This window comes from Salvelinus alpinus, chromosome 23 (genome assembly GCF_045679555.1).
Source record: "Salvelinus alpinus chromosome 23, SLU_Salpinus.1, whole genome shotgun sequence".
Taxonomy (NCBI): domain Eukaryota; kingdom Metazoa; phylum Chordata; class Actinopteri; order Salmoniformes; family Salmonidae; genus Salvelinus; species Salvelinus alpinus.
Window position 1 is genome coordinate 42,525,041 of NC_092108.1, and position 108,189 is coordinate 42,633,229.

General features: G+C 43.3%; 3 protein-coding genes across 5 annotated transcripts; 2 read left to right on the plus strand and 1 right to left on the minus strand.

Moving 5' to 3' along the window:
• The first annotated feature begins 5,151 nt into the window (after positions 1-5,151).
• On the plus strand, positions 5,152-27,337 carry dis3l2 (DIS3 like 3'-5' exoribonuclease 2). Of its 2 annotated transcripts, none has more exons than XM_071362415.1 (21): positions 5,152-5,331; positions 6,932-7,737; positions 7,888-8,018; positions 8,251-8,304; positions 8,384-8,485; positions 9,523-9,697; positions 9,861-9,901; positions 10,153-10,382; positions 12,472-12,645; positions 12,897-12,976; positions 13,121-13,233; positions 13,383-13,490; positions 15,004-15,237; positions 15,529-15,608; positions 16,204-16,387; positions 16,650-16,736; positions 17,103-17,250; positions 17,620-17,750; positions 18,232-18,336; positions 23,854-23,958; positions 24,935-27,337. In XM_071362415.1, exons 2-21 carry the CDS (start codon positions 6,969-6,971, stop codon positions 25,031-25,033), a joined length of 3,150 nt encoding a protein of 1,049 aa, XP_071218516.1. In that variant the 5' UTR covers positions 5,152-5,331; positions 6,932-6,968; the 3' UTR covers positions 25,034-27,337. The 2 variants fall into 2 exon arrangements, with proteins under 2 accessions (XP_071218516.1, XP_071218517.1); XM_071362416.1 differs by lacking the exon at positions 5,152-5,331 and adding an exon at positions 5,423-5,561.
• A 6,196-nt stretch (positions 27,338-33,533) lies between these two features.
• LOC139551063 (unconventional myosin-VIIb-like) lies at positions 33,534-64,922 on the plus strand. Its single transcript, XM_071362417.1, has 48 exons — positions 33,534-34,496; positions 36,369-36,405; positions 37,084-37,185; positions 37,885-38,037; positions 38,731-38,915; positions 39,134-39,255; positions 39,347-39,489; positions 39,861-39,974; positions 42,662-42,815; positions 43,077-43,153; positions 43,589-43,708; positions 44,003-44,154; positions 44,296-44,506; positions 44,596-44,731; positions 44,865-45,034; positions 45,189-45,332; positions 45,772-45,930; positions 46,096-46,188; positions 46,370-46,464; positions 46,731-46,815; positions 47,089-47,307; positions 47,397-47,606; positions 47,814-48,122; positions 48,378-48,533; positions 48,727-48,795; positions 48,902-49,026; positions 49,235-49,361; positions 49,516-49,635; positions 50,230-50,403; positions 51,034-51,261; positions 52,024-52,191; positions 52,428-52,545; positions 52,702-52,828; positions 55,118-55,290; positions 55,776-55,957; positions 56,552-56,664; positions 56,908-57,062; positions 58,498-58,651; positions 58,955-59,110; positions 59,334-59,439; positions 59,535-59,648; positions 59,783-59,894; positions 60,122-60,228; positions 60,340-60,525; positions 63,260-63,376; positions 63,786-63,869; positions 64,146-64,265; positions 64,499-64,922. The coding sequence occupies exons 2-48, from the start codon at positions 36,388-36,390 to the stop codon at positions 64,595-64,597; spliced, it is 6,561 nt and encodes a 2,186-aa protein (XP_071218518.1). The 5' UTR covers positions 33,534-34,496; positions 36,369-36,387; the 3' UTR covers positions 64,598-64,922.
• Positions 64,923-87,443: 22,521 nt separating this feature from the next.
• LOC139551064 (angiomotin-like 2a) lies at positions 87,444-96,924 on the minus strand. Of its 2 annotated transcripts, none has more exons than XM_071362419.1 (10): positions 96,845-96,924; positions 94,861-95,664; positions 93,537-93,705; positions 91,558-91,702; positions 91,301-91,390; positions 90,076-90,547; positions 89,808-89,909; positions 89,478-89,638; positions 89,072-89,212; positions 87,444-88,698 (listed from the first exon to the last, which is right to left on the minus strand). In XM_071362419.1, the coding sequence occupies exons 2-10, from the start codon at positions 95,598-95,600 to the stop codon at positions 88,604-88,606; spliced, it is 2,115 nt and encodes a 704-aa protein (XP_071218520.1). In that variant the 5' UTR covers positions 95,601-95,664; positions 96,845-96,924; the 3' UTR covers positions 87,444-88,603. The 2 variants fall into 2 exon arrangements, with proteins under 2 accessions (XP_071218520.1, XP_071218519.1); XM_071362418.1 differs by lacking the exon at positions 96,845-96,924 and adding an exon at positions 96,364-96,611.
• Positions 96,925-108,189: the final 11,265 nt, after the last annotated feature.

Here is a 108,189-nt window from a genome sequence, read left to right on the forward strand (position 1 = left end):
TGACTCACAACCTGTTTACACTTTCACAATTTGGACACTTGAATAAATGTTTACAAAGACAATTGTTGCTTATTTGGTTCAGTTCACTGTTGACTAATGTCTAGCCATTTCATTTAACATTTAAGTAACTTAGCAGACACACTATCCAGAACGACTTACAGTAGTGAGTGCATACATTTTCATACTGGCCCCTCGTAGGAATCAAAACCACAATCCTTGTTACACACGCAACGCTCTACCAACTGAGCCAAATGGGACTCAGACTATGCCGTGAGGATGGGACCATCAAGTCTGGGTGTCTCTCAGTTTACACGCTTTCTGACTCTTCCGTAGGGCCCACTCAGGTCATATACACATAAAACAAATGTCAAATATTGTATTTTTTTCTTGATCCCTTACTCTCTCTCTCTCTTCCTCTTTCTGTAAATCTCTCCGTCTCTGTGTCTGTTTGGTTGATCTCTAGGGAGGAGGCTTTCAAGTTTGTACGTCTGGACGGCACTGTAAAAAAGAAGAGAAAGGAGATCCAGAGCGATGCACCTGTCAGCCCGTTGAACAAGCAGCTATCATTCAAAACTGGACTGGTGGGCCTAAAGTCCACCTCACAGCTGCCTCTCATCTTCCTCATGGACCCAGCCTGGAACTTAGCAACAGAGGACCGCTGTAACCACTTCGGCCAGAAGAGGGACATTGTCATCCTTACGTTTATATAGTAAAGGAGTCCGTAGAGGAGAACATGGTGAGGATTCAGAGGCAGAAGTAGGATTTGGTAGAGGAAGATGTCACATATGTATGTATGTATATATATATATATATTGTGTATGCATGTATATTATTTTACTGCTCTAGGGATATAATTATTGTTTGGACAACCTTCTTTACTATTATGTATTGATTTTTATCTTACACTTTTCACTCTTTGTGCGATGCGCAATGCAGAGAATACCGGAAGAAGAATTGTTATTTAATTACCACAGTGAATTATTGTAATGTATGTGTCAATTAATCCTATAAGGGATGGGTTGGCGATTTGACACGGAAATAAATATGTATTCATTAATTAATTCAAAACATTTCATTCATATAGGTGATATTCAAGGCAAATTGTGTTTTGATTATTGCTCCACTTCACACTTTCACAAAAGTTTAGAATTGTAAAGAATAGGGAATAAAACATGATTATTTTCAACTGCAAGCACTGCTTTGGGGACTCCTGGTTATACACCTCATGACCACACCATCAGACCAGGCTACATTGATGTGTGATTTTGACTCCCTTTATTATTAATAGCTTACTAGGTATAACTTTTATAACAGTGTCATATTCCTTGCTTGAAACCTCAAAGATGTATCTTTCCATAAATTATCTCCGCATAAATAGATTCCCACTAATACTACCTAATTGGCTGACAAGGATAATGTTTTTCGAGAACAAATTACAGTAAAATAACATATTGTTTCCATGTAATATCGACCCATTAGTCCAAATAAAACATTCATGAGGTGAAAAGTTGTGTTTATACAGCAAAGCCCAGCACATTAAAGCCTGCTTGTGAAAAGCCACCAATTTCACGGGAAGTTTACCCACAATATAATGGACATTGTTGTAAAAAGTAAGCCCTCCGAGCTTCAGAAAAACAAAATGAGGTACCATATTCCAAAATGAAGTTGTTCAATAGTGTCACGACTTCCGCAGGAGTCGGTTCCTCTCCTTGTTCGAGCGGCGTTCGGCATCACCGGTCTTCTAGGCATCACCGATCCACTTTTCATTTTCCATTTGTTTTGTCTTGTTTTCCCACACACCTGGTTTTCATTTCCCTCATTACTTGTTGTGTATTTAACCCTCTGTTCCCCCCATGTCTGTGTGTGAGATTGTTTATTGTTGAGGTTGGCACGCTTCCGGCTGGTTTGCGCCGGGTTTATTTTATTACCCGTGCTTTGTGGCAGCCTGTACTTTGTACTTGTGGTTTTGTACTTTGTGCTGCCTCACTGGTTCGTTGGGCATTTGTTTTTGTGACGCAGTTGCGTTCTGTACAAATGATTGCCTTAGTAAAGTGCTTTCTTCACTCATCTCTGCTCTCCTGCGCCTGACTTCGAAGCACCAGCTACACTCACCTCTTGACAAATAACCTATCGAAGAAACAGCAAGTGGATTTGGAAATGTTAATAGATGAAAAAAGATAGGATGCACGAGATTGCCCCTCAGCTTTGGATAAAAGAACCCTCCCTTGAAGACTTAAATCCCTCCCTAACCATGAGGTTAATACATTTTTGATAGATTCAGTTACAGGATTAAGATCATTCACAGCCTTAAGGTTTTTGGTGATATCTACATTGAGGTACAGTGCCTTCGGAATGTATTCAGACCCCTTGACTTTTTCCACATTTTGATATGTTACATTGTTATTTTACTCTCTGTGGAGATGGGAGAATCTTCCAGAAGGACAACCATCTCTGCAGCACTCCACCAATCAGGCCTTTATGGCAGAGTGGCCAGATGGAAGCCACTCCTCAGTAAAAGGCACATGACAGCCCGCTTGGAGTTTTCCAAAAGGCACCTAAAGACTCTCAGATCATGAGAAACAAGATTCTCTGGTCTGATGAAACCAAGATTGAACTCTTTGGCCTGAATGCCAAGCATGACGTCAGGAGGAAACCTGCCACCATCTCTATGGTGAAGCATGGTGGTGGCAGCATCATGCTGTGGGGATCTCCCGGGATCTCCCGGGTGGCGCAGTGGTCTAGGGCACTGCATCGCAGTGCTAGCTGCGCCACCAGAGTCTATGGGTTCGCGCCCAGGCTGGGCTGGGTCCGCGCCCAGGCTCTGTCGCAGCCGGCCGCAACCGGGAGATCCGTGGGGCGACGCACAATTGGCATAGCGTCGTCCGGGTCAGGGAGGGTTTGGCCGGTAGGGAGGGTTTGGCCGGTAGGGATATCCTTGTCTCAGTATGTAAAATTTTTTGGATAAGAGCGTCTGCTAAATGACTAAAATGTAAAAAAAAAAAAAAGGGATGTTTTTCAGCTGCAGGGACTGGGAGACTAGTCAGGATCGAGGCAAAGATGAACGGAGAAAAGTACAGAGAGATCCTTGATGAAAACCTGCTCCAGAGCGCTCAGGACCTCAGACTGGGGAGAAGGTTCACCTTCCAACAGGACAATGACCCTAAGCACACAGCCAAGACAATGCAGGAATGGCTTCGGGACAAGTCTCTGAATGTCCTTGAGTGGCCCAGCCAGAGCACGGACTTGAACCCGATCGAACATCTCTGGAGAGATCTGAAAATAGCTGTGCAGCAACGCTCCCCATCCAACCTGACAGAGCTTGAGAAGATCTGCAGAGAAGAATGGGAGAAACTCCCCAAATACACTTGTAGTGTCACACCCAAGAAGGATCGAGGCTGTAATCGCTGCCAAAGTGCTTCAACAAAGTATTGAGTAAAGGGTCTGAATACTTATGTAAATTGAATATTTCAGTTTTTTATTTTTTTTAAATAAATTAGCAAACATTTCTAAAAACCTATTTTTGCTTTGTCATTATGGGGTATTGTGTGAAGATTGAGGGAAAAAAAACAATTTCATACATTTTATAATAAGGCTTGTAGTGGTTATTTCTGTATTATCAAATGAGGAGAGACAAACTTATCACACAAGTCAGAGTTATACTTAAACTAAATCTTTACTCACTTATTAATAACGGAGCAGGTCAAAACAACACACACATACAAGGTGAATCGATTGAGTGCTCGAATAATACAGAGACGCAAGGTGTTTATATAGAAACCCAGGAACTGCTTAGTCATGATTGGTTCCACCCCTCCCAGCAGATCAAGGCATCATAAGCTTCCTTGCTTTCTTCTTGTGGCCAGGTGTATCGGGTCAGAGCAGACAAACAAGTGATGATGGCAGTTCCATTTACTCCCTTCTCCACCAAGATAGCCTCCGTTCTCTTCTATCTCCCCACAGCTGTGCCCTTGGAAGACAGTAAAAGAACAGGACGGGCTGAAGAACTGTGGTCTCTTCTCAGAGGCTCTGTCTTATGCCGTGTGACCAGGTTACTCAGAAGCAAAGAGACATTGAAACAATACAGGTCTACCTGTTCCTCGAGCTTATCTCTATCTCATGTCCTTGACTACACGCCCAAACCAGCTGCGGGGACTGAACGTGGAAGAGAGGAACCATCCTTTCTCAGAAGCACAGCATTGACACGGAATAAATGTCTTTACTATTTGTTAAGCATATTAAATTGTTAAGTATTAATATTAAACAAATCAGGTAAATAGTGATTATTCTCTCACAGACTGTAACCTAACAAAATGTGGAAAAAGTCAAGGGGTCTGAATACTTTCCGAAGGCACTGTAGGTTACAGTATCTAGCTCCTGAGTGGCGCAGCGGTCTAAGGCACTGCATCTCAGTGCTTGAGGTGTCACTACAGACAGATGGTTTGAATCCAGCCTGGTTCGAATCCAGGCTGTACAACAACCGGCCGTGATTGGGAGTCCCATAGGGCGGCGCCCAGCTTCATCCAGGTTTGGCTGGTGTAGGCCGTTATTGTAAATAAGAATTTCTTCTTAATTAACTGACTTGAATAAAGGTTACATTTAAAAAATAATTTTCTGAGATGTTTACAACCTTCTGGATTGACAGCTCCTTTAAGAACCAACATCTCACATTTGGAAAGATTTAATACAAAACCTGAGATTTTGGAGAACTGCTTAACAATATCCAATGCCAATCTAGCCTGTGACACATTTTTCTAAAAAAGTGATGTGTCATCTGTCAGTTGGAATATCTTGAGCGCTCTGGCCTGGAATGTAATGCCTTCAGATTGACTGTGATAAACTAATGAGCATAAGGTTTGAGATACTAACAACAACAACAACAAAAAAGTGAGATTGGACAACTTTGTCGTATTCCTTTGTAAATGTTAAACCTTGAGGATGTTCCATGACAGAGTTTGATACAGCTATTGGCACCATTATGCAGCGTTCTAATAGCATCCACAACAACAACTGCCAAACTTCCAATGCTTAAGACAATCAAAGATAAAACTGTGACTAACGGTATCAAATGCTTTCTGAATATCCAAAAATAAGATAACACGGAAGTCATCCAATAGATCACAATACTTAACCATTGTACATGTCAACTTCAATGCGGTAGGGTCGCCCCAAGGATCCCGAATAGCACGGACCATTTCGCGAACGGCGTTGTAAACTTTCTTTCCCAGCATGCACTTTGACCCAACCCCCGGAAATAGTTGAATGTTTGCTAGTAATTTAACTAGCTAGCAAAAGCTACCTAATCGATTTCACGAAGCGAACAACAGCATTCAGGTAATGTCGTCTTGTTTATAGCTAGCAACTTTTCGTATGACCAACTATCATTTACAGCTGACTTGTTATACAAAGTTCAAGTTTGGTTATATCGACTAACTTACTAGCTGGCGCTGAACAGAAGCAACATTGGGGAGTTATAATAGCTACTACAATTGCTAACTGGATATTTAGTTTAGTCTCATGACATGTCATGACTCAGGAAAATTTATAATCGACACCTATAATTGGTGAGTGAAAATTAAAAACTGAGGTGTATGAGGTTTCTAGTATAACTAACGTTAGGTAGCGAGTATAGTTATCTAACTAGCTAAATTACATGATCTTAGTTAGTTAGCAAATAACTTGATGTCATGCATGGCTAAATCAAATTAGTGTTTGCAGCTGTGTCAACTTGGCCACAATCTCTGACCACACGTCAGTCAGTGCAGGGCTCTCAACCATGTTCCTGGAGAACTAACGTTAACCTCCTGTAGATGTTCAATCCAACTCTCGTTTTAACTAACCTGATTCAGTTTATCAACCAGATAATTATTAGAATCAGGTGCGCTAGATTAGGATTGACGCGAGAACATACGGTAGCTCTCCAGGAACAGGGTTGGAGAGCCTTGCATCAGTGTGGATAGAGGGATGGAGCCAAATAACCTTGGAGGTAACGTGAACTAGCTAGACAAAGCAGCCTTTCAGTTGAACAGATTGGTCAAAGTGGCAACTAACTAGTCAATCTACGTATCTGTATGTTTTTGCTGGTATAATTGTATACATGAATAGTTTATTTCTGGAAAGCTGTTATTTTCACATTGTTCTTTTTCCACTGAAATGTTTGCTTATGGGTACCTACATGTCTGTAAAATGGTAATGTTTTCACATTTTTAATTAGTAGATTTTAGATGTGTATTAATGATTTTTCTTTTGCGAAACGCTATCACTTGTTTAGGTGGGATGGAATGTTCTTATTCTGTATTTGACAATGATACGTGGTTGTCTCCGCTATCTTAAGATCAAAGTGGCTCTTGATTAGATCATCTACTAAATGACCACGTTTACATACAAATATCCAGTTTTTATTCGAGATACTCAAGTATTCTTGTGTTTGATTTGACGCATTTAATGAACATCATATCCCGTTTACAATATCCCGAAAAAGCTTGGATCCCGGTTATGAGAAACTCAGAGAAGATGCCTGGGATATGTTGCTCTTTGATATTAGGTATACTATGGCATGTAAACGTCTTGTTTTTCGTGGTCTGCTCAGGTTCCCCTATCATGTGATGTTTGTCAAACAAGTCACTTCAAAAAGTAGGCTACCTGCTCAGTTTGATCCACCATAAATATTTATTTAGCTGATACTCTCTACTGGACCATGTAGTCTACTGGCTTAGGCTACTTTCACCCCAAATGTAATTTGTTTTTGCTTATTTCTTACATTCGGTAGGACATTTGTTTAACTATAATTAGAAGAGAAGCTGCATCTAGGCCTGTCCTAACTTGTTGCCCTGGAAGACTAATAAAGCAGTGCTCACCAGAATTACATTGATAGAATGAATGCATTAGCAATCTAGTTAACACCGGTAAAGTTGTCTGTTTTTACTTCTTCTAGGTAGTACTCTCACAGAACAAGGACGTATCTTAGGCAAATGGATCCTCCTCATCAATCCAAGGGAGGCAACAGGCCTCGGGATGGCAAACGTGGACCAAGCCAGTCCACTGTCCCTCATCAGAAAGATGCCTATGCCAGACTCCTCAGCCAGCATCACAGCAGCAAGTTCAGATCCTACCTGGACCAGTATGTCCAACAACAGGGGGAAGAGAGGGGGCCGAGCGAACAGAGGCAGGGATTAGCATACAGCGAAAAACAAGACATACCGCAGAGAAAAAGGGACCAGGCGTTTATTGAGTGCTCTGACTCGAGTGACTTCTCGCCTTCGCCTATGAAAGGTAAGGGAGGCGAAGAGAGCTCTCTGTCCTTGTACATGGACAAGCTGAATAGTCGGGGAGCCCTGCAGGAGCCGGAGAGGAGGCAGGGGGTTTCCGACAAGCAGCGACGCGGGGAGAGGAGGGACACCAACACCAGTCAGGATGGAGATGTGGAGTCCGGAGAGGAGTTTGCCTCCCTCAAACAGAGGGACTCCCAGCACCAACAACAGATAAGAAACAAAGACCACAAAGACCATGTTTACAAAGTGCCCACAAGTAACCAAGGGAACAAGGACATGAGTTATGGGGCATCCCCCCCGAAAGCCTTCTCATCTTTCCCAGCTCAGGCGCAAGAGAAGAAGAAGTCCAAGAAGAAGAATGTGCCAAAGACCAACGCAGATAACAAGAGCGGTGGGCCCATGTATCCTGACTTCGATGCAGACATGTCAACATCCCCCCTTAACAAATCCAAAAACATGCAACCACAAGGTAAAAAATGCTCTTGACTAAGTGAATATACTTTTTGAATTACCTTGACCTCAAAGTTGTCATATGTGATCAAGCTTTTGCAAACAGTTGCATTTTCTTATTGAAGATGTAGGTGTTGTATTGTAATCTGACTTGTATTTTCATCCTCAGGTGCCACTACGCCTTCTGACAAGGGTAAGAAGACTAGAGGAAGCCAAGGAGGATCAAAGAAGCAAGTGTTTGAAGCGTACATGACCACAGAGGACGTTTCCCACGGCCTGAAGAGAGGAGAGCTCATTCAGGTGAAACTAGACGTTTTAAGACTAGACCTTCATAAAAACAATATATATATATATATATATATGATTAGTGTGAATTATTGTATCAAACCAAGTAACCACACTAATTTAAACGGTTACTTGTTTACCAAAGATCAGGAAATTCTGACCTAAGGCTTTATCGGTCAAAGATTATCTAACACGATGGTGTGACAAGTTAAGCCTACTAATGGAAACATTTCCATATTCTTTTCAGGGATCCATAAGAATCAACCCCAAAAAGTACCACGAGGCTTTCATTGCAGCACCGGTGAGTGTGTCAATAGAACTATACAGTAGTTTATAGGTGTTGGCAGTAATATTTGTCTAATGGGACTGCATCTCTGCAGGATGGCAAGCGGGATATCTTCCTGGATGGAACCGCAGCCCGCAACAGGGCCCTGAACGGGGATGTGGTTGTGGTGCAAGTTTTCCCTCAGGAGCAGTGGAAGGTGAGCTCCATGGAGGAAGATTCCGCCTCAGCATAAATACACTGTGTACACAACGTTAAGAACACCTTCCTAATACTGAGTCGCATCCCCCCTCTTGCCCTCAGAACAGCCTCAATTCATTGGGGCATGGACTCTACAAGGTGTCTAAAGCATTCCACAGGGATGCTGGCCTGTGTCGACTCCAGTAATTCCCACAGTTTTGTAAATTTGACTGGTTGTCCTTTGGGTGGTGGACCATTCTTGATACATACGGGAAACTGTTGAGCATGAAAAACCCAGCAGCGTTGCAGTTCTTGACATACAGTGGTGCACCTACTACCATACCCCGTTCAACGGCACTTAATGGCAGACACACAATCCATGTCTCAATTGTCTCAAAGCCTAAAAGTCCTTTGTGTCTCCTCTCCTTCATCTACGTTGGTTGAAGCGGATTTAGCAAGTCCCATCAATAAGCGATCATAGCTTTCACCTGGTCCGTCTATGTCATGGAAAGAGCACGTGTTTTGTACACTTGGTGTAGAGCAGCTATATCATATGCACTGCTATGTAATAGGAGTATCAGTGTTTCCCCTACATTCAAGTATATTCAAGTAGATTTAGATGGGTTACGACCAACTGTCAATGGTTATGACCAACGATGTCTATGGTTATGGCACTTAAGTTTGTGAACCACTCATTTATATCCACTAAAGCAATAACTTGTCATGCTCTTCATAATATACACCATTTACCCGCTGTTGGGTTCAATCTAGATTTATTCACCTCATTGGATGTTGCACCGGCAAAAGACCCCTACACGTCACACAAGCACATATATTCATATTTTCTGACTAAGCCCCCCCTTCCAGGCCCCCTTTGTACTCCTTCTGCTCAAATACAATGCACATAGATCATTCCATCTAACCCGACGATCACTACTGCCAGGTTAATTACACTGTTACAAACAGACCAACACTGGCTCAAGTCAGATCGTCTCCAACACTGCTGATGCACAGTGGCTATCCTAAAAACAGAACTAAGTGGTTGTGCGTGTACAGGTTGTGAAGTCAGACAGCGAAGGCGTGAGCGAACCAGAGACCCAGTCTGGGAGGAGCCAGACACCAGGAAAGAAGACCAAACGCCCCCCCAGTCCTGATGTCATTGTGGAAGCCGAGACTGAAGCTGAGGAACAACTGGCCAAGAGGGTGGAGAACATCAGCCTCAACGTCACAGGTACAGGCTTTTCCCCTCAGCAGGTTTAATGAAACCACACACTTTTATGGCAAGAGTTCTCAAAACTGTGTAGAGCAAATCCATTTGACAAAAATAGGAAATCAACACCGATTAATAACTTCCAGCACTTTCCCCAATTAATTTTGCTGTTCTGCCTCTGCAGAAGATGGAATTAAAAAAGAGATACTCCAAAGGACTGCTAAGGTAAGCAGTTTTATTTTGAAAATGGATCCTTATGGCTGCTGTGCTATTGCATGAAGAAAGACCTACTTCTAGTCAAACATTTTAAAAGAAAACGTACTGATTTCCAACAAACATCTCGCTCAATAGAAACAATTGCATTGAGACCTATCCTTCTGTCAAAGGGTTCGCTTCTCTTTGTTTTAGTTGTTTTTCTTCCATTAGTCAAAATCGATGTTCTTGTGTCCTCTTCATCTGCACCTTCTCTCTCCTAGGTGGTGTACATAGTGGAGCAGAAGCACTCGCGGGCCGCCACAGGCTTCCTCAAGTTCCTCCCGGACAAGCCCTTTGCCATGTTCTCTCCTGTTGACCACCGCGTTCCACGGGTAAATGTTCCCCTGCCAGATTGCCCCCATGACTTTTGCTCCCGCCCGGGAGACTACGCCAACATCCTGTTCATCGTCCGCATCACCAGCTGGCCAGACGACAGCAACTTTGCCGAGGGGTATGTAATGAGTCACTGCCTCACTGTAGGGAATTGTCTGTATCCCTACCCCGTAACATTGTCTCATTCGTTTATACTTCCCCTCACGCATAAGTGTTTGACTTTATGGCTCGTAAAATAATTCTAGAGTTTATTAGGTACACCCATCTATTACAGGGTCGGACCCCCCCCCCCCCCCCCTTGCCTCTAAACCAGCCTGAGTTCTTCAAGGCATGGAAATGTTGGTATCAAGGGGCCAAAGAAGTACCAGGGAAAACATTCCCCACGCCATTACACCACCGCCACCAGCCTGTACTCTTGACACCAGGCAGGATGGAGCCATGGGCTCATGCTGCTTAGGGCAAATACTGCTTCTGCCATCAGCATGACGCAACAGGAACGGGGATTCGTTGGACCAAGTAATGTTTTTCCACTCCTCAATTGTAAAGTGTTGGTGATCGCGTGCCTCCTGGAGCCGCTTCTTGTTTTTAGCTGATAGGAGTGGAACCCGCTGCAATAGCCCATCCGTAACAAGGACCGACGAGTTGTGCGTTCCAAGATGCGGTTCTGCACACCACTGTTGTACTGCGCCGTTTGTGGCCCGTCTGTTAGCTTGCACGATTTGTCAGTCTCCTTCGACCTCTCATCATGCTGTTTTTGCCCATAGGACTGCCACTGATTGGATTTTTTGGGGGGTTTGCCGCACCATTCGCGGTAAACCCTAGACACTGTCGTGCGTGGAAAAGTAGGGCTGCCTCCATTTAGTCGACTGATCGATTGTCTGGTCGATAGCTGCTCAAGACGCCTGTCTGCTTCACGCCTGTCTGAGTGGACTAATCCATTGCGGAGGCCTTGGGGATGGCACTGTCCATTCTAAGACGTGCTACTGAAATTGCATATGGATAGATTATGTAAGGACGATGCTGCCACACTAATTAAAAATTATATTTTATAACAAATAGCCTTTCTCCTGTGTTGGATAGCGGTCGCTGTCCGCGGTTCTGAAACATCAGTGTGCTGTTGAGTTGGCGCCTTTTCCTAGACCATGTTGCTGTGTGCATAATAGCAAAGTTAACCTGCATATTGGGGTTGAGAACAATGCGGCGGAGGCAGCAGCTGAATGAGGAGATGAGAAAACAGCTCTTGCCTTATTTTTCTAAGGAAAGTGAGGAGCGGGATACCCCAACTTGATTAGGTCTAATCAATAGCCTAACTGTTATGTGCCTGACTTTATAAATCATTAATATATATATATATACAGAAATAAGACGGATCATGCTTCTGTTGCTTGTTTTGAATGTTTAATAGCCTACTGATTCTGTGAGCTCCAAGCCTCACGCAACCACATGTTGGATAAAGCAATTGCACAATTTTTCTGTTTTTATTCTTTGCCATACTGTAATAAAGGCTTTTCACTTTTTTGTTGTTGTTGGAACGACCTCTTTGGTATGACTTTTCTCACCACCTGTTTGGCCAATATGCATGCTGCGCTTGCTCCTTAACTTATTTTTCTTGATCCTCAGTTTCCACAACTAGTCAAATTTCTTCCCCTTTCCCACCTGATCAACCATTTTGCTGTCGCGTGTTTGAGTTTTATAACCAATTTATTGATGGGCTATATGTTAGGCACCAGTGGTCGCGATGCGTACATGTCACGTAAAGAGAGCAAGGGTTGAGAGAACGGGGAATGTTTTTCCTTAAATGAAGGATTTCGGTAAAATAACTTTTCAGTCTGGCTTATGTTGCAGCAACACGGACAGCGCGATGCTTAATATCCGTGCTTAATAGACGCTCAAAGTCTCTTAGGTCACTCGTTTCGCCCATTCTAACTTTCAATGGAAATATAACTGAATGCTTCTGACTGCCTGCTTTATATCGCACCCACGGTCACATGACTCACTGTCTGTGGGAGCTAACCTTTTTGGTGAACGGGGTGGTGTACCTGCCCACTGAGTGCTTGTCTGTGAATTCTAGTAGGGGATGGTGCACTTGTGCTTCTAGAGGATCAGCTCTATGACACTCATTAGCTATGTAATACAATTATATAAGGTTACATCGAAGCCCATATCTATCGGATGCTGACAGTCCTCCTTATGTCTTCCCCCCTCAGTCGACTTGCTAAGACTCTGGGCCAGGCCGGGGAGATTGAGCCGGAGACCGAGGGCATCTTGATAGAGTACGATGTGGACTTCTCCGAGTTCTCTGTCGAGGTGCTGGGCTGCCTGCCCCAGAAGCTGCCCTGGACCATCCCCCCTGAGGAGTTCGGCAACAGGAGAGACCTGAGGTGAGTAGAGGACGCTCACAAATACGGCATCCATATCAGGAAGTCGTCAGTTCTGACACAACTCCCTCAGTTGTCATTGACGCCGTACACAAAGGCTCTCGCATGCCCAATTCCAATGGAGCCACGCAATGTACATATGTATTGCGCCATATGTATTGCGCCATTGTCTTTGCCTTTTTGTAAGTACTAATTTGACACAACTGAACAGGTGAAGACAACACTCATATGCGGAGTTATTGTTTTCTATTCAGGAAAGAATGCATATTCACAATTGACCCAGCTACCGCCAGAGACCTGGATGATGCGTTGTCTTGCAAACCACTGCCCGACGGTAAGCCATTTTGTTCCTTTGGAAATAAAGCATAGGGAATGCAATTTTGATGGTTTATTAATGCAGCCGTGTTTTGAATTTACTCATGTTTTTATTGACTTGTGGAATTCATCAGTGACAATGTTCTCTCTCTCTCTTTGTTAGGCAACTTTGAGCTGGGCGTCCACATTGCTGACGTGAGTTATTTCATGGAAGAAGGCAATGCGCTGGACTTCATCGCCAGTCGGCGAGCCACCAGTGTCTACATGGTTCAAAAGGTCTTCGTTTGTTATTACTAAATTATTCATGTATTAGTCATTTGATAAGAATTAATGTATTATTGGAGCAAGTAAGTTCTGACTATTATATAATTACCAGCTGGGCATACTGTAAGTTAACTGTTGACGTTGGCCTGTGCCACTCCCAGGTGATCCCCATGTTGCCTCGTCTGCTGTGTGAGGAGCTGTGCAGTCTAAACCCCCTGACTGACAGACTCACCTTCTCAGTCATTTGGAAGATCACCCCTGAGGGCAAGGTACAACACCTTCATACTAATTATGCTAGTGTGGCCATAGAAACAGGAAGCTGTGGCACTGTTTCTATCAGATGGATGCATTGTGTAATTGTATTGCATGGAATAAAATTAAAAAAAATATATATATATTATACAATAGTGTATTCAGACCCTTTCCCGTCTTGCACATTTTGTTACGTTAGTATTATTCTAAAATGGATTAAAAAATAAATAAAATCCTCAATCTACACAATACCCCATAATGACAAAGTGAAAACAGATGTTTGCTAATTTATACAAAATAGAAAACACCTTATTTACTTAAGTATTCAGACCCTTTGCTATGAGACTCAATTGAGCTCGGGTACATCCTGTTTCCATTGATCATCCTTGAAATGTTTCTACAAGTTGATTGGAGTTCACCTGTGGTACATTCAATTGATTGAACATGATTTGGAAAGACGTGTGTGTATTTATAAGTAAGGTCCCACAGTTGACACTGAATGTCAGAGCAAAAACCAAGCCATGAGGTTGAAGAAATTGTCCGTAGAGCTGCGAGACAGGATTCTGTCGAGGCACAGATCTGGGGAAGGGTACCAAAAAAATGTCTGCAGCATTGAAGGTCCCCAAGAACACAGTGGCCTCCATTCTTAAATAGAAGAAGTTTGGTACCACCAAGATTCTTCCTAGAGCTGGCCGCCCGGCCCAACTGAGAAATCGGGGGAGAAGGGCCTTGGTCAGGGAGGTGACCAAGAACCCTATGCTTCTGCTGTGGAGATGGGAGAACATTCTGGAGGAAAACTGGCACCATCCCTACGGTGACGCATGATGGTGGCGACAGCAGCAGCATGCTGTGGGGATATTTTTCAGCTGCAGGGACTGGGAGTCTAGTCAGGGTCGAAGGAAAGAACGGAGCAAAGTACAGAGATCCTTGATGAAAACCTGCTCCAGAGCACTCAGGACCTCCGACTGGGGAGAAGGTTCACCTTCCAACAGGACAACGACCCAAAGCACTCAGCCAAGACAATGCAGGAGTTGCTTCGGGACAAGTCTCTGAATGTCCTTGGGTGGCCCGGACTTGAACCCAATCGAACATCTCTGGAGAGACCTGTAAATAGCTGTGTAGCAACGCTCCCCATCCAACCTGACAGAGCTTGAGAGGATCTGCAGAGAAGATTGGGAGAAACTCCCCAAATACAGGTGTGCCAAACTTGTAGCTTCATACCCAAAAAGACTAAGCTGTAATCACTGCCAAAAGGTGCTTCAACAAAGTACTGAGTAAAGGGTCTGAATACTTGTATAACCTGAAATATCACATTTACATATTTATAAAAAAATTCTAGAAACCTGATTTTGTTTTGTCATAATGGGGTATTGTGATGTAGCTTGATTTAAAAACAACCATTTAATACAGTTTTAGAATAAGGCTGTAACATAACAAAATGTGGAAAAAGTCAATGGGTCTGAATACTTCCCAAATGCACTGTATGCAGATGTGTGGCACATTCACCACACTCCATCTCTACCCCTCTAGATCCTGAGTGAGTGGTTCGGTCGCTCGGTGATCCGCTCGTGCATCAAGCTGAGCTATGACCACGCCCAGAGCATGATCGAGGCCCCCGACAAGCTGTTCCAGGCAGATGAGCTGCCCCCCTGTGCCGCCGAGCACCCCATGGATGAGATCCACCAGGCCGTGCTCAACCTGCACTCCATCGCAAAGAGGCTCCGTGCCCAGCGCTTCCAGGGCGGCGCCCTCCGCCTTGACCAGGTCAGAGGGCGCTGCATAGTATAGGACAGCTGTGTCATGCCATTTTTGTGCTGTTGCCAGAAGGTCTCAGAATAGGAGTGCTGATATTGGATCAGTTTAGACTTGTAGATCACAATGAATGACCAGGGGACCTGATCCTAGATCTGCACTGCTACCCTGAGACACTTTTTGAATCTAAAGATTTACAAAACATTTGTCTATTTTTACCATGTGGAATGAGTAGTGAGGATTTTAGTGAAAGGACTGAGAGAAATCTCAGAATGATGACTATAATCTCCTTTGTTTTTGCAGTTGAAGCTGTCTTTCACTCTAGACAGAGAGACAAGCATGCCCCAGGGCTGCTATGTCTACCAGTACAGGGACAGCAACAAGTAAGTCAACCCCACACAATACACATACACCGAGTGTACGAAACATTAGGAACACCTGCTCCTTCCATGACGTAGACTGACCAGGCGAATCCATGTAAAAGCCGTGATCCCTTATTGATGTCACTTGTTAAATCCACGTCAGAGTAGATGAAGGGGAGGAGACGGTGCACCGGTCTGAGTCAAGAACTGCAGCGCTACTGGGTATTTCACTATTAATAGTTTACAGTGTGTATCAAGAATGGTCCACCACGCAAAGGACATCCAGCCAACTTGACAACTGTGGGAAGCATTGGAGTCAACATTGACCAGCATCCCTGTGGAAAGCTTTCAACGCCTTGTAGAGTCCATGACCTGACGAATTGAGGCTGTTCTGAGGGCCAAAGGGTGTGCAACTCAATATTAGGAAGGTGTTCCTAATGTTTTGTACACTCGGTGTACGTGCATACATACCCAAAGAGTCGGCTCCCTAAGCAAGCTAACGGAGTTAGTGAGCTTAACGGCGACGGTGCTCTGATGGAGATACTATCCGATTCTACAGAATGTCTTGCCTGTCAACTTTTTGTTTGAATGCTTTTCTCTCTGTCTTCTATCCCAGGTTGGTAGAGGAGTTCATGTTGCTGGCCAACATGGCCACGGCCCACCAGATCTACCGCTCCTTCCCCAACAAGGCCCTGCTGCGACGCCACCCCCCGCCCCAGACCAAGATGGTGGACGACCTGCAGGAGTTCTGCGACCAGATGGGCCTCAACATCGACTTCTCCACGGCCGGGACGCTCCATGTGGGTATCTCCAACTCCCAGCATGCACTCTAAAACACAACAAGTCTGTCTATGGGAGGCCTTCTCAAAAATAACAGAAATGCAGAATACAACTTTTTTTTAAACAAATGTTCACGTATGTTTTAAGTGGGTTTGTTTATTTTTTAACTTGTCCCTTGTCCTTACCATCTCCTCCACATCGCTGCTCATATATTAATACACAATGTACACACTCATTCTCTGACGCACATAAATTCAGCCGGAATGCATTCTACCCCCATAGAAAAGTTTGAATGAGACCCTTGGTGATGACGAGTACACCAGCGCCAGGAAAGAGGTCCTGACCCACATGTGCTCCAGACCAATGCAGGTTAGTGTGTGCCACTACCGTCGTCTCTCTATACTGCTCCCTTAGCAGTCCTATCGCTGGTATCTCTTTCTTGTGTCCCTCCATTGGCTTCCTGTATCGGTTGTATCAGTCCACCGCTAGTCTACTGGGGTTCTAGCTCTATGTATATCTGGATTGTCCCCATGTGTTTTCCTATTGGGCTGCCCCCAGCTAGCCAAACAACATGTCCAAAATATTTAGCAAATGTATTTGTATTATACTGGTTAATGTCAATGGGGTCTTGTTGTAGGCTACCTTCTACTCTCTCTCTCTCTAACCTATTTTGCTTTTGAGCCAACTTTAGAAATGTCACCGTGACCAATGATATGTGAATGCTTCCCTCCCCAGATGGCGATGTACTTCTGTACGGGGGTGTTGAAGGAGGAACTCCTGTTCCGTCACTACGCCCTCAACGTACCCTTCTACACCCACTTCACCTCGCCCATACGGCGCTACGCTGACGTCATAGTCCACAGGCTGCTGGCCGCCTCTCTGGGTGGGTGGCGAGACACTGTGCTGTGTGTGTGTTTTACCCCATAGAGGACAATGGCTTCGTTGTGTTAAGAGGGGTGGACCGAGGACAGCGGGTGTCTCAGCTGTGTGGTAGCACCCAGAGAAAATGTGGCTCTGGTGGTGGAATAGCAATGTGGTAAAAGACAAAAGCGTCCCTTAGATTCCAAAACACCCTGAATCTGAGCTGATGGGGTTTTTTTTGTCCCGGTGTCTGTCTGAGATTCACTACTTTTTGACGGTGTTGTGCTGCCACCTCTGTAAGAGAGAAGTAGTTCAAGTTGACTCCAGTGTGTGTCGTTTTGCCTGTCTTGTCTTTACAATACAATTCTTTGCTTATTTCTGGTTTGTGTAGGCTGTGGTCCTCACCTAGAGTTGAAAGGGGAGGAGGTGCAGAAGCAGGCGTCCCACTGCAACGACAAGAAGACGGCCTCTAAGAGAGTCCAGGAGCTCAGCTCAGAGCTGTTCTTCAGTGTGTTCGTCAAGGTACACCCAAGACCCTGCATAATGTTCCCACTAGAGCAGGCGTGTTGAACTCTTACCTTATCAGGCCCGGAGCCTGCTGGTTTTCTCTTCTACCTGATCATTAATTGCACCCACCTGGTGTCCCAGGTTTAAATCGGTCCCTGATTAGAGGGGAACAATGAGAAAATCCAGTGGAACCGGCTTTGACGTTCGGAGTTGCATTCGAGGGCCCTATACCAAATATGGTTTGAAATACTATTTGTTTTCTTTCAAATACTATGAGCATTTAAATGAGCCTGCTTAGTCTTAGATGGGTGGTGTACTTTTGGGACTGGTCTATTGGTTCCATTGCACCAGGCAACCTTAATCGAGTGCATCTGAACTATTTGAAAGAAAACAAATGCTATTTGAACCCAGGGCTGTTACACACTCATATCTCCAGTTTAGCCCCTGGTGTTGCATTCAGTGTGGCACTGTGCAGAATGTTATTTCCCCCCCGCAGGAGAGTGGTCCTCTGGACTCTGAGGCCATGGTGATGGGAATTCTGGACCAGGCCTTCGACGTCCTCGTGCTGCGCTACGGGGTGCAGAAACGCATCTACTGCAAAGTGAGTGCCACTCGAACCATTGCCGTATTCATTTTGTGTGACGATACCAGATCTGATTTTGAGATTTGTTGTCTACTGCTTGGGTCCGTATCAATCAATCAATTTCAATTTTATTTTATATAGCCCTTCGTACATCAGCTAATATCTCGAAGTGCTGTACAGACACCCAGCCTAAAACCCCAAACAGCTAGTAATGCAGGTGTAGAAGCACGGTGGCTAGGAAAAACTCCCTAGAAAGGCCAAAACCTAGGAAGAAACCTAGAGAGGAACCAGGCTATGAGGGGTGGCCAGTCCTCTTCTGGCTGTGCCGGGTGGAGATTATAACAGAACTATGCCAAGATGTTCAAAAATGTTCATAAGTGACAAGCATGGTCAAATAATAATCATGAATAATTTTCAGTTGGCTTTTCATAGCCGATCATCAAGAGTTGAAAACAGCAGGTCTGGGACAGGTAGGGGTTCCATAACCGCAGGCAGAACAGCTGAAACTGGAATAGCAGCAAGGCCAGGCGGACTGGGGACAGCAAGGAGTCACCACGGGCGGCAGTCCCGACGCATGGTCCTAGGGCCCAGGTCCTCCGAGAGAAAGAAAGAGAGAAGGAGAAAATTAGAGAGAGCCAAGATTTTCAAAATGTTCATAAATGACAAGCATGGTCAAATAATAATCAGGAATAAATCTCAGTTGGCTTTTCATAGCCGATCATTAAGAGTTGAAAACAGCAGGTCTGGGACAGGTAGGGGTTCCGTAACCACAGGCAGAACAGTTGAAACTGGAATAGCAGCAAGGCCAGGCGGACTGGGGACAGCAAGGTGTCATCATGCCCGGTAGTCCTGACGTATGGTCCTAGGGCTCAGGTTCTCAGAGAGAAAGAGAGAACGAGAGAATTAGAGAGAGCATACTTAAATTCACACAGGACACTGGATAAGACAGGAGAAGTACTCCAGGTAACCAACTGACCCTAGCCCCCCGACACAAACTACTGCAGCATAAATACTGGAGGCTGAGACAGGAGCGGTCAGGAGACACTGTGGCCCCATCCGAAGAAACCCCCGGACAGGGCCAAATAGGAAGGATATAACCCCACCCACTTTGCCAAAGCACAGCCCCCGCACCACTAGAGGGAAATCCTCAACCACCAACTTACAATCCTGAGACAAGGCCGAGTATAGCCCACAAAGGTCTCCACCACAGCACAAACCAAGGGGGGGCGCCAACCCAGACAGGAAGATCACGTCAGTAACTCAACCCACTCAAGTGACGCACCCCTCCTAGGGACGGCATGAAAGAGCACCAGCAAGCCAGTGACTCAGCCCCTGTAACAGGGTTAGAGGCAGAGAATCCCAGTGGAGAGAGGGGAACCGGCCTGGCAGAGACAGCAAGGGCGGTTCGTTGCTCCAGAGCCTTTCCGTTCACCTTCACACTCCTGGGCCAGGCTACACTCAATCATATGACCTACTGAAGAGATAAGTCTTCAGTAAAGACTTAAAGGTTGAGACCGAGTCTGCGTCTCTCACATGGGTAGGCAGACTGTTCCATAAAAATGGAGATCTATAGGAGAAAGCCCTGCCTCCCGCTGTTTGCTTAGAAATTCTAGGGACAATTAGGAGGCCTGCGTCTTGTGACCGTAGCGTACGTATTGGTATGTACGGCAGGACCAACTCGGAAAGATAGGTAGGAGCAAGCCCATGTAACGCTTTATAGGTTAACAGTAAAACCTTGAAATCAGCCCTTGCCTTAACAGGAAGCCAGTGTAGGGAAGCTAGCACTGGAGTAATATGATCAAATTTCTTGGTTCTAGTCAGGATTCTAGCAGCCGTATTTAGCACTAACTGAAGTTTATTTAGTGCTTTATCCGGGTAGCCGGAAAGTAGAGCATTGCAGTAGTCTAACCTAGAAGTAACAAATGCATGGATTAATTTTTCTGCATCATTTTTGGACAGAAAATTTCTGATTTTTGCAATGTTACGTAGATGGAAAAAAGCTGTCCTTGAAACAGTCTTGATATGTTCGTCAAAAGAGAGATCAGGGTCAAGAGTAACGCCGAGGTCCTTCACAGTTTTATTTGAGACGACTTTACAACCATCAAGATGAATTGTCAGATTTAACAGAAGATCTCTTTGTTTCTTGGGACCTAGAACAAGCATCTCTGTTTTGTCCGAGTTTAAAAGTAGAAAGTTTTCAGCCATCCACTTCCTTATGTCTGAAACACAGGCTTCTAGCGAGGGCAATTTTGGGGCTTCACCATGTTTCATTGAAATGTACAGCTGTGTGTCATCCGCATAGCAGTGAAAGTTAACATTATGTTTTCGAATAACATCCCCAAGAGGTAAAATATATAGTGAAAACAATAGTGGTCCTAAAACGGAACCTTGAGGAACACCGAAATGTACAGTTGATTTGTCAGAGGACAGACCATTCACAGAGACAAACTGATATCTTTCCGACAGGTAAGATCTAAACCAGGCCAGAACTTGTCCGTGTAGACCAATTTGGGTTTCCAGTCTCTCCAAAGGAATGTGGTGATCGATGGTGTCAAAGGCAGCACTAAGGTCTAGTAGCACGAGGACAGATGCAGAGCCTCGGTCTGACGCCATTAAAAGGTCATTTACCACCTTCACAAGTGCAGTCTCAGTGCTATGATGGGGTCTAAAACCAGACTGAAGCATTTCGTATACATTATTTGTCTTCAGAAAGGCAGTGAGTTGCTGTGCAACAGCTTTTTCTAAAATCTTTGAGAGGAATGGAAGATTCGATATAGGCCGATAGTTTTTTATATTTTCCGGGTCAAGGTTTGGCTTTTTCAAGAGAGGCTTTATCACTGCCACTTTTAGTGAGTTTGGTACACATCCGGTGGATAGAGAGCTGTTTATTATGTTCAACATAGGAGGGCCAAGCACAGGAAGCAGCTCCTTCAGCAGTTTAGTAGGAATAGGATCCAGTATGCAGCTTGAAGGTTTAGAGGCCATGATTATTTTCATCATTGTGTCAAGAAATATAGTACTAAAACACTTAAGTGTCTCTCCCGATCCCAGGCCCTCGCAGAGCTGTGCAGATCCAGGACAGCTAAGCCCTGGAGGAATACGCAGATTCAAAGAGGAGTCTGTAATTTGCTTTCTAATGGTCATGATCTTTTCCTCAAAGAAGTTCATGAATTTATTACTGCTGAAGTGAAAGCCATCCTCTCTTGGGGAATGCTGCTTTTTAGTTAGTTTCGCAACAGTATCAAAAAGAAATTTTGGATTGTTCTTATTTTCCTCGATTAAGTTGGAAAAGTAGGATGAGCGAGCAGCAGTGAGGGCTCTTCGGTACTGCACGGTACTGTCTTTCCAAGCTAGTCGGAAGACTTCCAGTTTGGTGTGGCGCCATTTCCGTTCCAATTTCCTGGAAGCTTGCTTCAAAGCTCGGGTATTTTCTGTATACCAGGGAGCTAGTTTCTTATGACAAATGTTTTTCGTTTTTAGGGGTGCAACTGCATCTAGGGTATTGCGCAAGGTTAAATTGAGTTCCTCAGTTAGGTGGTTAACTGATTTTTGTCCTCTGACGTCCTTGGGTAGGCAGAAGGAGTCTGGAAGGGCATCAAGGAATTTTTGTGTTGTCTGAGAATTTATAGCACGACTTTTGATGCTCCTTGGTTGGGGTCTGAGCAGATTATTTGTTGCGATTGCAAACGTAATAAAATGGTGGTCCGATAGTCCAGGATTATGTGGAAAAACATTAAGATCTACAACATTTATTCCATGGGACAAAACTAGGTCCAGAGTATGACTGTGGCAGTGAGTAGGTCCAGAGACATGTTGGACAAAACCCACTGAGTCGATAATGGCTCCGAAAGACTTTTGGAGTGGGTCTGTGGACTTCTCCATGTGAATATTAAAATCACCAAAAATTAGAATATGATCTGCTATGACTACAAGGTCTGATAGGAATTCAGGAAACTCAGAGAGGAACGCTCTATATGGCCCAGGAGGCCTGTAAACAGTAGCTATAAAAAGTGATTGAGTAGGCTGCATAGATTTCATGACTAGAAGCTCAAAAGACGAAAACGCCATTTTTTTTTTTGTAAATTGAAATTTGCTATCGTAAATGTTAGCAACACCTCCGCCTTTGCGGGATGCACGGGGGATATGGTCACTAGTGTAACCAGGAGGTGAGGCCTCATTTAACACAGTAAATTCATCAGGCTTAAGCCATGTTTCAGTCAGGCCAATCACATCAAGATTATGATCAGTGATTAGTTCATTGACTATGACTGCCTTTGAAGTGAGGGATCTAACATTAAGTAACCCTATTTTGAGATGTGAGGTATCACGATCTCTTTCAATGATGGCAGGAATGGAGGAGGTCTTTATCCTAATAAGATTGCTAAGGCGAACACCGCCATGTTTAGTTTTGCCCAACCTAGGTCGAGGCACAGACACAGTCTCAATGGGTATGGCTGAGCTGACTACACTGACTGTGCTATTGGCAGACTCCACTAAGCTGGCAGGTTGGCTAACAGCCTGCTGCCTGGCCTGCACCCTATTTCATTGTGGGGCTAGAGGAGTTAGAGCCCTGTCTATGTTGGTAGATAAGATGAGAGCACCCCTCCAGCTAGGATGGAGTCCGTCACTCCTCAGCAGGTCAGGCTTGGTCCTGTTTGTGGGTGAGTCCCAGAAAGAGGGCCAATTATCTACAAATTCTATCTTTTGGGAGGGGCAGAAAACAGTTTTCAACCAGCGATTGAGTGCTGAGACTCTGCTGTAGAGCTCGTCACTCCCCCTAACTGGGAGGGGGCCAGAGACAATTACTAGGGGGTATAGTGCCAAACACGACGGATGCTGATTTGGGGCACACCGTATCAACTTTTCAAATGTTTCTTTTTTTTATTGGACAAGTTCAGAAAGAACCTTTTATTTCTGACAGTTGTCTTCAATTTTGATACCACATCAAGCTTTATGGTCCTATCTATAGTCATTATCGTGTACTATGATATACATAAGGTCCAACAATGGTTTAGAGAGAGAAGAATTGTTAGGTAAACATTGTTTTGTCGTCATTTCATAACTTTACACCCCAAGACCTTGGCTGACACATACAGCATGATCTCATCCATTTGTCAACTATTGCACTACATTTACATTACATTTAAGTCATTTAGCTGACGCTCTTATCCAGAGCGACTTACAAATTGGAAAGTTCATACATATTCATCCTGGTCCCCCCATGGGGAATGAACCCACAACCCTGGCGTTGCAAGCGCCATGCTCTACCAACTGAGCCACACGGGACCGTGCACTACACAACTACTTAAAAAAAGGAGCTTTAGTCAAATTTGAATGACATTTATGGATACTAAGTTGAATGGAATCGGGTTCATATTCAATAGACATCAAAACATTTATTTTTATTTTTGTTACGTGCCCTGATGAACACAACCCAGATCTATGATAGAGTAAATTATTCTCCTGTTTTGAATGAACCGAATGTATGCGGAGGTGTGTAGTTGATGTGTTAAGTTGTGTTGTCATGTTCTTCAGGGTCTACATGGCCTGGAGACGTTCCACTTCCACAAGGTGGGGAAGAAGGGGGAGTTGACTCTGGTGTGGGCTGCAGAGGAACCCGGGAAGCCTAGCGTACGGCAGGTAAGACCTAGGGATCGTGCCAAATTACTTATTTTATTCGCAAAAAAAATACCGCGATCTAATAGTTTTCCTAAAATGATTAGAACATTTCATAAAAATCCAAGTGAAATCCTATTGCGTGGTATGTCTGCTAAGGGGCAATGAAGTTCTACCGCAGTCGTACAGTAGTCTTAGGCATCTTCAATCTGCTTTGTAGCTGCCCGACTGGGCAGGTGACATTTTGTCCCGAAGACAACCGTTGAGTGTTCCTTCCATTTGTTATGTGCATTAGTGACTCACCACAAAAAAGAAACCTAGCCAAGTGATCACAGGTCTTCTCCCTGCATTCTCTTTTCCCTCTGGTACGTCTCACAAAATTCTGACCGCTCCCTCAACACAAGATCGCCTCACCCAAGCTCCCATTAGGCTTATGGAAATTACTGCATACAGAAAGGGATGTAGCCTCCCGAGTGGCGCAACGGTTTAAGGGACTGCATCGCACTGCTAGAGGCCCGGGTTCATTCCCGGGCTGTGCCACAACCGGCTGTGGTCGGGACTCCCATAGGGCGGTGCACAATTTGGTTAGGGGAGGGTTTGTCCGGGGGGGACTTTACTTGGCTCCTTGTGGCGGGCTGTGTTAAGCTGGCAGATGTTAAGGAGCGCGGTTAGGCGGGTCATGTTTCAGAGGACGAGTGACTCCACCTCTCCCGAGCCCGTTGGGGAGTTACAGCGATGAGACAAAATTTAAAAAGGGGGGGGTTAGAAAAAATATGGGATACACAAGCAAAACTCTAGATGAGATACAGGTGTGTGTTTTGGTTGGATTGTTTTGAAGGCGCTAGACCGCTAAGAGAATCTGCTTAAAAATGTCCTAAACAGTAGAGCATTGAAGCCCAACCCCATATTAAACTATCTGCTGAATGCCAACAGAATGTTATTATTTTGAGTGTCCTCTGTCACTAACAGAGGGTTGTCCTGTTCCGGTCTCTCCTTCTAGGAGATCTCCATCTTTAGTCTGGTGGACGTGCAGCTGAGGGCAGACGGAGCGCCTATGAAATACAGCGCTGTCATCAAGAGGCCTAATGAGACGGCGTGATGAATACTCTCATGTGCCCCGAATAACACACACACACACACACACCATATCACACATTCTCTGACAAACACACACAGCACTGCCGAAGAAGCTTTGCCAGTATTTTGACATTGACTACACAAACACACAGGTTCTTGCACGTTTTTTTAAATATGTATTAGAAAAGCAACTTTTTCGTCGTTTAACTTTACAGTTCAGTTACCATTGTTACCACCGAGGCTGGACCGTAGCACTGAAGCAGTGGTATTGTTGTAGGGCCTGGCTGCTTAACTGTCAAAGCGCCAAGACTGTGAAATTAACTTTTTATTTTGCAGTTTTTACCTTTTTTATGAGGTCATTTTTAGATATTATAATTATATACACAGTCAATCTGTGAAGATGATGGCTTAAACTATTTTTGGTTTAAAAGAAGTTTTATTGAAGCTGTGTTTTATTAATGTCAAGTGTACTGTAACTGGTCGTTTCAGTCGCAATGCAATTGTCGTTGTTTATTTGTAGCTGTAACCTAGCAAGAACTTGTATGCTTTTCCACTTCAATTCATAGTATGACACTCGTCCCCACATGAATCTACTTTAAAGGCTCGACGAAGCGTTCATTAACCGTTTTCGGAAGAACTTTGTGGAGGCGTCAGTTATTTCAAAAGTGAATTCACACAATGAATAACGTCTGACTTTTTGCCAAATGCTTTGCCACCCTTTTATGTAGCAAGACATTTTTGTGTGTCTTGTGTAGTTGTTTGAAGTGAGACCTGAAATCCTTGTTGGCGGAACTGTTCCTGAGTAAAAAGATGACCCTACCCCATCCACTAATATACCGCTGTTTATATTTTTATGGCAGTGCATGCTGGTGTTTACAGTGCAGATTCTACGCATGCTAATCCATTGTATCTCAAAGTTGTCAAGCGTGTGACTCGACTTTTATCGTGACAGTTTTGGCAGTGACTCTAAAATAATGGCGTACAATGCTGCTGTGAACTACCGTGTGAATGAGGCCTTGACCATTTTGTCTCCCATAAAATCCTTCTAATGGCATGCATGTCCCAAAAAATACTGACACTTTTTCTTTGTCTTTCATCTCAAGATCTCAGTATTGTACATGACAGTAATGATTTATAAATCTTTTATTGTTTGAGGGCAGCCATCTTAGTGGTCTTGCTCCATAAGCAGGTGTGCCTTTTTCCGTGACATTGTTTTACTCTAGAAATAAAAGCAATCTGTATTGGTTTACATTGTACGTGCAGTTAAGCAAATATGTATTAAGACCATAAATGTTCTGCAAATTGTAAGGTGCCAGTAGCAAGTAACTCCTTTAAACTCTTGATACCATGTTCAAACTCACCAATCACATGTTGATAAAGTAGTATATTTCTAACTAGTAGCTGTAACTCACTCCTAAATTTCTGTTTTGTCTTTGTGACCAGATAGGAATTACAATCTGAGTTTAAAAAAGAACAAATGTTTTTTTTCTTCAATAACTAATAAGCCTTTTTGCCTTTTTACTAAGTAATTACAATTTTGGAGTCAATTAAAGATGAGCAAAAACAACCCATTACCAGAGCTTTCTATTTAGAGGGGGCTGTTTTTTGTTGGTGCGTTTTAAAAGCTTGTGATTGTCTTTTGTAATCGGGTCGCCGAGAGTAATTGAGTAGTGGGACTTTAACAGGAAAGGGAGAGCTAGGCGGTCAGTCCACACAATACCTTATTTCCTTTGCGCTTGTTTTACGTAATATATTCCATTCATTTTGCCCACGTAATCTATGCCTTACATGAAAATAAGTTGAGCTTTAAAAGGGTACTGCCTTTTCTGTTTCAGATGTAAGATTTAGGATTCAAGAATCTTTTCATTGATTAGATTATTTTTATTTTTTTACTGCGCTCCCCGTTCCATTTGTGTAATGAAGGTGTACTTGCATTGCCTGCTCATGGTGATGCCAATGTATAGACTGCAGTGGTTGTTAATGTCTCAAACCTGTATATACAGGGTCCACGATAACAGGGTTATATTCAATAGGAAGAGAATGTAATGAAACCGTGAAACATGGATATACCACAAGAACTTGTCCAATAAGAAACTTTTTGTTTACCTTTGCAAAACATTTAGCTTAATTGTGCTCTACTGAACACGATCCAGGTGTTGTCCTGTGGCTTGGGGAGTGGGAGAACTGTGCTGTGTTAACATGTTATACTATCCAACTGGACACAAAATATTCATGTATTAGCAGTGATCACATAGGAATTAGTTTAAAAGTGTACTTGATGTGGCTGGCCCCTGTAAACCAAATAAACATCGGCTTCACTAAATGATTCTACTACTGTCCATTTTGTACCGTACTGAATTTAAAAAATGATTCAACATTTAATAAAGGGCGTACCTATGTGATTTTTTACAAAATCAGTTATTAGAGGGCTCTTGTGCAATAAAGATGGAGAAATTAGTGTGTTGAAATGGTAAAGCATTGGTATTTGTCATTCGACTTCACATCAATCCCCACACCCTCCTAATCATCATTACAAGGAAGGAAAGTTATTAGTTACAAAGGACTGACTGTGCCCAAAGGGTAGTGACTATTGAGGTTTAAAAGCAACAATGACTGATTATGGTTCTCTTACTTAGGCTACCTTAGTTGAATGCACTAAATCGCTTTGGGTAAGAATATCTGCAGAATGACAATGTCATTTTTGAAAACTGACATAAAAATTTGGCTCATTTGTGTTTTGAGATTAGCGGTATGCTGGCATGCCATAGTCGCTAGTGGGAGTCTAACTCTTTCCACAGTCTTCACATTTTGCTGCCTTAAAATTCTAAATGTTTTCTTATTGATCTACACAACCTACTCCACGTTTTTCAAAGTGATCAATTTTTTTTATTGTCCAAATTACTAAGAAATACAAAATTAGAATGTTTATTGCGTAGGTCCAGTGCAGCCATTTTTATCTCAATGTCAAATTATGTCTGGGTTACAATGAAGTACCTTACTGTGATTGTTTTCAATTAAAATGGTCAAAAAGAAACACAGCTTCTCAGCGAAGAGCAATTTCTCAACCAATACTTTAGCTAGGACTGTCTGGGAGTGGTGTGAGTTGGGAGGGGAAAACTGAAAACTAGATTTTATTGGCAGAAAGGTTTGGTGCTCTTATTGGTCTATAAACTAATTTACCTCCTGGTCACCAGACAGTCCAAAACTCCATCCCACCAAACACCTCTTACACTATAATGGCATTATCATAATTTACTCAATTTCACAGTATTATTCCAACCTCCGTGTTGAGATGTATACAAAACATTAAGAACACCTGCTCTCCATGACATGGACTGACCAGGTGAATCCAGGTGAAAGCTATGATCCCTTATTGATGTCACTTGTTAAATCCACTTCAATCGGAGTAGATGAAGAGACAAATACGGTTATTTGTATTTTTTAAGCCTTGAGACAATTGAGACATGTATGTGTGCCATTCAGAGGGTGAATGGGCAAGACAACAAATGGAAGTGCCTTTGAACTGGGTATGGTAGTAGGTGCCAGGCGCACCGGTTTGTGTCAAGAACTGCGACACTGCTGGGTTTTTCACTCACTAGTTTCCTGTGTGTATCAAGAATGGTCCACTACCTAAAGGACATCCAGCCAATTTGACACAACTATGGGAAGCATTTGAATAACATTGTACCAACCGTACACAACGCTTAGGGCAACATATATAAATTGTTCTTTGTCGAAATTGCACTACCTCAGTCAATTTGGTTGGGGATCATTGATGGACAGCAATATTCCATCCTTGTCGCAGATTTATAGAACTTTCCACTCAAAAACCTATTTTGGTATTTGTTTCACTAGTCCATTGTTGACATTCCCAAAAATGTTTTGCTTGTCAGTACTCAAGTTTTCAAGGTATGCAACTTTCAAAATACTGTAATCATCCCTGTATGATACATTTTGCATCAGATAATGCAAAACACCGCATTATATGAATACACAAATGTTTGTCAGACACACCAGAATTACTTTCCAAGAGGTGTTGTGTTCCTGTGTGGTCTAGTCTTAGTCCTACGTCCTGACTTAAATTTGCTTGAAAATCAGACAAGGTTTGAATATTGCTGTCCATCAGTGATGCCCAACAAAATTTATTGAGCTTGAGCAAATTTGTCAAAAACAATGGATAGAGTATGTTTGCGCAACGTTGGTAGAATATTACTCAATGATTCCCAGCTGTAATGGCTGCCAAAGGTGCTTCCACCAAGTATTAACTCTGGGTTGTGAAGATATACACAATCAAGACCATTAATAATTTGGAAAATGTTTTATATATTTCATTAACTTTGAAAATGTGGAATAGGTTGTGTAGATCCGTAGGAAAAAAATACAAATGAATCCCTTTTTAGATGTAATATTTAGGCAGCAAAATGTGAAGACTGTGCAAGGGGTCTGTAGACCTTCACTAAGTATTAACCCTTGTGTTGTCTTAAGGGTCAAAAATGACCCGCCACTATGTTTAACAGCAGAGAAAACCCCCTAAATGATCTTTTTTCGCCTTGAAATTTGTTGACTTTTCCTAGAGTGACCCCAACATTAGAAAAAGTGAAACATCGCCTTTGTTCATATTTCCATGAAAGCTGTACAAAGATTGTCTTAGGGTCATTTTTGACCTGGCTGTTATACACACCACAAAAACCACAAAGAGACACACACACACACACACACACACAATGAGAAATTGAGATTGTGTGCTACTGATTGAACTAAACTAAAAACTAAAACTTCCTTGTGCATGTGCAGCATCTCCCATCCACGACCCCTCACATGACCCCTCCACGACCCCTCCACGACCCCAAACATGACTCAAGTTCAGAGGCTATTGTTTACTAATGGGGAATGCAGTCAGAGGCTATAAAGGTGCTGCAGATGACAGTACCCCCAGTTCTCTCTTTGCTGAAACCACGAGTGCACGTTTCAGTGTCCAACAGGTCGTAGATCTGATTTTTTCAGATGTCCAGGAGGAACAAGAGAACAGTGATTTAGAAGAGGAAGTATCTGAAGAAGAAGATGGGGAAGAATACAACCCAGAGCACGATACATCATCTTCAGATGAAGAAGAAATCTCCCAAGCTGAAAGAGAGACATTTTTGTCAAAGAACCGCAAAATAGCATGGTCCTTGTCACCATATGACAACCAGGACAGGGTGGCAGCACAAAATGTCATAAGGATGACCCCAGGGCCCACAAGACATGCAGTTGCCCATGCCCAGGACATCGCCTCAACATTCTACATGTTCATCACACCAGCCATCGAAAAAATCATCCTGGAGATGACTCATTTGGAGGGTTTCCGTAAATATGGAGACAACTGGAAAAGAATGGATGAGATTGACCTGCGTGCCTACATAGGGCTGCTAATCTTAGCAGGTGTGTATAGGTCCCGAGGCGAGGCTACATGTAGTCTCTGGGATGCAGAGAGTGGAAGGGAGATTTTCCGTGCCACGATGCCACTGAAAGTCTTTGACAAGAATGCTACGATTTGATTACCGTGAGTTAAGACCTGCAAGACGTGTGAGAGACAAACTGGCGGCCATAAGAGAGGTCTGGGAGAAATGGGTGGAGCCATACCTCTACAACCCTGGGCCTGAAGTAACAGTGGATGAGCAACTGGTTCCCCCCTGCACTCCTCGCAAGAGGGAGAGGGGCCTTCTCATCAAAGTTTGCCTTCACCGCACCACCACTCTAGTTTCTTACCTCTAAAAATGAACAAGAATGTGGTCCTCCTGAGCACACTGCACAAAACGGCTGAGATCAGTGATTGTGAGGACAGGAAGCCAGCCATAATCCTGGACTACAACCACAACAAAGGAGGTGTGGACAACCTGGGCAAGGTGATTGGAACTTACAGCTGCAGGAGGATGACTGCCCGCTGGCCCCTGGTCATCTTCCATAACATCATTGATGTGTCCTCATACAATACCTTTGTGATATGGAACAAGATCAACCCTACCTGGATGTCTGATAAGCGGAACAAGAGGAGGGTGTTCCTGGAGCAGCTGGGAAAGGCCCTTGTAACCCCACACATTCAAAGAAGGGAGCGCCTCCCCCGCACAGCAGCCTCTGCAGCGCTTGTGAAAGCTGTTCAGGGGGCTGAATCTTGTCCTGATCCACCTGAGGCTGCAGCTGGGGCAAGCAAGAGGAGGAGATGCCAATTCTGCTCCCCAAAGAAGGACTGTAAAACAAATACTATGTGCTGTGTGAGAAATACATCTGCAAAGTCCATGCACACACACATGCATACTGTCCTACATGTGCTAATTAGAGTTGATTGATTATTTTATTATTTATTGGTGTTGTTTATACACCTTGTGGGTGGGGGCAATGGTTAAAAAAATGGGAGAAGACTAGTATTTTGTAGTTGAATTCCTCATTGTACAGTATATAAGAATATATCACTATGTTGCCAAAAAGGTTCAATACTATTATTGTTTCCCTTCAATAAAATGCATTCAAAACTATTTTCTGCACATTTCTGCTACTTCCTTAGGCTATACAAGTGCTATCTCTTGCTAAAAAGTGTATGTTTACACCTATGCAGTACCTTTAGCAATAATAATAATTAACCCCTACTTTAGTATAGAAAACAATTATGACAGGTGTGTTGTAATAAAAACATGTGGTGTCCACTGATTAAATGCAGTCTTTCTGAATTGTGAAGATGGAAAACCCAGATATTCACAAGGTTTCTGATGAATGACAAGTTGTTTCTTCATGCAAAATAGATTTGGGGTTTAAAATTCAATTAAGCTGCTTTATCTTAGGAGTTTAGTGAAGGCGGGTCATTTTTTACCCATAGGACAAGGGGAGTATACAGAATGTTAAGACTACACAAGGGTTAATATGACATAACCGTAGCAATCTCTAGAAAGGATGTATTACCCTATGGATACACAGCTCAGTAAAACGATACTGAATTGTGTAAACAATTTATCAAGATGGCAGATTGCCGAAATTGTTTTATCAGGGGTTTCGTAGACAACGGGGCTTTTTAGGAGATAGAAATGTGTTGTACAGAACTTACATGACTCTGAGATCTTTATATTTGACTCTGACATGATTGTGTCCGAAATATATAGGTATATATATATATATATATATATATATATCTGGAACATTGTCAAGGTTTCACCCTCATGAATCATGAGCCAACAGGGTTCCATGACATCATGGAGGAGGAGACAATCAAATGTAAGTTAATAAATTAAAGATTGTATGTAGCAACTCCCATGTATACACCCAGGTCTATCTGTATCTTTCCTCTGCCCCATTGCTCACACGCACTCATTTACTGACCATATCCACCGTGTACCGCTCCTAGAAACTCCATGCGAAGATGACTATATAAACTAGAGAATCCTCCCTGGAGATAAGCACAATATGAGCCTGATAAGATTATTTAGATTGTAGCCACTGACTGTATATCAAGGTGAAGGTCAATGGCAGCAGTGCACTGGATGAACCCATAGCCAAAATGGGTGTGGACTCGATCTTAACGTTGCGGCTTAATATATTGGCGTCTTGCAGTTTTCACAATTTCTTCTCAAATAAGTAGAAGTTTGAGAATTTTTTTTTGGGGGGGGGGGGGGGGGGGGTCTTCACACCTTGTTATTGGATTTGGAACATTGCAGAGCACATTTTTTTGTTGTTGGGGGGAGGGTGACTTAAAGGGACAATCAGCAGTCATCCATTTTTGGACTGATACATGAATAATACGTACCCATTGATTCTTGAAGAATATAACTTACAAATGCTCAGTTCAACCATCGTACACTGTATCTCCAAACATGGTTAAAACTATCATTTTGATATCATTGATGATCAGTTCTTGCATCCATAACTCTGTCTATGAATTTGAGAGTGGTTACATTTCTCCAGCCACAACCCTCAGCTTTTTTAATTTAGAAAGTGAAAACAAATGGCATTGACAAAGTGAAAATAAATGGCATTGACAAAATGATTGGCACCTAGGAGCTAATGCTTGGTTGCACAGCCTTTGGCTAAGATAACTGCCTACAAACATTTCTTGAAGCCATCAAAGAGCTTGCGCCACCTTTCTACCGTCAATTTGGCCCACTCTTTAGTGGCAAACTGATCCATATCTTTTCAGACCTCTCCTTAGGTTTTTGATGGGATTAAAATCTGGACTCATCGCTGACAAATTTCTTCAATTTCAACTTATTTGGCAAAAAAATTGGGCATTTTTAAAGAAATGTGCGATTGTGCCATATTAGACCGCAACAGTATACTTACAAAGGTGAAAACACTGCATCAATTTGTGTATCAGGTTTTCAGCAGTAAAAAGAAGAACAGCTGACGTCATAGCTTACTTACAGTAAACACATTAGCTTACCCTGACCCTTCTTCAACCCCATGTAAAAAAAATCAGTTCTTGACCTCTTACAAAGCTAATAAGGTCAGGGCAGTGACTAGAGCCACAGGGAGTTGTTCATTTCATTTAGTTTCCTAATTTAATTTCCTTCCAATAAGCAATCCAGGATATTGACATACCTTTATGATGTTCTTATCAGAGCTGGTTACATCAACTTCACTCATTTGTATGTAATATGACTCGTCTGGCGCCTCATCAGGTGTATATCACCTGTTTTGTTTTCTAATTCCACAATGAAATCTGCCCTCAATCTGGACCCCATTAGTTTCATATCATTTGTGTTCAGTGAAGAAACAATTACTATTTTACAATCATGGACAAACAATACTGGTTCCAGGGCACCACAGAGTTTAGATGTCAGTCTGGAGTAGTTTGCTGTTGCTCGGTGAGATGTGCTCTTTGAACGGGACACAGCGCTTGTTGTAGGAAATAAATGGTCTGTCAGTGTGTGTGTGGTGACGCACAAGTCTTATTATCTAGAGGGAATTCCTCAACTAATCGTTATCAGAGTGACACAGGCAGGTGTGGGGACCGGTCTCCCTCCTAGTACTGTATTAGATGGCTAACTATCTCAGTGATTTACTACTTAATTCGTGTTGTAATACTGAGACCAGTGTCATCTGACTTCAACCCATAGGTCCAAAGGGCACTCCCGTAAGTGGTCCTAGCTCACAAACTCTATCTAACATGTTCTGTAGTTGAAGTTGTAGATTTTTAAATATATTATTATGGTGTTTCCACTATTAATGGTTAGAAGCAGGCCCAGAATTGAAGGGCAAATTGAGCCAAACACATTAGGAGAATGAGTGGGTAGGAGGTGACTTTGCTCCTGTCTTCAGCTGTGAGTCTGCAGCATGACAGATCAAAGTCAAAGTGCCATAAAGGAGATGTGTCAAGGGTACCACCCACTTCCTTGTTCCTTGTGGTATCCAGGTGGGTTGGAGTGAACGTCAGCGAACAAACAGTTGAGCTCCACAACAACTGCACAGGACTTACTGAAGGACTGGGATTTCAATGAGGACCATCACTTGAGTTGCTATACGTAAGATGGCTGATATGTTTTTGTGTGTGTGGTTGTTTCGGTGTAGAGTAACGATGTGCAGTCGTTTCAGTCACCCTTATAGAGTCGTTAGGCTGAACGGTGTAGAGTAACGATGTGCAGTCGTTTCAGTCACCCTTATAGAGTCGTTAGGCTGAACGGTGTAGAGTAACGATGTGCAGTCGTTTCAGTCACCCTTATAGAGTCGTTAGGCTGAACGGTGTAGAGTAACGATGTGCAGTCGTTTCAGTCACCCTTATAGAGTCGTTAGGCTGAACGGTGTAGAGTAACGATGTGCAGTCGTTTCAGTCACCCTTATAGAGTCGTTAGGCTGAACGGTGTAGAGTAACGATGTGCAGTCGTTTCAGTCACCCTTATAGAGTCGTTAGGCTGAACGGTGTAGAGTAACGATGTGCAGTCGTTTCAGTCACCCTTATAGAGTCGTTAGGCTGAACGGTGTAGAGTAACGATGTGCAGTCGTTTCAGTCACCCTTATAGAGTCGTTAGGCTGAACGGTGTAGAGTAACGATGTGCAGTCGTTTCAGTCACCCTTATAGAGTCGTTAGGCTGAACGGTGTAGAGTAACGATGTGCAGTCGTTTCAGTCACCCTTATAGAGTCGTTAGGCTGAACGGTGTAGAGTAACGATGTGCAGTCGTTTCAGTCACCCTTATAGAGTCGTTAGGCTGAACGGTGTAGAGTAACGATGTGCAGTCGTTTCAGTCACCCTTATAGAGTCGTTAGGCTGAACGGTGTAGAGTAACGATGTGCAGTCGTTTCAGTCACCCTTATAGAGTCGTTAGGCTGAACGGTGTAGAGTAACGATGTGCAGTCGTTTCAGTCACCCTTATAGAGTCGTTAGGCTGAACGGTGTAGAGTAACGATGTGCAGTCGTTTCAGTCACCCTTATAGAGTCGTTAGGCTGAACGGTGTAGAGTAACGATGTGCAGTCGTTTCAGTCACCCTTATAGAGTCGTTAGGCTGAACGGTGTAGAGTAACGATGTGCAGTCGTTTCAGTCACCCTTATAGAGTCGTTAGGCTGAACGGTGTAGAGTAACGATGTGCAGTCGTTTCAGTCACCCTTATAGAGTCGTTAGGCTGAACGGTGTAGAGTAACGATGTGCAGTCGTTTCAGTCACCCTTATAGAGTCGTTAGGCTGAACGGTGTAGAGTAACGATGTGCAGTCGTTTCAGTCACCCTTATAGAGTCGTTAGGCTGAACGGTGTAGAGTAACGATGTGCAGTCGTTTCAGTCACCCTTATAGAGTCGTTAGGCTGAACGGTGTAGAGTAACGATGTGCAGTCGTTTCAGTCACCCTTATAGAGTCGTTAGGCTGAACGGTGTAGAGTAACGATGTGCAGTCGTTTCAGTCACCCTTATAGAGTCGTTAGGCTGAACGGTGTAGAGTAACGATGTGCAGTCGTTTCAGTCACCCTTATAGAGTCGTTAGGCTGAACGGTGTAGAGTAACGATGTGCAGTCGTTTCAGTCACCCTTATAGAGTCGTTAGGCTGAACGGTGTAGAGTAACGATGTGCAGTTGTTTGTCACCCTTATAGAGTCGTTAGGCTGAACGGTGTAGAGTAACGATGTGCAGTCATTTCAGTCATGCTTATAGAGAAAGGTAGCAGATTTATTGACTTCAGTTCTGTATTGTTTCCCATGTATAGTATGTTGTTGGTATGGATGATTGTAATTATTGCGCCCCATTGTCACCATATAATCACCATTGGATCTTAAAAATGTAATGACAGCGAAGTCTTTCATACAACATTGAGAAGACACACTGAGATCACACTATGTCCAGACTTATGTAGTCCACAGATATTTTTTTTGATAATGCATGACTTTTGTCTTTCTTGTTCCTTGAATTTAGGGAATAGGAGGGTTGTATTATGGTGATGTTGAGAAAGGTAAGATCCTCAACATAATCTTTGTTGACTATTTGATCAATGTTACCTGAATGCCATGCTTTGATTATGAAGGTTTTTGAAATGTAATGTAATCAACACTTCCATTGCCTAGTCATTCTATGGAGAATCTCTGCCAATTGTGTCTGGAAGTGATCATCTAGGGGTTGGAGTCAATGCCATTGACATTCATTTCAGGAAATGGCTTGAAATGGGAAATCCTTAGTCTTTTCCCATATCTGTTTGCGCTGCACATATAACAAGAGACAGCACAAACAGTGATCTTTAGCACACTTGCAATCTTGATGCTCCACAAATGATTTATTGGCTCTCATACTCGTTTACATTTGAGTCATTTAGCAGACACTCTTACCCAGAGCGACTTACAGTTAGTTCATTCGTCTTAAGATACCGTGGCTAGATGGGACAACCACCTATCTCAGTCATAGTAAGTACATGTCTCCTCAATGAAGTAGCTCTCAGCAGTCAGAGCTAGTTAGAGGTGAAAGAAGTCAAGTGCTCGTGTTAGTTCGCGAAAGGCTCTTTTATTTATCTTTATTTTCACCAGTTTGGTGGAATTACAAGCACGCTACTTTCTTCAACTGAATTAAATGAAGGGTAAAAGCTGCATTCTTTTGATGTATGACCCTGACCATGACCCACTGTGCTCCTTGCTTTCAGGGTGAGTGGGTGTGGGTGGACCCTGGTATCGGGGTGCCCATCGGAGCCCGGGTCAAATTGACCGAAACGGGACACCAGCTACTGGTGGATGATGAAGGAAAGGTAAGACCATGACATTTGAAGGAAAGACCATGGCATTTCTTTATTACATATATTGTGTTGAATTGTGTGTCTATTGTGTTTGAATATACTGTTGGTCTCAAATGTAAATGCATGTAACCTTTATTTAACTAGGCAAGTCAGTTAAGAACAAATTCTTATTTGCAATGACGGCCTACCCCGGTCAAACTCGGACGACGCTGGGCGAATTGTGCACCGCCCTATGGGACTCCCAATCAAGGCTGGATGTGATACAGCCTGGATCGAACCAGGGACTGTATTGACGCCTCTTGCACTAAGATGCAGTGCCTTAGACCGCTTCGCCACTCGGGAGCTCCAAATGAGCTCAAGATCTAAGTCATTACCTGTAGGGAATAATCTATTGAACTACTATATCTCATTGACTATAGAAGTTATGCACTCTAGAATGTTGACATCATGTCTTTCTACTGTACTTACATAGACAATGATCTTGCATTCTGCTTTGGTCAGTCATACGGCAGTATAATGCCAAACCCCCAAACTTAAATGGATGGTTTAAAACCAAAGCCTAAGTTTTCAGTCCTTCAGACCTCAATAAAAGTTACGTTATATGTAACCAAAGATTTCTAACAAATCCTACATTGATGTCAATGGAAAATTTGCGAGAAAGTTCACATCGCACCGCCATATAACTTCCTGAATTGTGCTATGTCATTCCAGGAACACAAGCTCTCCCAGAAGGAGGAGGGCTCCATCAGGGTGATGCACCCCACCTCAGTGGAGGGGGTGGACGACATGATCCGCCTGGGGGACCTCAACGAGGCCGGGCTCCTCAGGAACCTGCTGGTCCGACACAGGCAGGGCATCATCTATGTGAGTCCCCTAATGGATTATAATGTACTACACCCACATGACAAAATACTATAGTGCGCTATGGTATGAATATTATTGTATTCACTGACAGCAAAAACACTACGTTGAATATTGTAGTATACTGTAGTATTAACCGGTACCTATAGTATAATACTGTAGTAAAATAAATCTGTAGTATATACTATAGTAATTAATGTAGTGTTTTTGCGGATTGTAGCATACTGTGAAAACGTGATCACATGTGAAGTGTTCCAAAAACACTATAATTTTGTGTGAAATCATGTGGTTTTTATGTAAGGGTGTACATTTCAATGTGTGCTTGTGAGTGTCTCTATGTATGAGCATTCATGTATGATGTGCATGAGTTTGTTTGTGTTGTAATCGGCAGTAGGTGGTGGTATGTGCATCAAATTGAGGGAAGTACTACATAAAAACTATTACATGATTGGTTGATGTTATTACACTATTCATCAAAAAAGTTGTTAAAGTTATTACGTTGACCAATCAACATTGTATTACGTTACCCAGCAAGTTATTACATTATCTGGTTTTACTACTTAAAAAATAGAAAATGTATTACAAATAGAAAAGTTATTGCATTAACTAGTGTTATAACATTAGCCGCTGTTACAGGGTGCTCCAAAAAAATATGGGCGGCACAAGCCTAAATCGCTGTTATTGTGCTGTGTCCAGACCTACACAGGCTCTGTGCTGGTGGCAGTCAACCCCTACCAAGAGCTTCCTCTCTATACAGCCGACCAAGTGAGGCTGTACCACGGGCGTAGGCTGGGTGAGCTGCCCCCGCACGTCTTTGCCATCGCAGATACCTGCTACTTCAACATGCGCCGCCACAACCGAGACCAGTGCTGCATCATTAGGTGAGGCCAAAAGTACATCTATCCCAGACGGGCAACGTTCCGCTTTTGACTCCCAAGTCATTCGGAAACAAAAGGAAACCAAGGCAGAAGCGTCACATATTCCAATGTTGTGGAAGATGCTCTTTGGAGTGGTTCAGTTATACTTTTTATATTGACATTTACACTGGAATTAAACTGAAATCCAAGAATATGACACTCTATCTCTTTCTTCCTGTTAGTGGGGAGTCAGGTGCAGGGAAGACAGAGAGCACCAAGCTGGTTCTTCAGTTCCTTGCTGCAGTAAGTGGACAGCACTCCTGGATAGAGCAGCAGATACTGGAGGCTAACCCTATACTGGAAGGTAGGATCTCTTTACTATTAAAATATCTCTCTCCCACATTATCACAACTGTTGCTACCCATGACACACTTCCCATTTCTGCGTTCCCCCAGCATTTGGGAATGCCAAAACAATTCGCAACGATAACTCCAGCCGCTTTGGGAAATACGTGGAAATCTTCTTCAACAAAGATGGCGCCATCGAAGGGGCTCGCATGGAACAGTACTTACTGGAGAAGTCTCGTGTCTGCCATCAGGTGTGGAAGCACAGGCTGTAAAATCAAAATAATTGGTGAACCAGGACGTTTTGCTGTTGTCCTTATAATTGAATGAAATGTAGAAATCTCATAGCTAATTGCCTCAAAGTGAATTGATTTCAAAACTATGTAAACTATATCTCACAAACAACAGGTTTATCTCATTTAAGTCTGATTGACATGCTTTGTTCGTACTTGAAAGAGGACCAAATCCATTAATGGATTGTCCAGTAACCAGGCAAAATGGTGTAATGTCAAGAGATGTTGTCTCTCATACTCATTTACATTTTAGTCATTTAGCAGACACTCTTATCCAGAGCGACTTACAGTTAGTTGTAACACTACTGTTCCTTTTTACTAATTAACCCTAGGCCATGGAGGAGCGGAACTACCACATATTCTACTGCATGTTAGCGGGGATGACGGCAGAACAGAAGAAAACACTGTGTTTGGGAAATGCCGCTGAATTCAGCTACCTCAAGAGGGTAATAGCAACGCACTACTAAAACATCATCACTTACAGGTTATACCACTTAAAGTCATACATCTTCCTCATTAAGGACATTTTTACTGAGTACAACTAAGTTTTACTGACATCCTCTTTCCTGACGTCCTCTTTACAATGCTCCTAGGAAACTGCCCCAGAGCTGGAAAAACAAACTCATGTATGATTTATGATTTGCTTTAGGATCACCATTGAAGAGAGATTGGGTGATAGTAGCTGTAACTTTGTAGAGTGCTGTAGCCCCTAACAAATATGATTTGCTTTAGGATCACCATTGAAGAGAGAGGTGGGTCGATAGTAGGGCTGTTGTGGTGACAGTATTACCTCCACACCTGCAGTCACAGTCATGAAGGCAGTCAAATTCCACATGACCATTTAGTCACAGTAATTAGGCTTCTCCAAGCTCTGATGCTGCTGATGGTCATTAGTAGCCTACCAAACTTGCCAACTGCCTCGTACTCAGCACTCTATTGTCCCTCTAATCACTCTGGCATCAATTCAAATGTAATCAAAAATCTAATCAAACACTTCATGAGAGCCCATGAGCTAATGTTGCGCAGCATTTCTATAGGCTATGCAATTGCACGAGAAAACAGAGTGATGGCCTCTATTAAAGAGAGGAGGAACCCATCAGTTCTCTATAGGCTAGGCCTACTATATTTATTTCTCAACTTTCCTAATATTAAGCACATTGCTTCTCTTTACAACAGGAGTATAGCCTACCGTGAAAATTATAATGAACCACATGAAAAGCGTCCTCCATTCGCTATTTAAGTGCAGAGATGACATGTATTTTTTCCCCTGCCCCTGTTTCGAGACAGGTGCATGATAATGGTCCATTCTAAATCAAAACGAATGTCACACATATATTATTTAGTACATGTAAAGACAAGATTAAATCAAGATTAGTCTGATGAGTGACAATATTAGCCTATCACTTGTGAATTATAAATTATCACTTGTGAATGATGCCCAGCGTCAGGCAAGAAACAATTACTTTTTAAACACTTTTTCGAATCATGTACCCTAGCCCATAGACCTATATGTTTTGATAAGGTTTGTATCACAACTAAAGTGGTCAAATAACTTATTAAAATTAAGCAGATTAATCCGCTTCTACAAGGGGTGTAGAGCCTAACTGGCATACATAAGCAGAGTTTCAAGTTTGGGCAAGATCATTTTCACCATAAAAATGAAACTTTATAATATAAGCATTACATGCATAATTGCATTTGTGGTCACTTTTGATAATGGTGTTTTCCAGCTAATGGAACATTCGCACTTATAACCTACTGCCGTGTGCACATTGCTGCGCTTATAATTTGAAGAAATAGCCTAATAGTTTATCAACATTTTAAGCTAAACATTCTGATCTGTTGCGTCAGCGTCATTGCATAAAAACGTTTTTTTTTTTTTTAAATGCTAGTGGTTGTATTAATTTGGGATTTATCGCATCCCACAACTGTCTCAGACTATGTTTGGAATATGTATTTCTCGCACAGAATAGAATAGGTCAACATTGTACTATGAGGGATGGTAGATTGACAGAGGCTAGTGCTTTTGCTGTTCGTTAGGCCTACTCATCTTGTTGGCTGACGAAAAGTAAATGTGGACAGTTCTTCCAATATCTTCAATATGCACCTTGGAATTGGATAAGGACGCGCGCAGTTGCGTCCTCAATGTGTCTGTCTTCACTTGTAGCCTGTGAGAAAGACCCAGTCACGTGATGGAGAGCCCGTGTGAGTGAGGGGTGCTTCGGAGCAGGCAGCACTTAGGGTGAAGGGCTTCAAAAGGCATGGATTTTTTTAGGGTGCATTATGGCCACACAAAGGGGATGCCGCCAGACAATTCACGGCATTATCAAGTGCTTCTCAAATTTTGAATGAGAGACTGACAAAGTGTGTACAGCCTTCGCAAAAAACAAAGCAGAACTCATGCCTTTCAAGCAACTTTTTTCTAATCATCATTAGAGTCGCATCATGCAGCCTTACAATGTATTAAAACTCAAAACATATAGCCCTAAGTTTGTAGAACAACTAAAGTTACATTAATAACTTAAATTAAGCATATAGGAGTACCTATTTCTTTGTTAACCTCTCAACACAGAATAGCCGAATGTGGGCACTCCCTCAAATCGTTTGGAGAAAATATCCTTTCTATTTTATTCAGCTTTGTTCAATTGTATTCTTCATACTATAAAATAATATAAAATAATGCCACGGAATTCTAAGCAAATCTTGTCTGCTAAATAACTAGTGTAGCCCACAGCCATATGGCATAGCCAGATCAGGGCCTAACATAAGGACAACTCAGAGTATGCTATTCTGTTCTTCTGAAATGGATTACATTTTCTTCATATCATGTTTCTTTAGACCTGTCTAAAATAAATTATGGATTTATTGTGAGGGTGTAGGCTATATGGATTTATTAGACTTTTTAAAATGTAGACGTTCCAAAGGTCCACATCAGTGGCTTGTGTGGAAGCCAGGAGATGCTAAATGTGTTTTTGTTAATTAACGGTAATTACCGTGAGACCGATAGTTATTTGCTTGACAATCACCGGCTGTCGTGACCGCCACAGCCCTTGTTGATAGTAGCTGTAATTAAGTAGAGAGATGGGGCAATAGCTACAACCTACAGTATAACCTCTGACCCTGTGTTCTATAGGGTGACTGTATTGTCTGCGATGGACGTGACGATGCTAAGGACTATATCCGTATCCGCATGGCCCTGAAGATCCTCACTTTCACTGAGACCCACTGCTGGGAGATCCTCAAGCTGCTTGCTGCACTCCTCCACCTGGGCAATGTCAGCTTCGAAGGTGGGGTCCTCTCTGGGTGTATGACTCAGTTAATGTCTGAGTGTGTGATCTATGACCGGAGTTCTTAGGGAACCTGACCTGCGCCTTGTCATCCCCCCCAACCCCAATGGCCAAATGTATTGAGACCCTGAAATACTTGAATGTTGAAAGGAAAGGGGGATGGATACTTAGTCAGTTGTACAACTGAAATGTTTATGTTGTTGTTTTTTTCTATGTGAAAGCTGTGATTGACCAAGTTTTCTTTTGTTATTTGCCTTGCAGCCGCCATATTGAATAACATGGAGAGCTCTGATGTCAGTTTGTCGGATCACTTTACCCTTGCTGCCAAATTGCTGGAGGTATGTATGTTTATTGGCATTTTTATCCTTTGCTGGTATGTTCTGTAATAACTTATAAACTGGGATGTTCGAGCCCTGAATGCTTATTGGCTGAAAGCCGTGGTATATCAGACCATATACCATGGGTGTGACAAAACATGTATTTTTACTGCTCTAATTACGTTGGTAACCAGTTTATAATAGCAATAAGGCACCTCGAGGGTTTGTGACATATGGCCAATATACCACGGCTAAGGGCTGTGTCCTAACGCTCCGCGTTGCATCATGCATAAGAACAGCCCCATACCCCCTCATGCCTTATTGCTTAAATATACAGTCGTTTATATATATATATTTTTTACTTAAGCTTTATTTAACTAGGCAAGTCAGTTAAGAACAAATTCTTATTTACAATGACGGCCTACTATATACATCGTCTTTGTCTGTTTCCTACAGGTGCAGCCTGCGGCTCTGGCTGTGAGCCTGACCTACCGCTCCTTCATGACCAACAAAGAGCGAGTGTCCAAACCCCTCAACTCTGAACAGGCAGCCGACTCCAGGGACGCCTTCGTCAAGGTAATGAGGCCGCTCCTGTTTGAAGGTACCAAAGCAAGATAGACAATAGGCTATCGCCTGTAACAAGAGAGAAGGCATAAACATAAATATTCACAAAGGCACATAGGTCCGAATCCTAACTTGAGATCCGTGGGCGAATGGACGTAATTCAAGTTTTTCGCACAAGTCTTCCATTGACATCAATACATGATTTATTTGATTGTTGAGTTAAACATGCACATTTCAAGTTAGGATTTGGTCCATATTCTACTCAAGTGTACAGAATGTGTGTTGTTTGTGTCATGATTTCTTCAGGCGATATATGGCAAACTCTTCATCTGGATCGTTGGGAGAATCAACAGTGCCATCCATAAGACTCCCACCAACGGTCCCAAAAACGTCCGTAACTCCCGTAACTCCATCGGATTGCTGGACATCTTTGGTTTTGAGAACTTCGACTCAAACAGGTATGCCAGTCAATGTCAAATACTAATTTCCCTTGTCGTTTGTGTGTGCAACATACTCTTTGTATGTCCTTCATCCTCTCTCCCTGATGGTATATAACCAACCAGTCATAACACAAACCTTTTCCCCATGCTTTCTCGCAGCTTTGAACAGCTATGCATCAACTTTGCCAATGAGCAGCTGCAGCAGTTTTTTGTGCGTCATGTGTTCAAGCTGGAGCAGGAGGAGTACACCAAGGAGGACATTGTTTGGAAGAACATCACCTTTAGCGACAACACGGACACCCTTGATCTCCTCGCTGTGAAGCCCCTCAACGTGTTGGCCCTGATCGATGAGGAGAGCCACTTTCCCAAGGTAAACAATCTCAAATTCCTCTAGTCAACCATGTTGCGGTGGCAGTCTGAATTGGTGAGGTTTGTGACAACCTTGAATGTTTCTTTCAGGGCACAGATGTCACCATGCTGAACAAGATGAACCGGACTCATGCGAAGTGCAACCGGTACATTCCATCCAAGAACACCCACGACATGGAGTTTGGGATCCGCCATTTTGCTGGGGTTGTTCACTATGACTCAAAAGGTAAACAGAAAAAAAGGGATCACACCTATACAACATTAGTTGATTCGCTCAAACATAGGAGTGTGATCAATTGGATATTGTCAAGTTTTTGGGGGAGGGGGGCACCATTTGATCCGGTCTGCTTTTCCTTCAGGATTCCTGGAGAAGAACAGAGATGCTCTTAACTCAGACATCCTCAAGTTGATTGACGCATCCACCAACAAGCTGCTGCAACAGCTCTTTGAGAAGGAGCTCTCTGCAAATGTGGTGAAGAACCTTGCAAGCAACAACAGGATCGTTATGACACCCAAGAGTTCTATACGGGTTTGTAGCTGTTGTTACTATTAAGATTCTGACTCTCATGCCAACTCCCATTAGCTACATCCACCAGTTTCTTCACGTAGCTTTCCTGCAGAGATAGTCACTGACAACGGTCCAAAAATCCACGCAGTTGACGTTGTGATTTCTCTCCCTGCAGGTGGCCCAGACGGACGGCAGGAGGCAGGTGTCCACGCTGAGCGGTCAGTTCCGTCAGTCCCTGGACTCCCTCATGAATGCCCTGTCCAAATGCCAGCCCCATTTCATCCGCTGCTTCAAACCCAACGACGATAAGAAGTCCATGGTGAATAAGGCAGCCATTTTGTAGCACTGGTCCAGATACAGGAAGACATGATTCATTGTTTTGTAGTACTGGGCCAGATACAGGAAGACATGATTAATCGTTTTGTAGCACTGGGCCAGATACAGGAAGACATGATTCATCGTTTTGTAGCACTGGGCCAGATACAGGAAGACATGATTAATCATTTTGTAGCACTGGGCCAGATACAGGAAGACATGATTCATTGTTTTGTAGCACTGGGCCAGATACAGGAAGACATGATTCATTATAACATTTACGGTACAATGTCACAATCGGTAGAGGTAAAACTCACACAAAACAGAAACCATATAGGCCGTTATACAGAATGAAAATGTGACAATTCCACAAAAGTCCAATTTGTCCATGCTACAGTGCACTCCACTCAACTAGTCAAGCTTAGGAATGTCTCTGTCTTCAGGTTTTTGACAGAAACCTGTGCATACGTCAGCTGCGGTATTCTGGAATGATTGATACCATCAAAATCCGGAAACTGGGATTTCCAATCCGTCACACGTTCAAACAGTTTCTGCAGCGGTACAGAGTGCTTCTGAATACAACCGTCTGTGACCCCAAAACTGTGAGACATATACCTTCATTATTTTGAATATGATGATGATGATGATGGAGGATGAAGATGACAACAATGATGATGATATTTGTTAGCACAAAAAGCTCCACGGTTACAATTGCTTTTAGTGGGGTGGTTATGGTTCCCAATATCCTTCTCCTTGTCCTAACTCAGGAGTCAGCAGCAGCCTGCTGCAATGCCATCTGCAAGGCCGTGATCACAGGACAGGATGGCTGGAAGATCGGCACGACTAAGATTTTTCTAAAGGTACAGTTATATCTACCACCCTAGACAACCACAAACATTGGCATGTTGTAACAGTAATGATGGAATCCCAAATGTCTGTCACAAGAAGCAATTCAAAGATGCTGGAATGATGACGGTAACTCTCCACCAAAAAGGTCCATATTCACCCTCTATAACCGCTTTTCACTTTCTTCCCACTCAGGATGCCCATGACTCCCTACTAGAGCGGGAGAGAGAGCGAGAGCTCAATAGGAAAGCCCTCATCATCCAGAGGGTCATGCTTGGCCAAAGAGACAGGTAAGGGATGAACACTGAGACACACAGCTTGGGCAGAACACAGGATAGAGAATGGGCGGGCGACGTGTCATACCTGACACAGGTTTGGGATGTTGTGGGACCTTACATAGCACACTGGCAGTGTTCATTGACATGGTGTTCTCTGTTATTCTCTAACACCCCAATCTAAAGCTTCACCCCAGTTACTTCAGTTGTCCCTATTGTAATACAGTAGTTGTTAACAGTCAGTGATATTCCAGTTTTGTTTAAATGTATTCCTCTGGTAGGAAGAGCTTTGTGAAGAAAAGGAGAGCTGCCGTGGTTATACAGAAGCGATGGAGAGGTTATAGAGAGAAAAAAGAATACAGAAAAGTAAGTCACTGGCAGTCAAGGTCTAGTAATATCACGTCAACATGAGCACGGTAAGGAGTCAACTCAGATACACTTCTGAAGACAAACTGAGATGATATCGATTCATTGCCGTAGCTTAGGAGTGCACGGTACTGTGCTGATGGAGATTTGCTCATAGCTACTTTTTTATAGACTAGATCAACTTTTAACGTGTCTTTCGGTTTACTCTCTTTTGTTCACATTTACCTGCTGCTTCTGGAATCATTTCTACTCCTCTCTGTCTCGTTCAATCAGCTCCAGCTTGGCTTCGAGCGTCTGCAGTCTAAGATCCGTGGCCGTCTGGCCCGAGGGCATTACCTGAAGGAGCTGGCGGCGGCCGTCACAATGCAGTCCCAGGTGCGCGGGTACCTGGCCAGGAAGAGTTATAAGAGCAAGAGAGAAGCTGTGACGGTCCTCCAGGCCCACACCAGAGGCATGCTGGCTAGGAAGACCACCAACAAGATGAAGACAGATGTGAGTTCTGACATTTGAGAAAAGTGGGTTTGTGCACCTGTGTGTGCAATTGTGTGAGTTCAATATAATAATGTGTGTGTGTGTGTTAGTTCTTCCTATCTGCCCAGGAGCGGGAGGCGAGGGAGCGGTCAGCCGCGGAGCTCCAGCAGAGGCTAGAGGACGTCCTCAGCCAATCACAAGAGGCTGCTGCGAAGCCGGAGCCAGTCAGTGAGCAGGAAATGGTGGAAACCATGTTTGGCTTCCTGCCCAACAAAGTGGCAGTAGGAGGACGGGAGGGACCAGCTCCCGAGGGCTTTGAGGTTAGGCTCACAACCAATGGTTGATCTCCACAGTATATCAACATAGGCTTCTTGCTCAATGATTAACACTGCTAATAGAATGACCAAATTCACCAAATCGTTTCTTCTCATTGAAGAAGCATTATATTATTTTACATTCTCTACAACTTAAAGAAAATATATTTTTTTTACTGAGTATCCAACTGCACTCTCCCTACCCGTCCTCAGGACTTGGAGAGAACGCGAACCGTCCCAGAGGTGATTGAGGAGAGCCGAGAGGAGAGTCCAGTAGAAAGCCCAGCTCCGGTAGTAAAACAAGTACCAGTACCAGCATTAGCTCGGACTGTACCAGCTCCAGAACCAGTACCAATCGCAGTACCAGAGGAGCAACCAGTGGTGAACTACGATGATGAGAATGAGGAGTTCTCCTTCTCCAAGTTCAGTGCTCTGCACTTCCAGGGCTCTGCTACCCACAGTCACATCACCCAGAGGCTGCGGCAGCCCTTGCTCTACCACGAAGACGAGGGAGACGCACTGGTGAGTACTCAATATCAGGCTTCAGTGTGGTAATCTCAGAGGAATCCAAAGCAAGTATGACATTTGTCTTCCTCAATAACATATCCCATATTATCCTCATCTTTTCTCTTTGTGTACCCTACTTTCTCCTCTCCTTATTCCCTTTCCTCTGTTTTCCTTCCTATTATCTTTTATTATTTTTGTTCCTCACTTTTTTTTTCTCCCTTTCTTTTTTCTTCCCTTCCCCACTTTCTCATCTGCACCTCTCCTCTCCAGGCCTGTCTGACAGTGTGGTGGATCATACTGAGGTTCATGGGGGACATAGCTGAGCCAAAACTGATCAACCAGGAGCCCTCCGCCCCCACTCCCATCCAGAATAACCTGGGCCAGAGGCAGAACAGGAGGCTCAGCAACCTGGTGGGCCTGGATCAGGTACTGTACATTAGGACTTGACCTCAAATTCAATTCAATCTCGTTCAACATGACTTTATTCATCCCTGATTGTCATTTTACATGCTTCCAATGGGTTACTGTTGTTACTGAGTTTTTGCTGACTGAATTGACCCACTATAACAGTTTGCCAGATGTCTAAATATAATAGATGTCATATCCATTTATCCATCAGAAAATACTAAGGAAAAATAGAAAGAAACAAGGAACGGGGAATAGAAAAGCTTCGACCATTATAGAGGAGGTATGCTACATAAATATTATTTTGTCCTAAGAACAAAAATTAAGCGGAATAGCCATGATGCAACAACACAGGATAATTGGCTTTTTGTGCTTTTCACCTCCTCCAGTCAGAGACTATGACAGAGGAGAAAGACATTCTGATTGGAGAGGGGCGCACTTTGGATCGGCCAATATCCGACCTTGAAAAACTGCATATCATTGTTGGATACGCCCTATCCAGACGAGATATAAGGTACCAAACCGAATTACAACATGTAAACAATGTTACCCAGAAATGTCCCAGTTATCAATGTCTAGAAAGGTGATTTGCTTTAATACCAAAACTGTTCAATTCAGAACTGATTGTAGATTACAGCTACAGTTGCAATGCAAATGAATTGGATCCACCTAAACTGATAGATATCTACTTGAGCCCTGTCTGTCCTTGTTTGTCCATGTAGGGATGAGATCTATTGTCAGATCATTAAACAGCTGGTGAACAATAAGAACCAGAAGAGTTCTCTCAGAGGCTGGGTCCTCCTCTCTATCTGTTTGGGCATCTTCCCCCCAACAGAACTCCTTATGCAGGTCAGTCTAAAGTTGTCATTTTTGAACTTATGGCTATTCTGTATGTCTTAAGGCGCTGTGTTTTTATTCATAATCATTTTATGCATAATCAATCAATTACATACACTGTAATTATATTGTGTTCAATTCTATTCTGTTTGATTCTATTCCACAGTACCTGGAGAGCTTCCTGGGCAGAGGACCAAGTAGCTACGGTCCGTACTGTGCCGAGCGTCTGCGTCGCATCGTTGCCAATGGGGAGCGAGGTGAACCACCCTGTTGGATAGAGCTCCAGGTAAGACACAACATCCGAGACATACAGATACTCATCTCCCTTCTGACACAATGCAACAGAATGGGGGGGGGGGGGGGGGGGTAGGCCTGTCAGGACTCAAATCCCGGGACCTTTCGACTGTCGATCCAACACCGTAGCCAAAGAAGCTTACATCTCTTGACATTGTTGCTAGGTGTGGACGACTGCTGCTGTCAAGCAGTGTCAGCTTTACAGGTCACGGACAGTATTCTTGACTCGGGTTTGGTAAGACGGCAAAGAAACAGAAACATACCGGCACCCACACTATACCATGAGAGGTTGCATCAGAGTTATCTGGGGGAAAGCTGCTGAACTACAGCTATATTAACCATTGTTAATGTCTGACCTGTAAAATCGATCCATTCTCTGTTTTTGCTCTGCCAACATACCTTTATGGCGGCGGGTTCAGCCTTGTGTGCAATTGGCAAATAAAGCGATCTTAGTCTTAATCTTGTGACAGTGACTGTATTGGTAAGGAGACATATACAGTATATATACAGAGCATTATGGGTACTGTAGTAGTGCATCATGCCACAAGGACTACTTCTTACAACGCCTCCATCTTCTCATGTGTAGGCCGTCAAGACCAAGAAGACCACGCAAGTGTCTGTGGCCTTGATGGACAGCCTTAGCGTCAGCCTGCCTGTAGACTCAGCCTGTACCTCGGCCGAGGTGTGCCAGGCTCTGGCCAAGAAAGTCAACATCAAGGACATCTACGGATTCTCTCTCTACATCGGCTTCTGTGAGAAGGTGCAAATCAAATCCAATCAAGTTGTGTTTGTCCCATGCGCCGAATACAACAGGTGTAGACCTTACAGTGAAATGCTTACTTACAAGCCCTTAACCAACAACGCTTTAAGAAGTTAAGAAAATATGGATAATAATTAAACTGCAGCATTAATATAACAAGTGAGGCTATATACAGGGGGTACCGGTACAGAGTCAATGTGCGGGGGCACCGGTTAGTCAAGGTAATATGTACATGTAGGTAGAGTTAAAGTGACTATGCATAGATTAAAAACAACGTTTAGGGGAGGAAACCCCCAAGGGTTTTGGCCATGCAACTAAAAGAAGTACATATTAACAAAGAAGAGACATAATGAATACAGCAGTGTCAATAGGTTATCTTCATATTCGCTTGGCTAGGGGATACATTACTGTGGTATCCTGGTTCTGGGCATCGTGCCTTCTGGATTGAGACATTTATTGTGTCAGTTGAATATTAAGAAGGAACATTTAAAAAGGATTTAGAAATTAGTCTTAACATCATTTGACTACCATTTATTAGCATATTCGCTAGCTTTCAGAACTTGCATTGGCTAGCCCCGTAACATGTTTTGACTAGCCCTGTGACATGTTTTGTCACTGTTCTGTTTCCAGGTGTGGTCCCTGGGCAGTGGCGGGAGGCACGTGATGGACGCCATCTCGCAGTGCGAGCAGGAAGTGAGACGGAAGGGCGAGGAGGAGCAGCACGCCCCCTGGAGACTCTACTTCCGCAAGGAGCTGTTCACACCCTGGCATGATTCCTCGATAGATGCAGTCAGCACGGATCTCATCTACAGACAGGTCATCAGAGGCCTCAAGTCTGGGGAGTACCATTCTGAGAAGGTGAGCCCACCCACCCAGACGATGTGGATATCATATCCCTGCAATGGTGTAATACAGCAATGGTGTAATTGTGAAAGTGGCCTCCACGTCTCTCTCGAGGTAGATTGACTATGAACCAAGCGTGGATCTTAGGAGTCACATTGTTTCACTGAACTCTGTGACAAGTCATGAAAGAAAAACAATTACCACTATTGTTGAAAAAAATGAAGATATAAAGACTGTTTGAAGTGGATTATTTATTGTTTTACCTCCTTTTCGTGATATCCAATTGGTAGTTCCAGTCTTGTCCCATCGCTGTGACTCGGGAGAGGTGAAGGTCAAGGGCCATGCATCCTCAAAACACAACCCTGCCAAGCCGCACTGCTTCTTGACACACTGCTCGCTTAAGCCAGCCGCAGCAATGTGTCAGAGGAAACACCTTCAAGCTGGCGACCGTTGTCAGCTTGCAGGCGCCCGGCCCGCCACAAGGAGTCGTTAGAGCGCAATGGGTCAAAGAAATCCCTGGCCGGCCAAACCATCCTATAATCCGGATGACGCTGGGCCAATTGTGCACCGCCTCATGGGTCTCCCAGTCACGGCCGGCTGTGACACAGCCTGGGATCGAACCCGGGGCTGTAGTGGCGCCTCAAGCTCTGCGATGCAGTGCCTTAGACCGCTGCGCCACTCGGGAGGCCTGAAGTGGAAATTCTATTAACTAAACAAGACTGTCTTTCTTTATAATTGGACCTAAACAGATGTTTTATTTTATTTTTTGTCATCCAGGAGGATGACTTTGTGCAGCTCGCAGCAATGTACTACTATGTGACGTTTGGGTCTGCCATCAGTGGAGAGAATGCCAAGAAGGTGGTGGAGGAATGCATCACTACTGAACTTATTGAGACCAAGTCACAAGGGAAATTGATTCAGCTGGTCAACGCAGCACACACACAGGTAAACTGCTACTCACTGGTGTAATAAGTAATGGCAAGACAATTTGTATTATATAAAAAACAATCCTGCAATTAAATTTGAATTGGTGTATGTTATCCCAATCAAGTATGGTGAAGTTAAGTAATGTAAAGCAAAGTAAAGTAAAACGTTAAGTTACTGTTAAGTTATGTAGAGTAGAATAAAGTTGATGCCAGACAAGATGTATCAACAAATAATCATCCTAATCATTCTTACAGGGTCCTTACATAAACAGCAGAAGGAGCACAGACAGCGTGAAGGGGGACGTGGTTGACTATGCTCGTCAGAAATGGCCCATTTACTTCTCGAAGTTCCACGAGGTTACGCAAATGTCCGGTAAGTCTAACAGGAATATGTCTGCAATAATGTAACAGGTGAGGTTGGTTTCATTTCACATGATGAACCTTTTACAGTAGCTGGTTTACATCAGGCAAAATAGAAATGTTCTTTGTTAAAGATGATTTTATTACTAAGGTATTTACATATCCACAGGGCCTCCTCTACCCAAAAGCAATTTTATTGTGGCCATCAACTGGAATGGGATCTCCTTCCAGGATGAGAAAGAGAAGAAGCTCCTTGAGCTGTCCTACCCAGAGGTGACTGGGGTGAACAAGTCCAGGTATGAACAAGGCCCTGTTCAAATATTTCAGAAATGCGTCCTTGTTTCTTTCCTTCCTTCTGTTAGGTTCTAATTCTCAGAGTAAAAAACTCAACAGACATTATGAAAGCTTAACCTCTCTAGGTGGGGTGGGACGTTACCACTGGCCAACATCCAGTGAAATTGCAGAGCGCCAAATTCAAAAACAGAAATACTCATTATAAAAATGTATGAAACATACAAGTGTTATACATCGGTTTAAAGATTAACTTCTTGTTAATCCAACCACGGTGTCAGATTTCAAAAAGACTTTACGGCGAAAGCAAACCATGCGATTATCTGAGAACAGCGCCCAGCAGACAAACCATTACAAACAGTAACCAGCCAAGTAGACGAGTAACAAAAGTCAGAAATAGCGATAAAATTAATCACTTACCTTTGATGATATTCATATGGTTACACTCACAAAACTCCCAGTTACCCAATAAATATGTTTGTTTTGTTCGATCAAGTCCTTCTTTATATCCAAAAACCTCAGTTTTGTTAGCGCGTTTTGTTCAGTAAAACACTGTCTCAAACAACATCCAGTGAAATTGCAGAGCGTGAAACTCAACAAAACAGAAATTCTCATAATAAACATACATAAAAGATACAAATGTTATACACCAGCTTAAAGATAAACTTCTTGTTAATCCAACCGCTGTGTCAGATTTCAAAAAGGCTTTACGGCGAAAGCAAACCATGCAATTATCTGAGAACAGCGCCCAGCAGACAAATCATTACAAACAGTTAGCAGCCAAGAAGAGGAGTAACAAAAGTCAGAAATAGCGATAACATTTATCCCTTACCTTTGATGATCTTCATATGGTTGCACTCCGAAGACTCCATGTTACACAATAAATGTTTGTTTTGTTCGATAATGTCCCTCTTTATGTCCAAAAACCTCCGTTTTGTTGGTGCGTTTTGTTCAGTATTCCATTGGAACAAAGCGCGGTCACAAAAGACAGACGAAAAATCAAAAAAGTACCATAAAGGTTTGTAGAAACATGTCAAACAATGTTTATAATCAATCCTCAAGTTGTTTTTATCATAAATAATCAATCATATTTCAACCGGACAATATCTTCGTCAATAGAAAAGGAGAAACAAGAAAGGCGCACTCCTGGTCACACGCTGGCTTCATGTCTGGAAATGTCCACTGTCCACTCATTGAAAGTGCTGTTTCTCCCTCATTTTTCAGAGTAAAAGCCTTAAACAATGCCTAAAGACTGGCCACCTGTTGTGGAAGGCATAGAGATCGTGAACTGCGTCATAAGTCTTTGTATGGTGTGATAGGCTTTCAATGGAAAAACAGGCATTTCAAAATAAAGGGACTTCTTGGATGGATTTTTCTCAGGTTTTCGCCTGCCATGTCAGTTCTGTTATACTCACAGACATTATTTTAACAGTTTTGGAAACTTTAGAGTGGTTTCTATCCAAATCTACCAATTATATGCATATCCTAGCTTCTGGACCTGAGTAGCAGGCAGTTTACTTTGAGCATGCTTTTCATCCAAAATTCCGAATGCTGCCCCCTACCCTAGTGAGGTAAACCAAGTTTATTCTTCCCAGAGGATCAATACAGCTGCATTAGACAAACACATTTTCACACAGCACTGATATTTAACTATGCCGAGTCTCCACCTACACATCTGAACAGCCAATGCATCTTTGTTGCGAGACAGAACCTTAGCGATATCTGTTCTTCCGCACTTCATCTGACCTGACCTCTGCCCCAAAGTGCTCACTCCTCCCCAACTCACGGCTGTTATGGTGACTGGTACCAGACTGTGTCTCTTCTCCTCCCAGAGGATCCCTGATGGCTAACAATAACATATCCTGACATAATGTAAACGTTAGACATGAATAAGTATATTTCATATTCTCAGAACTCAACACTTCCTTCCTTCAAGTGATCACTGATCTGAGTTGGTTGGATTTGTGGAAGCAATAGAGGGCTAAACGTACTTTCACCTATACAATCACTTATAGATCTGTACTTACCTCAAGGAAACAAGAAAGGATGCATTTGTTAAGTTTTCAAACAGGGCCCAGAATACACAATCCAACCTAGTTTTCTACAGTGGCAGTTTATTATTCAGTTGTCAAGTAGTGGTGGTCGTCACCGTTCACATACTCCCTCATACCGACACCCGATCCACCATGAAGTTATCACATATATTTCACATACACTTCACACATGGTTCACATACACTTCACATGTTTCACATACACTTCACATGTTTCACATACATTTCATATGTTCTTCAGTGATGACGGCAGGATCGACAGCGGTCAGTCTGTGAGCCTGGCCACACTGAGAGGGCAGTTCCTACTGCAGTCTGTGGATGCAGGGGAGATGGCTGACCTGATCCAGTGGTACCTGGAGGGCCTGAGGGAGCGCTCCGTCTACGCAGTGGCCCTGCAGGACGTCAACAAACAGGGTTAGGAGTATGACGATGAATCACTTGATCACTCACCTCACAGCTTAGATTTGACTGATTCTGGATAGGTTTGGCTTGGGTTAAGCTGTGTATCTGTGAGCTACAAAGGGTTAGCTAGATGGATGTATTTGGCAGAATCATAGTATATCAACAGACAGTGTATGAGTGTGACAACTCGTGGTTCACCTATTTGGATGAGATAGGCAAAGGCCATGCTGTATAGCACTGCTTAAGACGGTTGTGTATCTGTATGTATTCCATAGAATCCTAATGCTGTAAATTGTACTGTAAAACAATTTGACAACACAGCTAGTAGGTAGTCAGTGTTTAATAAAACAAGTATATCCAAAAAGGACCATTCATATGCAGTAGGTGTTTTTGGCTGGGGATCATGCATGACCAGCATGGTTCGTCTTATGTACGTGGGTGAGTTACTTATGTCTCTCTCTCTCTCTCGATTTGTCTCTCGCTTTCTCACACGGAAGACGACCCCACGTTGCTGAGCTACAAGAGAGGGGACGTGCTGGTCATCGTGAAGGACGGAGAGTACTCCCCCGACCGGGGATGGATCAAAGGCACTAACGAGCGCACTGGGAACACCGGCGCCATCTCCATGGACACGGTCCTGGTTCTGCCAACCCTTGAAAAGCCCAGCGATACCACACTGGTAAGAAGGTTCTAGACTCAAACAGAAGGTTCTAGACTTAGTTCAAACACTTATTCGTATGGTTAGAAGAATAGGTCGTGGGACAGTAACCTGGTCCCAGATCTATTTGTGCTGTATTTAGAACAGCATAGAAGTTGGGAAGACAACACAAACAGATCTGGGACCAGGCTAAAATAAACAGTGCTCACATTGTACAAACGCAGAAGAGGGTGATTAAAAATGGGATGGGACTATATTGAGATACGAAACATAGTGCCAATGGGGATGTGCAAGGGTGAATGATAAGATTCTCATATGTAAGATAATAATGGCACATGGCTGCATTCCATTCCAGATAGTTGTCCTTTGAACTGCTGTCTGTCATTCCCTTGTAGAGATGAGATAGGGAAAACAATATAATGGAACCTTGGTGGGGTACACTTAACCAGTTGGAATGCTGCCCATAGGGATGGGCGAACTTGTGACCATTGTTACGCTTACGGTGGGGCAAGTCCACATCATGTCCAGTCCCCATTCTTAGGAGGATTGTGGCAGGGGAAGGCCACCCTCTTGTGGTCGTACTAAAGTTGTGTTTTTGTTTGGTTGAACCATCAGAGTCTGCTGAATCTGAGCCCAGACCAGAAGAAGACAGTGGCTCAGAACGCCCACGAAAGGGAAGAGGCAATCTCCCCCGTCTCACTGAAAGAGTTTGCCATTGAGTACTTTAGGTAGAGAAAACCCTTCAATAAATCCACTCCGAAATCCACTCTCACTTTTATTTCTATTGCAGATGCAACCACTGACTAACCATTCCAAATGTAATAATTACCATGATGTTTTTTAATGATTCCAATGTTACAGTAACCTGACCAATTACCTCACTAGTACATTTGACATGGTTTACAGTCTATTTTACAGTTACACTTTATTCTCAAGGCAGCAACTTAACTTTGTTTTCTTTGTTTCCCCAGGAAGCCTGGTAAAGAGGGCGGCCGTGGGGCGCAGGCCAGAGGGGCAGGCAGGGAGAAACTGTGGGCTGCCTCCAAAGAACCCATCAAACAGCCCCTACTGAAGAGTCTGGTGGGCAACACCGACTTTAGCCATCTGGCCTGCATCTCCTTCACTGATATCCTTTACTGAAATACTTTATTTGTTAAAGGGGAAGTTCAGGATTTTGCAACTTGGTGTTAGATGGTTCCTCAACCCTGAAAGTAGTCTATATGCCAAGGTAAACTGTAAACCATGGTTCAGTCTTCTTTAAACAGCCACTACAAACTTCAGCTATCTTTAGCTACCAATCAATTGAAATGATAGGTTCTTGTGTTCATGTATTTTTTTAAATGGCCAAATCACCTCTAAAGGCCCAGTGCAGTCAAAAATGTGGTTATCCTGTATTTTATATATATTTCCACATATGAGGTTGGAATAATACCGTGAAATTGTGAAAATTATGCAAGAGCTGTTTAAAAGGACCACCTGAAAGGTCATCCTGTTTTGGTGGGATGGAGTTTTGTGCTGCATGGTGACATCACCAGGCGGTATAAATTAACAGACCAATAACAAAGAGAGTTTCAAACCTCAAACCTATAACAGCTAGTTTTCAGGTTTCATATCCCTCCTATTAGGCTTCTCCAATTAGACCCCTCACTCAAACCACTCCCAGACAACCCTAGCAAAATTCTTGCTTGAGAAATGGCTTTTTGCTAAAAACTATTTTTGTTTCTTTTTGCCCAATTTAATTGAAAACAATCACAGTTAGATACTTAATTGTTACCCAGAAATGATTTGATATTGGGGAAAAAGCGTCTGCATTGGACCTTTAAATCTGGAATCCTTAATGGTAAAACTACCATGTCCCTTTGCGTTATTACAACAAGAAACTGCAAACTTACAACTGCAAACCACTAACACTGTTTCCCACTCGGAAATCATTGCACGTGCGATAGAACAGCAGCATATGTACTGCATTTTTTTATTTTTTTTATCTTGATGCATGATTCTCCCCAGCTCTGCTTCATCAACAAAACAAAAAAAATAACAATGGCCGTGGGGCTGACAATGGCGCTGTTTCCCCCTTCTGTGGATTCCACCTTTTGAGTAACATCAAACAAAATATGGAGTTGATTTGGCCATGAAATGTTGCCTAATTGCACACATTGCACACCCCTATCTCTACCATATTTTTAGCTAGCTGTGGCTAAACTCATCTGACATTTGTAGTGGCTGTTTAGAGAATACCGAGCCACGGATTACAGTTTTTCCTGGCCCATAGATTACTTTCAGGCTGAAAAACCATCTAATATCAAGTTGTAAAATCCTGAACTTCCCCTTTAATTTAGAGCCATTTGTTGATGTTCATGTTGATATTGAGGCTAACACTGGATATATTTTAGTTTCTGAAGAAGACACTAGGGACTGATTATACCTGTGTTTATTAGAACTGAAGACCTCTAAAAGTGAATAAAAATAATAATAATTCAATGGAGTAGCATTTACCGAATTACCCTACAAAAATGTCTCTCCAAGTGGAGTTTTCCTGTTGTCCTTAACCTTTCCCTCACCTATCCTAAAGTACATGGGAGATTACCCTATCAAACAGGTGCGCCAGCCCATAGAGCTGACTGACCAGATCTTTGGTCCGGCCACTCAGCATGTACCTTTACAGGACGAGGTCTACTGCCAGATCATGAGGCAGATGACCAGTAACAGCAGCAGGTATGTGTGGTAATGAGAAAGAATAAACTGTCATGTCAGCTATTGCACATGTATTACTAGGAAATAATCATATATATATATATATATATATATATATATATATATATATATATATATATATATATATATATATATATATATATATATGTGTGTGTGTGTATGGTGCTTGATTTCTTATTCTATGATAAAAATGCTCTCTCTATTGCTATCTTTCCCTTCTCTCTCTACTCTCTTCCCTCTCTCTCTCACCCCCCATTATCTCCATCTTCCCCCTCTTTCTCTCTCTCTCTCTCCCTCTCTCAGGATGAGTGTAGACTATGGTTGGCAACTCATGTGGCTGTGCACCGGCCTTTTCCCACCCAGCCAGACCCTGCTGAGGTACACCCAGCGTTTCCTAGAGTCACGGCCCAGAGAGCCCCTGGCTGCAGACTGCCTGCAACGGCTACAAATGCTCCTCAGGTACGGCTCCAAAACACACTGCAGTAAATTAGAGGGTTGACTGGGACTCGAACCAATGCCCCTGCGAATAAAACACCTAAGCCAAGTTACCAAGAGGTCTCAATCTGAATCACTTGGACAAGGTTCCTGGTGTTGTGCTAACGATGCTACAATATCTGGTATTGAGGTATTACGTACTAAAACGAGTTGGGGGGAAATTAACGCTACCGTTCTCTGGTTGTAGTATGGAGCCCAGGAAGCTGCCTCCCCATCAGGTGGAGGTGGATGCCATTCAACAGAACAGCAACCAAATCTTCCATAAAATCCACTTCCCCAATGACTCAACTGAGGTGAGCCACAAGCTTCCATTGTACTTGTTTAGTACAGTTACTTATGTCTATCCCTATATAATGTGTCTTGTCTTGTGTGTTACTCTTTCACTTAGCTCTTCGAGGTGACTTCAACAACTAGGATTCGTGACCTTGTTCGTAACATTGCCTACAAGCTCATTCTGGCCTCAGCTGACGGTTACGGTCTCTTCATTAAAACGCCAAACAAGGTTGATGTCAAGTTCTTATCACAACTTTGTGGAGATGAAAAAAAAAAAAAAAAACATTTTCAAGCCACTGCTTAAGTTTGTGTCGGTAGTGCGAATGAGTGTACGTAAAGATTTTCTTGCTTTGTTGCTCTCAGGTGATGAGCTTGGAGGATCAAAACTACTTCTTTGACAGTTTGAGGCAGAGCACAGACCAACCTAAGAAAATAAAGAAAGTCAGAGAGGCAAGAAAAGGTGGTAAAACGGAGGGTAAGGCACAGTATTGAATTGAACAGATACAATGAACATGTAGCCATCAGTGCTTTAAGATGGTAGCGCAAAAAAAAAAAAACAGGCAAAAGCATAATTTAATGTATGCAAAAGATCAAAGTAAACCCTTACACCCACCAAGTTGTCACTGGATTGAAACTGCTATGGTATGCTATGCTATGCTATGCTATGCTTTGCTAGAAGGTCTGAGGGTCACTGTTTTTCAGGAGCTCCGGCCACCATGCCCTACCTGGTCATCTTCATGAGGAAGCTGTGGTTCAACGTGACCCCTGGAAGAGACCTGACCTCTGACCTTACTTTCCACTTCCCACAGGTCGAGCAGAAAACACACATACACATACGTGCACACACACACACACACACACGCACCCATCCATCCACCCAGTTCTTCACCACCACTCATACACAAACCTCTTCCCCTCAGGAGTTGCCAAAGTACCTGCGTGGCTACCACAAGTGTACCAAGGAGGAGATGATCAGCCTGGCTGGCCTGCTGTTCAGGGTCAAAGTGGACACGGACAGATCCCAGTTTGTCATGATTCCCAGGATGCTGAAGGAGCTGGTGCCGGCTGATGAGATGAAAGCCATGTCCCCAGAGGACTGGAAGAAGGTAGGAGGAGGAGGAGGAAGATGACACAAATATGACTTTTACAGTTGAAGTCGGAAGTTTACATACACTTAGGTTGGAGTCATTAAAACTTGTTTTTCAACCACTCCACAAATTTCTTGTTAACAAACTATAGTTTTGGCAAGTCGGTTAGGACATCTACTTTGTGCATGATACAAGTCATTTTTCCAGCAATTGTTTACAGACAGATTATTTCACTTATAATTCACTGTATCACAATTCCAGTGGGTCAGAAGTTTACATACACTAAGTTGACTGTGCTTTTAATGGAAAATTCCAGAAAATCATGCCATGGCTTTAGAAGCTTCTGATAGGCTAATTGACATCATTTGAGTTAATTGGAGGTGTACCTGTTAATTAATGTATTTCAAGGCCCACCTTCAAAATCATTGCCTCTTTGCTTGACATTATGGGAAAATCAAAAGAAATCAGCCAAGACCTCAGAAAAATATTTGTGGACCTCCACAAGTCTGGTTCATCCTTGGGAGCAATTTCCAAACGCCTGAAGGTACTACGTTCATCTGTACAAACAATAGTATGCAAGTTTAAACACCATGGGACCACACAGCCGTCATACCGCTCAGGAAGGAGACACGTTCTATCTCCTAGAGATGAACTTACTTTGGTGTGAAAAGTGCACATTTTTTATTATTTTTATTTCACCTTTATTTAACCAGGTAGGCTATATGAGAACAAGTTCTCATTTACAACTGTGACCTGGCCAAGATAAAGCAAAGCAGTGCGACACAAACAACAACACAGAGTTACACATGGAATAAACAAGCGTACAGTCAATAACACAATAGAAAAAAAGAAAGTCTATATACAGTGTGTGCAAATGGCGTGAGGAGGTAAGGCAATAAATAGGCCATAGTAGCGAAGTAATTACAATTTAGCAAATTAACACTATGGTGATAGATGAGCGGATGGTGATGTGCAAGTAGAAATACTGGTGTGCAAAAGAGCAGAAAAGTGCATAAAAACAATATGGGGATGAGGTAGGTAGATTGGGTGGGCTATTTACAGATGGGCTATGTACAGCTGCAGCGATCGGTTAGCTGCTCAGATAGCTGATGTTTAAATCAATCCCAGAACAACAGCAAAGGACCTTGTGAAAATGCTGGAGGAAACAGGTACAAAATTATCTATATCCAATGTAAAACGAGTCCTATATCAACATAACCTGAAAGGCCGCTCAGCAAGGAAGAAGCTGCTGCTCCAAAACCGCCATAAAAAAGCCAGACTACGATTTGCAACTGCACATGGGGATAAAGATTTTTGGAGAAGTGTCCTCTGGTCTGATGAAACAGAAATAGAACTGTTTGGCCATAATGACCATCGTTATGTTTGGAGGAAAATGGGGGAGGCTTGCAAGCCGTGAAGCACGGTGGTGGTTTCATCATGTTGTGGGGGTGCTTTGCTGCAGGAGGGACTGGTGCACTTCACAAAATAGATGGCATCATGAGGTAGGAAAAGTATGTGGATATATTGAAGCAACGTCTCAAGACATCAGTTAGGAAGTTAAAGCTTGGTCGCAAATGGGTCTTCCAAATGGACAATGACCCCAAGCATACTTCCAAAGTTGTGGCAAAATGGCTTAAGGACAACGAAGTCAAGGTGTGGCCATCACAAAGCCCTGACCTTAATCCTATAGAAAATGTGTGGGCAGAACTGTGTGAGCAAGGAGGCCTACAAACCTGACTCAGTTACACCAGCTCTGTCAGGAGGAATGGGACAAAATTCACCCAACTTATTGTGGGAAGCTTGTGGAAAGCTACCCAAAACGTTTGACCCAAGTTAAACAATTTAAAGGCAATGCTACACTAAGGTGTATGTAAACTTCCGACTTCAACTGTATTTCTATCTATTGTACACTGCTACACTGTCAGTCCTTCTCATGTTATTTCGCTTTATATGAGATTTGGAATGCCTCTCTTACACTCTCCATTACTAAGTGGTGGAAAAAGTATCCAATTGTGATACTTGAGTAAAAGTATAGCTACCTTTTATGAAAAGTTACTCAAAGTAAAAGTGAAAGTCACCCAGTAAAATAAAAGTAAAAGTATTAATTATTTCAAATTCCTTAGATTAAGCAAAGCAGACACAACCGTTTTCTTGTTTTTAAAAATGAACAGATAGCCAACACTCAAACATGGTTTACATATTATGTGTGTGTGTTTAGTGAGTCCGCCAGATCAGAGGCAGTAGGGACGACTACGGATGTTCTCTTGATAAGTGCTTGAAACGGATGTTCTCTTGATAAGTGCTTGAATTGGACCATTTTCCTGTCCAGCTAAGCATTCAAAACGAGTAACGAGTACTTTTGGGTGTCAGGGAGAATGTATGGAGTAAAGAGTAAATCATTTTCTGTAGAAATTAGAAGTTGTCAAAAAAAATAAACAGTAAAGTACAGATACTTCAAAAAACTACTTAAGTAGTTCTTTGAAGTATTTTTATTAAAGTACTTTACACCACTGCCATTACTAAGCAGATCGCTCATTCCAATAAAGGATTCTTTCTGCAATTAGAACTACCATCATGACCTCAAGTCTAGTTATTCAGCCAATACCCCACCAGTGTACTAATAGTGCATCACATGACACATTTTGCCCAGATTTATATCATACATATGGTAATGATTGAAAGCATATAGTAGTAAAGAAATACTGAAACTCGGTTTTCTGAATCTTTCTGTTGTTTTCTTCTTCCCTTAAAGCACATCATCTCCTCCTACAACAAGCAAGCCGGGATCACCTTGGACGAGGCTAAAGTGGCCTTCCTAAAAGGCATCTGCCACTGGCCGACGTTCGGCTGTGCTTTCTTTGAAGTAAAGGTACGTTGGGAGATAGCTCAAGTCAAGGTAGCTTAGTGGTTAAGATTGTTGGGCGTTGCTGGTTCAAATCCCTGAGCTGACGAGGTGAAAAATCTGCCAATGTGCACTTCAGCAAGCCACTTAACCCTTTGTCAAATCAAATCAATCTTTATTTGTCACATGCGCCGAATACAACAAGTGTAGACTTTACCGTGAAATGCTTACTTACAAGCCCTTAACCAACAGCGCAGTTCAAGAAGAGGAAAATATTTACCAAGTAGACTAAAATAAAAAGTAATAATAAAAAGTGACACAATAAGAATAATGAGGCTCTGGATAAGAGTGTCTGATGTAAATTTGAAAAGTAAGCATGTCGACACACCAAACGTTGCATGCCAGTGTTGACTTTCTGTATGCTCTTGCTTCACAGCAAACCTCTGAACCGAGTTACCCGAGTATTGTCCAGATTGCAATCAGCAAGCAAGGAGTCAGCTTTATCGACCCCAAAACAAAGGTAAAAGCACTATAGTTGTGGATGATTACTTCCATTTTATCACCATTATCAGATCGTTTGATTTACATCTAGAGGGCATTTACTGCCAGATGGTCATACGCAGTAACTATGCTGACCTTTCCTTAAAATCACAAATCTGAAATGCTTACATGTGAACTCCATACGCTGCGCCGGAACACCAAGCTAGGATCCCACTTGTGCCACCATCAGCACTATAAAGTATTGACCTTCCCTGTTTAACCAAACATGACCTTTTGATCTTACCCTAAACCTCAGGAGTTGCTGGTCATGCACCCGTTCAACCGCATCACCAATTGGTCCAGCGGGAGCACCTACTTCCACATGACCATTGGCAACCTGGTCAAAGGGAACACATTCCTTTGTGAGACCTCATTGGTAAGTGGCCATTACGTCTTCGCTCTCAAACGAGAGGCAAAATGAGAGATGTTACCTCCTATAAACCAGTACGTGTATATTTTGTGTGAATCCAAAGTGCTGATAGTGTTTGTTGAGGGCGTACTAAGTTATCTTCACAAACACTTGTATTGTAGTGACTTATTCACTGGATAATGTGACTTAACTTTGCCTCAATGTGCATACCCCAACAACTGTGTTTGTGTCCTCTTCAGGGTTACAAAATGGATGACCTCCTATCATCTTATGTGAACATGTACGAGATGCAGAGGCAGGCTGTGCGACCCAGAAATAACTCCATGTTCCCTACCTAATGCCTGCTGGGAAATAGGGAGGACAAGGCAGATTAATTTATAAAACAGTAAACCAAGCATGAAGGGAAACCCAATGGATACAACTTGTAATTTGACGGAGAGATTACTTTTCATTTGGTCTAAACCCCTTTGCATAGCTTTGTAATGGTTGCCATATTGAATTGGCACTGTGCCTTGTCTTGTGTGTGAAAGGCTTCTCATAACAATTTTGAATACCAGTATCCACAGTGTGGAACTAGAAAAAATGACAAATCATGTGTATATACAAATAAGGCTTGCCTCACTGAACAAAATTAATAAAGCATTTTTGAATTATGAGATGGCAGCTCACGTTGTTTATGTGCATAAATTGGACGTTTTCTTTTATTAAAATGTTGTACTTTTTTATTGGCCCATCCACCAACTCTTCAGAGGACAAAGCTACTTTGTGTTATGTTGTTTTTACAGCTTTTGTGTTACATACACACATTTTACATACATGGCACCTTCATACACAGTAGTTACATAACAAATATATTGTTTTTTATATATATACACATTACATTTGGGTAGATAGTACTCAGACATCTCTGGTATACATTATTATCTATAGTGTTTTCAGTAATAACTACTACCAATCATGAGCTTTTTAATCCCACCCCTCAGCTCCTCAATTTTTTTGCCAATGAAACTCTTAAACATATTCATGTTGACATGGAGGTCCAGATAAGGCGGAGGCCAAGTGGTTCATTTTAGGGAAGATGTTGTTGTTAAGAATTGGCAGGAGATGTGGAATCCGGGGTGGACTGGCTGTAGGTCAGTTCAGGCAAATGCTAGATGGGCTGGTCCATTTTTAGCCTAGTGGGCCAGATTAAATTGGGGGGTTTTGAGCATTATTATCATTATTTGCCTAGTAATGGGGGCCTTGAGGCAAAAAAAGGGAATGGGGGCCTTGAGGGAAGGAATGGGCCAGTTTCTCGTCCCATTCCACCCCTGTGTGGGATAAAGAGGGAAAGGGCTGAAATCTTTATAAGATCCTGGGAAAGGTGGGGCAGGGAGGTCATCAGGTAGACAGAAGGGAGACCATCATTTCTAGGCCAAGAGTGGGTCATATTAGGTTGAAAGCATACTACATTGAATAGCATAGGCAGCATCCATCTAGGAGGTGAGATTATGGCCAGGTGGAGACAATGGAACATGTCAGCAATATGGGACGGAAAGGGAGAGTTTCCTGGTGAGTTTAACATCATTCAGGAGGCAGATATGAAAGAGATGCTTAGTAAACCACCGGATATGTGATTTCTGTATTTAAATGTTGTTTTCTTAGGGAGTTGGTGAGGGCAGAGTTCTAACACCATATTGGCAAGGTTTCTTCCCTGCCACTGGTCCACTCTCCAGTTCAGTAGTGGGCGGTAAATAATTCACCTTTGAAATTGACAATAAAATCCACAGAAGAAGAAGAACCCCCGAAGTAGATTGGAGGTGAGTTTGTTAGGGTTTTTATCATTCCTTGTTTTGTTTTTTTTGGCAAAAGTCCGTCCTCAGTCCTTTCTCCTCCGTGACCTGGAAACTGATAAGTGGTCAAGGAGTGTGTTAATTCGTTAGTAGACAAATGGACCACGGTCCTCCCCTCCTCGATAGCTTCCTTTTGGCGAGGAAGCACAAGTGTATCCTATCCGAGTCCTTCACAGAGTTCTGAAATCTGCCACACACCCTTTGAATCAGCTATTGTTTCTTGAGGGAGAAAAGCGTGCAAACATTTTCAAACAATATGCTACTTATCCTTTCATCTATAAAATAGATACATTTGTTTTGATCAATTTATACATTTATTTGCAAATGTCATTTGCCTTATGATGTGCGATTGGAAGCGCATTTTCTTTTTCAACAGGAGGCCAGAGGACGGAGGAGAGAGGATGCAAGTTGATCAAATCCAATGGAGAAAAGGCCCATGTGGACTACGCTAGCCTGAACTATCGAAGCTGATTTGCTAACATTACACTCCTTGTACTCCATGTCATTGCTAAACAGACTGGTACCCAGATTAAATATCAACTGAATACCTCTCTCAGTCCACTATCTGAAAATGACAGTCGTTGCGTGTGTTTTTCAATTAGCATTTATCAGCAGCTGCCATTGAGATTTTTGGGGCAGTAGAGGAGTACCGGGAGGAAAATGATCAGCTACCTATGTCATCTACTAATGCAGCTAGCTACAGTTCTACTCAATCAAAGTGTTTAGGAAATATTTTTTTTATCTGCGATAATTGACTGCATCACGAACAGCGTTTTGAAATGGCATGTCATGGCACTAGGCACTAGGCCAGGGAATGTCTAAAGCTGTAATATAATCGATAGGCCTCTGTTCCTCTCTACTTCCTTCCAGACACCCTGCCGCCCTCTCTTCCCATCTCTGTAGAATAGGTATCCCCTGGACAGCAGCACTGTGAGCAGCAGTGGAGCCGCAGTGTGGGGCAGGTGGACCCAGAGCCCACACAGATTACAGGGGAACAGTAGGAACTCAGGACCAGTCAGGAGGAAGAGCAGCAAGGGCTGGAGGCTGTTATTCAGTTATTCATTCACTCAGCCTGAGGAAAACCAAGACAGTGACTCTAAACCAGTTGATCTCAAACCTTTTGATATCCACCTACAGTCTCGACATTCCCTGTGACCCTCCAGATAACCAAAACAATGCTTGCAGCCACAGCTTAGTCATAAGCAGTGACCCAGTAAACCCACCTGTAAACCAAAGACCCATGGCTGACTCTGTCACAGCGGGAAATCGTACCCCTGCCCCATTTGTGGCAAGACCTTCAAACCCAAAGGGGAGAACCTATTTAGCTGTGGTGACTGTGGAAAAAGCTTCAATCGCAAGGAAAACCTGAAAGCACATACACTGAGTGCACAAAACATTCGGGAATACCTGCTTTTTCCATGACATCGACTGACCAGGTGAATCCAGGTGAAAGCTATGATACCTTATTAATGTCACCTGTTAAATCCACTTCAATCAGTGTCGTTGAAGGGGAGGAGACAGGTTGCAGAGTGGCACAGCGGTCTAAGGCACTGCATCTCAGTGCTAGAGGCGTCACTACAGACACCCTGGTTCGAATCAAGGCTGTACCACAACCGGCCGTGATTTGGAGTCTCATAGGGCGGTGCACAATTGGTCCAGTGTAGTCTGGGTTTGGCTGGTGTAGGCAGTCATTGTAAATAAGAATTTGTTCTTAGCTGGCTTGCCTAGTTAAAACATTTAAAGAAGGATTTTTAAGCCTTGATTCAATTGAGACATGGACTGTGTATGTGTGCCATTCAGGGTGAATGGGCAAGATTTAAAAGATTTACGTGCCTTCGAACGGGTTATGGTCGTAGGTACCAGGCACACCGGTTTGAGTGTGTCTCAAGAACTGCAGTGCTGCTGGATTTTTCACATTCAACAGTTTCCCATGTGTACCAAGAATGGTCCACGACCCAAAGGACATTCAGCCAACTGGACACAACTGTGAGAAGCATTGGAGTCAACCTGGGCCAGCATCCCTGTAGAACGCTTTCGACACCTTGTAGAGTCCAAGCTCCAACAGATTGAGGCTGTTCTGAGAGCAAAAGGGGGTGCAACTCAATATTAGGAAAGTGTGAGGTGAGAAAGGTGAGCTGTGGTTACTGTGGAAAAAGCTTCAATCAGAAGGAAAACCTGAAAACACATATACAGTTGAAGTCGGAAGTTTACAAACACTTAGGTTGGAGTCATTAAAACTAGTTTTTCAACCACTCCACAAATTTCTTGTTAACAAACTATAGTTTTGGCAAGTCGGTTAGGACATCTATGACACAAGTCATTTTCCCAACAATTGTTTACAGACAGATTACTTCACTTATAATTCACTGTATCACAATTCCAGTGGATCAGAAGTTTTCATACACTAAGTTGACTGTGCCTTTAAACAGCTTGGAAAATTCCAGAAAATGATGGGATGGCTTTAGATTTTCTGATAGGCTAATTGACATAATTTGAGTCAGTTGGAGGTGTACCTGTGGATGTATTTCAAGGCCTACCTTCAAACTCAGTGCCTCTTTGCTTGACATCATGGGAAAATCTAAAGAAAGATGCTGGAGGAAACAGGTACAAAAGTATCTATATCCACAGTAAAACGAGTCCTATATCGACATAACCTGAAAGGCCGCTCAGCAAGGAAGAAGCCACTGCTCCAAAAACGCCATAAAAAAGCCAAACTACGGTTTGCAACTGCACATGGGGACAAAGATCGTACTTTTTGGAGAAATGTCCTCTGGTCTGATGAAACAAAATAGAACTGTTTGGCCATAATGACCATCGTTATGTTTGGAGGAAAAAGCGGGAGGCTTGCAAGCCGAAGAATACCATCCCAATCGTGAAGCACGGGGGTGGCAGCATCATGTTGTGGGGGTGCTTCGCTGCAGGAGGGACTGGTGCACTTCACAAAATAGATGGCATCATGAGGCAGGAAAATTATGTGGATATATTGAAGCAACATTTCAAGACATCAGTCAGGAAGTTAAAGCTTGGTTGCAAATGGGTATTCCAAATGGACAATGACCCCAAGCATATTTCCAAAGTTGTGGCTAAATGGCTTAAGGACAACAAAGTCAAAGTATTGGAGTGGCCATCACAAAGCCCTGACCTCATCCTATAGAAAATTTGTGGGTAGAACTGAAAAGCGTGTGTGAGCAAGGAGGCCTACAAACCTGACTCAGTTACACCAGCTCTGTCAGGAGGAATGGGACAAAATTCACCCAACTTATTGTGGGAAGGTTGTGGAAGGCTACCCGAAATGTTTGACCCAAGTTAAACAATTTGAAGGCAATGCTACCAAATACTAATTGAGTGTATGTAAACTTCTGACCCACTGGGAATGTGATGAAAGAAATAAAAGCTTAAATAAATCATTCTCTCTACTATTATTCTGACTGTCACATTCTTCAAATAAAATGGCGATCCTAACTGACCTGATTAAATGTTAGGAATTGATTAAAACTGAGTTTAAATGTATTTGGCTAAGGTGTATGTAAACTTCCGACTTCAACTGTATGTACATAACCGCTCATATACCGTCTCACACAGGGGAGAAATCCCTTTAGCTGTGGTCACTATGGAAAAAGGTTCAAGGACAATGAGAACTTAACCAAACATTTTCCGCACAAGGGCATATACAGATTCACGCAGGGGATAAATGACATGTCTGTGGAAGAGTGACCCAGAAGAGTGACCAGCTAATAACATCCACAAAGAAAGAGGATTGGACAGAAACAGAAACAATACAGAAGATAAGAAGAAAAGTATATTTTCTCTAAGATGGGAATAAGAAGGCAGGATGTGGACAACGCTTTGAAGAAAGCACAGCAACGTTTTGAATGACAGAGAGGAAATATGGAGGGAGGCTCTCTCGGAGAGAAAGAGAGCTGGACCACAACTCCATAAACATGTACTTACACTCAGTTGATCTCTCTTTTTATGCTGAAATTGTTTACAAAAAATGTATTCAGTGCCAACAAGAGAGAAATGTGTCAAACTACTAAAGGGTAGACCCTCTACCAGGACAAAATGCCTGTTGTTTCTTGACTGTCAGATGGTTATGTGTGAAGTATACGTGACCTAGGCTGCATCTCAAATGGAACCCTATTCCCTATTTGCAATTTGGGAGACGCAGCCCTTCCCATCTTCCTCAGAGTTAGGGTGGTCATTCTGGTCCACAGCCAGACCTGCACAGAACATGTGTACTGAAATGCAAGAACGAGTTTATTATTGACTCCTAACATTTTGAGTTTCTCCTAACCACTGCGCTTCTGGGGTTTTTAGGCTGAGTATTTGTAAAGCACTTTGTTACAACTGCTGATGTAAAAAGAGCTTTATAAAATACATTTGATTGACATATTTTAATTTGATGAACCAAGCTGGTCAGAGCCACTAGGAGGCAGTATTTCGTTTTAGTATAACTGCATGTCAAGGGCAAAAACACTGGTGTACAATGGAGCGTTCACACAATGTGGATTTCTCCCTTTTTCCTTTTAATGCTCCCTGAAAACGTTACATTGTAAAGACTGGCGGTCATTGATTCTGGACCGCATAACCCATAATGCTTAGAGACATGACACATACTTTCCCAAAAGCTTTAGCTTCACTCGCTCTTCACTGAGGGATGTTTGGACAATGTTTCGCTGTGTGGAGAGGGGAAATTATGTCAGTGAGAGGTGGGTCCCAGAAGAGTGTGAAGGACGGGCGGTAAAAAACTGAATTTGGACCCAAAGTAAAACAACACTTTGCTTGTGTTAACATTGTGGGTGTTTAGTGGGAAAAATAAGTAAAGGAAAACTCATTCTGGAGGTATTTAGGCCTATGTTTTTGCCATCCCCTGTCCTTGCTGAAGGATTCCAAATATGAAAGCTCAACTGTAAAATTCCTGTTCATTCATCATCAACCGTATCTGCCCAATGGCCATTTCCCCGAGTGATCATCAATAGACATTGACTAACGTGTCGTTTTTAGTTCCCTAATTAGGTCTACCCAAGTTCTAAATTGGTTCACACTCAATAAATGGTACGATCACATTAGAACTAAGTGCTCATAAAAAAAAGCTTCATTCCTAATGAGGGAGTGAGCAAATGGGCAACTTAAAAAGGGGCTAGAGGTGCCACTAACAGCTTTTGGCTTTAGTAGGCGAATAGGTGGGGCGAGTTACCTCCCTGCTGATCTAAAGCATTACCTAAGGTCCAAAATATGTTTCGACGACAAGAAAAACAAATGTCGCGCGGCTAAGTCAATTCATTTGCCCTTCGGGTGTTTTAGAAATCCCAATAAACTGGAGCAGACCCGGGCTCTGAACGTTATTCCATGTGTCCATTAATCAATAGTGGAAATGTCTGCCCTTGGAAAAGGGAATCAATCTCACCACTGAAAGCGTCACAACAACACACTATGAGCTCAGCTCCAGTGGGGCGCTTCATGGGGACTTAATTGGACACAATCCGAGTTTGGAAGATCAAAACTGGTTTGCGCAAACGTCAAACACAGATGACTGGAAATTACATTGCTTCACAGCATTCCTACCAGCATAGAGCAGAGAGCCCATCCCTTGACAAAAGGCAGTAGACTGAAATGTTGAGTATTTCTTAGTGGTGTCCTAATGTTTGGAATAAAAATACATGAATAATTAAGTATGTGTTTTTCTCTTGAATCACTTTCCCCTTTCAAGGGTTATACTTTTACAGCACTTCTTGCCAAAGCCAAAGTGAGTTTGAAACGGAGTGCTCTGCATAAGTGCATCTAACGACCCACACCATGTGTTGATAGGCTCAATATAAAGACTCATCTCTAATCCCCACTGCCTGATTCACACGATCATGCCAACCCGAAACATACTGTGCTGGCTCTGGGATTTTCTTTTCACATTGTCATTTCTAGCATGGTTCCAGCAACTATGGTGGATGCCTAACCAGGCCAGCCTAGTACAGCTTGGCTTGGCTCAGCATGGTTTGGCTGTAATGTGAAAAGGGTGTTTTCTTGACTTCCAAAGCTCCTCCCACAACACCCACTGCTCTGACATCACTTTTTCCCATCAGTCTTCTAAGCCCACATACTACAACACCTCTTCTAGACTATTAGGCATACGTAGTCAAACGTAAAGGGCCCAAGAAGCCAGAAATGCTACAAAAACGGTGTACATAAATCATTTCCGCGTATAACACATCAACTGATTTGATCCTCTAATCACAATTGACGGAGGACAAGGCAGAGCTTTCAAGTGGTTGAGCAACAAAATGAAATGTATTCTCTCCTGACATGCAAGCCCCACTGCGGAATTTCACCTGTTACCCTGTCAACATTCCTATCCATCATTTAAAGTCTGGGAAAGAGAACCTCGGTTGAAACATGTCAACCGCCTAGAAGAGAATCAGAAAGAATGTTGGCAGCTCCTCAAACTACTGCCAGTGAAAGGGGGAAGAGAAACACACTCAGTTCATAAATAAGATTGATAGCTGTGCGGCGTGCTCATACCTCCAGTTCCTGTGTTCCCATAGAAGCTTTTCTGCTCCTATTAAATCAGCCATATCTTGCCATCTAATTTCCCTGGCTTATACAAGGGAGGGCCCTGCCAAGTTCATACTTGTTGAGGTGCCAACCTCTATCTAACTATCAACCAACCTACAGTACCTCCTGCCTGTTGGAATGTTGCCTGCCTTGGATGCTTGTGTGTGAAAATCTGGGCACGCCACTTTCTTTAAATGTAAATAATTGGGCAATATTTGGTTGTGACCTATATTCACCCACTCAGAAAGACAGCCAAAAGTTAGGTTGAATTTCCAAAGTGTCATTACTATGCTTTCAACCATCTAAAAGCCCAACCAAATTCCAATGGAAAAACAATGTCTGATTTTTGGTTTAGTTGTCACCCGAATGTCTATCACTGCGCTTTCAACCGTTTAAAAGCACAGCAAAGTTGAAATGGGAATACAATGTCAGGTATTTTGTTTATTTATACAAGATGAATGTATTATCACTGTGCTTCATCTAATAGCGGAACCAAATAACCTGGATTGCAGTCGAGATTACATTAAAAGCACAGTGCCTATAGAAAGTCTCTGGATTACTTCACATTTGAATATGATACCAAGTGGAATTGAAATTGATTTAAATGTAATTTTTAAAATCATTTTTCATCCCCCTGAGTCAATACCAGTGGCGGTCAGTGCCGTTTATGATGAGGGAGGACGATTTTCTTTTTTCATGAACATGGCCTTATTTCTATTACAGCATATTGGATGGCTGTCATTCATATTTCATTCACCCAGTTCAGTGTAACATCAATAGGTTTAGCCTACTATGAGGTTGCTACAACCTAGCCTACGAATCAAAGTTTACAATGTAGGTGCACACAGGTCGAGAGAAAAAGTTGAGGTGACAGACAGTGACACATTCAATAACGCCCTGCCCACTCTTGCCTGCATCTGGCTGACCTACAGTAGGGTGTAATCATAATCCCTTCACTTGTGGACTTCAATGCACAACAAATTAGCTGTATGTGACCAGGCGATAAAATCTTTCCAAGCCAAACCATGTCATAACCGTTACACACAGTCTACATCGTTGTCACCCTATTAGCTAAAGTAATGTAATAGTCAACATAGCTAATAGAACTAATGTGTTAGTAAACCCGCTACAATCATGCAGTAACGTTACAGTTTATAGTCAGTAAGCAGTTTAGAAGTTACACTGGCGGGCCCAGGTGGCAATGAATTAATACAATTTAAAGCTTACCTTGACTTGGAAGAGTTCCAATGTTGTGTTGGATAGTCATAGCCAGCCAGCTAACATAGCATCCTTCTGTTTGAGCCGGATGTTTGAGTAGGCTAAACTAGTTAGCTAGTTTAATGCATTTGCTAGCTAAATAAGTGAAACCGAAGTGAAAAGCTCTTGCTTCTCCTTCATTTTTCAATAAATTAATTTAAACTATTGTCTGTCTCTCTCTTTGAGTCAACTACTCATCACATTTTATGCACTGCAGTGCTAGCTAGCTGTAGCTTATGCTTTCAGTATTAGATTAATTATCTGAGAGAATCTCTGCTGCAAGAGCTTTGATTGGTTGGAGGATGTCCTCCACAAGTTGCTATAATTACTGTGTAAGTCTATGGAAGGGGGTGAGAACCAAGAGCATCCTAGGTTTTGTATTGAAGTCAATGTACCAAGAGGATGGAAGCTAGCTGTCCTCCAGCTACACCATGGTGCTACCCTACAGAGTGCTGTTGAGGCTACTGTAGACCTTCATTGCAAAGCAGCAATGTTTTTTAATCTATTATTTGGTGACGTGAATATATTTAGTATAGTTGTATCTAAAAAGGATAACTTTTTTAATGTTTTACTATGTTTATTTTTTATGAAATTCACTGATGATGATGGTCTTCCCCTTCCTCCTCTGAGGAGCCTCCACTGGCCAATACATGTTAGAAACACATTTGGCAGCGATTACAGCTGTGAGTCTTGGGTAAGTAGACTAGACAGCCATGTTCAAGTCTTGTCATGGATTTAAGTCAAAACTGTAACTTTGCCACTCAGGAACATTCACTGTCTTCTTGGTTAGCAACTCCAGTGTAGATTTGGCTTTGTGTGCTAGGTTTTTGTCCTGCTTAAAAGTGAATTTCTCTCAGCATCTGGTGTAAAGCAGATTGAACCATGCGTTCTTCTAGGATGTTGCATGTGGTTAGCTACATCCCGTTTCTTTTCATCCTGAAAAATTCCCCAGTACTTGTCGATGTCAAGCATACCCATACCACGATGCAGCCACCACCATGATTGAAAATAAGGAGGCAGTTACTCAGTGATGTGTTGGATTTGCACCAAACATAAGGCTTTGCATTTAAGGCACAAAGTGTATTCCTATGCAGTGTTTTTTTTCGTTGCAGTGTTACTTTAGTGGCTTGTTGCATTACATATGCATGTTTTGTATATTCTGTATATTTGTATTCTTATTTTTACTACTGTTATATAGGTCATTATTGTGGAGTCACTACAATGTTGTTGATCCGTCCTCAGTTTTCTCCCATCACAGTCATTGACTTTTGTAGCTGTTTTAAAATCCCCCATGGCCTCATGGTGACTTCTTTAAGCAGTTGTCTTCCTTTCCTGCAGCTCAGTTCAGAAGGACGACTGCGTCTTTGATGTGGTTTAATACATCATCCATAGCATAATTATTAACTTTAACATGCTTAAAGATATTTTTTACTTTACCGTTATTTAATTAGGCAAGTCAGTTAAGAACAAATTCTTATTTACAATGACGGCCTAGGAACAGTGGGTTAACTGCTTAGTTCAGGGGCAGAACGACCAATTTCTTTTTACCTTGTTAGCTCAGGGATTCGATCTAACAACTTTCGGTTACTGGCCCAACACTCTAACCATTAGGCTATTTGTTATTGTTACCCATCTACCAATCACTGCCCTTCTTTATGAGGGGGAAATCTCCCTGGTCTTTGAAGTTGAATCTGTGCTTGAAATTCAATACTTGACTGTGGAAGAGGTAGTCATTCAAAAATCATGTCAACCATATTTCACACAGAGTGAGTCCATATAACTTATTATGTGATTTGTAAAGCCAAATTTTACTTCTGAACTAATTTAGGATTGCCTTAACAAACGGGGTGGATAATTGTGCAGCAACTATATTTTAGTTATTCATTAACAATTTTATTTTCACTTTGACATTATGGAATATTTTGAGTAAATCAGTTACAAAAAAATACAATTTAATCTACTTCAATGCCACTTTGTAATGCAACAAAATGTGAAAAAAAGTTAAATGGGGGTGTAAAACAGGACTAAATCAAATCTAACTTTAAATACATTTTGATTTGATGTAGTCATATTCTTTGACTTAGATTTTTGGTTGAGATGGAGATGTGAATCCAACATATCAATTATTAATTTGCAGACACACTGGAATTAAAGCCAGACTAAGTCAGTGGCGCAGATCTAACTTCCCAAGCAGAAGATACATCTCCTTCAAATGCTGATATATGGTTGCATCAGGGTAGAACAACTGCCCCATCACTTACAGAGAGCCACGGAAGTTGCAAAACCATACATTTGCACCTCCTATTGCGCCATGTCTCAGGCACCCAAGTGGGCACAAGGCTGTTTGTCTCACCTCAGTCGTGAAGAAGAAAAACGTTGCAGCTGTTTCTGATTCATAAACAATGCCATGCTGATGGGTGGTAACATTCAAACAAAATCATTTGTATATCATATCACAGGAAAAGACACAGCATTAATACAGATTTGCACGAAGTGGGCAGTTCGGATTTGTCACCAAATATATCACACTTTGACTAAAACGAAGACTTACAGTGCATTTCGAAAGTATTCAGACCCCTTCACTTTTCCCACATTTTGTTACATTACAGTTCCAAAATGGATTCATTTTTTAAAATATCATCAATCTATACAAAATACCCCATAATGACAAAGCAAAAAATAACAAAAAATGTTAAACAGAAATAGCTTATTTACATAAGTATTCAGACACTTTGCTATGAGACTCGAAATAGAGCTCAGGTGCATCCTGTTCCAATGAATCATCCTTGAGATGTTTCTACAACTTGATTGGAGTCCACCTGTGGTTCATTCAATTGATTGGACATGATTTGGAAATGCACACACCTGCCTATATAAGGTCCCACAGTTGATAGTGCATGTCAGAGTAAAAACCAAGCCATGAGGTTGAAGGAATTGTCCGTAGAGCTCCGAGACAGGATTGTGTTGAGGCACAGATCTGAGGAAGGGTACCAAAAAAATTCTGCAGCATTGAAGGTCCCCAAGAACATAGTGGCCTCCATCATTCAACCACCAAGACTATTCCTAGAGCTGGATGCCCAGGCAAACTGAGTAATCGTGGGAGAAGGGCCTTAGTCAGAGAGGTGACTAAAAAACGATGGTCACTCTGACAGAGCTCCAGAGTTCCTCTGTGGAGATGAGAGAACCTTCCAGAAGGACAACTATCTCTGCAGCACTCCACCAAGGCACATGACAGCCCGCTTGGAGTTTGCCAAAAGGCACCTAAAGGACTCTCAGACCATGAGAAACAAAATTCTCATGATTTAACTCTTTGGCCTGAATGCCAAGCGTCACGTTTGGAGGAAACCAGGCACCTCTCATCACCTGGCCAACACCATCCCTACGGTGAAGCATGGTGGTGGCAGCATCATGCTGTGGGGATGTTTTTCAGCGGCAGGGATTGGGAGACTAGTCAGGATCGAGGGAAAGATGAACGGAGCAAAATACAGAGAGATCCTTGATGAAAACTTGCTCCAGTGTGCTCAGGACCTCAGACTAGGGGCAAAGGTTCACCTTACAACAGGACAATGACCCTAAGCACACAGCCAAGACAACGCAGGAGTGGCTTCGGCAAGAATCTCTGTATGCCCTTGAGTGTCCCAGCCAGAGCCGGACTTGAACCCGATCGAACATCTCTGAAGAGACCTGAAAATAGCTGTGCAGCGACGCTTCCCATCCTGACAGAGCTTGAGAGGATCTGCAAAGAAGAATGGGAGAAACTCCCCAAATACAGGTGTGCCAAGCCTGTAGAGTCACACCCAAGAAGACTCCAGGCTGTAATCGCTGCCAAAGCGCTTCAACAAAATACTGAGTAAAGTGTCTGAATACTTATGTAAATGTGGCATTTTAATTTTTTTTACTTTGCTAAAAAAAAAAATTTAATCTATTTTTGCTTTGTCATTATGAGGTATTTTGTGTAGATTGATAAGGGGATAAAACAATTTAATACAGTTTTAGAATAAGGCTGTAACGTAACAAAATGTGGTGAAAGTGAAGGGGTTTGAATACTTTCCGAATGCAGTGTATTGACTTAAATCATGGTGCATCATGGGTAAGCTCTGGCCATCATCTTTCAGCTCGAAAAGTGTACTTTTACTGGTGTGGGCGTTTAAAGATACAAATTCAACATATTTTGTAAAAGGTTTGTCTGTTTGTCTGTTGAAATTTGGTTACCATGATGACATAATCGTGTGGTTTAAATTTCACCCCAAAACACAAACTTTTTTTCCAAATCCAATGTATTTCCCACCTAGATTCCATGTCACAATACATTGACAAATGACATTGAAACAATGTTGATTCAATCAGTTTTTGACCAGTTCTGACTTGACTTGAAATGAGTGTCGACAGCTCTGTATCTCGGTTGCGCAACTATGGATCGGTTATGGATCAGATGGAACTGAATGAACAACTCAGGATACATAGAGGTCAACATGAAGTCATGGCCACAGCTATCAAGCAACACAGCAGTCATACACACATTACAGTGTTGGCATACTGATAGGTGTAGTCTTGATACTAGTACACAATCTGACCGTTTGACATCCTTGCTCACGAGAGTTAGTCAAAACTATAGAATGGTCTGGCTTGTTTTCCACATTATTATCTGGGAGCTCATAATGACACCCTCTCACACACACACACATGCACACACACACACACACAGGGCACATTGAGGCACGTGAGTGAACCTCTGGTACTACCATACCCCAGCACATTCTCTGTCATTGTCCTGTACTCAGACACCTTATTGTGGTGTACAGGTGAGAGCTATGAAAGCTGGGTCATGGTCAGTAGGGCAACCCCGTAGAAAAACATTTTGCAAAGGACAACAAAAATCGTAGTTCCTATTGGCAAGTTCAAGTAGTACCTTCCCGTTTCACTCAGGTTCAGAACATTGTCAAATAAAATAAAATGTTATTTGTCATGTACACTGTTTAAGGCAGGTATAAAAGGTGCAGTGAAGTGCTTATGTGTTAGCTCCCTCAACAATGCAGTACATTAATCAATTGATTATTAATTAATTAATTGACAATAATAACAGTCAAGTCAAAAATATCAAGTATTAGAAGAGGTAGTATGCATTGTAATAATGGACTGTTTTTACAATGTATTTAGAACTATAAAGTGAGTACTGACTTGGTGGAATAAATAGTGTATACACTATAACTACAAAAGTATGTGGACACCCCTTCAAATGAGTGGATTCGGATATTTCAGCGGCACCTGTTGCAGACAGGTATATGAAATCGAGCACACAAACATTGGCCGTAGAGTGGCCTTACTGATGAGCTCAGTGACTTTCAACGTGGCACCTTCCCAACAAATTAGTTTGTCAAATCTGCCCTGCTAGAGCTGACCTAGTCAACTGTAAGTGCTGTTATTGTGAAGTGGAAACATATACGAGCAATAACGGCTGAGCCATGAAGTGGTAGGCCACACAAGCACACAAAACGGGACTGACGAGTGCTGAAGGGCATAGCGCGTAAGAAATCATCTGTCATCGGTTGCAACACTCACTACCGAGTTCCAAACTGTCTCTGGAAGAACAAGTACAAGAACTGCTCGTCGGGAACTTTATGAAATGGGTTTCCATGGCCAAGTAGCCACACACAAGCCGAAGTTCACCATGCGCAATGCCAGCATCGGCTGGAGTGGTGTAAAGCTTCTCGCCATTGGACTCTGGAGCAGTGGAAACGCATTCTCTGGAGTGATGAATCACGCTTCAGCATCTGGTTGTCCTACGGACAAATCTGGGTTTGGCGGATGCCAGGAAAATGCTACTTGTCCCAATTCATAGTGCCAAGAGTTTGGTGTAGGAGCAATAATGGTCTGGGGCTGTTTTTCATGGTTCAGGCTAGGCCCCTTAGTTCCAGTGAAGGGAAATCTTAATGCTACAGGATACAATGACATTCTAGACTATTCTGTGCTTCCAACTTTTTGGCAACAGTTTCGGGGAGGCCCTTTCCTGTTTCAGGAAATGGTTTGTCGAGATCGGTTTGGAAGGACTTGACTGGCCTGCACAGAGCCATGACCTCAACCCCATCGAACACCTTTGGGATGAATTGGAACGCCGACTGCGAGCCAGGCCTAATTGCCCAACCTCACTAATACTCTTGTGGCTGAGTGCAAGCAAGTCCCTGCAGCAGTGTTCCAACATATAGTGGAAAGCCTTCTCAGAAGAGTGGAGGCTGTTATAACAGCAAAGGGGGGACCAACTACATATTAATGATTTTGGAATGAGATGTTCGACATGCAGGTGTCCACATACTTTTGGTCATGCAGTGTAATAGAATAGCAGTATTGAGTGCATGTGTGTGTGTGTGTGTGTGTGTGTGTGTGTGTGTGTGTGTGTGTGTGTGTGTGTGTGTGTGTGTGTGTGTGTGTGTGTGTGTGTGTGTGTGTGTGTGTGTGTGTGTGTGTGTGTGTGTGTGCGTGTGCGTGCGTGCGTGTGTGTGTGCGTGCGTAAGGGTTGGATGTGTGAGTAGTCAGTGCAAATAATCTCAAGTGCAGATAGTCTCTAAATTGCAGGGAGGTGCAGGGAGGGTTAGCTGTTCAGCAGTCTGATGGTCTGGTGGTAGAAGATGTCTCGGAGGCTATTGATCCGAGACCTGATGCTCCATTACTGCTTGCCAGATGGCAACAGAGAGAACAGTCCGTGGCTCAGGTGATTGGAGTACTTGACGATCTTTTGGAACGTCCTCAGACACCACCCTGTGTAGATATCCTGGAGGGCAGGGAGCTCGCCACCAGTGATGTAATGGCCATCCGCACCACCCTCTGTACGCAGAGGACGCAACCGGTCACGCAGCCGGTCAAGATGCTCTTGATTGTGCAGCTGAAGAACTTGTTGAGGATCTGTGGGTCTTCTGTGATGTGCATGCCAAGGAACTTGACGCTTTTGACACTCTACACTGCATCGCCGTCGATGACCGTTTCCCCCCCCCCCCCCCCCGTTTCCTGTAGTCCACGATCAGCACCTTGGTTTTGCTGACGTTGATGGCGCAAAAACAATCCCTACTGAACACGACCCCAGTAAAGCCAATCCAGGCCAATGTGGAGCAATCTTCCCTTTCAAACAGAGTTGAATCCAATGCAACACCCTATCAAATGACAGAAAGCATCTAAAAAGGTCTGTTTATACAGTGGGGAGAACAAGTATTTGATACACTGCCGATTTTGCAGGTTTTCCTACTTACAAAGCATGTAGAGGTCTGTAATTTCTATCATGGGTACACTTCTACTATGAGAGACGGAATCTAAAACAAAAATCCAGAAAATCACATTGTATGATTTTTAAGTAATTAATTTGCATTTTATTGCATGACATAAGTATTTGATACATCAGAAAAGCAGATCTTAATATTTGGTACAGAAACCTTTGTTTGCAATTACAGAGATCATACGTTTCCTGTAGTTCTTGACCAGGTTTGCACACACTGCAGCAGGGATTTTGGCCCACTCCTCCATACAGATCTTCTCCAGATCCTTCAGGTTTCGGGGCTGTCGCTGGGCAATACGGACTTTCAGCTCCCTCCAAAGATTTTCTATTGGGTTCAGGTCTGGAGACTGGCTAGGCCACTCCAGGACCTTGAGATGCTTCTTACGGCGCCACTCCTTAGTTGCCCTGGCTGTGTGTTTCGGGTCGTTGTCATGCTGGAAGACCCAGCCACGACCCATCTTCAATGCTCTTACTGAGGGAAGGAGGTTGTTGGCCAAGATCTCGCGATACATGGCCCCATCCATCCTCCCCTCAATACGGTGCAGTCATCCTGTACCCTTTGCAGAAAAGCATCCCCAAAGAATGATGTTTCCACCTCCATGCTTCACGGTTGGGATGGTGTTCTTGGGGTTGTACTCATCCTTCTTCTTCCTCCAAACACGGCGAGTGGAGTTTAGACCAAAAAGCTCTATTTTTGTCTCATCAGACCACATGACCTTCTCCCATTCCTCCTCTGGATCATCTAGATGGTCATTGGCAAACTTCAGACGGGCCTGGACATGCGCTGGCTTGAGCAGGGGGACCTTGCGTGCGCTGCAGGATTTGAATCCATGACGGTGTAGTGTGTTACTAATGGTTTTCTTTGAGACTGTGGTCCCAGCTCTCTTCAGGTCATTGACCAGGTCCTGCCGTGTAGTTCTGGGCTGATAACTCACCTTCCTCATGATCATTGATGCCCCACGAGGTGAGATCTTGCATGGAGCCCCAGACCGAGGATGATTGACCGTCATCTTGAACTTCTTCCATTTTCTAATAATTGCGCCAACAGTTGTTGCCTTCTCACCAAGCTGCTTGCCTATTGTCCTGTAGCCCATCCCAGCCTTGTGCAGGTCTACAATTTTATCCCTGATGTCCTTACACAGCTCTCTGGTCTTGGCCATTGTGGAGAGGTTGGAGTCTGTTTGATTGAGTGTGTGGACAGGTGTCTTTTATACAGGTAACGAGTTCAAACAGGTGCAGTTAATACAGGTAATGAGTGGAGAACAGGAGGGCTTCTTAAAGAAAAACTAACAGGTCTGTGAGAGCCGGAATTCTTACTGGTTGGTAGGTGATCAAATACTTATGTCATGCAATAAAATGCAAATGAATTACTTAAAAATCATACAATGTGATTTTCTGGATTTTTGTTTTAGATTCCGTCTCTCACAGTTGAAGTGTACCTATGATACAAATTACAGACCTCTACATGCTTTGTAAGTAGGAAAACCTGCAAAATCGGCAGTGTATCAAATACTTGTTCTCCCCACTGTATATACAGCACACACAAAACATTAAAGACACCTGCTCTTTCCATGACATAGACTGAACAGGTGAATCTAGGTGAAACCTATGACTTGTTAAATCCTCTTAAATCAGTGTAGATGGAAAGGGAGGAGACCGGTTAAAGAAGGATTTTAAAGCCTTGAAACAATTGAGATACGGATTGTGTATTGTGTGCCATTCAAAGGGTGAATGAGCAGGACAAAAATATTTAAGTGCCTTTGAACGGGGTATGGTAGTAGGTCCCAGGCGCACCGGTTTGTGTCAAGATTTGCAACGCTGTGTTTTTCACACTCAACAGTTTCCCATGTGTATCAAGAAGGGTCCACCGCCCAAAGGACATACAGCCAACTTGACACAACTGTGGGAAGCGTTGGAGTCAACATGGGCCAGCATCCCTGAAGAACGCTTTCGACACCTTGTAGAGTCCACGCCCCAAAGAAACGAGTCAACATGGGCCAGCAACATCGGCCAGCATTTTTCAAACAGAAATTTGCATGCTGTATAACAAATTCCAAAAAGTTCTGGGACACTGTAAAGTCCATGGAGAATAAGAACACCTCCTCCCAGCTGCCCACTGCACTGAGGCTAGGAAACACTGTCGCAACCGATATATCCACGATAATTGAGAATTTCAATAAGCATTTTTTTAATTATTTTTTTACAGCTGGCCATGTTTTCCAACTGGCTACCTATTACTCACCTGTTCAACCTCTCTTTCGTATCGTCTGAGATCCCTTCAGAGGGGGAGACACTCTAGACCCAAACTGTTACAGATCTACAGTTGAAGTCGGAAGTTTACATACGCTTAGGTTGGAGTCATTAAAACTCGTTTTTCAACCACTCCACAAATTTCTTGTTAACAAACTATAGTTTTGACAAGTCGGTTAGGACATCTACTTTGTGCATGACACAAGTCATTTTTCCAACAATTGTTAACAGACAGATTATTTCACTTATAATTCACTGTATCACAATTCCAGTGGGTCAGAAGTTTACATACACTAAGTTGACGGTGCCTTTAAACAGCTTGGAAAACTCCAGAAAATGATGTCATGGCTTTAGAAGCATCTGATAGGCTAATTGACATCGTTTGAATCAATTGGAGGTGTACCTGTTAATGTATTTCAAGGCCTACCTTCAAACTCAGTGCCTCTTTGCTTGACATCATGGGAAAATCAAAAGAAATCCGCCAAGACCTCCACAAGTCTGGTTCATTCTTGGGAGCAATTTCCAAACGCCTGAAGGTACCACGTTCATCTGTACAAACAATAGTACGCAAGTATAAACACCATGGGACCACGCAGACGTCATACCACGCAGGAAGGAGACGCATTCTTTCACCTAGAGATGAACATACTTCGGTGCAAAGTGCAAATCAATCCCAGAACAACAGCAAAGGACCTTATGAAGATGCTGGAAGAAACAGGTACACAAGTATTTATATCCACAGTAAAACGAGTCCTATATCGACATAACCTGAAAGGCCACTCAGCAAGGAGAAGCCAATGCTCCAAAACTGTCATAAAAAAGCCAGACTACGGTTTGCAACTGCACATGGGGACAAAGATCGTACTTTTTGGAGAAATGTCCTCTGGTCTGATGAAACAAAAATCGAACTGTTTGGCGTTTGGAGGAAAAAGGGGGAGGCTTGCAAGCCGAAGAACACCATCCTAACCGTGAAACACGGGGGTGGCAGCATCATGTTGTAGGGGTGCAGGAGGGTGCTGCAGGAGGGACTGGTGAACTTCACAAAATAGATGGCATCATGAGGCAGGAAAAGTATGTGGATATATTGAAGCATCATCTCAAGACATCAGTCAGGAAGTTAAAGCTTGGTTGCAAATGGGTCTTCCAAATGGACAATGACCCCAAGCATACTTCTAAAGTTGTGGAAAAATGGCTTAAGAACAACAAAGTCAAGGTATTGGAGTGGGCATCACAGAGCCCTGACCTCAATCCCATAGAACATTTGTTGGCACAACTGAAAAAGCATGTGCAAGCAAGGACGCCTACAAACCTGACTCAGTTACACCAGCTCTATCAGGAGGAATGGACCAAAATTCACCCAACTTATTGTGGGAAGGTTGTGGAAGGCTACCCAAAACATTTGACCCAAGTTAAACAATTGAAAGGCAATGCTACCAAATACTAATTGAGTGTATGTAGACTTCTGACCCACTGGGGATGTGATGAAAGAAATAAAAGCTGAAATAAATAATTCTCTCTTCTATTATTCTGACATTTCACATTCTTAAAATAAAGTGGTGATCCTAATTGACCTAAGACAGGGAATGTTTACTAGGATTAAATGTCAGGAATTGTGAAAAACTGAGTTTAAATGTATTTGGCAGTCTCTTTGGGGATGCCACAGGGTTCAATTCTCGGGCCGACTCTTTTCTCTGTATATATCAATGATGTTGCTCTTGCTGCTAGTGATTCTCTGATCCACCTCTATGCAGACGACACCATTCTGTATACTTCTGGCCCTTCTTTGGACACTGTGTTAACTAACCTCCAGACGAGCTTCAATGCCATACAACTCTCCTCCCGTGGCCTCCAACTGCTCTTAAATGCAAGTAAAACTAAATGCATGCTCTTCAACCGATCGCTGCCCGCACCTGCCCGCCTGTCTAGCATCACTACTCTGGACGGTTCTGACTTAGAATATGTGGACAACTGCAAGTACCTAGGGGTCTGGTTAAACTGTAAACTCTCCTTCAAGACTCACATTAAGCATCTCCAATCCAAAATTAAATTTAGAATCGGCTTCCTATTTCGCAACAAAGCATCCATCACTCATGCTGCCAAACATACCCTCGTAAAACTGACTATCCTACTGAACCTCGACTTCGGCGATGTCATTTACAAAATAGCCTCCAACACTCTACTCAGCAAATTGGATGCGGTCTATCACAGTGCCATCTGTTTTGTCACCAAAGCACCATATACTACCCACCACTGTGACCTGTATGCTCTCGTTGGCTGGCCCTCGCTTCATATTCGTCGCCAAACCCACTGGCTCCAGGTCATCTAGTCTTTGCTAGGTAAAGGCCCGCCTTATCTCAGCTCACTGGTCACCATAGCAGCAGCCACCCGTAGCGAGCGCTCCGGCAGGTATATTTCACTGGTCACCCCCAAAGCCTTGGCCGGGTCGCAGTTGTAAATGAGAACTTGTTCTCAGCTGGCCTACCTGGTTAAATAAAGGTTAAATAAAAAATAATAAGAAAATAACAAATCCCTGTGGAAGGCTTTCGACACCTTGTAGAGTCTATTCCCAACTAATTGAGGCTGTTCTGAGGGCAAAAGGGGGTGGTGCAACTCAATATTAGGAAGGATCTCGTCACGGTATCTCTGTGCATTCAAATTTACATCGATAAAATGCAATTGTGTTCGCTGACCGTAGCTTGTGCCTGCCCATACCATAACCCCACTGCCCCCATGGGGCACTCTGTTCACAACATTGACATCAGCAAACCCGCTCGCCCACACAACGCCATACTGCCATCTGCCCGGTAAAGTTAAAACCGGGATTCATCCGTGAAGAGCACACTTCTTTAGAATGCCTGTGGCCATCGAAGGTGAGCATTTGCACACTGTCAGTTACAACGCAAACTGCAGTCAGGTCAAGACCCTGGTGAGGACGAGCACGCAGATGAGCTTCCCTGAGACGGTTTCTAATAGATTGTGCAGAGATTCTTTGGTTGTTCAAACCCACAGTTTCATCAGCTGTCCGGTTGGCTGGTCTCAGACGACTATCCCACAGGTGAAGAAGCCGGATGTGGATGTCCTGGTTACACGTGGTCTGCGGTTGTGAGTCCGGTTGGATATACTACCAAATTCTCTAAAACGACGCTGGAGGCGGTTTATGGTAGAGAAATTCAAATTTAATTATCTGGCAACAACTCCTTCAAAACTTCAGTCGTCTGTGGCAACATGCACATTTTAGAGTGGTATTTTATTATCCCCAGCACAAGGTGCACCTGTGTAATGATCATGCTGTTTAATCCGCTTCTTGATATGCCACATCTGTCAGGTGGATGGATTATTTTGGCAAAGGATAAATGCTCACTAACAGGAATGTGAATACATTTTTACACAACATTTGAGAGAAAAAAGCTTTTTGTGTGCATGGAAAATTTTTGGGATCTTTTATTTCAGCTCATGAAACATGGGACCAACACTTTACATGTTGCTTTTATATTTTTGTTCAGTGTAGATACATATCGAATTGCCTTGACAGGGAAAGATGCACATGCCAAATATATATATCCATATACCTGTATATATAGCAAACCCAACTCAAAACTATACTGCACATACTGTAAATATACACACAGGGGTGGTAAAGCATTCAAAGTTACTATAGGTGTTGTCTGAATTTCCTTGTGCGTGGCAACTTCAACCAGGATCAGTTGCAATTTTTGTTTGTTATTTATATTGTTCCATGTCCCTTTAAGAATGCTATCCATGTCAAGCATGCTCTTAAAAAGGTGCACAGAGACAATAGAGCTAGCCATTTGGGAAAGTTGAGCCTGAAGAATGCTTCTCTGGCTTTCATTAGCCCTCATTCCCTCTCTTCCTCCGGAAAGAAGGAATGAACGTGTGAAGAGAAGATGAGAGGTAGATTGAGGGAAAGAGAAAAAAAAGTAGTAAAAAAACTTGCCAAAATAGTTTTGTGTCGACATCAAAATTCTTCTCAAAGATAATGTTTTTTTCCAAGAAAAAATGGCAACAAAGTAACAGGAGTTATATATTAGAATATTTTATTGCTTTATGAAATGTTGTTTGAATTCAAATTCACAACCTTCATATTGTTAGGAGTTCACAGAAATGTATTTGCTGGAGGTCAACGCTTTGTCTGTTGGACAGCTGGACATAACCATGATTGTCAGCACATAACTTACAACACACAAACATCTTTGGCATCCTGTTCATAGCACTACATATCTAAAATAATTATACAAACATCTGTATAAAATATATTAAAACCTGTTAGTTCAGAAAAAGGCTCACGGTAAACAAAAACCAAATGGTGTAGTTTACAGCTTAATCCCCATGATGAATCTGACCAGCGGATTCACCACATCAGAAAATACACACAAAGAAACATTTGAAAAATAATAATAAAAGAAGAACTTGGTGAAAAACAACAACAAAAAACAGACCATCACAACTTATATTTCTAAACCTGTAGAACCGGCTACTGAGGCTTAGGGAATATGGCTGGTGACAATATGAACGTTAAGTTTTTGGGCATTTTTATTAAATTATGGAGATGAGTTTTGCTCAACTCTGAAGAATTCCATGGCACAGGAATGTGGCCAGATTCACTCAACATTTCTGCACAGGGAGGGAACGGGGGTTAAAAGTCCATAAAAATATCAATTCTACAGACAAGGTTATCTGGAAAAGCTTGAGGCTTTCAGTTAATATTTGGAAATGAGAAAAAACAGATCTGATTCATTAAAAAGAGAATATGAAGTTCCCGAACTCCATAGATCATTGTACACGACAGACCATGAGAAAGGTGTTGTGAATATGTGAAAAGCAGCAAATATAAATACGTTGGCATACACTGACAGGACATTAGTATGTTGCCCGTTACAAAACAGCAATACTGTCCAAGTACCTAGAATGTTTCACATTTTGTCTCATAGACCCAGATGGCTAGCCTGCAGTCGCCTGGCTAAGAGAGAAAGAGATAGAGGAAGAGCCCCGTTCCCCTCTAAATGTGAGAGCACAAGTCCTTTCTCCATACGTTCCTCTCTCATTCTGTAACATTCTTGTCTTTTGTACATTTTTCGGCAGAACTCTGACCATTGACGTAGTCAGTACTCTGCGCAGCTTCCCGAGAGCTCACACCCCCTCGAGTGAATCTCTTGTCGAAGATCAAAAGTCTGACTTCCTCAAATGAAGATTTCCACTGCCTCTGCCTCCAAGTCATCCAGGCCTCTCAATGTGTTCAAGGAGGAGGACTTTGGTTGTTGCGCAGCAGCGTTGTCTGGAAAACAGAGAGAGGTCAAATGATTAGAGGAATGTGTGGGAAGAGTGGAAACAGTGGAAAAATACGCCACTGTTACAGTACATCATCTGTAACCAAAGAAACATGCTGATTGTTCCACATTGGGATGAGCCATTCAGGTAAATCAGTGCAGTCAATAATCAGGGCTAAGTGTGACAACATAGCCGGCAGCCCACAGACGACCCCCGACCTACAAGGCCATCGCCGATTGGCTGGTTCTACGGGGGTAAATCATAGTTGGTAAATCAATGACTGCTCTGACAGAGTGTGATGCAATTACAAAGAATGGTTTGGGTGTTTGGGTAACTGTGTGTGCGTGTGTGTGTATGTGTGTGTGTGACAGACTACTCACCAATGCTGAGTTTAGAACCAGTGGTTGGCTCCTTGGCCTTAGCTCCATCCTCTGATCCACAGCTCTGGCTCTGGCTGGGGTGAGCTGGGGAGGAGCACCGGAGAGGAGAGACAGGAGTCTGGTCGTCTGACAGACTCTTACCTACAACACAGAGCATTGGAAATATCAACCACTGTCTGGTACACATTTAAATGATAAACAGGTGCTCTAATTCTACTGTCAATCCACTTCAATGTCCATCAAAATTATCTTTGACAATAACTCCCTAGTTCATATTCCGATTAGATGACATGTATGTAGCGAACAACAATGGCTCCTGAACAGAGCCCTGAGGGACCCCTCAAGTAATAGTTAAAAAGGTGTTAAAAGGTTTTTAATCTCTGACCCTATCGTGACTCATCCTTACCTTTGCTTATGCTGGCGCACTTGGCCGTGCTAATTGAAGAAGTGGACATGGCGGCGCGCAGACAAAACCCACTCTTCTCGACCTGGTCCTGGTGCAAACGCTGGTGGAGTACCTTAATGACAGCATCTTTCTCCAGGATATGGGCGTAGAGAGCACGGATCCTACGTGCAGGAGAAAAATGGAGTCAGAGGAGACAAATGGTGGCTCTCTGAGCATTGCTATCTGATACAACAAAGTAGATTAGAAGTGTTAAATGCATACAAAGTGTCATGACAACAAACATACTATAAATTATGGATCATTTCTAGGAGAAAAGTTCCATATTCATACCGGTTTTCCATCTCCTGGTTTCGGTAGTCAGATACAGGCAGGTCCTCGTTGAAGCTGTTGTTAGAAGAGTGACAGGGGGAATGGTTGATGATGGTTGTGTCTCTGGAAGGGAGAAAATAGAATCCTTTAGGAACTGGATGCAGGTAAAAATGTGAAGTAAAATAAACGTATTTAGCCCAGATGTTTTGAAAATGTTCTCTCTCGTATGTGCAAACAGAACACAACCCTTGAACCATCTATCCCCTAACGTTAAACCTCTGACCCTCACCTCTGAGCGGCGGCGGTGGCTGCCACGTCCATGGCGAACTGCCTCATGGTGCTCTCCTCCAAGTACTTCTGCTCCCAGCGCATCATGTCCGCCTCCAGGGCTAGGATACGCTCCTCTCTTTCCCTCAGACGCTCGTGCAGCGAGCCCACCGTCACGCCCGGCGGGTGAGACTGCTTCTGCTGTGCCCTCAGGCTCTTCAGCTCATGCTCGAGGCGTGTTCGCAACCTCATCTCCAGGCCCTCGCGCTTCTCGCAGGTGGCCTGCAGCTGAGCCAGGGCGCTCTGCAGCCGCTCCACCTTCTCCACGTAGGCCCGCTTCCGCCGCAGTTCCTCTTCCAGCTGCCGGCCCCTGCACCGCTGGGCCTCTAGGGCCTCCTCGAGCTGCTCCGCCCTCAGGCCCTGCTCCTCTGCGAAGTTGCGGAGCCTCTGGAGTTCGCGCTCGGCACGCTCACGCTCAAACTGCTGCTCCTCGCCTGATGTGGGGGAAAGAAAGAGGAGAAGAGAAGGGGGGAAAGAAAAGGCAGATATGGTAAAGCCACAAAGCTACAAACTGTACAACATTCACACACAGGATAAATTGACAGGATACATCAGGATACAAGCTAGTCTTGGGTACCGGGACGGACACAAGGCATGAAAACCAGTCTAAGGCCACATGAAGCTATTTCGAAGGTGAAAATGAGAGCTTGGACGAAGTCTTAAGCCATCACACTACCATCGCTCTAACCCAGCTAATACGTCCCAGTATTCAGCCATCACGGCCGACGGTCTTCATTTGCTCAAGCATTCGTGGAATGTCGAGGGTTAGAAAGAGGAGGGGAAGCTCCTATCCCTTTGACCCACTTAACCAGGAACATACCTCCAAAAAGGAACATTCCTCCAATCAAGGCCGTACACCTCCAACCCTATCTCTCATCTGGCCCACTGCTTAAATAGACAACGTAAATCAAAACCAACAACCCCAGGAACCTGATGTTAGTTCAACAATTCTCATTTATAGCTCCCTTTCCTTCCTCCTTCTTCTTCGTAGCTGGGTTGCGTTTACTGCTGAGGCGTTCTCACCAAATAAGCGGAGGTTATGCAATGGAAATTCTTCCACACAGGATGTAGCTTAGCTACAGAGTGGCCCTGTGCTATGCTCCAATCCTGTGAGGAATGCGCAACATGGCTGAAGTGGGTCTAAGACTTGGAGTGGTGGGAAAGGAGACGGGATGTGTGACACTTACTTTGCTCGAGCAGTTTGGTCATGATGTGCTGGTTGTGGTCAGCAGCTTCCACTTCTTTGGCGGCCTGTGTTCTGGTATTTTCCAGGCTTTCTGTAACGCAAATATTGAAAGTTAAGCATTATACACTAAAACTGATTTGGGAAAAAGTTTCCCTGCAACCAGTCCCACTCTTTATAAACCATTATAATCTTTTAAAAAATGGCTCTGGACTAAAGTGCTTAACCAACCTGAGGTTTTCTGGTATTTGTAGTCCTTACCTCTAAGGTCCCTGTTGAAGTCCTGCAGCCTCCTGATCTCGGCCACCAGTCTGTTCCTCAGGGTCTGCTCCAGGCTCTCCCTCTTACTGCTGCCCTGCATCAGAGCCTCATAGGCCTCTGAGATCCTCTGGCTCTCCTGCTCCAACTGAATGGACAGAGAGAAGCAAGGAGGGGAAAGAAAAACATTATTGGTCAGCCATCTTGTTTGTATGTTTAATATCTTTATGCGTGCTGAAGATGGGGGGGGTGTTGGTTCAGACCTAGTACATCTGTATGTGCAGTACAGCACATAAACACGTGGGCACGTATATAAACATACATATGGGCATATATACATAAATATACCTGGGAGCAAATTCCGTACATGTGGGCACGTAGCCTCATACTGTGTTTATACGGTACATACACTACATGCCTATAATCCAGAGGAATTTGAGCTAACACCACTCCCCGTGTGTGAGTGGTTTATATCTGCATTCCTGGGAGCTAACAGCCATGGTTCTAGTTGTGGGTGGTTCACGCGCACACGCACAGACATACAGAGAGAGAGAGAGGTACGGGCGGGTTGTCATTGCGGGGAAGGTGTGCACGCCTGTGCTGTGGAAACAGAAACAGGCAGAGAAGTGAAGAAGTAGAAACGCCTACCATTACAGCAGCCACTAAGGCATGTTTACTCAGGGCTGCGGCCCGACGGTCAGGGGAAATTTTCCAACCCAGTAATTATCATTCTTTAAGGCTGAGGGAGCACAAGAAGTGGGGTGACGTAACTCCACAGGAGAGCAGCAAAGTCTTGGTACAGTATGCATTTGCCATAAGATATAGGAAGATGGATATAACCTATTTTAGTCCTCCATCTACCTCTATGGCATCTACCAAGATAAATATGTGAAGTATGTCAGCTAATGCTGTTGCCACTATCCTGATTTATAAGAGGCAATAACATACTCAAGTAGTGATGGGGGGGGGGGGGGGGGGACATATACAGTTACATAACGCAATATTATTTTTTGCGCTAGTTGGCTGTACCTGCACCAAAACTCCAATATTTTCCCTTTATAGCTTGATCTTGATCTTTTTAAATAGGGAGCCAATTTGTTTCCAGCACTTTTATTTCCCCGACTCATCAAAACGTATTTTCTCATGTTCTTTCGTCTCTTTGCAGCAGACATATAGTCAGCAATACGTTTGGAACATCGAATCGCAATAAAAAAAATCACAGTATCGAAACGCAATACATATAGAATCGTGAGAATCGCAATACATATCGTATCGGCACCTAAGTATCATGGTAATATCGTGACGTCCCTGGCAATTCCCTGCCCTGTACACAAGGGGGGTGTTCAGATTCAACACACAGTAGCCCTGCCACCTGCCACGGCGAACAGAATATCTCTCTCTCTCTGGGCACTCTTGGGCATCTGTGCCAGGGGTCACAACCCTATCGACTGCTGTCTGACATGCCCTGGATAGGACCAAAAAAAATCTCTGGCTAAAGGGCACATACTCACAACCCCCTGGCTGCAGCACAATGCAGGGAGTGTGGACACAGTAGCAGACTCTGGCCTCTATATGTTCTCTATTTGCAGCCAATGGTAGCAGCAGTTGTACAGATGGGGCAGTGTGCCTGAGGTGGCTCTACACAAGCTATCTGCTATTTGGGTTTCCCTCCATTCCCTTCATTAAGTGACACATGTTTCAGACTACAGTCCTTTGCTATTGAGTGTGGGCATGCCTACTTCAGAAGTTACACGTGTTGTGTGTAACTCAGAGTTGTGCATTCATCATGCATTGATTTCAATGGGAGATTTGCCCAAAGTTGAACATGATTTGTTTCTCCGATATAACATCAGTCCTTCATGCATATAGCAGTACAAACTTATCCAATGGCATGTCGCCATTTTAGAGAGGGACTGAAAGGAGAATATTCCCACCATATAGATACAATATAATTATCTTCAATTCAAATGTGTGGTTCTCACCTTCTGGATGCGGCAGGCCTTCTCTCGGTGGCCCTCCAGCTCCTGCCTCAGCCTCTCGTTCTCCAGCATCAGCAGTTCCATCTGCTTGGACTCCTCCACGACACCAGGGGGCCGACTGGTGAACGTGCTGTAGCAGGTCTCCGTTTGCTGCTGAACTGGGGCCACATACCTGTGAAGAAGGACGAGTGTTGCTGAATTGAGTGTGACTAGCTGCTAACGTCTTCCCATGAGTGTGACTAGCTAGCAATAGTACCTTAGCTCATAGAACTGTGGTTACGTGAGCAACCTTTGTTCGTTAAGTTTACCACAAGCTTCCCGCCGCTGATCTACGTATGTCCGCATGTGGGTGGAGCGGGATTTTTTTGAGTCGCTGACACCTTTTGGTAACATGGTATTCTTGCCAGTCCCACTCCCATTCACAAGGGGGCGATTCAACGTTTTTTATTTTTGTCTTTTCATTTTGTGAAAGCAAGGAAGAGTCGCCTTCCCTTGCTAGTAGTAGATACCTGGCTTTAGCCTGGCTAAAAAATAGCAAGCTAGCTAGCCTTTTCAGCTTCCCGCATCTCTATGTAAATAAATATGCCCTGGCAAGTATTCTTATAAAACATTATCCCAGTTTGATATGCTGCTTTTGTATTCATTCCCATATCGGCTAAAAATAGAATGTCATGTTTTGGTCACAGAGAAAAAAGCATATGGCTAGCCAGTTGGCTACTGCAGGTTCTACCATTTACAATAGCCTGTAATTATACGTTTTTGGGTGGATTCTTGTCGTTTGATTTACTGTTTGAACAGTCGCTGAGATTATATTTGGTTATCAATGCATAATTGGCTACTTTGATGAATTGTCTATAGAGAATATAGATAAAAGGACCAAGAGACAACACTGCCCCCACTGCTGTGAGTTCTGCGCCTTGTTACAAGAAGCCGCCCCTTGTGTGATGAAAAACGACACTGCGACACTCTGAGTCTGGCATCCACGGATATCACAACTATCTTATATTATAATGAACACTTCAACTCCACCCTAGGTAGGTTGACTTAATAGTGTTTCAGAAAGGCGATCGGAATTCCAACCTACGCATGTAATGATTCACAATGCATGCTAGGAGGTAAGGAAGGCACGACGCACAATGACAAGGCTTGGAATCCATTATGCGAGCGGCTACGGCCACAGAAATTAGCACACTATTTAATGTGTGATCGCTGTTGATTCATGGCAAAGACATTGGGAACACACCAACAGCGGGAACACCTTTACATGACCTCACTGTCTGGCCAACACCCACACACACGGTTGTGCTTTGCCGTAATGCCTTAGTACCTGTGCTGCTGGGTCTGGATTGGCTGGGGAATGTCCCTGTACACACACTGGGGCTCTTGGGCGTGGATGGGCATATATCCTTGGGACATGATGGGAACAGATGAGTACTCTGGGTGTAGGCTACATTTGTCCTGGAGGCCTTGTGGGGGGGCGTAGTAACCCAGCTCCGGGTAGCTATGTGAGGAGCTTTTGACTGCCTCAGACTTCGCCATGGCACCATTCCTCTCCAGAGACAGCTGCAGGAGATGCTCACTCAGCGATCGCATATGCCCTCGCTTCAACTCAATCAGTGCCTCATCCGCCGCACGGTAGTCCCGTTGGCGCAGCTGCTTGTGGGCGCCTGTGGCGGGTGCCCAATGCTGAGCCAGGTACTGAGAGTGGGCTTTGGCCTGCTCGTAGGTGGGCAGCTCCTCGCCGTGGACCTGGTAGAGCTGGTAGCTACTCTCCGAGTGCTGATAGTCTCCCTGGTGTTCCTGGCCCTGGGGCTCCTGGCGGGCTGACAGTTGGAGGAATGAGGAGTCTTCCTGGGTGAGGCTCTCTAGAGAGGAGCGAGGACTTCCACCGGGGCCCTCACCTGATCCACTCCCAGGCCCTCCACCAGGGGACCCTCCGCTGCCTCCGCGCAGGGCCTGCTGCTGGATGGCCAGGAGGGTGCGTGCGTCTGTGGGGTTGCCGTAGCGTAGTTGTTCCTGGATGAGGCGGTGCAGGACCGTGCCAGACGGCTCTTCTGTGGATGACATGATGGTTCTGTTGTTTGAAGCTAGTGATCAAGTGTAGACAGAATTTTTATAGATGGCTGTGAACCTGGAACAGGATCAAAAAAATGAATCAATAAGCATACTTACAAGTAGTCCTACACCTAAAACAGTATAGTTGATCATTGCTAATGTACAACATTTACAAGATCATGCAAATGATTTGTGCTCCTCCAAAACACTACTGTAGAATACTGTAAAGACTGCAAAAAATTATATAATATTCATGATTTCTTGAATATCCCATACATCACTCAAGGCCTTTGTAGTCCAGGTAGAGTGATGCAAAAATCAAGTATGCCCTACTTTTGAGTGATGGCATTCCATTAATTTCCTAATGGAAATTAATTATCCCTCTTAATTGTATAGGTATGCCATCACTATTTCACTATCAGATGTGATTTTTACTTAAACATGTTCCATTTTCCATTAGTTAAATTGTCAACATTATGGATCAAATGTTTGTTGGTCGTGAAAAGTAACATTCATACACGCCACATAGCGACAGAAGGGAAACGTGGTTGCTCCGTGGTACTACTGCTGTTAAAATGTGCGTCGAAATTCCATTCTCACCGAGAAGCCAAGCGCATAATTCTAGAAACAGTTTTAAGAACCAACGATGGAACAATTAAGTTGCATAATAAATTAGAAACTACAATATAATATGTTTTGTGTTAACGCACGATACCCGACTGTTACAATTCAAGCCTCGAATGTTACAAAGTAGCCGAAAACAAACTATTCTTACCAGTTCACGCTGTCATCCCAGCAAAACGTTTTTTTAAAACGTTCAACTTTAAAATAAGGTGAAAAGTAATGCACAATGTTTCGCTTAAACAGTTATCATCCTTCCACCGCGAGTTTGTGGTTTACTCTGGTCAGAACTTGCTCAACACTGAAACGGTTGTCGAGAGCTGAGCGATAATAAGTAACTGGGGACGGAGGGACTGAGGTCGGAATGCCAGGAATGTGAGAGCGCGAGTTCCCTCGGGGATCAAAAGCGTAACCCACACGGTTCCAATATGAGAGAGGAGGCCAAACTGAATAGCTGCAATTCTCCTCACAACCATGAGGACAGCGATGGTGTTCCAGATAATAAACTACAAATGGGAATGAATTACAGGGAAACCAGCAGGCAGGAGTTACATAGGCCTAACGTCGTGTTAATAACATGTTATAAAGATCATAACAACCTGAATGTAGATAGTCCACGTATACACGTTCCTTACCTCTGTGAGTGTCTGTCTGCTATTGACATTTTGCAGATACTGATTGAGCGGATAGGAATAGCCTATAGACTAACGCTATAGATCTGTTTTGACATTTCATTCAAGGGCAACTGTGCATGTGACCTTGTCCTATCTCTGTTTGCACTGGGGGGGGCAATGATTGCGCATAGATTTCTTTTGCCACTATCCAGTGTTTTCAGTCAATATGGCTCTAGGATTCAGCTAAAGAAAATGCCTATAGATTCAGGACTACTAAACTATAAACTATAATTATCTAGTGATGAAAGTAGCCATTGACTTGTATGGGAGATGAGCGCCTCAACAGGACAGGACAGAGTATATATGCAGCTGTCCATTGGAATCTGTGGCTTCAGTTTTCCCTGTGACCAGGACATAGAAAGTCGTTGAGCCCAAAGCACTACATGATGCAGAGTGGTAGAGAATGTCAAACAGAAGCACCTGATTGAACTATGGGTTCAAATCTCAAATATGTAGGAGCATAAGGCCTGTGGAATGAGACATGAGTTTAGTATGCTTCATGAATTAACATAATTAGCCTCTATAGGCCAATGAACTAAGAACACAATTTTAGTAGCATTTTGTGAGGCCACAAAGCTTCTAAACCTTTCAAAACGCATAATGAAGGCAAAAAAAGGCACAATAATCTACCATCTTGATGGTTTTCTCTGGAAGTTTACAGCACACATTCCACACATGTTTTGGGTGGTAGGAAGCACAGGAGGTTGGTTTCACCTTAATTGGGGAGGACAGGCTTGTGGTAATGGAATGGTATCACATACATGGTATCACATACATTAAACATGGTTTTATGCCATTCCAATCGGTCCGTTCCAGCCATTATTATGAGCCGTCCTCCCCTCAGCAGCCTCCACAAAACATACTTTTTTTACCCAGCCAAGTTGTCTGAATGTCTAGGCGGCCATTTGCAAGGTATTAAAAGCGTGTTTGAGTTTCCCCTCAAATGTTGACAGTGGTGGATAGTGGAAGCCCCCTTTAAAAGCGTGGCTTTTCATTTAACACCTCCCCACTACTTCCTCTTCCACCACGCCCCCCCCACTGACCCTCACCCCCCTTCATCTCCGCTGGTTAACTCGCAGCCTCTAGCCATTTGCCCCCATTGTGGCAGACTTCCTGTGAACATCCAAAGGAATGCTGAGTGGAGTGGCCCTTTGAAATCATGGACATTGAAAGGAGCCATTCCTGGTGTTAGTGGACATTCAAAATCGCTGGCCATAAAAATTCCTGCTGTCTGCAGACTCAGGCGGGCTTCAGTTGACCAAAGTTATAGCCCCATGGGTTGTAGGTTATACTTTATGTGAGGATTGAGGAAGAATTCACGAAATGTGAGAACAACACTGCAAGAAAGATGTCACATGGTTCTATTTAGTCCTTTTTTCTTATTCCCTCATGTTTGATTTATTTTAAATTCATTTACTTAGAAGTGCTTTAATATTTATTTATTCCGATCAGGTGCTGTGTTTTGGTTTACTTCTTATTTACTTATTTGAGTGACTTCCTTGGAATTGGTTAACCCCTTTTGAGTGTTTGCCTTGGTGTGTGAATGAGGGCATTTGATTAACCCGAGCGCCCGGGTAGGCAGAGTTGGAACCGGACTGCCTCCCGGGTATGAGCCGTGCGCCCCAATCTGGCCAACGGCTAGGTCGGCTCAAAACAAAAGTGACTTAGGTTAAGCACGTGGAGTAATGAGTAGAATTCCGTGTTTTCACATGCAAAAGTGAATGCATTTGATTAAAAACACGCTTTACCTGCCTTCCTAATTAAAACTAGTTTGAAAATTCAAACATCTATTTGATGGAAAAGAGACGCACTGTATGTTTCCGAACAATGCACCATGCTGCCTTGTTGACAACATGACCAAGTGGCACAGATGACTGTTTATTTGAGCAGGGCGTGCCTCCCTCACTGGCTTCACCCAGAATCCCCCCAATGGGTGAAATGGGTGTGTTAATTAGAGACCTGAGCTAGGCCCCCACCCCTGAGGAGTGTCGGGGTTAATGAGCTGGCCACCTGCACAAAGGCAGCTCTCAGTCAAAGTTTGTCAGATGCCTAAGAGAATGATATGGGAAGTGGTGGTGCAGAGCTGGCAGGAGCAGTGGAACAGAGACACTAAGGGCAGGCGTCTATTCCAAGTACAGAGTAAAGTCGGGGAGGGGAGGGCGGCAGGAAGAGACAGAGGGGAGGAGGCCATCTTTAAAAGGTTACGGGTGGGACACAGCCGGTTGAATACGACGTTAAATGTGATAGGAAAGCATCCAACAGGAAGGTGTGATTACTGCCAGGAAACCGAGACAGCGGAGCATGTATTGATACAGTGTGAGCAGTATCAATACATGCAGAGGGAAAGAGAGAGACTGATATCCAGTATGAGGGAAAAGGGGATACAGGAATTGAGTTTATAGAGCATACTGAGTAGAACATCATTAGGTACAGTCTCAAATATGTTCTATTTCTTAATAGAAACGTGGCTGGCAGGTGGGATTTAGTTTGTGCCTGTCTCTGGCCCACACTCCAGTACAGTAGGTACTGCACCATACCGTTGGACCATACCGTTGCACCACACCGTTGGATGGCAACCGCCGATAAACCCCACAGAAGAAGTTTGTCAGATTCTGGCCAGCAATAGGAGAGGACAGGTGCCACAGGCCGTGCTCAGCCACACCCCTACCACTACCGCCGCCGCGTCTGGGGGAGAGGGGAACCAGATGAGTGTGACCCGAATCGGGAAGAGCCGAACGGAACGACCCTGCTCGGGATGAAGAGCCGAATGACGTGTGAGTGCGTACCAATGGTTTCCAGTATGATGCCGTTACTAATTAAGCTTTCTCCACCCTCCCCAGACGTGGCCTGCTATGAGGAGACTGCAGAGGTCACGACTGCCTCATCGGAAGCCCATGATGCCAATGACGAGGCGGCGAACGCTCTATGCCAAACGACTATGGACTGTAACGTGTATGTGTATGTGGTGTGAGTGCCTGGGCCTGTGTGTTCTGTTTTGCTTTTATCCTGGAACCCCCTTTTTAATACTGAGAAAATACAATTATTAAAGAACCATAAACTAACTGTTTGCTTCCTGCCTCTGTCTGTGGTATTGGGATTGAAAGAAATGTGTTTTTTGACAAAGACACAATACTTTGCTGCTGTTGTTGTTTTATTGTCACAATATGACATCATTCCATTTTGGTTTTTGGTCAAAATGAACACAATATTACACTGAACAAAAGTTACAGTTTATATAAGGAAATCAGTCAATTTAAATAAATTCATTAGGCCCTAATCTATGGATTACATATGACTGGGAATACAGCTGTTGGTCACAGCTACCTTAAAAAAAAGGTAGGGGCATAGATCAGAAAACCAGTCAGCATCTGGTATGACCACAATTTGCCTCATGCAGCGCAACATATCTCCTTCACATGGAGTTGATTGTGGCCTGTGGAATGTTGTCCCACTCCTCTTCAATGGCTGTGCAACGTTTCTGGATATTGGCAGGAACTGGAACACACTGTTGTACACGTCCATGCAGAGCATCCCAAACATGCTCAATGGGTGACATGTCTGGTGAGTATGCAGGCCATGGAAGAACTGGGACGTTTTCAGCTTCCAGGAATTGTGTACAGATCCTTGCGACATTGGGCCGTACATTGTCATGCTGAAACATGAGGTGATGGCGGCAGATAAATGGCACGACAATAGGCCTCAGGATCTCATCTCTGTGCATTCAATTTTCCATCGATAAAATACAGCTGTGTTTGTTGTCTGTAGCTTATGCCGGCCCATACCATAACCCACCATGGGGCACTCTGTTCACAACGTTGACATCAGCAAACCGCTCGCCTACAAGACGCCATACATGCTGTCTGCCATCTGCACAGTTGAAACCGGGAGCACATTTCTCCAGCGTGCCAGTGGCCATCAAAGTTGAGCCTTTTCCCACTGAAGTCAGCTACGACGCCGAACTGCAGTTAGGTCAAGACCCTGGTGAGGACGACGAGCATGCAGATGAGCTTCCCTGAGACGGTTTCTGACAGTTTGTGCAGAAATTCTTTGGTTGTGCCCTAACCCACTGTTTCATCAGCTGTCTAGTGACTGGTCTCAGACGTTCCTGCAGGTGAAGAAGCCGGATGTGGTGGTCCTGGTCTGGCGTGGTTACGAGGCTGGTTGGACTTCCTGCCAAATTCTCTAAAACAATGTTGGAGGTTGCTTATGGTAAAGAAATTAACATTCAATTCTCTGGCAACAGCTCTGGTGGACATTCCTGCAGTCAACATGCCAATTGTATGCTCCCTCAAAACTTGAGACATCTGTGGCATTGTGTTGTGTGACAAAACTGCACATTTTAGAGTTGCCTTTTATTGTCCCCAGCACAAGATGCACCTGTGCAATGAACACACCGTTTCATAAGCTTCTTGATATGCCACACCTGTCAGGTGGATGGATCATCTTGGCCAAGGAGAAATGCTCACTAACAGGGATGTAAACAAATTTGTGCACAAAATTTGAGAGAAATAAGCTTTTTGTGCATATGGAACATTTCTGGGATCTTTTATTTCAGCTCATGAAACATGGGACCGGCACTTTTCATGTTGCGTTTATATTTTTGTTCAGTGTGCATTATTCAAACTACCAGTTGTAGGACGGAAGACATCCTGAAGAGGGACTGTGTTTTGGTCCGTGTTCAGCATGCTATGATAAGTTACTTTCTCAACAAGAGCAACACAAAATGCAATGGATTTTGATTTGACACAAGACATTTTGGAAGGAAGGAGCTTTCGTCGAACTGTGATAGGCTAAGCAGGTTGGCATTACTTCACTGAATGACTTCCTCTAAAAGAGAGTAGGAAGAGAGGCCATCTCACTGATGACTGGGTGGACAATGGAATGGGATTGAAACTGGACATGACAGAACCGGGTAGAGTACAATTCTAAAGGGGTGAGATAAAACGGGATAGGATGGTGTGGTGTTAAATAGTGTGGGAAATAATTGGACTGAATGGAATACGGAGTATTACGATAAGGTGGGGTTGGATTTGGATTTGGGTGGGATGGGATGGATTCCTTCTCTGGGCATTCACATTCAAACAGAGGGCAATAGATAGGGATATGATGGAATGTGTTGTGATGGTATTTTGTTCTGGTACGCCAATGGCATTGGATATTCCCAAGTATTCATATTTCAATACAGAACGACTGCCTTTGACTGTTTATGTGCCTTTGAATGATTCTGGGAAGTGGTCTCAGATAGGACTGGCTAGTGTTGTTTATTTGGTTCAAATTCCTCATTATTAACTTCTGAGAAGAACCATCATGAGGAAACACATAATTATTCCTGCTATTACTATAGCAAGTTATCGAGCAATCTCCTGCTTGCTCCATCCACTACAGTTGAAGGTCAGAGAATTTCCAGCAAATTTTCTGGCAGACACATATCAGACAATGACTCGTAGGACTAGGCCACACCGCTGTTGCAGGTGTGTGTAAAAACAACACAATCCTTGGCTGGCCTACATCTTGGAAACAACTTGAAGGCTTAAAGCAAATATCGAACCTGTTAAAAGAATTCAAGAACCTGTTGAAAGAATTGAACGAATGTGTGCTTGTGTATTGTTATGTGTTGCGTGTACTGTTTCTGAAGACACGGTAAGCAGCATTCCCCCTATCGCCTGACTTTCTGTGTCAAACCGGACTGGTGACATTTTTTTCCTGTGCCTTGATATCTGAGACACTCTTCTCATGAACACATTAGCTTACGCAGGATGAGGATCAGTGCCGGTGGGAATGAATGCAGCAAAGGAAAACGAAAAAGTTCTAGGCCATTTTCCACTTTTCTATAGGAGCATTTGACTCTTCTTGCTTTGTACTTAAGCTCTTATGCCACCATTCCTTTCCTCCATATTGAAAAGACAGAGAATGTCATGGCATCGCCATGGGGACTTGATGGTGGTTCCCCTTTGTCTGAAAACCCTCTAAATAGTTGGCGTCTGCTCTCACACATATTAGTCACACGCCTCTGATCGCAAATAGTTGAGTGTCACCGTAATGATGTTCTCTGTTCCCCTCTCTCTATCTATCGCGTTCACTCACAAACACATAAATGTGGCCTGCCTCCACTGTTTTTAAGTAGCTCGGAACACAAAAGAACTTGACAAGTTCCTAAGTTCTTAAAATGACACTTAAAAAAAAAAAAGAAAAGTGTTGCTTAGTTCTAAAGAGGGGAGGAAACAAATCATTAAGACAGACATGACAACTCTGGTGAGAAAGAATGCTGTTTGAATGCTCATGAACTTTTCAACCAGGGTTTGCTTGGAGCAGGGATGGGCAACTTTGATGAATCTGAACTCATCATGAGCGGCTGAAGTGACTCACGGTTCTGTGTACCCATATCCATACATGCAGTCAGAGCCAGCCCTAGCCTTTTGGGGTCCCTACGTGAAATTTGGTTTAATCTCACGAGCAAAACATTTTAGCCACCCCCCCCCCCCACTTGACAGCGGAGAGAAAAAAGTTGACTGCAATTCTACACATTTTGCCGTGGAGTGGAATTTTTTGTTGTTGCAGCTTTACGGCTAATTTCCTGCAATTCTACACAATTTGCCATAGGGTGGAGATGTTTGCCGTTATTAATATAATATCGGAGTGAGAGTGACTAACGAAATCAATGGGCGGCCCGGTCAGTAATTGCACCATGATTACTACAAGTTTAGAAAGCTGGCTAGACTAGTTTACCAATCTAAATTAATTGAGAGACTGTCAGTGACTGACATACTGTAACAAGATAAAAACTGCTGGTGTACAACAACAACAACAACAACAAAAATGGGGGGAGGGGGAGTTGATCCGAGGACCTACAAAAGGGGGACCTTACCCATCCCTGGCTTAGAATGCTACACGACTTTACTTTTCACCGTGCTTGTTCCCTGCACCTGCGGATGTTTGTTTGTTATGCGTACACTACATTTGACCAAAGAAAACCTACAGTTGCCACAGGCAGTCCCACCTCTATGGTTTCAGAGCATACAGACAAAACCCTCAATGACATAAAATCTCACACAACTCTTTAAGACAGACCTCGAGATTAAAGCAACTCAACAGAATTGCAACACCTAGTACTACACAATACCTACATGGTGCCTTATAGTCCTTTTTTGTGCGCATGAGGCTTTTCCTTCCTCTCACTCATCCAAGTGAGAGACAAATGACACAGCAGTTCTGTGTCCAACTATGACATCTGTTCCTAAAACGGTCCTCCAGCCAGCCAGGGGGGGAGATCACAGGAATGCCAATCATTCAGCCATGCTCGGCATGTGTGCCCACAGTACATAGCTATCTGCTGCCGCTGCTGCCTCTGCCATTGCTGACCCGGCACATAGCGAAAGATCAGTCATGTTGGCCACCGGCAGCGTGGTGGAAAGAGAGAGCCCTTTATGACTGGAGCTGGGAACCGCTGAGGGACTTTCCGTTGACATACATGGCCTGGAGGGGAGTTTAGACGTGTTGCGGATTCTTTGATAATTATTATGCTTAGAATTTGATTGGATAATGGATATCAAATTAAGTGAATGTAGTTTTGCCCCTAAGAAACATTGACTTGGACTGATGTAGGATACAACCTCGAAGTCAGGCATACTGAGAGTTGGCGTCTCTATAAATTGAAAGTGACTTATGACTCTCTACATGTGAACATGATTCAGCCATGAAACATGTCAATAGAGGTAACTGATAGCTCAACACGTCAGCTGGTCTCACATGAGGCACAGTGTATTGTTTGGTGCGCAAAAAGAGGGGCATTGTCTATTTCAGACAGAGAGGCAGACTATTTTTAAGACATTGGGGAAAACATCTATTTTGGGATGAATAAAATCTAAATGATGTATGACGTGCAGTGGCACAAACACATTCGAATAGTTCTGAGGATGAGGAGATGAACAGTGCTACTGTTCATTAACCACGATGGATGGAGCGGGCAACAGTTGAAGTTGAACTCGAGTTGAAATTTGAACTCAATACTTCTATTGTATACAGTTCATTGTGTTAAAATAGAACAGTGCACTCCTGATGCAGCCTGTTACAAAACTTAAATTCCTGTCAATCACATTGTGTTATCATGTTACAGTAGATTCCTTATAAAGGAATACCTTTATTCATTATAAAGGAATTAGATGCAGTTGTCCTAGTCCCCTGAAAACACTTGGATTCACTCTATTATTGAACAGCCAGTCAAGTTTTATCATACTATCTTTCATATTGTGGGAACTCTAAGCTCGCTCCAACTAGCTGCCGCAATCTTAATATACTATGTTATATTTAATCTAGGAATTCTGTGCAGCTACCTTCATAGAGCATCAATGACTAGGGCCAGAAGTTTGGCCCTTTAATGGGGCTGAGGCCAGGAGTTTTTCCTGACCACCTGATCTGACCTTGAATAAAACGTGGGCCCTAGTTACAGTAAAACGTGGGCCCTAGTTACAGTAAAATGTGGGCCCTAGTTAGAGTAAAACCTCAAACTTGATAATCTGGAGTTTAATCCCAGTCAAGTCCCATGGTCAGGAAAACTCCTGGCCCAGCTATGTCCTAGTCCAAATTCACGGAGACGCACAACATCGGCAAGCCTCCACTTCCAACCTCGTCTATAATTCTCACTAAAGACAAGGCAGTGATCACAGGCAAGCACTGTTAGCACCAACACTCCACTTCTCTGTTGGAAGAATGCAAACACGGAGCGCTTCCAAGAATCCCAGGGCCATTCCGGAATGCCCAAATGGGATTCTACGGGTCGGTGTTTACCGTTCCAGGCCGATGTTATCCTACAATTTCCCTCCAACCATGTCATTATCTTGGCCTTGCTCGGTGGAGAGTTGGAGTACTTTAACATTTTCTCCTGTCTTATTGGATGTCGTGGACGTCTCTCTATCTGACCATCTTGCGTCCGAGAACACTTAACCACAGACAGCTATGCGTGTGTCTCATACCAAGTCTCTTTTAGACGCAGTAGACACTATTAGGAGGAGATGTCTAGACAAGCATCTGGGCTCTTCTGTTATGTTGCATAGTTACATGTCACACTAGAAGGCTATACTTGTCATGCCTGCTGTTGGGTGGTTTTGTCACATTAGTAGTATGCCACCTCTGTCATTGCATTTTTCGAAGAATGTTTGAGGACATTGTCAACCCAACTAATGAACATTAACTTAGTTTTACTCACAGTAGCGATATTGTAGTGATATTGTTGGTTGTCTTACAAAGTACATCTTACATTCCTTCCTTATCTTTACGTACTGTATAAAAATAATATAAACAAAACGCAGGACAGAGAGAGAGAGAGTGCCTACCCTTATAGTGGAGCAGCTAAGCAAAAACAATTGGGCATTTTGTGATATAAGCAGTAAATTTGATTTATGGACCCTGAAAATATTTAGATATGGAGCCACCCCAGATTTGACCTCTGGGGGGCGTGGCAGCCATTTTTCAAAATGGCAGCTGACGTAACACCATTTTACAATTCAGAAGAACTATTTTGAGGTAAACACACCACATTTGGCCCCTGGGGCCGTGGCAGCCATCTTTGAAAATGGCCAACAGCAGTACCATTATTTTACAATTCAGAAGGACTATTTTAAAAACTTCTTATGGCTGAGGGTAGCTTGGATGAATAAGGTGCCCAGAGTAAACTGCCTGCTACTCAGTCCCAGAAGCTAGGATATGCATATTATTAGTAGATTAGGATAGAAAACACAGTTTCTAAAACGGTTTGAATGATGTCTGTGAGTATAACAGAACTCATATGGCAGGCAAAAACCTGAGAAAAATCCAACCAGGAAGTGGGAAATCTGAGGTTTGTAGGTTTGCCTATTCAATATACAGTGTCTATGGGGTCATTTTGCACTTCCTAAGGCTTCCACTAGATGTCAACAGTCTTTAGAACCTTGTTTGATGCTTCTACTGTGAAGGATGAGGGAACGAGAGCTGATTGAGTCATGGGTCTGGCAGAGTGCCACAGGCTCACTCAGGCACGCCCCCGTGAGAGTTAGCTGCGTTCCATCGCATTTCTATAGACAAAGGAATTCTCCGGTTGAAACATTAATGAAGATTTATGTTAAAAACATCCTAAAGATTGATTCTATACATCGTTTGACATGTTTCCACGAGCTGTAACGGAACTGTTTGACTTTTCGTCTGACGCGTGCGTCATCAATTTGGATTTTGTAACTAAACGCATGGACAAAAAGGAGGTATTTGGACATAAATTATGGACGTTATCGAACAAAGCAAACATTTATTGTGGAACTGGGATTCCTGGGACTGCACCAAATGTGGCACAGAGGTAGATTCATGTACCCTAAAAAGATTGTGATATGGAGACACCATAGCTTTGGCTCCTGGGGGCTGTGGCAGCCGTCTTTCAAAATGCCCAATTAGGCTATAATGTATGTTATAGTTACTCTTGTTAACATCTCCTCACATTTTTGTAACATGCCTGCCATTGGTTGATATACGACATTGGTTGATGTAAAGCATACACTTGAATACAGGGTGTCAGGTCGGGTCCAAGACCACTAGTTCATTTTGCAAGTAGCCACCAGTAAATCAGCTAGGTAGTTCCAGGGCTTTTGATGATATACTCATCTCCTTTGGAGGGTGTATATTCTGTCTGTTACTGTGTTTAGCTCCACTGACCAAATAATTATTCATTTGAATGAGGATTTTATAGGTCCCTTAGGGTGCAGGAAGTACACTTTTACCTCATGCCTCAGATCAATAGTCACTAGAAGTTCATGGCATACTAAACTGTGTAAGTAAGTAGCCTTGCACAAGCCTTGGCTTGTGTGAGCCAGAATGGCTCATAGGAGCAGGAGCCTAAAACCTGTTTTTGTAGCATGAGTCAGCTTGATGTACAATTACACCCCCTGGACAAGACGCTAGTCTGTGCCTTGTCCCCAATCTCTCTTTAATGCTGTAGTGGCTCCAAGCAGAGACGTATCGGTCCCATTTTTAAAGTCTTTGGTACGATTCGGCTGGGGATCAAATACCTTTTGTCATAACTTTGTTATGTTATTTAGATGTATCGGGTCCCATTTTTACGGTCTTTGGTATGACTCAGCTGGGGATCAAACTCCCAAACTTTCGGCTGACACTCTAACCACAAGGCCACTACGTTAGTTATTGACGAAACTGTGACATGGCCCTTCATTTGTTCCAATTGCAGAAGATATTCAGCAGGAATTAGAAAAACTAGTTGTGTCATGAAAGGTTGAAAGTTAAAGGTTTTGCGTGCCAAGCACAGTTCTGACTGAATCACAGCTTGAGAT

What these genes read in the sequence shown, in the direction of transcription:
- dis3l2 (XM_071362415.1), top strand. Translation starts at nt 6,969, where the DNA reads ATGGATCCTCCTCATCAATCCAAGGGAGGCAACAGGCCTCGGGATGGC. An exon ending in GGCAACAGGAGAGACCTGAG is followed by an intron (nt 12,646 to 12,896) that starts GTGAGTAGAGGA and finishes TTTTCTATTCAG; the next exon opens with GAAAGAATGCATATTCACAA. An exon ending in GCGCCCTCCGCCTTGACCAG is followed by an intron (nt 15,238 to 15,528) that starts GTCAGAGGGCGC and finishes TTGTTTTTGCAG; the next exon opens with TTGAAGCTGTCTTTCACTCT.
- LOC139551063 (XM_071362417.1), top strand. An exon ending in AATTCAGCTACCTCAAGAGG is followed by an intron (nt 39,975 to 42,661) that starts GTAATAGCAACG and finishes TGTGTTCTATAG; the next exon opens with GGTGACTGTATTGTCTGCGA. An exon ending in TCCCCAATGACTCAACTGAG is followed by an intron (nt 59,440 to 59,534) that starts GTGAGCCACAAG and finishes TCTTTCACTTAG; the next exon opens with CTCTTCGAGGTGACTTCAAC.
- LOC139551064 (XM_071362419.1), bottom strand. Translation starts at nt 95,600, where the DNA reads ATGTCATCCACAGAAGAGCCGTCTGGCACGGTCCTGCACCGCCTCATC. An exon ending in ATCCAGACCCAGCAGCACAG is followed by an intron (nt 93,706 to 94,860) that starts GTACTAAGGCAT and finishes CCTTCTTCACAG; the next exon opens with GTATGTGGCCCCAGTTCAGC. An exon ending in AACCAGGAGATGGAAAACCG is followed by an intron (nt 89,639 to 89,807) that starts GTATGAATATGG and finishes TCCTGCACGTAG; the next exon opens with GATCCGTGCTCTCTACGCCC.